The sequence below is a fragment of the Numida meleagris genome, chromosome 6 (assembly GCF_002078875.1).
Source record: "Numida meleagris isolate 19003 breed g44 Domestic line chromosome 6, NumMel1.0, whole genome shotgun sequence".
Classification (NCBI taxonomy): Eukaryota; Metazoa; Chordata; class Aves; order Galliformes; family Numididae; genus Numida; species Numida meleagris.
In genome coordinates this window covers 22,363,325-22,497,648 of record NC_034414.1, presented here as the reverse complement: position 1 = coordinate 22,497,648, position 134,324 = coordinate 22,363,325, and the positions used below count along the sequence as shown (strand labels likewise).

Genomic DNA, 134,324 nt, shown 5'->3' with positions numbered 1-134,324 from the left:
GCTCAGCATGCAGCTTTCCAGACTTGTCACCCCCTGAGCATCTCGGGGCTCCTTCAGTCAGAGACAATGCCTATGCTTGGCAGAGCTGCAAGACCCCTGTGCCAGGCAGTTCTGCTGTGTGCAATGAATAAGTTGGGAGAAGCCTCAGTGCATGGGTCCTGCCCCGTGTTGCAGCCTTGTGCACAGGGTTCCTAGGGAACCAGGTAGCCTCGGTCCTACCCAAAACACTGCAGAGTTAAACAGTTTCACTCAATAGACAAGAACCCTTCCTCCTCAGGGGCACCCCTGCATTTTTTCCAGCAACTCTCTGTACTCCAGTGACATCATTATTCTGAAACTATTTTGGAAAAACACACTGAGCAACGTATCCAAAGGCTTATACGTGTTTTCTGTTTTCCATCCTGATTCTATGAAAGAGTTTTGTAAATGAACAGAAGTCAACTAGATGTGACCCCAGCTTTCCATCTTCCACATGCTCGCATTGACACAATAGCCCTCTTACATGCTCAACTGTGCAATTTAAGGGGCCATGGCTGAGAACGAGCTTCCCGAGCTGATCATGCTTTTACTACCATGAAGGAGCTCCTTTGTGAATCCCGACAGCGCTGAGCTGGGTTTTGCATTTAAAGCTGGGGTTTACGTTTGTCATTGCATGTAAAAGATACTGCACATACTCTGTGAACTGAACATATAGCAGCAACATTGGATAAAACCAGTTGCATCTCCTATCATATTTCTGATAGATACAAGTTTTCAGCCTGCTGTGTTGGGAAGCCATAAACAAATTGGGGCAGAATGCTCACTGGTGTGACTGCACAGATGCTGAAGGAGTTGAATTGAACTCCATGGAGTTAACCCAGCTCTTGCAAACACCTTCCTGCCTATGCTTCATGCCTGCACCATTTCCCTTCTGCTTCCTTTCCCGTCCTCCCTACCTTCCCTCCCATTTCCACCGCCTTCAGACTGCTCCCTTTCTTTCCCTACTATTTTCTCTCAGCACTCCTAATGTCTGGAATTGCCATAAAGCAGTGATCTGGCCGCACCCAGTTTGGCTGCGGTCCCCAGGGCTGGCCTGCCCCCAGTCAGCTCCATGCCCAGCCACACGGGCAGAGGGAGCTGCTGGCATCTGCCTGCTGGAACTCGAGTGTCAGTCTATTTCCAGATATTGGTGGCACGTTCCAGGAGCAATCTGTGCTCAGCAGAAATCACATAGTATTATTAACTTTGCCACGAGACCAAATGGCACTTCTGATTGCTCAAAGCAAACTCAATCTCAGCCCCAGAGAGCTTAAGATGACAAACGGACTGTCCAAGGCTGATCACCTGCTCCCAGATAAGGGCACCAAAGTAGGCAAGCATGCTTTTCCAAATGCCAGGCGCTTGTGTGCCAACTGCAGCTCCACGGATCAAGCTGCTGTCATCTGCCATCACGCCCTGTCCCAGGGCCCTCCGCCAGCCTGGGAGAGCAGCAGGAGTGGGCAGTTGCTGTGCTGGTAGCAAGGGGTCCGTGCAAGATTCCTCATTACAATTGTAATTAAAACCTTGCCAGAGTATTTTTCAACCCAGTTTTTCTTTACCAGGCTCAGCTGGAAAAACTGAAGATACAATACCTATTACTTGGTTTCCTTGTCAATATCTGCATTTACCAGTCTTCTTAAGCCAAGCAACAGCTACCATTCTAGAGAAAGAAATATCAGGCTCTCAAGCAGCTTTGCATGGAATTTCTTAAAATTAAGAATTAAGTTGTTTTTTGAACATTCAATAAGAGATTCATCTTTTCCCAATTTTGTTTTCATATTTTCTTGATCCCATTAACATTCATGTATGTTTTTCTGGAGGGAAAAGCATGCCTCATCACAATTCTACATACAGCCTTCTTCTGTGTCAGACCCATGGTGACTCAGACCACAACACGGGACTCTGGCTCCTAGTGCAAAAGACACGCTCTTCCTAAGATGATCCAGTCCACAAAGCTTCACATGCACTGACATACATAAATAGGTAGACATCATTTTGCTAACCACGTGCCTGCACACCCCCATCCTTCTTTGTCATTTTGAAGTAGCAAGAGCATACCAAAGAACTGGCAGTGGTGCCTAAAACCAAAACCCACAGAGCACTGAGTAAATGAACAATTGGACCCTGACCATAACATTCTGAATTAAGAGAATTCTTTATATTAACTTTAACATTCAGAGTTTAAGGGATACTTTTAAAGAAAACAATGGATTTAAGACAACAGCCACTTCTACTGCTAACAACAGGTAAAGATGTATATTATTGAACTGAAAAACACACAAAAACAGAAAATAGGCTTTGCTTTTTCTTTAAAGTTTCCTAAAATTGAGCTTTTGCCAAAACCTATAATTTTTAACTGCACATCTTTTGAGAAAGTTCTCAACTTTATTATTTCCTCTGAAACTTGCAGCTGATCTTTTTCTGTATTTCTTGAACTTGACAAGTAAGCAAAATTTGTTTCCCCACAACCTTTTTAGTTGTTTTCATTCATTAAGGACAAGCCACATGGAGGACTCTGTTGTACCAGATGGTCCCTTTGCCCTGAAGAGACAACGACAGAGCAACAGCAATCCCTATGTGCAAACAGGCCAGTGAGGCACAAAGAATGAATGAAGTACTGGAAGGCTGTGGCAGCTCTGGGACGTGAGCAAGGAGATCCTGAATCCCAGACAAATGCCTTACTCATCCCAACATCTATCCTGAAGCGTTTTGACTCTTCTTGGCATTTGCATTTCTCTTGTAATGCTAAGGGAGGAGGCTCAAATGCACTTTTAAAAGTCCAGCTGACACTAAAATACTGAAGTTATTTTTGTTTTCGTAAGACTTCACAAAGCACCTTTTTCGTCTTTTTTTTTTTTTAAAGAAAGCTAACAAGCATAGCTTCAGGGTTTATTGTTCCAGGAGATGTTCCAATTAAATAACACTTTATTGGACAGTTAGGGTTCTTCATGCTTTTTCTGACAAATAAAAAGGACATAGTTCACAGATATCTACAGAGGAAAGCAGTAACTGCCAAGGGGCAGATGGAAGTGTTGAAAACTTCACTTCTGACAACAGCGAGATGGTCACCCTGCAATTTGTTTCAACACAGACAGTTGTGTTGCTGTAACTTGTTAAACATCTGCTAAAAACATATGGAATCCTCCTGGGGGATGTAAATTGATGCCATTCATCAAACTATTTCACAGCTTCCCTCTCCCCAAATAACTCCCTCTGAAGAGCCATCTGAAGCAATGGATCTTACCGTCTTTATGCACAAAGGGATCCCCGGCCAGAAAAGTGCTGAGAGCTCCCTTTGAATGCAAGAGATGGTCCCATCCAGGCACGTCCTTCTGAAGCACACGTAACGTGGTTAAGGCAAAAGCAAAATAATACATCATCAGAACTCTGAATCAGCCATCCTGCCAACCTCTTGGGTAAGCGATATCCTACAGCAAAACCAGTCCCTGTTCTGCAGAAGTTAGTGTCCTTTGGAATTCTGAGTTAACTGGGAGACTGTTGGAATGACGATCTTTGGCATGATAGGACCTAAAGTTTCTCCTGATGTCACATAAAACAGAGCTTAATTAAATCCAGAGCATTGGACTGTCCAGTGCCTGAACACAGGGATCAACACTCATGACTGCGTAGAATGACTGTTGATCACTGTGCAATGGGATTGAGGGCAGACTTTGGGCTAGGTTGAGTTATTTTTTAAAAGTGTAGTAGTAAAATGAGCAGTCCTTGTGAATTCTTCACCAGGCACTAATTAATTTGCTTACCGTTTTCACTAGTGAGGACAAATGAATGACAGGGAATGGGTGGTGATTTCCCCAAGAGGCATCACAATTAGAATTCATAGCTCCTAACTTGTGATCAGGGCACAGGATCGCATCTCTCAGCTATTTGAGACATGAGGTCACTTTACCTGACAATGGAAACCCTTCCATTGGGTGGACACTCATTAAGCAGAATGACTGTTACACAAATATGGTTATTTTACAACTAAAATGTGAATTATTGTAGGCCAATGTGGAATACAGGTTGGAACTATGTAAGCCCCTTATCTGATTGGTTCCTGCTGTGAATATTCTAAACAACATTGTAAGTTACTGGCTGCTGTTTCCTATTAGGAAGAGATAACTGGATTTATTGAAGGTTGGAGCCAGCTTCACCCCTGGTTTAACTAAACTGATTTCAATGAAAGAAAAATGCCAAGGACACATTCTCTAAGCAGCCCCTAGCTACCTACAAGCGTTAACTTATTGTACATACGCTGCAAAAGCTTATAAAGCAAGGAAAAAAAAAAGCTTCTCTGTTGTTTCCTGTTTTTCTGAACTACCCACAGAGAAGGATCCAGAATGCAGATTCTGTTCTCAAACACCCCCAAGATATTCTTCCAGACCACTAGAAGTTGAATCCAGCATAGCCTTGAAACAAGCTTGGCAGAGGCTCTGATGCTTCCTGCTCCTCCCTCTCATAACAAGCCCCTCTCAGTGGTCTTTCATGCCATGGTTTGGAACTTGTGATACTGTCTGTGATAATGAATTGCAGAAGAGGCTGTGAAAGCTAAGAACATGATAAGAAAATACTAGCTGGACTTTCTGAAATCAAGTGAAGTACAGCTGAGTTGAGACTCAGGAGTTTAGAGTCAAATAGAGGTTTGCACAAACTGTTTCTGCAGCACTGTTTTTAAGGCAGTTCCAATTTTTCTAGTAGAGGTACAGAGGGAAAAAAGCAGTGCAGGCACCCAGGTCAGCTTTTCCTGTGCAGTTTGCAATAGTCTGCAGTTTTCTGTATCCGTCCTTCCCAGTCTGTACTCACTCCCTCTCTCCTGCTTCCATCTCCTCTTCTTTGGGCTCTTTTTCTTTTACTGTCTCCAGCTATGTTGTGTTTTCTGTAGGATTTTCACTAATTCTTCCTTTTCCTTCATGTCTCCCATGATAACCTCTCAATCACTCTCCGCCAGGTCTCTCACTGTGTTCTTCCAGGTGTCCTGATTTGGGTTCCACAGAGAAGGACACAAAGCAGAGACTGCACAGGGAAAGGAAGGTCAGAGACAGAAACAAGGGGCTTTTCTGTTTAACCTGACAGAGTGGGGGTGAATACTCCTGTCTCAAGCAGAAGCAATAGCATATTAGAAAGGCTGAAAGCAGAAACGCTTGCTTCCTTGGAAACGGCCACTGAAATGAAGCAATACTTTTGTGAAGGCCAGGGTATTGATAGAGCAGCTGGTCTCCTTCCAACTGGGATCCACGATGTTCCAGGGCTGTAATCAGGCAAGTACAGAACTTTGCCAAGCAAGGCTTTGTTCAATGTGCCAGGGAGCAGCCATCCCATACCTGAGCCAGAAACGGCTTCACTAACACAGGGTGTGCACGAGCCACTAAAGAGCCTTCACCCTCCATCAGTCAGAGCAGTGCAGTTGGGTGTGCAGCAAGATCTGCAGAGGCAAGGGGATGGCAGGCTATTAAGAATGAAGCCTAATGGCCTCTCGAGAACTTCAGGAGTGGGGAAATAAAAATAAAATTAAAAAAACCCTTCACCTGAATTTTAATCACACCCAAGGGAAGACACGAGATTTAATACAAAACATTACACAGCTGCTTTGCTACACGAGATTAACTTCATGTAACAGGATGAATAAAAATATTCCCACTCCAACTTTCTGAAACATTCTGCCCTGAGGCAGTGAGAGAAATGGCACAGAATACAGAACAAGGCAGGGAGATGAGCTAGATGCTTTTAAGCTCTGTGTAAGTCAACCAGCCAAAGCTGGGCTCTGACACAAATCTCCTTCAGCATCTGAAATTAATAATTCATCTTTAGTTGGGCGATCATTAAAGATCCCTTTTTGTAGACTGACAGAGAGAACAAACAAGAGAGTTAATGCAGATCGGCAATACCGTGAATCTTTCAAAGCAACAGGCTGGGATCGCACTTCTCAAGTCCCCTGAGTGCTATGCTGACAGCCTGGGCATCTGCAACAGACTGCATTTGTGTCCGTGTGGAGAGTGACCCACTTCTGCAACTGCAAGTTGGAATGCATCCCAGAGGCACACATGACATTTTGGCAACAGAGAGAAAAAAGTTCAAGGAAATCGGTGAAAGAGTTCAATAGAGTTGTATGAGCAAAAACGCCAAAGCAGCAAAACACCCAGTTCTGAGCTCTTTGAAATCAGCGGCCTGAGATGAGCTGCTATCAAGGTCAGAGGATATGTACGTGGTAGAGATGAGGAAACTTCCCCCCTCCACCAAGAGAAGTTGTAAGCTCTTGCCACAGCCTGTCAGAGTCAGCAGGGACTCCGTCAGAGATTGATTTATGAGAGTATCAGCTGGAGAGATAACCTTTTTGCTTTACAGGCTGCAGAGCAAATACATGTCCCTTGACAAGTAACTTTCCCCAGTAACCCCATCAGCCCTTTATGAAGCAAGAGCGGTGTTTTCTTAGTGCTCAGCAGGATGGGCATGGTGCAACTCACAAAATATACCTCCAGAATCATCAATTTCTAGAACTCCTATTCCTGATTTTAAAAAAAAATCAGAAACATGCAAGTGATCACTAACCACACTGTGCACACAGCTTTTGGGGGAGGCAGTCCCTTTCAGTCCCAGAAACCAAGCAGGTTGTAGCTCCAGGGCCTTGGAAAATAAATCTAGATCTCAACAATGGCTTGTGACTCAGATGTCATTTTCTTCTTTGACTCCAGATGAGAATTCCCAACATTAGTGTGATGGCAATCACAGCAACAAGGAAAACAGCTGCTATGACAGCAGCCTGCACAGGGACAGCATGCTGCTTCCTCCATCCCTGCCAGTGCTCAGGAGAGGCTGTGCCTATGGCTGCAGGCCAGAACCTGAGGTTATTCCAAACAGGTAGAGCCCTCACTTACCTGAGCTCTCAGGTGCCTGGCAGCTGCAGCTGAACTCCCCCAGTGTTCTCTCCTTCGGCCTGCAATTACAGTTGGATACCCTCCTCTTACTCTTTCCTTGCCTGTGGAAAAGGCAGTCTTGCCCCAGTCTCTCATCTTAGAGGTTGAAAGATTCAACCTCGTCTATGCTGTTGAGAAGCCCTGAGTCACTGCCGGGCTCTGGTGATGCCCTGTGGCTGGAGGTGTTCTGAGAGGTAAATCAAGACACTTGGTCATAAAGCAGCAAGTGACAAGACTTGGAGAAAAAAAAAAAAAAAGGTGTTATCTTTAGTAACCAGGCCAAATGCCAGCTCCAGCTAAGATAACAGACATTCTACTGACTTCCTGCAATTTTCCTTCAGTGAAATATTATCCTCTTTACTTCCTGCCAGAGTGTCATTTAACACTGTTTTGCCAATCTACCGTGATTCACCCAAAGGAAACTGCATTTCCATAAGGACTAAAGTAATTCCACTACATTATGGATATGACCAAACTGTGAGATTTAGATACATATTCAAGAGGCTGCAGGAATTCCAAGGTTTAGTTAAATTCTGTCAGTCAAATTACCAATACTCTTTTTCTGCAGGAAGAAAACAACCAACCAGTTACATACTTGGATGATGTGAGCAGAGTCTGTATCCAGAAAGCAAATGTCACTGTGCCTCAACAACACCTTGCCAACAGCATCAGGAGATCAAATGCTTTGTCATACCATATCACTTGAAACTAAGAAAAACCTACACCAAAGCAATTTATCCCTACCTGTGGATTTACACTGGAATATGGCCATGTACAACAGGAAGGCCAAGTGGCTCCCAGAGTAGGCAGGAGGAACTGTTGTTTTTCCATTCACAATGGGTTTCCTCATCAATCAGGCACGTTCATTAAAGCTTGCTTCCTCTAGCAGGATCACTATAAAAGGTAATTATGGAAGAGGAAAAGGAGTGCAGACTCGTGACTTATTTTACAGGATTTGTCCTGTTCTGAGCATTAATTGAATCCACCACTTTAATGAAGCTGAGTCCCCAGTGAATGGGTGACCAGCAACTTCATATTCTAGCATGACTTCTCAATAACAAGGCACTCTCACTGAACATGTCAGACCATGTCCTTAGCAGAAACATTACATACAGAACACGAATCATGGGCCAAGGAGGAAAGGTACAGCTTTCTGAACACACTGATATGCAGATAGCATTAAAGTTCCAGGATCTGTAAGGCTAGTTCCTAGCAATTTCAGCATTAACTGTCAGATTGTTGGCGTGTTCCTGCTTCTCCCCTTCCTCCCATAGCAGTGGTGGTACTGCTGATGGAGGTGGGATTTCAGCCAGCTGTTCTCTGACATGAGGTGCATCAGGCAGTGGGACGCTGCTCTCTACTCCAGGAGCTGTCAAAGCCATCATGGATTTATGTTCTGTGGAAGTAATTAGGGACTCCCGCTGCTCCTGTGCTCACTGCCCATTTGTAGGGCAATCACATCAGACAGAGCTGTGCTCAGTGCGCACTGCCAGCCTCCCCTGGAGCCAGTGGAGATTATTAAGAGAGGTTACTGGGGCAGATGGAATATTCCCCACTAGGACACAGACACAGAGCTATAGATTTTGCCCTTCAACACAGCCTGTGGCAATTTCCAGCAGATAAATGAAAGATCCTCTTCTCAATGATTTTTTTTTTTTTATACAGTAATTTGCATTGCCTCTTGCTTTAAGTCACAGTGGGCCCATCTCCTCTCTGCGATACAGATACTCATTTGCTTCCTGCCTTCCCTGTTTGCCTGTGTTTCCCTTTCTCTGGCTTAGAAACACCACAGCCAGCACAGCAGTGCAGAGATGTTGGGCCAGGGAAGCCTCCAGGGCAGCTGCTGCTGCTCAGCGGACCCCTTTGGATAAGATTTGCACAGAGAAAGGAGAAGCTTGAAAACAATTAAGTAGATTTCTTCAGCTCCCTTGGGCCCCTCGCTCCCCACCAATAACCAGGCCCAGCAGCTCGACCTGAGCTCACGTTACCCTCTCACATCAGGTGAAAGCCTTGTCAGAGCCAGGAGTTTCTCAGGCAGTGGGCATCACTCTGCGGTGTGAGTCTTGCTAGGAGACTTGACCCCTGGGTTCTGCCAGGATGAAAGGCCAAGCTCTTGCAGCTTCCTGCCCAACAGCAGGTCCCTGGCAGAGCCCTTGCCCTTCCCCCCCGGGTGAACTGCCGTTGACCCAGTGAATTCAATTAGAATGGTTCTTCCTTTATCAAACAAACCCCACATGGCCCAAACCAAACAGAGCATATTTGAAAACAAATAGATTGAAACAGCCCTAATCCACTCAGACACTCTCCTCTGCGCATGTCCTCTCTGATGCAGCCTACCCACAAATACAATCAGGGAACAGCCAGGATCCCAGATGTTCTGCAAGGTGAGCAGGGAACCTGACCCTGCAGAACAGAATGCTTCTGGCCAAGGACTCTGTCACACAGTTACAGTGCTCAGTGATGCTCTTTGGGCCACTTTCCTGACTTTCCCACTGTTCAGCTCTTAGGGAAAGTAGGAGAGTGCCTCAGCTAGAATCCTGGGGAAGAAAACTTGCATGAGCTTAGAATCATAGAATCATTAAGGTTGGAAAAGACCACTGAGATCTTCTAGTCCAGCTGTTGATCCATCACCATGCCCACTAAACCATGTGGTTAAGATCAACTCATAGTGTTCCCCCCCCACAGTGATGCGCAGGACCATCACAAACTACACAGCTGAAGCACTTCTGTGAGCCACTCTGCAGAGACCACATCACACTGCCTGGAAGGCTCTGAACCACTTCAGCCACCCTGGACATGAAGGTGCAGGAAGCGTTTTCCCTGCTAAAGTTGTCAGTGCTGTGATTTATGGGACACACTGCTCAGGTATATCACCTATCGGGTGCATGCTTCTAAGAAGAAATCCCACATCAAAGAGGAATTCCCTAACCTGACTTGCCCAAAGGAAGAACACAGCTAAAATGAGATGGGAGGCATCTTGTTGGCAGATCTTCACAGCCACACGTGCTGCACCTACACATACCATCAGAGACAGTACAGACCCACGTCTGGGAGTCGTCCTGAAGCTGCTGGCCATGTAAAATCAGCTGTCCCTAGCACAGCTTATCCCCTCAGGCTTCCTCCACATGACATTCAGGCAGCAGGGTACCTGAGCAGCCTTCTGTGGCCAGGCCCACTGAGCCACCGGGCAGGGACTTCTGCAGCCTCTCGGTGGCAACTCAGCAGCAGAAAGCAGGCAAGCAAGTGCCAGGACACGCAGTCATTGTGGGGAGAATCAGAGCCAGTGAAGCCAGGAAGCAGGATGCACATAGCCCTGAGGGGGGAACATGGCTTACCCCACCAGAGGCAGGAGTCAGGTTTTTTTTCTGTCAAAAGATTAAGATGATAAAAGGCAGAAATGAGGGGGAAATATTCCATGGCATGACCAAATCACACTCAAAGAGCCATTAGTCAAAAGCAATAGGCAGTTGCTGAGCCCCAGGCTCACCGCAGTGCTCAGTGCTTCCTGGGCTCACTGATGAGCAGGTTGTGCACCCACTGCTGCCTTTTCTTCTTCCTGCACAGCCTCCCTGCAGGGAAGAATAGACTCCAAAACCCCTTTGGGAAGGCCTTCTGAGGGAGCTGCAGGAAACTACAATCAGCACCAAGTGCAATAGAATTCACGCGGAAAATGCACAGATCTGGTTCTACCAATTCTGAGATTTGAACAACTCGGGAGAATGCGTGAAGTTGCTCATTTACATTTTGTTACCCAGCATGCTCTTCCAGCTCATCTATTTCCCACAGGCACCAACATCAAAGCTAAGGAAACAAGCTATCTTCACATGAAGGCTCTTCTTTTTAATTAAACATTATAATCTAAGGCCAGAAATTCCTTCTTCTGTCACAGCTGAAGAAAGCATAAAGGGAAAAGCGAGGGCAGAGAAACAGAATCCATCAGTCACTGTACAGAGAGAGATTGCTTGGCCTTGCATGCTTACAATTGCCTTCTGAGTGCTGGGCTCATTCGTGCAACATATGGCGAAGCGTGGAAACCCACCTACAGCCCAAAGGTCACTGTGCCACCTGCAGACCCCCAGCAACATGCAGCCTTGCACAAATACACATGGAAGTAATTAGGGAAGTGATGGAGCTGGGATATGAAGCGGAACCCCCTCAAGTCTGCTGTAGTAATTCTTTCAGCTGAGCTGGAGAAGTCGGAATTCCCGAGGGCCTGATTGCTGCAGCCTGGAGCCCAGAGTGGAATACAATTATTTACTGCTTCCCTGCCACTAACATGCCATTGCATTTGTGAGGTTGGGCAAGAGGAGATCCGAAGGGAGTTCCAAGGGGCCACGTTTGCTTCCCTTGTTACCTGCACAGACCCAGCCTGGCAGGTTGCTTTCTCTTTCCAGAGTCACTCTTCCATGCGCGTTCAGATTTGGAATTACACTTGGGCTGCTCCTCTTATCAATTTGCAGTTAAAGGTGGCAAGGTCTTCGGAACCAATGTAGTAGATCAGATACAGAGATGCAGAGTGACAGGAAGTTTCAATTAGTTTATTCCCTCTAATGCCATGTCCTCTAGAAGTCTTAAGCTGCATACTGTGATCCTCTTTCCTACACTTTACTGACGAGAACAACTGCCCCTTCCCCCAAAGAGATGAAGCATCAGTCAAGAAATGATCATGATACAGATCCTGTCTGTTAGCTGGGGACAAGCCAGCACAGTACTGAAGTATTCACAGACCACATGGCCAGTGCACAACTCTCCCCTCAGCTGAAAATAGCTGGTTTTGTGGCATACCAGAGTAAGCAGTCTCTGCGAACTGCTGGCAAGCAGCACATCACGCTCATCTCACTTCATCACATTATTCACACGCTTAGTGAAAAACAACCCACCACATTCATCTTTGTGCCTCCTTCAGTAAAAGAGCATATATTGTAAGCCCAACCATCTACAGCATTTCTATTTCTTCAGTCCCCTCGAGGTTTTCTAATTTTAAACTAACTGTTTACATTTTCTAGATTGTGTCAAATAAACAGATGCTACGTGGAAGCTCAGGATACATGAAGAGGCAGGCATGGGAGCACTGCTCGGCTTGCTCTCATTACATCTCTTACTGCAGTTGAGCACACAATTCCTAGTCACATCAGTTCTGATCCTATAGAAATGTCTGAGCAAACTCTCTGGCCTCACATACAGTTGCCTCTGCTTCCTGAAACACCAGGCAAGCTCACAGGGTGCAGTTCTGGTTGAAGGGCAGGAATGCTTCTGTGCTACCTTACTGTTGTTGGCTAGCAATTTCCAGGAACTGTGCATGATGCACTGACATGAATCCAGAGGTCAGGGTTACCTCTCCTTCATGGTGGTTATCAGGGTGGAAAGGGGCTGCTGCTCCTGATGAGCCTCCCAGCTCTGTGCATTTTCTACCCAGCTCCCAGCCAAAATAGTGCATCTTGTTCAATTAAGATAACTATCTCCTGTTGAGAGATCAGAAAACAAGATGTGCAAGGACAGCAAAATTAGAACTATGGGATCTGCTATGTATTTCTTCTATCACATTGAGAAAATCAAGGTAGAAAGGCACAAACCACCCAGCAAATGCTCTTACCAGGTAAGAACTGAGAAGCTTATCTTATGTTTGATCCTATGTTTGGATTCTGGGCTACCATCTTCAACTGGTCTTAGCTACTTCTCCTTACCTTTGAAAATGAAGAGCAAACCTTTAGATGGTCTAGAATAGATACTATTCTATAGTTACATGCTATACAAGTAAAAAAAAACAGATCAAAAAGTTTTCTGACTTTCTAGTGATGAGTTAAGTGTTAGTTAATTTCCTATATGAACTAAGTGGACAGATTTGTGCTCTGTCTCAACACTAAGGCCAGGAATTTCCACCTGTGTTTTCCCCCAGAAAGACATTTTCCATTCTATCTGTAGAGACAGTCTGGAGGAGAACCAGGGGAGACCTTGGTGTTCTCTACAACTATTTGAAAAAAGGTTGTAGTGAGGTGGAGATCAGCCTCTTGTCCTGGGTAAGTAGTAACAGGATGAAAGGGAATGGCTATAAGTTGTGTCAGTGGAAGTTTAGTTTGGTATCAGTAAAATTTCTTCTCAGAAAGAATGGTGAGGTATTGGAACAGGCTGCCCAGGGAGGTGGTGGAGTCACCATCCCCAGTGTTCAAGAAACATGTGAATGCGGCACTGAGTGCCATAGGTTAGTGGGCATGGTGGAGATGGGCTGATGGTTGGGCTAGATGATCTTAGAGGTCTTTTCCAATCTTATGATTCTATGCTTCCCCCCGGTGAAAAATAAGGTTCTGTGGCTAAGGGTCAAGGAGCACACCTTCCTGTGAGAGAGCAGTGGATTTCTGTACAGTCAGACCAGTCCCACAGTCAGGACACAACCTTGGAATAGCAGAATGGATGCACAGTTCTCCAAGAAAGATACCTCATGTTTGACTTTCTGATTTTCCTAGGAAATAGAGGTATATCTGACTGTCTGTGCTAGGGACTTACAGCACCTTACAGAGATGATTAAAAGCCAAATCCTCCCTCCTTCTTAGCAGAAGATTTTTCACAGACAGTTCAGTTTTTTTGTAGAGCCATCAAGGAATACAACAAGGCAGTGCCTGTTTTCTCCAAATGCATTTCTTCTACATCACTCAGAGGAGAGCAAGTAGGTTCTGAATCACTTCCCATCAGCACAGGGAAAGAGCTGTAAGTGGTTAATCACACCCTGACGAGCCAGTGCCCTGGTGACAGCAGAATGGCTGAGGTGGGTCTGAAGGAACCACTTCTCAGAGCTCATATGTTATAATGATTATAGCAGTAGCTAGACTCATTGCTGTAAGATTGATATGCACCCTACACTAACCACATGCCTGACTCTCCCACTCTGGAGTGGTGGGGAGCAAATAAGCTGGCTGGGCTGTATCAAGATGCCTGCTCCTTCTGCTGGGTAAACACTGTGCAGATATTCACTGTTATGAAGTTCACCTTACCAATAGATTCTCTGCATGAAATATAGCTACAGCATGGGCACAGAGAAAGCACATGGGATTTCCTCTGGCAGAATTCTTCCTGTGAGATAAATACAGGGACACTGTACAACAATCCATCACCAGAGATAAAAACTAACACAGCGAGAAAAATGTGGAAAATGTATTTTGAGCACATGTCCAAAGTTTCTTACTAATTCAACTCCTGTTTGGGCTGGGGAAAAGCTGAAATGCCCAGCTGAGAGCGAACATGTACTTTTTCACTGTTCAGTTTTAGCCAAGAATGTTTTCCCACCTCTGATAAATCAGTGTCTTGGCCCTTCCTTCCATGCCACGGAAAGGAAGGTATGGCATTAACGCAGTTTGAAAGGCTCTGATTTATGGCTTGGAGAAACAATCGCAAGTAAATTAGTTACTACAGCTTAACGAGTGTATGTCAGCTGAACTGATGCAACTGTGAACACTCTCTGCTCACGGTGAATGCCTTTCATTTAACACGCACATAAAATGGCTAACCTGCTGAGCCTTTTTCTGGTTGCCTTTGCAATAGAAATAAGGATCTGCTTTTAAGCTCCTTTCTTCTGGTGACCATAGTTATTTGTACCATGTGCTTCCTCCTCTAAATAAATCTCTTTCAAAAGCAAATATTCATGAAGAAGGACTCAGCCAAGCAATGCAGAAAGCTGAGGCTCTGGAAACATCTAATCACTGAACACACCGCAGCAGTCGCTGTCACCATCTGCTGTACCAGAGTCAAGGTGCACCACTACATCCTCTTCTGAGCTGGAGACTGTTCCAAGTTTTAATCAGCATTTGGAAGCAAACAACAACTAGACAGAATAAATGAGAAGATCTCCATTATTCTACACTCTAGGTGGCACTTGGCTGGCTTCCACATTTGTGTGCCTTTGTGCAGCACTGTGCCTTGCATCGCTGCACGTGCGATGGGGTTGTCAAATTCCCCAGAAGCACTGCAGATTGGACATCCCCCCTGCCAGGGAACAGTACACATGGTTTGATGGAGGCTCATTGGAGATGGGATTCTGGACTGTCTAGTCCAAGCATCCACGTGGATTTTGCAACTGCTTGAACATTCACAGTTTTCACCCAGAATAAGCTTGAAACCCTCAGCATTGCAAGGCAGTCTGTTAAGAAACATGAGGTACAAAATTTAGGAGACAGCGAGAGCAGGATTTGGCACAGGATTAAGATTCAGCCCTTCTCCTCTCATCTGCCTAGATTTTACACTCTCAAACTGAAACCTTAAGTAGGATAATTATTTGAAAATATTACAGTGAAAGATGAATCACTCAGCTTTATTAAGCTTTAATGATTGTTTTGATTGCTCTGATGAGATGACAGGGCTGATTTGACTGTATTTACTAGACCACTTTAAAACAATATCAATAATCTCAACATTAGACCTGCTGATCTTCTTCAACACTTGGCCAGCAATCCAAACTCTTTGTGCCTGCATGCTGGCTTATGAAAAATGTGATGGCATAAAGCCATGGCCCAGGGAAGTGCTGTCACCCATACGAGAATGACTGATTCAAGAAATGAAAATCAGCACTGTTAGGTTACTGTACCAGAAGCTGGAAAAGATAAGCCTTCACAGCCCTTTCCCACATGAAATAATTTTGAAACACCCTGAAGTTCAGCTGGATGGACGTTTCCTTTGCAAAAAAGATCAAATCCCGCTCATCCCAATTTTGCCAGATGGCTCTCCACATTCTGTTATGAGACCAGTAGCAGCAATTTCATCACACTGGAGGGATTTACAGATGGGCTAAGAGATTTTTTATGGCTGAATACAGATACGCATGTCCCAGTTCTCTGTTGTGAAGAATTGAGATTGCCCATACTGTCACACTCTTGCTCTTGCAACAGTCGAAGTGCTTCTCATTATTATTGTATTACATAGGATCAGACCTTGGGAGTTGCTTCCAGTGGTTACTGACTTTTTTTGTTCCATTTTAAACCTTGAGTTACTGAGGTCAAATACAGTGACCCCAGCCTTCATTTGGCATCAAAGGGCGGGATATAGCCTTTATGCACTGTGGGAGCTGCAGCTTCAAAAGCCGTAGTGTCAATACATACAGGAAAGTGCCTCCAGCACTTAGTCATTACTAGTTGGGGGAAGGCAGGATTTTCCTAGAGGTTCCCTGTGAGAACAGGCACAGAGAATAGCGGCAGAGCAGGAGCAGCAGCTGAGGACAGCAGAGGCCATACAGAACAGGGTCTTTGTAACCTTTCCAGCCAGTTCCATCCGGATGCAGGGATTCCTGGGAGGCACATTGGACAGCACACCCTGAGAATTCAGGTACCGCAGTGCTTTGCAGCTGTGCTCTAAAATAATCTTAAGTATCATCACAAGGAATTCCTGAGCTATCAGCCACCCACCTGCCATGCTGAATCAAGGGCAGCATCCAGACATATTTATCTTCCTTGGAAAATCTTTTGTCTTGGCTGCAGCTGGAGGGAAAACCACTGCTCTACCGTACAACTTAAGTTATGCTTGTAGGTCTGCCTTCAATTTGCATTACATGGACTGCACTTCTCACACCACACCAAGCCACAGGTAACAAGTCAGCTCACCAGACTACACCTGGATCTTATACAGCAGATTTGCCCTTTTAAGCAAGCTCCTACCTCAGTTCCCAGTGGGCTGCCTCTTAGTTTATGTATCTGGGAATTCTTCAAAACTGCAGGGAAGCTGCTACCAGTAAGCTTCAAAGTGGCACTGACTTATGTGATTGCTGGCTGCTGGGCTGTGAGCAGATTGTAGGGCTTGTGGTTTTTTCTTTTGGTGGATCTCAAGGAAGAGGTGATATTTTAAAGGCTTTACTTGACATGCTTTCCTCCCTATACTGTAGTTCTTTGTTTTGTTCCGTTTCTATTCTCTGCTAAATTATACAGTACATTGTACTCTGTCAGTTGCTTAAGTGGCCTAGCTTTAGACTGAGATATGTTAATGCAAAGAGAAATCACTGTGGCTATGGGAGTGCTGCTGGGAGCTGCATGTCTGAATTAATGTAGTCGTCCATTTCATTTAATATAGAAAATCTCAAGAAAATATAACTTTTTTTTGAAAAAAAGCAACAACAAACAAACCAAAGCCAAAACAAATAATCTGTCACCCTGCAGGAAAGCTCTCCCATCCCAGCAACATAAAGGTAAATGTCTTTTCCATCCACTCCAGCTGTGATCAAAGTTTTTTAGCAACTGCTTAAATACTGCAGTCCTATTGCCAAGCTCAGATGCTCACTTTCAAGAGCTGCAGCACAACCCAACATCTCCTTAGGCTCTCATTGGGAAGGGTTAAATCCCCTTTTGATTTGGCATAGATGCATTGGTCTGATACCATCAGCTGTAGAAAGCACTCCTGGGCTCTTAAATAACAGTCACCAGAAAATATCTGGAACTAGCACTGGTCTGGTTAGGGGGAAGAGCAGAAAGAGGGAAATAAAGGGATATCAGGGCAGCTCATCATGGATGCCTTCTTTTGAGACAGCTAAAGAGGAGCCTAATTCATTACATTATAACATATCCTAATAAAAGAAACATACTTTCCAACTCCACCATTTTGTCAAGATTTCATTTGAATGTTCTTTTGTTGTTGTTGTGGGTTTTGTTTGTTTTTTTAAACTCTTCAGGCCTTTGTCTATGGCTTCTTCAAACAATGGCAGTTCATCAGGATGTGGAACAAGCAAGCACAATTCTTTTCTGCATGTTTGCCATAGGAGGAACAAGCAGGGAGAGCTCAAAGGAAATTCTAGTTGAGAATAGCACAGGTGAGAGGGAAGCTGGCATGGAAAGGCTTTTGCAATTACAAGCCAATGTTTCTTTGCTCTGCAGCAGAAGGGTGAGAATCTCCTCCCCAGCTAGGGCTATGGATGAAGAGGAAGGCTATTATCAGTCTATGTATGAGGCAAGGTTGGGTTTTCATGCATCTTTAAAGGACACCGAGGGCTGGGGGGAAGGGGATATAAAGGCAGTCCCCCCGACAAAGCTTTCCCTAAAATTTCTCTTTAGAGTAAATGAAGTTGGAGGTGGGTAAATTCCAAGCAACAGGAGAAGAGACTTGCAGGCTGCAGAAATTCCTCCTAACAATGCCTTAGGATCACATAAACAAGGTTATTAATAGAAACTTGCCTCTCAAGCAGCCCTCAAAGGCAGTTTCCTCCCATTCTTCTATCTACACCAATTCAAGGCAGAGAAGCTTGGGCTTGAGAAAACCTCATTTGCTCCCCTCTTGTTTTTATCTCTCCCTCCACTGTATTTCCTCCTGAGACTGCAAGGTCAGAAAAGCCGGAAATCTCTTTGTACCTCTGTGACTGCCAAATTCTGACCAAGAAATGCACCCCAGAGATAACCCGCCAGCCCACGCGCTCCGGTGCACCATCATGTTGGGAGAGCAGAGCACAGGTGGCAGGGAAGCAGGGCTGTTTGTCACCAACAGCTCAGTCTAATGCAGGTAGGGTGGGACTGCTTTTCCTATGTGGGAGCTGGGACTGCTTTTCCAATTGCTCCAAACATGCCAACGTTCCTGCTTTGCAGCCACAGAGCACACAGAGGATTTGACCTTGCTTTTCCTGACCCTCCCAGCAAACGTCCCAACAGACAGCCCCAAAAATACTGTTTTTCCTCTTTTCTGGGTTCACAAATCCCAGGCATATCTTCAGTGCTTTTGCTTGGAAAAAAGCAGAATTTCATGTGCCCCTGAACTCTGAGGAACTGACAAACCCTGAAATAATGAAGTATTTTCTACTTCCCAAGTTTTCTTGTTTTTCTTGTTCTATTGTTACTGAGATTGAAGCCATATCCTTCTCCAGAAGTTAATTTGCTCAGTTTTCTAGAATTACAAGAGGGCTGGGGGATAAAGGGAAAAATTTACACAAACTCAAGGATTATCACACACCACCAACAAATGTACCTACCGCATAGAAAATACAAGGCTCTAAAGTCAGACGAGTATGCAGAACAAAGGAGAAACCATTATTAATACTGCAGAAACAAAAGATCAAGAGAAATGTTTCTACATCTACCTCCAGCTTCAGAAAATAATTGGTAAGGTTTGATCCTCTGGAGCAATGACCCAGTCAGAAGGTAGCAGGCAAAAGAGAGACCAATCCTGGGACATGAGGCCATACTTTGACCTGATGGCTTCTTCAAATTCAGACCTAACAAGCTGTCTAAACAGATGCTGCCCTGAGGATTAGTCTTCTGATCCAAATCAGATACAGAGTAGGCATATGTTCCCTGCCACTCCACCTTTCCATATGCAATCCAGAATATCTGGGCTTTCCAGCTCTGCTGTGATACACAGGCTGTTTGAAGCCAGTAAAAAAGCATCTCCTGCACATACAAAAAACCTCTTCTGGTACGTATGTAAAAAGAAGCAAAAGCTGCTGTTGTCTTTGTTGGTAGTACCACAGAAAAATACATTCCAGGACTCTCAATTTACTATTACCTCAGCATCAAGAAGATGCATTCAGTAGTAGGTGAGCAAATAAACAGGGGAGCCATCACCATGCTGCACTGCATGGCCTTACAGGTTCAGGACAAGTCTACAGATTCCCACAGATCTTACAGACATGCGTCAGCAGCTCTGCTGAAAACTGAGCATTGTGCAAGCACAGAAAGAGATTGTACAAGTGCAGAAGAGGAAGCCAGAAACAATTCATTTATGATCAGAAAATATTTTCACCACTGTATTGCTAACTGTTGAGATTCACTTCTACTGCTGTCAGCAGATTGAGACTACTCAGACGATTACAGGACACTTGCACAGGTAGTGGTACATATAAGGTTACTGTGAACAGTGTAAAAGATCAGAGCAGAGATCAGTCTGTACACCCAGTTGTGATGTCAATCTGCAGCCGTATTTAATCTTATCAAACTGTAATCAAGACACATAGCTAAACAAAGAGGTCAGAATCTCCCTTACGTTAAACATTCAAAATTCAAAAGACTACTCTCTAGGCACCACTAATGATAAAAATCACAAAGAAGCTCAGGATGTGCAGAGCAGCCCATGAATTTCCAATGACTGTTCTCTAAGGACAGTGTTACTTATGGCAACCAGTACCAAGAACAGTCATGCTGATGGCACTGCTCCAGCAAAATGTTATCAACACTCTACTTCTGTACACAGCTAATTATACCGTGCCCAAATGCCATAGGGAGATGGTTGCTCTATCAGGAAATGCACAGAAACATATGCTGCCATATGGAGGAGGCAGTCTACACTGGGCCTGCTTCTGTGTGAAGAAGGCCTCCCAGCCCTATTCCATGATGTTTATAAAACAACTCCCCTGGAAGATAAGCAGGAAAAAAAAAAGAAAAAAGGCAAGGAAAAAGACCTCAAAAATCACACCGTCTAACTTCTGGAGTAAGAACACCAGCAAGTGAGAAGGAAAGTTGTCCTGGGGAATCTGTAGGAAAGATAACAAAGCTTTGTGAACACACTGCAGAGCCCTGTTTCCTAAACAGGAACTTTGCTTTATTGCAAGAAGCATTGCACTGATATATCCTACTATGGAAATTAAAAGTAACTCAAGGCTTCCGCACTACTTAAAGCTCGCTTAAAGACTTAGTTTGGTACAATTGCATTTTAATTAAGTGGCTTGATTTCTAGCAGCAGGTTGGTAACCAGACAGTAAATCTTAATTAGAAGTTGTCAATTTCATGCTAACCAAAACCCATTTACATTTTTGTCCTCAAAAAGCAATACCTCTTGTGTTGAGAAAGTTGTCAATCCCTCTGTACAAGGATCTCTATCTTCATTCTCCTTTCCAGGTAGGAGGAACCTAAAGGACTCCTTTGTTACTTGTCCTCACACTTAGTGACTTGTCCTTACTTAGATGACTAGTGTAACTACCGGTTGTCAGCAGTTACTTACATTCACTGCAAAGAGTCTGTAAGATGACACTAAGTAAAAATAGTAACATCAATGCAAAAATTGCAAGTAACAGAACTACTCTGCTCATCATCTCTGCTTGCAATCCCAGCTAAGAATTTGCCTTTTGCCTTACAGTCTGTTAAACAGTATCTTTGATATTGCCAGGTCTTGGCCCTTTTAACAGCAAAGTCTCTCTGCACCTGTGAGATATTCATATGCCACTCCTAACTGGTGCAGCATAAGATCTGAGCAGAAGACCAAAACGGTTTCACTACACACAACTTAGTTTGAGGACCTTTTCATAAACCTCTCCTCCCATGGCATGTATCCATTTCATCTGCAAGACTCCATCACTCAGGATGAAACAGGAGAATATGGTAAGATAGCTCTCAACACTGCAACCTAGAATGCAGCTGTTACCAGCAAGAGGCACTTAAATCAGCCAGCAAGAGATAAAGAACTGAGCAGGATGTCAGCAGGGACTGTGTGCTCAGTCCTTCCTGATTCCAGTTCAAATTCCTGACCTGGACCCATCACAAGAGAACATGTGATCCAGTTCCACTGGAGACTGCAAAGGCAGCAAGCAGTGACAGCACTGGTGAGAGAATCAGGCAGGGGAGTCAATACTGAGAGGTGATTTTGATGGCAAGCATGTGACAAACAATTCCAGCCCTCAGTTAAGTGGATTAGGCAAGACTGTTTCTGAATACTGTCCAAAACCCCATTCCAGCTAGCGTCAAGAGAAGTCTTCCTGAAGAACCTTTGAAGAAAGGAGGGTGCTCTTCCAGACATATCTGTTATTAAAAAAGCTCCTGCAACTTCTACCTTGGTGAAGATGACCTCACAGATACCAGAACTGAAGAAGAGTGGCAACCTATGGCAACTCTGAGTCCACCAGCATTCACGACCTACATTCAATATGTATTTGAAGCCTTCCCTATGGTTACAGCTTTTACTAAGTCTTTTTATTTTTCTTCCTCTCTCCCCCAAGTTCTCCCATCATGTGGATTTTCTGATGTCTAATACTAGACAAACTAATATTATCATACTCCTTGAAAGAACACTCACCTCTTCCTAACTATCCTACTTTCAGAAAAGCCTGCAGTAGTTCACAATCTCTCATTACTGCTGTTCTGACACTTTTCACTAAAATTGATTCAAGCATTATCAGAACAATGATAAACATTTTTGCTTTCTAGAGGAAAGCATACTCACAGAACCACGGGTGTTGGAAGGGACCTCTAAAAATCATCCAGTCCAACATCACTGCTAAAGCAGGTTCCCTACAGTAAGTTACATAGGAAAGCATCCAGGCAGGTTTTGAATATCTCCAGATGAGATATCACAGCCTCTCTGGGCAGCCTGTTCCAGTGCCCTGTAGCCCTCCAAAGTACAGAAGTTCTCCCTCATGTTCACATAGAGCTTTCTGTGTTCCAGTTTGTGCACACTGCCCCTTGTCCTGTCACTGGGAACCACTGAGAAGAGCCCAGCCCCATCCTCTTGACTCCTGCCCTGTAGACATTTACAAGCATTGATAAGATCCCCTCTCAGTCTTCTCTTCTCCAAGCTGAAGAGCCCCAGGTCTCTCAGCTAACTGCTACCCTGTAATCTTCCAAGGCCACTATTTTGAACAAAAAAATAATCAGGTATGAATTTGTTCCAAGAGAGTTATAACTGAACTCTATTTGTATCTTGTAACATGAACATTGTACAGTACCAGTCCACTTGGCTTATGGTGGAGTTTCTATAAGCTGGCACAGTCAATGTAGAAAGCTCTGTCAGGACTGGAAGACCTCCTGCAAAAACTTTCCACTGACTCAATATAAGAACAAGTTCTTCCCTGCCCCATGCCTCATCCCTGTATTGATCTGATAGTGGGTAAAACAATGGCTGTCCAGCAAGAGTCTTGCAAGATTTTGCACCTGCAGAAGATATGCAAGTGCTAAAATGGAGTCAGCTGCTGAAGTGTTACTCTGTGCTCCGCTCTTGATTGAAAGGACTTAGACATTTCAATTATAGGTCTGGAACGTAGACTCCAGCACAGCCTACCTCTTGTTCATGGATGGATGCTCTAATAAGCAGAGCTGGATGTAAGCTTTTTAAATAGAACCCTTTTCCATTTGAAAAATGCCAGTTTAACAGAATCAAACTATTTCATAGGAATGTACTTTCTTAATTGAATTTTCTGGCAGAAGTCGACCCATTTCCTCACAAGTTCCCCCTTGTACCTGATCAGTGAGCAGAACTGAGAGCCTGGCAAACCTACCCCCAGCTGGGATGATAAAGATTTTCCTGGCAGGATGCCTGGAAGCCAAGGAACCCTGCTTGAGCCAGGGCAACTAGGGCTGCTGGGAGCTCAGCTGTGTGGCTGCAAGCTGGAAAAAAAGGTAATGGCAACTTTGAGCCATTTGGACAAGTCTGCTTCATTTCAAACATTCAGATAAAAGGGTTTTTTTTTTTTTAATTTTCAGATTGAACCACCAGAATTTGCAGCTTTGGATCTCATGGAAGACAAATAGTTCTGATGTTAGACTTTTCCCCAAAGTGAAATTCCATGCTGCAGACAGACCTGCAGCCAAACCTGTTGTTTTGATTTCCCCATTGGATCATGTTCACACCTGGAGGTGAGGGAGAAAACAAGAACAGTTCAGCTGGGGTAGAGAAAGCACTTCTGAAGATGATTGTGCTGATAGCAGCCCATCTGGGCTGGTTTCACAGACAGGTGGTAAGGGAGGGCCACATTGACCTTGCTAGAGGGTTTTTGATTGCTCAGTCTACTGGTGTTGATAGATTATGTGAACATCCAAAGCAGAGGGTCAAAAGCCACCAATTACTTAAAAAAAAATACCGAAGTGATAAGCAGCAAACTGGCAAGCTAAGCAGCATACAACATTAGAGAACCAATGTAACAGAGCCACACTCCCTAGTGATCTCTCTGGGGAGCCAGGAGGCTAGCAGATGGGTTTCTGCGGGTGCAGCTGGTGTTCCTGAGTCTGCTGGCTAGATCTGAGAGGCACTGTACAGAACTAGTCCTATGCCTCCACTTTGATTCTTTCTTCTTTTCCATGAATCTTGGTAGAGTCTCATCAGACTCTCCGCTGCTAAATCAATCAAATACACTGCCCCTTTCTCCCTGCAAGTCTCCAGGGTTGTAATCCAGATGCTCCCACAAGCATTCAAGCTGCATATAGGACAAACAAGGAGAAGATGGTGGGAGAAGATGAATCTATGCAGTAAAAAGTCCGTAGAGAGCAACCATAAAACTCTACAAAGAAATACAATGCAATAAATTGCTGAAAAGGCCACACTTCTCAATGTGTGTCTGATCTTGGTTCTCAAGCTTTGAAGCCTGAGATTTTCTTCTATTTTTGAATACATAGGAATTTGAAAAAACACTTACTCCAAGTTTCTTCTTTTAGAGGGGAAGCTTTCTACTGACAGTTTCAATATGTGACCCCTTAAAAATGCACATCTTCCTGCCAAGAGACCCAAAGCTCTGCGTAGATTTGGAAGATGCAGTGCTAAAAGAACCTCCCTTTCTTCCCTCTCAAATACACAGTTAAAAATAAAATATTACTAATAACATTGGTGGCAGCTCTGACTATGTACGTGTAGTAGAAGGAGAAGAGTGAAAAATAAGATTATAATGATTCGCCAACTCCGACTTCAAACACTTTAGCAGTAAGAACTACTAAATACTTGCTAGTACACAGTTAATTACAAACTGGTCAAGAGGGTAAAAATTTTGCAAAGATTTCTGAGAAGATTAAAACATTTAATGTTTCCTACAGCCTGTCAGAAATAGGATAAATGACCTGGAGCATCTTTACAGAATCACAAAGCCATCCTGCAAAATCTTCAGCTATAACCGACTTTAGCTTTAATTTCCAAATTGAAGCAGCACTGGCTGCTAATACACCTTTTCTCTCTTCAGTAATACACACACATACAAGATAGAGCCAAGAGCAAAAAGATAAGGCACCCTACTGGTCCTTTGTTACAGGAGAACTAGGCACTAGCACATTCAGAGAAAGCACAATAGACTGAGCGTGCTGGCATCATACTGGACAGAGAGGAAGCAGGAGCTGGTAGTAAGTCTCAGGGCAAAGGAGAACGCAAGCTATAGTAGCAGGGAGCTGAAGATTCAGAAGTAAATGCCACCTCTTTCACATCTTACTCTTTTCCTTCCATTAGGATGCTTCTAAAGTTTGAGACCCTAGTTCACAATGAAAATCCATGCTTAAGATGTATACCTTCTATAGGTCCTTCAAAGCAGTGAAATTGCTTCTGTTAAGTTCTTTGCGATATTAGACAAAGCATTATTAGAAATATCAAAAGTCATACACAGGAAAAAGTTAACTCACCCAACCAGTAGGAGAGGCTCTGGCTACATCACAGTCCTTCTCAGGAAGTAGTCCTCACCCAGAAAACATTCTTCTTTCAGAGGCTAACCCTTAAATGAGCTCAGGGAGGGGGAGGGTGGACCCTGGGTCATGTGGGAAACAGGTAAATTGCTTGCACCTGTGCTCCCTGGCCCAGCCGTTCCCCTTTGCCAGGTGCTCAATCATCAGTTCAGGCTGTGACATAACAGTTCCCTTACACCTTCTCACTGCTCATCACACTAGAAAGTCACTGCTGGAGACCACAACTTTCTTCCTGTCGGAAAACTGCTATCCCTGGTATAGGCTACCAAAAACTTGTTGAAGATTCAGGCTACAAGTATATGCAAAAATGTGGGAATAGGGAGGGAAACTCAAGTTTGTGATGACAGAAGGCTGGGTTCAGGGGAGCCTAACTGGCTCCTTTATCACTGGCCTAACTAAAAAGCAGCTAGTAGTTCTTTCCACTCACAATCTTTTCACAAAGCTTAAAATGCAAAGCAAGCAAATCCAAAGAGAACTCTTGGAATATCAGGTCAGAACAGAGATGTGAAAGTTATCTTTCAAAGAGAGTTCAAAAGCTGGCATAGACTTAGAGGTAATGTCTGAGGAATAGTTCAGTCAAACTGGCAGTCTCAAATCTCACCTTTGATAGACCTTAGCTCATCCCAGACCCACGCTTTCTGCTGAGCAAAAAGCATAATATCTTGTTAATAATGAATAGCCCTGTGTCTCCTGTACTTAACACTGGAGCTCTGAGAAGATCCACAGCACTTTATAAATTATCTATTGCAGCTGATTCAGGGCCCACTGGGAGTGTTCTTGAAGTAAGCATCTTGCTTGCCTGTAATGGAATCATACCATTAATGCAATTTCAATTAGACATATATTATAGTGCACAGATGCCTAAGCAAACAGTGTGCAGGAGGCCTCCTTCGGGGACCATATCCAGGTGAAAAGGTGTGTAAATGGGAGATTTTCCAGGGGGTCCTAAAATTGCAGCAAAAAGGTGCCAAAGAAACAAACAGGCCACCATAGTACAGCAGAACAAAGAATGTGTCCATAAGGAGAGGAAGAGAAAGGAAGAGGAGAGGGAGAGATCTTCATTTGCTGGTAATTAATTTCAAACTTCCACCTTCTCTGGTTATAAACTGAAGAGTTCTCCCACACTTTCTCCAATAGTCACTTCAGGAACAACAACAAAAAGCCATTCCTACCAGCTTCTGAGTCTATACTCATGCTCTCTTTTGAAAACTGTCTGTTGTCATCTGTGGTATTCAGTGGTTCCTCGCTCTGGCTGAGACTCTGAGCCAGCTGGGGTCCTGCAGAAGGAACAGACACTTACCATCACATACCTACTCTTGGAGTAACGGTCCCGTCTCCCAAGGAGCTGGCACCAGTAGTGGATGGTTGTGCTGTGATATCTTGCCAGCTCTCTAGCCAAACAAAACCGGTGCTAGCCTCCCTGGAGCACAGGGTATCAAAATCTCATTTAAATTTACATCAGGGCAGGATAAGCTTATCCAATCTACCGCTTAGGATGCCGTTATACACCCAACCTGATCCACAAAGACCCTCTATGTGAACGCTGTTGATGATTCAGGGGAAATATGAGAGCGTGGTCACTATCATTTTTTTCCCCTCTCTGCAAGACAGCACTTGAGGCATCTAATTAATGTCAATTATGGTTTATGTTTTTTTCTGAGAGTGAATTGAATGAAAGATCTACTAATTTGTTTCATGCAGGGCCTACTAAGAAATATCAGACACTAATAACTACCAGTCACTGCTGAGCAGAACTGGATTTGAAATAGCAAGTTACAGATAAAAAACTCCCCATCTCTTCTGCTATCCTGCCTCCTACTGATAACCCTTATTAATAAATTCTTATACTAGTGGCAAAGATAGAAATCAGACTGAACTCATATAATGATAATACTAGCCTGAAAGAAACCTTGTCATCAATTCATGCAGGATTTTTCTCAACAATTCAGCCAAAAACCCTCTGCAGCCTGGGTCTTTCTTCTGCCATGTCTGCGGCAGCCAATAGCTGGGATCTTCCAGCTGCAAACAAACAACTTGAGTCTGAGCTCAAAGCCAGAGTCCTGGTCACAGGGCCATTAACAATACAGACTCTCAGAGCTCTCTCAGGAGGGGGTTCAGCATATATGGAGAAATTTGTTGAAATTCCACAAGATCATCCTTGGCACTCATAAATCCTGAACCCTTGTGCTGAATGCACATAAACACTTGAAACAAAATGGTGGTGTGATTTCCCAGCAGCAATGAATACTTCCGTAGCTTGGGTTAACAATGCCAGCCTGCCTGTATGGGATGTCTTAATATTAAGATGTATTTTCTGCTCCTAGTTACCTGTTTACTTGCATTGTGCACATTCTTATCTCACCAATGCTTTCCACATGGTTACTACAAGATGCAGACCCCTGACCACTAGTCAGAGGAAAAGGTTAAAGAGAAAAGACGGCTTGGACACACCAAAGGTCCTGAGTGTCTGAACTTCCACATTAAGCAGTGGGATGAGATGCACTGTAACTCATCCAGGCTCCAGAATGTATGCGTCCTTCACAGGTTTGGAATTCCTGACCCGGTAATACAGTGCCAGTTGGAAATAACACCTAGTGATGCCAGCTCACCTCTCCTCCCTAACTCACAGATCAAAAATGACAAGCTGATTAGACAGAAACAAACCTTTCTGACTTCCATCTCTTTTTACTGCTGAAAAAATAAGCATAAACTCCAAAAGCAGAAGAACATCCTGGCCAGCACAGCACTTATCCCAGACTCTCAGAAAGGTTAGAGGGGTAATATGGCAGAAAGATCTGTTCTCCATTGAAAGTTTATTGAGGAGCATTCCAGAAAGCCAAAGAAAAGGATATTTTAATTGCAGCCCCCTACATAGCAAATATAAGTCAGATGGCTTGCTTTCTTAGTTACCTTTCACTGACCACTTAAAAGTAACAATCCAAGTGGAATGGAATGGAACAGTTCAGTTGGAAAGGATCTACAAACATCATCATGTCCAACTGCCTGACCCCTTCGGGGATAACTGAAAGTTAAAGCACGCTGATGAAAGCATTATCCAAATGAGTTCAATTTACCTTGAATTAACATTTATATAAGCCAAGCCCATGGCTGTGCTTTGTATTTCCCATTTGGACATGCACAGGGAGATACCTCTCTCAGCCTGCATAGCCTGTGACCAAGCAGCCCTGCAGATCCCTCCCTCAGCACCAACATTCTGAGAAGTCCAAAGTGGCCGCAGTGGAGTGAAATCATCTCTCATCAGCAGCCCCACGAAATGGGCTGCACCTCTGACAGTGCATCCTGCTGGCCTTGAGGGATAATTCATGTGCAAGGCTCCAGATTTAATTAGAAGGCTTCTCACTTTAACACTACCAAAGGATTAAAATAATTGGAAAAAGTAGGCAAGCTGTGCGCCCTTGAGGCTTGACAAGCAGCACAGGGTAAGCGACAGGGATACAGCCCAGGCAAGATGGAAAATTCCACTGGTTCCCAACCTCTCTGCACTTAACCCCAAATATTTTGCAGACTGTTAATTTAATCTGCAGCCTTCCCCCAGCTAACCTCAAGGCTCATGAAGGGCTGAGGTTATCACCTCATTTCCGAAACTGCTTGTGGAGGGAAACAGCTGGAGTTGTCCAGCTGTTCCCCCAAATAAAGGAAATGAATGAAGAGGAAGTCCTGTGAGTGCGCATATGGAGAGGTGACTTTGCAAATGAGAGGGATCCTCCTAAGGAAGTATCTTAAGCAGAATGTGTGCTCTGATAGGGACTGCAGCAAACAGGTTGGCAGCGAGGAGTTTGCCTGCTATGTTTGCAGCAGGAGAGACAAGGAAGGCTCAGAGGAGTTGGCAGGGAACTGAACCAAGCAGTGGCAGTGGCAGTGCTCAAAGGTGTGAGGCTGTGAGAAGTGCAGGACACTGCTCACGAAGTACTGAGATGCCCAAAGCATCAGTTTAGCATCCACACAGCAAAAGAGATTTGTTTGTTGGCCCAGAATACCACAAGTTGCATGCAGAGCTGAGCCACCTGCAGTAAGTCTATCCAGGATCTGGTGTTCCCTGAACTCTCCTTTAAAACCTCGCATTATTGCACATGAATGAAAGAGAAGGATGGTTTCTATATGGTATCCAGCTGAATCAGAGACTGATTGCTCCTGGTTCTGTTCTGCAGCTCAGCTAACTCAGTTTAGGTCACAGTTCTGGGACCACCTCTCACACTATTCCAGTCCTGTCTTGTGTGAGATTCAGTACTAAACCTTCATTCCTATTCCATTCCAATCTCAGTGAAGTAAAACTACTTACACTAGTAAAACTGCATGAATAAGGCTGGAAGAGTCCACACCAGCAGGACATTTTTTTTTAAGAGGATCAGATAAACTCTTTTGACATGACCTTGTCAAAACCTAATCCCAAAGCTCCAGAGATGAATTGCTGTTTCACATTTCCATTGCCTCCCTGCCTGCTGAATGGCTCAAGACAGCTTGGGTTTGGCAATGTGAAGTTTATATCTTCTGCTCCTAACAGATGGTGGTGAGCATAGACTGCTTCAGCTCACATGCAGCTCCAACACAAAGAAGAGTGAGAGCCCACATGAGTGTCTTTAAGTACAGAGAAAGCCAGGATCTCCCTTACTTTGAGCAACTCAGGAGGCAGCTTAGTGCACCAGACTATTGCACTTCTCCAGGACCAGCAGATTTTAGTGGCGTTTGAATGGCATGAAACACTTTCAGAAAAGCTTTGGAGAGACACAGAATAATAACATTTTGCTCCATCCAAACTCTTTTAATTCTCCCTGGCTGTAGATGCTTATGCAATTTTTCCTTTAACCCACAACGTGTCTCATGTTCCTACTAATTACAGTTAGCAGGAACTGCAGACAGACTGGATTCCAGTGAGAGTGCATGGCTCCAGAAGGAAGGAACAGAATAGTTCGCCTTTTCTGAGCATGGTATGAGTCTACTGGTTGAGAAGACAGGGAGAAGTCCCTTTAACAAAACATGCCACTCGATTTCCTAATTCTAAACAACAGAAAGAAGAATGGCTCAAAAAAACCCAAAACAACAACAACAAACAACACAAAACAAACTACAACAACAAAACAACAAAATACTAAAACTTACTGACATACTGACAATCTCAAACTTTGAGTGACCCACAGAAGGTGATTCAACTTTGAAGAACTAGCAAGAGTCACTTAAAATCCTCTGTAGCAAGTAGTGTTTAAGGATGTGAGAAATTCGCTTTATATCTCCTTGAGCAAAATCTGGCACACAAGTCCATGCATAATGATCTCTAACTTCATCCAAAGGTTCCAGTATCCTTGAAAATTCTAGCACCTACCAAAGGCACAAGAATTTTTTGAGGAACCAGCGGGGTGGGTCTTTCCCTCAGAAATCAGTGTTTATTACTAAATCAAAAACTCATCACCTAAGCATACAGCTTTTTCATTCTTAAGCGGGAGTATGTTGCAGTACCCTTCAAGTACCCCTAACATCTAGAAATGGCAGCTCTATCTGCTTGTCATTGATGTGCAGCATGCCAAGGATCTCCCGCCCCCTCGCAGCACGCAGTCTGCCTGTCTGGTGCCATCTGAATGTACAGGGGAGAGGCTGTGACGTGCTTTCCAGAACAGCCACATCTGCACCTATGTCCCCCCAGGTAGAAACACTACTAAGTTAGGGAGCCTGGTCATAGGATAATGCCAGAGTATCCCTTAAACCCATGGAGTCTGATTCCATGTGCTACAAGAGATACAACTCGGGCAAAATGATTCCATCTATGTATGCAGTGGTTACTGGATGAGGCTTGCAATGCCATTAGGGTTAGCTCATGCAGCTCACCGCAAACTAATGATGTGCAGAGGGTTCCTTCCTATGAAAGCTTGGACCTGCAAGCAAATATCTTGTCTCTGAGATTCTTCTTTACCAAGCAAAACTTCATCTGGAGATGCGAGAGGAAAATGTGTCATATGTGAGACAGATGCAAGACTTTGCTGCTGGAATATGGGCTTGTTGCAGAATCCCATGTTCCGAGGCACAGGCTCAGTCAATGACAAACCATCACCACGTCCTCTCCTCAAACTGTGATTAGTTAGGGTTTCATTCCTAAGTTCCTGGAAATGTCAGAACCACCAGTCCACCTTCACCGACTTGCTAACAAATTGCAGGTGTTTTTTCATATATCCAGGAAGATTAAAACCCACAAAATTGCCCCCTTCTCCCATGTTCACCCCAGCACACTAATACAGACTGAGAAATATTCCCAGGAAATCCTGTTACCAGATATTGTCTTTTCTATCCTCCTGTTGATGACCCTGGCAAATAGAAACCCAAAACAATGTAAATAGTTGATATAACAGCATAGGCTACAGCCCATTCTTTAAGTTTTGTGAAGCTATGAAGTCCTATTTTTCCGTAGCCAGAGAGCAACTTTTGATGATATGCCAAGTAGTGACTGGAGCTGGATGGAATTCTTAATTCAAAGTTGTTTTTAGCCTGGTTTACTAAGGAAACTCAGATCTCCTTTTGTCCCTTTAGTATCCCAACAAAATTTTGGTTTTGCTGGACAGGGTAAACCAAATGGAAGAGGGCTTTTTGGTCTCAAACTATGCAGCGTGCATAAGTTTGAGAACAAACCATTGGCTGGACAGAGGAGACAAACTTTGTGCACCCACTGTGTGTAGAAGAAAAAGCTGCAGTATGAGCCTGGGACTTAGTAGATACCAAAGATTCCATGGCAGAGAATATTGGGAAATCCTTTGAAAGCTTCTTATGTTTATCACATATCAGAGAATCCTGTCAATCTCAAGAGAATCTTAGGAAGCCAGGCATCACTAGTCCATGCGGCTGTTTATTTTATTAGATTGATTTTCAGAGCCATAGTGATAACTAAAAACAGATTTTCACAGAATTTTGTATTTTTAGCAATTTTGCTGATGCTGTATTGCTGATGTTCTTAGGTTACTAGGGCAGCATGTAGCTATGTGGCCCTGGGCAATCTGACCAAGCACTTGATCTAGCGGTTGGCAACCCTGCCTGTGGAAGGGGGGTTGGAACTTGATGATACTTGAGGTCCCTTTCAACCCAAGCTGTTCTACAATTCGCTGATTCTATGATCTTTATTTGAAAAAAAAGAACAAGCAATTTCACACAGTCAGACCTGAAACTGGCACTAGGAATACTGGCTTCTGCCCACTCCGTACTCTGCAGTGTCCCTGTGTAGTAGCTCCTTGCTTGTTGGAGATCCACCTGATCTCCTTTACAGGAAAAGCTGTTTACCATAGGTCTGTTTTTGCACACATACTGCTTCTTACTGAGCACAGCAGAGGCTGTGGGAGCTACTGTATGGCAATAGTAGTTCTGCCCACCAAACAGTGAAGGATATGATATCAGTCCATGTGGAAACCAGTATCACAGGAATCCTGAAAATGCTGATGCACAGCTTCAGATTCCAGCTGGCTTTGACACCTACAGCCCCACTGATGCACATACTTGTGACCCCATGTGCTTTCACCCTGGCATACAACATTTGCACACATACAAGCACCAATGTGCCTGCTCCAAGATGCACTCCAGCCCTGTAGCAGCGATACGTTTTGGGCTTGCTACCATTTTTGTGAATAGGTTTTGTTTATTGGTTTATCTCTTTACAAAGATCATTGCTCTAACTTTGGAGCGTGAGGACTTGCATAGCAGTTCAGCCTCCAAAGGAAACGTCAGGATATTCCTGCCATCACAAGGTGTAGCTCACAATGTAAAATAGACAATATGTAGACTAGTGCTGGAGCTGTGCCTGTCTTGCTATTCATCTGTAGTCTGCACTGGGACTAGAAGTAAAACTTTTCTGCCTTCCACTGTTCAATTCTTCTGCTGTGGTCTCCTTGGTCTATGCAGGAGACAAATCAGTTTATGAACTGCCCCCTGAAACCTGTCCACTGGGGAAGCTGCAGAGAGATGCAAAGCTTCCTCTTTAGGAGCAACCCCTGTTACAGAGTTTAGTCATGCACAAAAAGACTGTGTAGTATCACTTTTTCAGAAGTCTCTGTCAAATGGGAGAGCTTTCACTTGATCTATTTCTTCATTCTTGTTATCTTCTACTCTGGGCAGCTTTTTTTTCCATGCAAGTCCTTGAACCCCTAACAGAATCCTATCCATTAGCAAAAATAAAACTACTCTGGACATATGAAGTTGTCTTTCCATCCATCAAAAGAAGGACCAAGCACAAGGAGGGGAGATTGTCCACAGAAGCCTAGCTAGGAGCTGTCAGGCTGTGACCATCTCCCTTCTCAAGCCCTTCTGTTCTCAGAACACTCACCAGTATCAAACAGCTCTGGATCTCTGACCTGTATCCAATAGCCCTTATAACCTGAAATCCATGTAGCAGAGAGCATTCAGAATACCTGCAGAGGAGTACGCTTTGAAGCCAAATACAAGAAAAGGATGTCCTTGGGATTCATGAGACCCAAACTTCTAAGAGGGAAGCTTTGGCCTCCATACTTCAGCAACTGCAGCATCTCCAGCAGAAGGCAATGACAAAGCAGTAAGCACATAGTCCCCAGATTTCAGCTTGCTTTGCCAGTTCTCCATTCCACTGGCATTAAAAGCAAAGAATACCACAGCCACAGAAAGAAGACAATGAGGGCAAAGAAAGCCTAGCTGAGCTACCTGAAAATCATTTTACACATGAAGGGTTGAAGGGCCTTAATTTTATGCAACAGAAGGGGCCAGATGACAACTGTGAGATACTCCAAGAGGTTCATCAATTGCCAGATGTGAAATTATGCTAGTTCATCTGGCAGTCCCAATCCCTCCCACCTGGAATTGAAAGCAGTAGTGCCTGGATTAATCATTTTGTTCAAATTGTCTTTCTTTTCAGCTGGATGGAGGATTTAGTTCTCACACACTTTTGAGTCAACCCTATGTTTCTTACTGTGCAGGTTGCTGTAAGAAAAAGGAGATGGACAGGGTCTCTGGGAGGAAATGCTGAGGGAGATTTCTGCTTCTCCATCTGTGCAGTTAACACCCGTCTGTTGTTGTGCGCTGCCCACAGCTCCCTGCAGCGTCTCTGCCACAGAGGCTCCAAGCTTTGGCATGGTAAGTGAGAGTAAATACTGCAATCATTCACATGCTTCCCTTCCCCCACACTGGCCTTGATGGAAACCACATGAGGAACATATGACACAGGGGAAGATCACAGGGAAGCGCAAAGCTATGCAAACAGCCACGGAGCTGATGGCCCGAGAGCCTGGCAGCTGCCTCGCACCTCCCTGCTGCCAGGAAGCCACACTGCCTCCAGCAATTGTAAGCACAGGCTGCACACACCTCCTGCTGCTGCTGCAAGGAGGCAAGACAGGAGCATACAGGAGCAAGTGCAGCAGAGAGGCTGAAGCCTGAACAGTCTGCAAAACATGAACTAATGCTTCAGTGTGGGAGTGCAAAACTGCCAGTAGCGCAGGCAAGGCTCGTTGTTACTGCTCCAAGCATCAGCCCTATTTCCTGCCATCTCCAACCATACCCCAGGGCCAGCTCTGCTGAGAAGCAAAGGCAGAAGAGGTGACGTGGGCGCTTTGCTCCCAGCCTGTTCTTGTTGGGGACAATATGCCACCCCCCCTCACAGTGGAGTACTGTTGGTGTGAGCCTCCAAGCACTCATTTTCTCCTGACCCAAAAACACGAACAGAAGAAAGAATCTGTTCAAACTTCCCAAAACAATTAAACTTCAAACAGAGACCAAGCCTGCAGCATTTCAGGCAGAAAGCAGATGTTTCCAAAGCTCTGAACATATATCGAAATGGGGCTTAAGAAGTCCTGAAGGAACCATGTAACTACCTTTACAAAGCTCTCACGCTCAAAAGGGAATTAACATCTACAGGAAGAGATGGTCCACAGGGCACAGCTGACCTACAATGGTGAATATGATTCTCTAAAGAATGTGCACCAAATGGCCAAGCAACAATTGACTCTGGTAAAATTACAGCTGGGTTAGTACCGTTCATTGAAGAAAGGCTGTCACCATCGCAGTTGCCTCTAAAGCACTGTCTTCACATATCCTTCCCCATTCACATAGTTTCCAAGAGAAAGTGACAGGAGGTATAGCTGTGACTCAATCACAGTAGGGTATGGGAAAACATATCTGCGTGTGTATGTGGAGGTGTGGATGTGGATGCATATAAGCATGCATGCCATATGGCTGCTCTTCCCACTACCTTTTTGTTGCTTTCAGTGGAGTATTGACCTCAGATGACATTCTTGGTGGGTCCTCTCACTCAGTAACATGAAGGAGCCCACACACCTTCCCTGGAAATTCCAGTGAGTTACGGAGGAATAATGTTTTAGTATTAGTGATCAGAGCCCTGGGCCTTCAGAGCCCTGTTCACAGCTCTGTTGCTGCCTTCCTGTGTGCAACACAGTGTGAGAAATACCTCAATGCTCTTCCCCTTGATTTCATTCTGTACAATAGAAACAATAGCATACACTTACAAAGAGCATTGTCTGCAGCTCCTGAGAGCTTTGAAATCCTCAAAAAGAAACAGGTGGCAGGGGAAATAATTTTTTTTAGGTTATTTTGAAAGGCCAATTGATAAAGATGATGCCAAAAGATACAGCAAAAAAAATTAAAGTAGAGATCAGTTTGTAAAACATATTGTAGAATGAAGAAAATGTGAATTTTATTAACTGAAGTCCATCAATTCAAGTAACCTTGGAAGTGGAGCAACACTGGAAACAAGAAAGATGATTCTGTATTGATCATGGGATTCATTATAATTTTTCAGTGTATGCATTTGAAAGATGTGATGTCTACAGAAGTGCTCCCTAATGTATAAAATCCAGTAGCTGCCACTCTCAATTAAATGTAGTTAATGAGATCTCTGTTCACCCTATAGAGAAATGAGTTGTTTCTCCATAGCTCATTGAAAATGGAGTTAAAACATGGCTGGGATTTTAATTGGTTATTGTGGATATCACCAGGATATGTCTCTTATGGTCTGTCTAGAGTATATGAGGTTCATAAAATCCAATAAGGCATTTAAACAAAATCCAATAGATGCCTGAGGCCCTGGGCTTTAATACCAGAACATAAAGCAGACATATGCAGAGATGGCAATTGACAGGGCATCCCTTACTGGCTACACATGACAAAGGAGGGGTAGAGCAACGTTCTCAGCTAGATTTCTCTCCCCTAGATGTAGTAGGGCATGGGTTTTATCCCATGTCAAAGTAGTGCAAGAGAAACAAGGTAGAGCTGTCACGCTGTCATGTGCCAGAAGAAGAAGGAGGAAGCGTCTTCTGGGAGCTGCCAAGAGGCAATGATTTGCTTCTTCCTTTACAAAGGACCTGGAGGAAGGGAAGGGCTATCAAGGTGATTCTAGCAACTAGAGGCTGAAAAATGTGGTTGCTACTGGTTAAGATACTGGTTAAGATAGTTAAGATTACGTTATTTCCTACAGTTTTCTGGTCAGGGATTTTACTGTTCTGGTTTTAAATGAACAATCAAAGCTTACTCCTCACCTCTCTGTGGGAGATTTTTTCATAAGATGACAGAGCGGAAGGTGGTCTCAGCTGAAATTCCTCTTTGCTTTATGCTATGCCTGAGCTCTCAGTTCATCCCCAGAAACATACTGGCCTCTTACAGCAGCTTGCTGAGAGCTCCTTCTCTTCTGGAAGGAGAACAGGAAGAAAGCAGAAATGGGGGATCCCTGCCTGGCTCAGCTAGGAAATTTCTTTTTCTCCTGGTCACCAGTTACAAGGGAACAGGAGAAAAAAAAAGAAAAGGGGAAAAAAAAAGAGAAACAACACAGCAAATTCAGCACATTTTTCATCTCAAAGGGCCTAAAAATACTCTGGAATTATTGAGCTGAAAATCACAGTTATAATAAAGTGGAAATGATCCCATCAGGCAAGACAGGCCAGCTGTATCATTACTGTTGCTGGGTTGAATCCTCTGAGAGACCACTACACCATCAGCTGAGCAATTACAGAGAGTCTGACTGTACTCCCTGCAATAACTATCCTTAAGTGGGCACTGGCCTAAAGGATCACGCAGCAGCCAGACCAAAATCTGAGCTGGGCGGCTAGGAAGGGGGGGCAGGGGAAGAAAAGATGCCGTGGGGCTATACACTGAGTTTTTCCATTGCTGTAAATTAAATACTAGCAGTGTTCACTCACCTGTCTCTTGTACTGATTTCCTATTGATCCTCTTATTTGGAACTCTCCTCAAAGCACTGCCTTGATCCACACAGGACACCAGCCCCCAGGCTCCCTTTTTAATCTGTGTGATTTTTAAAAAGCTTCTGAAATTCTCAGCTGTGTCCTGAATTTGGCTCCAGAGCTGTAAGTTTCCAGAGAGCTCTCCTTACTGCCTCAGGACCTGCTGTGTCCACGAATGCTGGCAGCAGCTGGTTAGCCTGTGTTGGGATAGCCAGCTAACAAGGAACCACAAGTTACAGATGGCAGCAGTAGCACGTCTCGTCCTGCTGTAACTAAAATGAACTTCCACTGTGATTAGGTCAGTTGGCTCTTCTTACAGCAAAGCTAAGTTTAGGCCTTTTTCTTTTCTGTGTTTCCCATTTTTTTTTTTTTCCTTTTCTCCTCTGCTGCTGGGACAAGTCTTTGCAGTTCCTGTTGAGAAATCCTCTATCACATCAACTTCATATCATTCCAGTCTCTCTAGCTCACGGGACGGTTCTGTCCTACGGTGTGATACAGCTGAACTTTTTGGGATTACTTTGTTTTATTTGGCATGGAGGGGGCTGCTGTGCAGCAAAGGGAAGGCAGGGAAAGGGAGCAGCTGATTCATTGCAGCTGTTCAAACAATCCAATCACTTCATCCTCCCCTTTTCTTCCGAAAGCCCCACTCAGCATTTCAAGGATGGCCTGGGCTCCTGCTTGCTTTTCTTCTCTTGTGCCTTAAGGCTGTGGTGGCAGCAGAATCATGTTCTCGGCTTGTGTCATCCCAAGCCCGCCATTGGTCCTGCAGAATCTAGAGCTTGGACTCAGAATGCATATACATTACTGGCACTTCTGCTCACCTCACTTAGAGTTTCATAGTATCTAATTCAGAGGCTGAATGCAAATTGAGTTTACTGCAGTATCTGGGGGTGTTTTTTTTGCAGAGGAAACACAGAGGTATCTGGAGGGTGGCACCTCAGCAAAATATCCTACGATTAGTCACTGGGTGTCAGGGACAGTCCTGTCTTTTTTTGAGGAAAAGTTTGACTTCAAATACTGGTTGGAAAGAAAAACATAGCAGAATCAGCAAGAGAATTCATTCTTATGCAGGTAATGGAATAAGACTTGGCCAGAAACTCCACACATTTTCAGAATCAGCATCTCCTGAGACCAACAGATAATTACGGTATGTAAAGCACGGAGTCCTAACTCAGAAGTCTAGGGAGGCAAACTAAAAGGTTCAGAGATAAAGTTTGGTATGCATACAACCTGGGCTATTGAAATGGCTGACTGCAAGAGCAGGGATTAAGATTTATTTACACGGTTCCTGTGTTCCTACGAGGTGAGTTATGCGACCTAAGGTTTGATAGCTGTTAGGAAGATCAGGGTAACAAAGGATTAAGTGAATTTAAAAGGCATACTGTGGCATGGACCAGCAATTCAGGCACGTGGAAAATAACCATAGCATATTTACAGAAGCTGCAGTCTAGCAGATGATTAAATAATTTTAAATCCCTGGATCCTGTTTCTGCCCCGGATGTGAACAATGTTGGGCAAGTCAGTTCACCTCTGTCTTCCTCTTGCCTTTCTTTTGTCTTATTTGGTTGAAAAATGGCCAGGTTTAGTATATTTGGATAACACCTACTTTAGCAGCATCATGAACTTCATCAGCAACTCCTGACAATTTTGTTATGAACTGCTCATTATAAACTGAATGCGTTTTCTGAAGATCCCAGTCATTAGTATTATTAGGAACAAATGGGAGAGGCAGATTTATGAGGATGCTAGGTGGTAGAGGGATAAACAGTTCTAGTTGAGCGTGCAGGATAAGCTAGGATCATCAAATTGACACAATATTTATGCTTTTCCCACTACAGATCATTATTGTCTTTAGATCACATCCAAGGACTGAATGGAGTCAAAACACTATCAAGTGAAGCCAAAAGGAAACTTCCTACGTGCAACTGTGGTTTGGGACACAATTTCCCAAGTACTTGGCCTCTTTCCTTATTGACATGAGAAGGAACGCATGTGGAACCTGAGCTCTGCATGGGAAACCAGTGCATAGCTTTGGGGCCTAGAAGAATGAAGTTATGTGCTGGAACTGATCTCACACATGCAAGACCTCTGGGAGAGAAGGCAGAAGCCAGGGAATGCTGAGAACATGCTCAGCACTGCCTCTTCCTAAGGACTGGTGTCTGGATTTCATCAAGAAGTGACAATTTTTCAGCAAACTGTAAGCTCTCCTCATGGATAAGAGGATAGTAGCGGGTACTGCTTACCTCAAGTACCAAAATGTTTTTGATGTAGCCTCCTTGTACAGCATCCTTGTAGTCAAACTGGTGAGATTTGGATTGAAATGGTGGACTATGAAGTAGGTGGAAAACAGGAGGAAGCTCCAGAATCAAAGGGTTGTGAGCAGTGCTGCATGTTCCATCTGATGCCTGGTAACTAGTGGTCTCTGACAAACAGTTATGGGGATAATACTTTTTAATGTCAAGTATTATCTATTAATAACCTGGCCTTTGGGATAGAGTGCACTTTTGTCTGTTGATTGTAACAAATTTGTAAAAAGCAGTGTGCTACGGGACAGAAACTGTATTCAAACAGACATCAACAGAACAGAAAAAATGCTTGAAGTGAACCTGAAGGAGTTTCAAGAAAGACAAATTCAATGTCCTGCAATGGGTGTGGAATAATCCCATGCAATATCTATAGTTAGAGAATCTGTATTGTGAGACTAAGCTTTGTATGGTACTATCTTCCTCTTAATGGTCGACCAGGAAGACCGCTTCCTGAGCACAGGAGAAAACTGGCCTATGTTCCTTTCTTTGTTTTGTGGTGTGAGAGGCTCACAAATCCATGAGGCTTTCAGCAGACTCGGGAAGACTCGCCCGTAAACCGCTGACAACCAGGTATACCTTTAGTTTCCTTAGGAAACCTCCACAAACTGCAGCAATAAAAAATCCATGCCACAAATGAATGCTGACTCTCGATGCAGGCAAGGTTGCATCCCAAGGACACCTGAGCACCGTAGGCACACTGGGCCTTGCTTGGCAGCGAGTGGGCCGGGCAGAGTAGAAGGTGCTGGGCTTGTTCCTGCAGTTAGATGACTGTTAAAAATTTGCCTCTTTCTTCTGAATATGTGAAACAGCAGCCATGACCCCACCAGTTTATCTGTTTGATCTTAGTCAGCATTAGCTTAGCTGGAGAGCTGAGAAACTATTTAAAAGAATGCCATTCTCCTGACCTACTGCCTGAAGGCTTCTTTCTGGGCAAACAGCACATCTCCCAGGGCAGTAATGCAGCCAAAATGGATACTGAACCAGTGCTATTATCTCAGAAATGACAACATTTGTATTATAACCATTATAACAAAGTATGTAAGCCACAGTAGAATCAAGCCCGTAGATATTTATCTAAATTTACAGAATTACATTATTATTTTGGTAGGAGAGGAATCAAAATGAGTTCTGTGCCCTGTCCCAAGCCTTCCCTGTGTCTGTCCCACTTTGCAAGAGGTTAGGCTGTGGGAGAGGGCACGTTCCCCACTCCTCCCCTGCTATCTTACCCATCTTGCACAAGTTGTTAGGAAAAAGAGTTAAAAAAAAAAATCAGTGAAAGCTTGGCTGAGAAAGAAATTAAATTATGTCAGGATTGGTGGGATCCAACTCAGTGTGGAAACATGCATCTTGAATGTAACAAACAATTTGGGATTAAATTGCACACTTGGTTCCATATGATTGACTTCCCTGGAATTGCACTGACAGAAATGAAAACAGAACTGAACTCCTCAGATTTCAATTAAGTAGATAAGTCATTGTCTATGCCTCCCTCCTGGTTACTTTGAGAAAAAAAACTCCATTATTAACTTACAAGGGTTGTCAGACTTGGAATTCTGCAGTTGTCAAGTTCTGTAATGTAATATACACCCAGAAAAGATATTGTCAAACCTAAATGCAAACGTGATGGGAATGAGAGGACCGAGAGAGCTTAATGCACCAAGCATGAGCCCCTTTCCTGCTGCCCCAATAACCTACCTCAAGGTAACGTTCCCAGTTTTATCAGCTTTTACAGTTTTATTTTGTTCCAGAGAGCACTTTATGTGCGGCTGCACACTATAGGCTAGTTGCTCTCAGTAGCTGACCGCAACAATCCAGGCCAGAGTATTTCAGAAGGTATGTTGCTATGAGTGTCTCAGACTGCACGTTATGAAAGCTCTCTGCAGACTCATTTGGCCTATTTACCTCATGTTGCAGTGCATATTTAAATTTAAATGGCAGCTAAAAGCCCAGGGTGCTGACCTAATCATCACTCAAGTATTTTTTCCATTGCTTTCCTCTTTCTGTTGCTGCTATAGTAAATTAGCTTGCTGTGTAATGGGTTTGGGGTTGCACTTTTTTCCCTCCAAACCCCCAATACACATGAGAAGCACCAAAGGGCAGCAAAGAGCATACTACTCAGCAGAACAGTGCTTTCATGTTCTTCACAAATAACAAAGCAAACAAAGCAGAATTATGTCAGCAATACATTGTACCATCAAACTCAATATTTTATCCTTCACAAGAAAATGTTTCAACTTCGGTTTTTATTCTTCTATAGAGAAAACCCAAATTTTATTAATTTTCTCTGAATTTCTTATATTTCTCACTGTCAGGAAACAGCAATTCCGAGACTGTGAAACGTTCTGAACGTGTTTTCACAGTATTTCAGGATATGAGAGGAACTATGACAAGTGCTAACATAAAACATAATAGAATAATGGAAATACTCTATTACATTTAATCACTAAGGGCACCTGCTACTTAGTACTGATTGAAGCAACTTATCTTAATTTCTAGATCAAGTGCCTTCTGTTAGTGCTTTAATGAAACAGTGTGACATACAAGAAAAATTACTTTGCTATGCACGTTGCAATCTAAAATGATTCAGGGGAAAAATCAACCCAAACAAACATTTCAGTATTTTCCCTGTATTGTAAACAACATCTCATTTTCCACAAAAATCCTTATACAACAGAAACGTCTCTTGGGCAGCTTTAGTCTATGCATGATATGAGCTCATTCCTTAAAAAAAAAACAAACCAGACCTCAGTAAATCCCAAGCAGAAGGGACACTCTTATTTTATCTTTGGAATGTCTCATTTCAGTGCTGTTCCAGTCACCTCATGTTGACTTAAACACAGTAAGCATATGCTCCCTCTTCTTCAAAGTATGTAAACCCTCAATGCCACGCTGCACCAAGTTAAAAATACTTGGTTTAGTTAAGCAGGGCCTCAAACCACACGTAGTCAAGGCAGTGAGAACAAGGATCTAGCTTACAAAAACTATGGACACACTCGGAAATTCATTATTTCAAAGGCAGAGGTCAGATGACTGGTGCTTTAGAGGAACCAGGGGAAGGAGGGACCCAGGCACTGGCAACAGGCAAGGAGAGCGGCAGCCACGGTGGTGCCTGGAGGCTGTGAAGTGGGAGACAATTTAGACGCCAGCCACACTGGAGGGTCTGCTTGCACGGCCCTGCTTACAGGTAGGCTCCGTGGAGATGCAGTGGCTAACAACGCTTCAAAACCAGTGGATGTATTGCACAGTTTTAGTGCTTCTCTCTCCCTGTGCTGCTTCTCTCTTTTCTAAGACAGTCCCTGCAAGGGATAACAGTTACATTTTGCCCTCTGCATCTTTGACTGTAGTTCCAATTCCTACTCTGTTGTCTCCCCTGAGGGTTACTATTATCCTGCTCTTCCCAGCCCCACCTTATTTCTGCCCTTTCCTCTCAAAGCTTAATTTCCCTGACTTTGATCCTCTAATTGGCCCCTTTCAGCCATTGCATTGCTTCCCTGTGTGCTGGCCACCATCCCATGCTTCATCTACATTTTGAAAAAAGGGTGAAGAGTAGACCAGAAATAGCACCGAGGAGCATGCAACTGTGCTGAGAGGGGACTGAGTAAGCCAGAAGAGAACATACCCGTCAGTGAGCAGTGTTTACAATTGCTGTTATTGGCTTTCTACTGATTCTGTTGGTTATATGGCTTTCTTATGAGCAGAAAACTTCACTGTCTCAGTCCAGTGGTTTGCAGATTTGCCGCGTCTTGTAGAACCAAGACTGTGTCATCCTCTGCAATACAGAATGATCTTCTGCAAGAAAGATTTTGTGCATAGGGATTTCAGCCACTGGCAATGTAACAGGAAAAAAAAAAACCTCAACAAACAAAAAAAGATACTTCAGCAAACTGGAGGAAAGAAATAATCAAAATTACACACTTATAAACCAAACACAGATGGGTAACAGATAGCAAGGAAAATATTTTCCAGTACTTTGACATCTTTGAAATTTCTCATATTTTGGAGAGGGAGACGTATACAACCTGGAAGAAACTTCTTGAAATGTTGAAAATTGAGGTTCAAGTTCTTCTACCTTCCCAGGTGACTGTCAGACAGTGCTAGAGCCTCTTTTACATTCCAGATACGAGCTGAAATTTTAAACTTTAATCAAATTCTGCACACTCACAAAACATCTGCCCAGAGAACCCCAATATGTCCAATTTTCAGCCACTACCAGAAAGAATTTTTGGGTCTTGGAGTAATTGGCTACATGATTCTGATGACTTCAATTAACTAAACTAGTGGTGAGAAGAAAGATTAAAACAGGAGAGAATTTGTTTTTAAGGTAGCAGGGGAGTAAAAAGGGAAGCTGAGATGAGAAGGGAAAGGGAAGGAAGAAGAAAAGAAAATGGGATGAAGAGCAGCATGGATGGCTAATACTCTTCCTAGGACAGGCCAAGAGCTAGATGATTTCCCGAGAAGGATGGGCCCACAGCTGCTCAGAACATGAGCTGGGGGATGGGAAAGAAAGGAAGAAAAACAGCTATTCACTGCCAAGCAGAAATTGCACGGGAAGCAGGCGCCTGGGAACGTGCAAGACGGGATTTGCAGACACAGCTATGCAAGATGGAGAAAGAATCCATATTCTGCAGGGTACAAAAGGCCACTGAAGAGTGCTTGGGTCTCCAGGGGAATCTGTTCACTTCAGAGTTAATCCCTCCAATCTGAAGAAGAAAAAATGAAAATCACAACAAAATTTGGTGTGATTTTTATAGCCACATCTACTGTCCTGCTGCGCGCCTCACTGCTCCAAGTCTCCCTGCCCCTCAGCTGCATGCTGTCATTTAGTAGGCAATACTGGTGATAGGTGGACGGTTGGACTGGATGATCTTAGAGGTCTTCTCCAACCTTGGTGATTCTATGATTCTGTCAAGTTTCTCTGCTCATGGATAATAACCCAAGACCAAACCCACAGACCTCCTTGCTTCTAAAAAGTATTTTCACAGGGCACTTTCCTCCATTGCAACAGAGCCACTCAAAGGTGGATTTCATGGAGCTGCTAACCCTGTCAATTTCTAATTAGGAGCCATGTGAAGACACAGACTATTCATCGTTCAGAACTTGCCTGCTGTTGTGATATTACAGTCTGGGTATTGATATTCAGGTAATGGTGTCAGTCAGCAATAGGAATAACTTAGTTTTCCTCACGTTTTATATATACAGGAAAAAACTTACATTGTAAACACTGACTGAAGCTGAAAAATTAACTCATCAAGTTACTTTACACGGAATTTTTTTTCAGTAGAAGCATGAGGTTTCAAAACTTTCAAAAAGAAAGCAACTACTTGTAGGAAATTTAATAATTTTTTTAAAAGTTCAAAAAGCAGGCAAAACTCCCAGGCCATTTTAGTTTCTATTAATAAAAAAATGACATGAGAATGAAAAAAAATCAGAACAATTTTTCAAAAGTGAAAATTCACATTTACCTTTGAAAATGAATTCTGAGGCAAAAGCAAAAGTATCATAATATTTTAGGCAAACATACAGTTGTTTTGTTTGTGACACATTTTAACGACAAAACTGTGAACAAAGCATGAAAAAAGCTAGAACTTCGTAGATGAGGTATGAATTTTGCAGATAATGTTACTGTTTCTTATTCTCAATTCAAAAACTCAGCAGAGGAGATGAAACATGATGGGAAAAAAGCTGTTTTTTTACCCAGAGAAAGACGTCATACTTTGAAGAACACAAGGTGAGAACTGTTTAAAGTCGCAGAGATGAACAACAGCTTTATGATAGCGTTAGAAGACAACTGGTGGCATTCTGTAAAAAGGGTCTCAAGTTCTGTTTATCTGAACTGACAGCAGTTAGAAGAACATTTCATCCTTATCTATCAACTGTAATGCTGCTCTAACCAGATAGGTGATCATTTTCATGGAGCGCTGCTGCCCACGGTTGTATGCTTTCACAAGCAAGCAGTAATGGCTTTCCAGACATCACTGATTTCATGTTGCCTGAAAAACAGGTACACATTTGCACTAGTGCAAACTGCACGCAGAATGTTTTCCAGCCTGGAATGGCAGCAGTTTACATTTTTCTTGCACATCTTCAGCAGAAAGGAGCCTGCAGGGTCAGGACAACAAAGCATTAAGCACAGTATGTCTGAGACAGGAAGAGCGCAATTATTATGATTTACAGCACTGTCAGGATCAACGTGTCTCTCTAACAAAAAGCGCAAAGGAATCTCAAGCCATTAAACTGTCTACCTCTTAGCTATTACATTTGATCCACAAACAGTACCTTCAACAGTACAGTGCCCTCTAGCACTATAATAAAGTATTAGCCACTAGTTAATACCTTCCAAATTGCTGCTTAGAAGTCCCATCCAAATACCTATCACGAGAGAAGTTCCGTCTGAAAGAGCTTCAAACCCGTTTAGAACAAATATTGAAATCGCTAACCATTCCTTGTCCCCAGGAGAAGCAAAACTATTGCTCATTTTACTGGCTCCCAAATGAAAGTTTTGACCGAGCTTCCCCTGCGTTTTCAACAGCTCCTTAAGACAACACAGGTTTCTTCCTAAAACAGAAATGGCAGTAATTGACGAGCGGCCCTGCAGTTTAAGAAACCACCTTTCTGAAACGATACCAGGAACAGAGGAAGTAGATGAGTGGAGCAATTCACACCACATAATAGGATTAACCATTGCTGATGGCAGTAGGTGGATGGGCAGACCATGTTATGCTACAGTTATTTCTGAGTCAGGAGCTGCTCTGCTCCCACCATGTCCAGTGCAGTTTGACTGAATAAATTTGACTGCTCAGCATTGACCCAGTGGAGCTAGGTTCCAGAAGCAGGATGAATTTGAGCTGCTTGGATGACAGGTCACTGGCCTTGAAGGAGGCAAAGCCTGCCGTGATTGTCCTGTAAATGGACACCAGAATACTGCACGGTAAAATTATTTTAGTGCTACAAGTTTTAGTGCTTTTAAGATGCATGGAATTGTGGCCCACAGGTAGATGCCCCACTCTTAGGTGGTCCCAACACCTCAGAGGGAGATTATCAGGATATAAGCAGGCATCGGGCAGCATTCAGTGGGTGCTGTTATTGCAAGAGGAAGCAGGGGAAAACACAAGAATCCAAAGGCCTTTGATAGCAAGGCCAGGGCAAGGAGCACCGAACAGGGAATACACACATCCATGCCCTTGCTGACTTCTGCTGCTGCCCAGGGGAACTGCTGTAGCAATGCAGATACAGTACAACAAAGTGGGTCTGGGAGGCATCTCAGCTGCCTAGATGTCTTACTATGGCTCTGTCAGCAATACTGCAAAAATGCAATACTTATTGCATAATAGACTTACTTCTTCAGTGTACCAGCTTCCACTGCTCCTTAAGTGGCTAGTCATACAGTTTCTGTATGGAAATCAAAGCTTCTTCCAAGTTCACATTCTCGGTATTTAGATGTTCTTTGTAGATACAACCAGGGACCATCTAGTTGTACTAAGGAACAACTCACCCAGTTTCTACTCCATGGTGATGCTACAGAGACAGGTGATCCTCTGTCTTTCTCCAAGTACTTATTCTAGCAAGATTTATTAGGCTCTGCCTTTGAGGTTCCATCAGTACTTTTCCCCAGTCTTGTTTTGACTGTAGAGGACAATCACTCAGTAACCAAAGAGGAATGGATGGGGTAGTGTACAGTAACAGGAGAGCTTTTTCCCCCTTCATTTCTATTATCTATGACATGGATGTTATACACAGCAGATTAGATCTGTGCCTAAAAGCAACAGGCCACTCAAGGGAAATTACACTAATTAAGTATAAAGGCTGATTGCTGTCTCATTTAGTTCCTGTCTGCTATGGAGGAGGACACAAAGAAGGGATTGTGAAGACTTCAAGAAGTATGGCTGAGTTTTTCCCACACTTAGGATACTTACACAGTGGGAAGTCTGAGATCAGCTTGGTGATGTAAACTTCACTCTTTACTGACTTCATCTTAGAAGTCAGGACTTGATACTGCAGCAAAGTGCATTCAGAGAGTACGGTGGGAACTCCCTCCAATCAGACATCTCTGGGCAGTGAGGAGTCAGTCATCTTCAGCCAGCAGGCTGCTCCACTTGCCAGCAGGAAAAGGATCCATGGACTGCCTCAGTGGTGCTCATATATTAGTCCACGGGATTAAGGGGAATGCCAAATGTGGCAGGGGCTCTGGAAGCAAGAAAGGAAATCAGAGCCAAAAGATCCCTCCTTGCAAGGCCTCCCCGTGTCTCCTCCAGGGTCCCATAAGAGCTCCAGCCTCTGTTCTCAGTCTCCTTGGTCAGATAATAAAGGAGTGGCTGGAAAACACTTTCCTACAGGCCATGGTCAAAAAAAGCTAGCTCCTACTGTTTGCTGGAAATATAGTGAAGGGTTCTCTCAGATGATCTGCAGAACCTCTGAAGCGTCAGCACCATCAATTAGACTGGAAATAAAAACTATAAATACCTCCTATTTGAAAATGATCTTTGTGGTCCAAAGCCCTGCAATACATCTTCAGAATCATGTCAGACACAGTACCTGTTGTATGGTTTGGAGCTGTATAAACACAGTGTATAGTTAATTAATCCATTGAGTCTGGAACAGCTGTTAACTAACTTTCCATAAACTTAAATGTTTAAACAGTCACACAAAAGGCACAGATGACCTCTCAAAATATATTAGCACATGGAGCTATTTTGGAATAATTCATGTGCTACCAGTGCTAGCCTGTGGACTTCAAAGGTGCGACACTGTATTAAAAGCCTATCTTGGTCTTTTTAAAGGCTCCCCGTGTTTATTTTGGAGGCTTTGAACCCTGAAGAGCTAAAGTGATATTTTCAAAAGATCTTGGTTATCTGGAAAGGAGATGATTAGCCTTTCAAATCAAGCATTTAATCTCTCTGATGCATTTCAAAAATACACTGTGGTATGGGACATTGTAAAGGTTTTATTAGTACAAGCGAGGGATGACCTACAGATCTCACTCTCAGCTCTGCCAGATGCAGGGTGTCGAGCAGCAGCATGAGGGCTGCCCTGCAAGAGGCCAAAGAGAACAGCAGGGCAGTCCAGGCAGTGCTCAGGCCAACATGAGCAGAGACCACAGCACAGCAGCAAGAAAGTAGAGCAGCTCCAGTGACTCTGACCAGGGCCAGCCTCAGTTCAGTGGTTGCCAGACAAGTCCATACAGACAAAGCAGGTCTGAAATCAGGCAAGAGGTCAAGTCACCAGGTCAGGGTCGAAATTAATGGGGTGCACGGTCAGGTAAAGGCATATCTGCAGTGTAACTGAGGCCAGGACAAAGGGCCTGGATTTAAAAGCGGTTCTCAACAAAATAAGGGGAGAAACCCCTACAAGGCCCCCCGCAGATCTCTTACAGTGCTGCTTTCACAGCAGTATGACCTCAGGTTAAGCTGCATGTATCAGAGTTGGCTGGGACACAGGCAGCCAGAGCCCCAGCAGGGAGAAAAGTGTGCAGAGCCTGTTGGTACCATCTGGCATAGGGGAAGTCTCTAAACCCTGTTCATGCCAGTGACACTACTGTATCATCCCAAAGCTATGATGCATGTATCATTATTGATACCATATTCTTTCTTCTTGTCCCAGCTCTTCATAATCTCAGGAGGTGGTATATCTCAAACAGGTAGACGCTTCACCTCCATCAAGTAGTGCCCAGTGATCAGGGATGAGATATTTTATTGTAACATGGAAAACAATACACAGATCTGTATTTACCAGCTCAGCAGAACGGAGTGAAATCTCCGGAGAAAACAAGCAAGCAGAAAAAGAAACAACATGGTATGGAGATGCTCTGAAACAGAGACACCCACATCCACACCCTATCACAAACTATGTCACAGGTTATTACAGAATTACTTCTGTTTCTGCAAAAGAGAAAGAAAAAATGTTTGAAGTTTCCTTCTCACTACATGTTTTAGCGCTTCTCATTCATTTTCCTCCTACTCTCCATTCAGTTTGACTCAGTTAAGTATACCTTTCTCCTACATCAACCACCTAAAGTAGCATAACAGTCTCTGCCACTTCAAACCAATCATCCACGGCACCAAAGAGCTACTAAGAAGGCTCCTACAGCATACCCAAAATTGGATAATACTGCCTTGGAAACCTCTGTGACATAGATATCACAAAATACAAGAAATACTGGATACACAGGGGTGTGCGATAGGCCCCGGATACTGAACCTATGAAAAAGTATAACTGAAAAGCAGGCTACACATAGAAAAGCATCATCTTTGCTGCAGGAAGAAAATAAAATGCAGCCCTTATGGAGTAAGCCCAGCCAACCAAAAGCAAATACATCTGTCTGAATCCTTGCCTGAACTACTAAGGTGGTCACAAAAAGATCTTCTGGACAGAAATGAGAAAGGCTAATCTTGTTGGTGGCAAAAGCTCACCTAATACATTCTCTAAACCATGCTTGGTTCTAGCTTGCTGCTTCTGTTTTAGAAGTGTTGAAATAATCCCAAAACTATTCAAAAAACAATCAAATGAACAAGATAAACCACCACCACCAGAAATCAAAACAAACAAAAAAAGACACACAAGTGGGAAGTAGAGCAGTGATAAGAAATAGAACATTTGATGAATAATAGTTTAGTGCAAACTCTGATGCCAGGGTTAGGAAAGTAACACATATGGCAAGAGGAAAGGGACTAGAATAACAAGAGAAAGAAAATAGTTGTATGTCACTCAGCACTTCCAGGGACTATAAGAGGGGAAGAGGGTTCTCCTGATCTTGGTACATCCCTCTACAGAGAGAAGGTCACAGGACAGATTTTGAGAGTTACTGACCTGGAAGCTTCCTGCTTATTGATGGCCACTCTTTCTGCACTATGTTATTCCACAAAACAGAGCCAATGCCTCATAGCTGACTTCAACCACCAAGACAAGGTAGTAGAAAAGCAGTTAACATTGACTAGAAAAAAAAAGTGTAACATTTTCAGAATCTCCTTGGCTCAGAAGGGAAAAGGTTAAAGCAGTAGTTTCACTGATGAAGAAAAACTGTCAAATAGCCATTAATCTGTGGGTCGTATTATAATCTGAATTAAAAACTCTGTTTTTTGTGGATTTTTGAAATCCACAAAAAGCACATGGGATTTGTCACTGTGTGGGGCTATCAGCAGTATGGACCTCAGGAACTAGAAAACAAGACTTAGAATGTATGGCTTAATGTATCCAATTAATTCATTTTGCAGAAGGGAAGGTTTTGAGGTGACATAATTGCTGAATATAGCAAGTTACACATAGGAAAGCATTTACTAGGAAGCAGAGGCAAGAACGCAGGCTTTTCTGTCTTTCTGACAAAGACGTAATGTCAGCCAATAGCTGAAAGTTCACTAGACAAATCTGTCTTATTTAACTAATTTCTGGGCAGCTGGAACTGCAACAGCTTCACTGGGGAAGTCACCATCTTTTGGACTTTATAACCAGAATGTACCTTTCAAAAACACTCTTATTATTTAGTTCCAGGGAGAATGTATTATTGGGTTTGCAAAGGGCATATTCAAGCTGAATATTTCCTCTCCTGAGGAACATACTACCTCTGTAGCGTGTTCATACGGTGAAGTGAGATAGGGCTGATTCCAGAGCAGCCCACCAAATCTGCCTTGGTATGAGTGTCAAAGAGAAGCCCAGGCACTGTGTAAGCAGCCAGAGTCCAGTGCCCCCAGCTACCCTTGCACATTTGAGAGAACAGACCAACAGCTTCATACCACAAATGCCTAGGAGGATATCATGATTGGTTAAGAATAACTTGCCCACCACAGGGACCATGTATCTTCCTCTGAAGCACTTGGCAGTGGCTAGAGAGAGCATACTAAAAGAGACAGCCTACATGGCAGTCACAGTCTGGCAGCTCCTATATCCTTGGCACAGGCTCATCAGCGCACAGGGTGTCCTTGGAGGTCTCCTACGCATGCATCGACCAGAGCTGACCCTACTTAATTTATGAGCTCTTCTGAGATCACAGTCTCATGTGTTATGGCTCCAGGCGCTATTGAAATGAACTTTATTAAAATAAATTCCAGCTGCTTGGAAGGAGTTAGAGAAATGACTAAAAGAAGGCAAACTCCTCCATTCCCTAACTCACTGAGAACAGAGGAAAAAAGTAGTTACAGGAGACTGACTAAAAGCAGAGAGGGAATTCAGCTGGCCTAACTGAAGGAGCAGGAGAAAAATACTGATCAAAGAATGAGAGGGTTGTTTGGTTTTTTTTTTTTTTTGTTGTATTTTTTTTAATAAAATGGGTTGGGTACGAACACTAAGGCAGAACTCACAGCCAAGCAGTATACAGGGCAAACAGGTTCAAAGCATAGAGGCAGAGGGACAAAGGGTCAGGAGGGTCTTTGATAATGCTTCTGACTTTGGGTGGGATGCATTTCAATAAATCAGATTCATTTGCAAGGGGTCTTGAGTGCTTGTCCTTTTCCTGTTTTGTCTGTTCCCTGGCCTTTGGTCTGCACTATTTCCTTCCCCAGGATGCCTGTGGGCTGTTAATGGAGAATATTAGGGAGCAGCACCAGGATGTACCTCTTTCTGCACGTTGTTGCCAGCAGCCTACACATTGATTATCATCCCTGTTTGGTAGATGCTCTTTTTATCCTTGCTCAGCTCCTGAGGTATTTTGCAAGGATGATATTTCTAATGAAGTCTGGCATTATTGTCCAGCCACAAATAAGCCAAACTGTCATCTGATGAAGATCACAGAAGTAAAGCTTGACTCCTCTTCCCTTTCATGGGCCTGCAGCTAGAAGAGAAGAGATCTAAAGCCTACCAGGCCTGCTGAACTACTCTCCTTGGTCATGGGGTGGCCAAGAAAAGAACTGGTTCTAGAACTGAGGATGGGAAAGCTGCTGCCATACATAGTGGGGAAGGAGGTCAAGAACTGTGATGACCTGTGGATTTAGATGGGAACAAACTACGCGTTTATGAAGAGCTGGTGAACTAGTTACATTTATAGGACTCAGAGATTCTGTAACATTCATTCCTCTTTCACCACCTCAGGTTGACTGTGCTTATTTTAGTGATTTGGAGAGCAATGGCTTGCCAGAGCAGCCCACCACTCCCGTGTCATGCATTATCACTGACACTACCTCTGGGACTGCTGCTCTGAGTGCCTCAGCACTCAGAAGTCAGGGAAGTGAGACATTAGCAGTGCTTATGTGACCTCATCCCCACCCCCATCATTCTGCTTCCCAGCAACTAATTCTCATGGCTTCCTAAGAGATTTCTCCAGCTTTAACCCACACAGCTAACAGCCTGCTTTCAGCAAGGAATTCTGGAGTACCTTCACCATCATTACTCAACAGTGCCCGAAACAGCCTTTCCTGCTTGGTGTCAGGCATCTCAAATGAGAAGATCAATACTTTAACTGAAGTTCTTAGACCCAATCCAAGCATAGCATAAAATGAAATAAAGACCAAGCAAATAAACAAACCTAACCCTTAGCAGTCAAGGATTTGTTGGCCCAATTAATCAGAAAAGTGGCATGACTCTAGTGTAATCAGCAAAGCACAAATATTTGCCAGATAATCCTGTCCATCTGAAGGACCTGCAGATCTTGAGTATCTTCATGACATGTATTGCCACTATGGGAAGGATGGGACAGCCTCAGTAAGAGCAGGTTCTCTAGAATAAGAAGAGAAAATTCCAGTTCAGCAGCAATTTCACTTACTGTCAGCTCGATAGCACAGATTCAATGTGCATACCATAGCTGAAAGCCATTAGACTTTTTCCTCATGCTAACATCAACTACTTTTGGCAAGGTCTGTTAAATCTAGAGTGAGCCAGAAACAGGGCCTGGAGAACAGATTCTTCAGATCACAAATGCTAAACCATGGAAATGGATTGGCAACAAAGAGGGTGGAGAGAGGAGTTTCTACATAGCATTTTTTCTCCCCTGTTACCAGCACAGATGTGGTCTACACCCCATCACACGTTTGTAATGAGTGTAGGGAAAGAGGAGTTCCAGATCTTTCTTACTCAAGAGTTGAAACTTGAAAGAATCAGATGAGTTTGAGATTAATCAAATGTATGAGTAACAGTGTGCACTAGGTGTAACGGAGTTGCCCATGTTCAGGACCCACAGGCAATGGACAAAGAGATACAGATTGCCCCATAGTGCTGTCTCTAATCTGCAAGTCTCCAACAGTTAGGGAAGAGCTCAGCTCCCAGATTAAATTAGGTTTTCAACTGTGATGAGACTAACAATTTCAGCACCTCCGTTAAGTTCTCAAACTAGAAAGACGAAGCTCACTTTGGCAGACTTCTGGCTCTTTCAATGGTTCTTTGAATGCCATGGTTTCTTCCTTTTCTGTTCCTCCCTTCCTCTCCAATACCACTGCAATAGGGCCCTGAGAGATTCCTTTTGGTTAATTGGTGTTCACAAGAACTCCCTGAGCACAAAAGAAAGCGTATCCTCATTTAGCTAGACCCAAAGCATGCCAAGTTAATGGCTGATAAGGAATGAACGACACCTCAGATCAGATCAGAAGTAACAAAGCTAAATGCTGATTAACACAGAAGACATTAAATGCAGCAGGAGGCTTACTGTAGTCCACAGAGTATTCATACTGTATCTCAGACAGTTCTTACATATACATTTAATGGAGACATGTTGGAAAAATAATTTTGTAATCTTGATAAGGCTTATCATTTCTTTAAAATTCCTGAAGGGAATTTAAAGAAATTCCTTACAGAAAAACAGGAATTCAAAGATATGTACTGACACACTACTCAGGTAATAGAAGTTAATGTAAGGATCACCATTAGGGTAATGAAATAAATAAAAAAAATGAATTTGTGTGAACTATCACAAATGTTCGTGCAGTAGATTTAAGAGACACACAACTATATACTGGGACCTGCAATATACGCTGGGGACTTTTATAGGGCATACATAAGTGAAAAGGAGAAGATAGGAGAAACATCACTTTAAATTTATATATCTGGGACCGAGACAAACTAAATAAAGAGCAACAGAATAGCTCTCCCAAACAGCCCCTGCTCTGACAGACAAGGCTTGCGGGTAACACCTCTGATACCACTATGGAAATGTTTGTTGGGAAATGACCCTCTGATTTCGTTTTTTGTTTGGTTGGTTGGTTGTTTTTTTTTTTTTTTTTTTGCTTTAGTAGGACTATTTCTCAATGGATTAAGTGCAATAACTGAATAAAAAATTATGGAATGTGCTGAATTCTGCAGGTCCACATCTAATCTGAGTTTGTGCTTATGTTAAAATGATAAATTAGTTTGGGCAACTGAATGCATAGATTTATAGACTTAGTACTGTGAATCTATTTATTGCTGGTTTTATTTTTCTACAATGGATGGAAAGGCCAGGAGCCAGGAAGGAGGCCTATAAATCCTAACATTAGAGATGGGAAGGGTAAAACATTTCACATATGCACGGGAGGTAAACAAGTTGTTGTTGTTTTAAGAGAGAAAGGGCAACGTCTGATTAATTTCTTTTGAAGATTTTACACTACCAAAAAATAGAAAGAAATCTGCAGCGCACAGACCCTTCATTCTTCTCATTCCAGATTTTATCAGTTTTCACAACAAAGTTGTAGGCGTTTCAATCAAAAACATTGCTTCTTTTAAATAAAAAAAGTGATTGCAGATTACTGCCAGAAAGAGAATAAATGACAAAAGAAAACAAGCCTGTTTACCTCTTTGGAAGGCAATCAAGCTCCTGAGTTTTTCTGGGGTAAGACGACTTTGGGCATCACCTTACCTTTAGATGAGGAATCTTACCCAAAAGTGGCTTGCTGACTGCTCTCCACTACAGATCCCATGTGGGAAAAACATAGTCCCCATGGGTAAACATCAAGTAAAACTGCATGTGGCACAAGGCTGCTGAAGCAGCACTGGGAGCAGCTCTTGTAAATGATAAAAATTGAAAGAAAAAAAAAAAAGCCTGGCATCAGTTTAAAGTAGTTTCAAATGTTACAACCTGCGTGGGAAAGCACCAGAAGTGGCAGCAAATATTTAATTTATGTCATAAAACTTCCCATTGGCTATTTGCAACGATTCCGTGGGTGAGATGAACAAGATGGCCTAATCATCTTTGGATGTCCCAATGAAACCAGCTCATCTCTTGCTGAGAGGAACCCTGCATTCCCCCCACTGAAGCTGGCAGCAGTGTTTGATGCACTATGCTAAGAGGTTATGGCTAGGGTAAAATTTGAAGCTCTGAGAATCTCTCCCATGCCCTTGTATTTGCGATGGAGCCGGTAAGCAGCAGGCTCTAGAAGGAACATGGATATTTTAGTTTGAAACAAGCCATTAAGGAAGTTCATAAACTCTGGTAATAGAAGGTGACGACAAGAAGCACTCGAGGGTAATGGGGGCTGGCAGTAGCTTCAGAAGAGGACTGCCTCTTACCCTGGCAAGCGTAAAGGGAACTCCCCCCTCCTTTTTGCCTTAAACCGAAACAACCCCCTTGGAGAATTCTGGAAAGGAGTACTACTGCAGGAAGATGACAAGGCGGGCTGCCACATGGGCCCAAGGAGCTGTTTCCAAGAAAGAAATCCTCATACATGCAAGATCACAGGAACTTGAGCCCCTTTTGTGTCAAAGCAACTTCCTCAGAGGCCTTCTAAGTTCATTCTGCTTTCCAAGGTCTAATGAAGTCAGAGACCTTCAAGAAGAAAACAGAGATTCCTGCCAAAGTATCCCACTCCCTGAATCAGAACAATTCAAGCCGCTAATTCTGCAGCTAAATATTGAATAAAACGGGATACATAGAACAACACTGCTTTCACACTCCTTTTTCTCCAGTTTCCTAGTCTGAGAAAGGATGAGGGCAGGGGGAAGTGAGGAAGTGAGAAAATTTTCTAAACTGAGAAAGAATTGCTACAAGATAATGCAGTGACATTTGCAAAAACTGAAAACCGATTTATCACAAAACATCACTCTAGCATTGGCATGAGGCAGGAGCAACAACATCTGTGAGTTATCACCTAGCACAGCTCTTGATTTCCAAAGAGCGGAATCAGCACCGTGTAAATCTTGTATAAGAGAACCATTTCAGGTACCAACACCTACTGTTGGCAGTGACAGCAAGAGCAGCTGCTGATGACTCTGCAGCAACACAGCTAAGCTCTTCTAGTGCAATTTGCACACAAAAATTGCATCAACTTGTGGCTGAGGTGAAACTTTAGATCACAATAAGCTTTGCTCTGGTATTTCATGGGAATCAAGTAGGAACTGGCAGGAAGGATTCTACAGTGGTTAAACAACAGATGAGAAGTGTCACCCTCCTAGGATGAGCTGTTAAGCCTGCAGTACTCAGTCTGGATTTTGGTCCTTCTGGAACGGAATGCCGTGAAGTTTACTAAATGACCATTTTCCAGACATTAAGACTCATGTTCACACAGAGTATATTGAAAGCCTTAGAAGGATTCTAGATTATAGAATCACAGAATGGTTTGGGTTGAAGAGACCTTAAAGACCTTTCAGTTCCAAATTCCTGCCACAGGCAGGGACACCTTCCATTAATCCCAGCTGCTCAAAGATTGCCTGCTGTTTCTTCTCTCACAGGTAGCTACTGGCCCAAGTCTTCATGCTTACCCTGCAGATCCTGCAGAGCTCACTGCTAAGTCCATCCTCTGTACCTGTTCTTTCCTGATCTTTTTTTTAAACCTCATCCTGTGGCCATTTACCAAAGTAAGCCTCATGGATTTGCTGAGACTTTCACCAGCCTCTCTCCATAGTACAGATCTGAACAGATCACCAAAACCCCTTCTAGTCCTCAGCTCTCCAAATGCTGCCCAACCTCAGCCTTACTTCCAGCTGCCCAATTGACTTGAACATCCCTTGGCCTCTCTTGGAACCAGACTTTACACTTGTCCCATATTACTGGCAGAACAGAATTATAAATCTCAATTCTAGCACAAATCCTGAACTTGGCTCTGGTGGAAAGACACTGATCAGTTCTGTTCAGCATCCAGCTGCCTGTGCTTAATTTCAAAGCAGCCTTATGACTCTGTGCTCTCACAGAAAGAGTAGGGAATAAAATTACTCAACACTAAGTTGCATTAACAGACACTAACACAAAGCAGACACGAGGAATATCCTATGAACTACCACTGCTAGCTTTGAGACGACTGGGCTTTAGCAGAGCACAGAGTGACTAGCACTAGGCAGCTGCAATGAACAGCTTTTACTGCAATTCCAGAAGGCTTGCATACACCATGAGGGACCACCACACCATGTTGCGGCAAGGACCAGTGACTTCTGTTTGTCTTGCAGGGAGACCTGTTTCAGTACTAAATGAACTGTAGGGTTTAGACTGTCTTTATAGTCCTTTTTCCAAAATACAAGCATCAAGGGTTTTTAGTATATCTGCTGCATGTAGGTCTCCAAAAGTAACCTGTGACTGAAAACCAGAATGCTCCTCTAAGACGTAATTGCTTTCAGGAGCAAACATCCTCAGCAGCCTTTGATTAAAGGTAGGATTGTGGATAGGAAGTAACAGGTAGAACAAGAAAATAGCAGCATACAGGGGTGTTATTTAGAAGACATGGGGTCTCAGCTGTTATTATGATGTGTCAGGGTTTGCAGAAAAAACAAGAATGTGAATTGTTTTTACATATTAAAAGACTTCCAAGGGTAAAGAACTACTTGCAATAGGAACCTACAGCTTGCAGCGTCTTCACTGACACCATGCTATGACAAAGGCAAGGCTGGAAAAGAATACAACTTTGTCTTCCCAAGTAACTAAGCACCAGCAGTGGGTCACCCCCAGCTATTCATTATTCCTGGCACAGGCCAGAAGCACTGCACATGGGAGCTGAGATCCTGGTCAAAGATAGTTCTAGGACTCAAGAAAAAAAAATAGTGAGAAAAACATGCTTTGGTGCAACTGAAATTGCACCAAGTTACTATCAGCAACAGAAAACACTTAAAGGCAGCTTTTTCATGTTTGTTCACATCAGTGGATGTCTGGCCATATATTTAAGCTTGAGTGATTAGAAGTAATTGAATTATAAAAAATGAAATTCAAACACTGTACTTATTTCTGAAAAAATATAATATTCTGTCCCCGTTGATCCCAAATCCAAGTACAATTTTATTTGAATTCAAGCTAAAAACTTCTGGAAAATAAAAAAAACAACAACAAAACAAAATACTACACTATTTCCCCTTGGACCTAGTTAGCACCAGAGTGTTTTATATTTGTTCTCTAGACCTTAACCAATTAATAGGTTAGCCTTTATTTTTCTAGAGTCACAGCTTCTAATTTTTTTTAATTATTATTTTTTTTAGAATTTGACAGTAAGAGTTATTCTTCAGTCTATCCCATCTCAAAGCCCAAAGTTAATCCTAATCTCATTGACAGATTAACGAATTTTCAGTAGCATGCTTTCCTAAATTAGAACCTCCTCACACTGCTATACATCTTTCATTGTTAATTCATGTCTGTTTTCATTTCCATGAACAAAAATTTACTGAAGCCACTGAATGCTGCAAACACCAGCTTTCATCCATTCCTGAAGACTTGGCCAACCCCAGTTTTCGTGTTTTTTGCCCTAGTCCTCACCGTAGCTTTTCACTGCAACTAACTCCACATAGGAACATGTTGGCTGTTAGACTTTGCATCAATGCATCTTATTCATTACTGCATAATGAATGCGTAAGACACTTCCTCTCCAAATTCTGGATAATCCTAAACCTGACATAGTACATTGGGCTGCTCCTCTTAAGCTGATATCTCACACCAGCAATGCTACAAGTAGGCTTATGTACAATGACACAAATTCAGCCTAACCAGACTATCATCACATTCTCTGCTTCTGCCACCAGCTAGTCCATTATAAATAGGTGAACTTTTCAGCATTAACAGATTTATATTTTCTCTTGCCTGGATCCTAACCACAATCTTTCCTCTCCATTAAAGAAGTTGACAGCATCAGCCATAAGCACTGTAAGCCATCCACAATCCAAAAATATGTCACTCTCTCAACCTTCTGGTCCTGGTTTCTTACCTCTGTGGGAAACGTCTGCATATTACAAACCAACTACGCTCCTGAAGTGTAGTCCTCTCCCTACAGTCAATTTCAGCACGATCACACACAGGGTAGGACAGGCCAGCAGAGACTGTCGCATTAAGGACAAGGTTAAGATAGTGTTCACATGCACTGAATTGCTTGGCAGTACTGCAAAGTTCCTACAAGGTCTTGGGGGTTCAGTGGAAAGCAGCTGTCCTCACTGTTAAGCAGACTACCCTTTCCCATCAAGCTGGTTTCAGAGTAGAGAAAAAAAGATTACACCCTTCTCCTCTTTGTTACTGGAGCACAGCAGCCTTCAGCATGGCCTGCATTGAATTCGAGAGAAGAAAAGAAGATCTCATTACCATTTTGCTGCCTATTAAAGAGTGAGACAATCTAGCTGTGGTAAAAATAAATAGCTGAACGCAATTATGAGAATCGCCAGACATCTCATTTTATGTCAGGCAAGGCTATTGCCTAATAGAAAGACAATATAATCCTGCTGTTGCCTTGCTCAGATGAGAGACGGCCTTGAACTAATTAGCTTCCACGATAGCCAGCCATGAAATTGCCAACTTTATGATAGCCATCTGATTGCGATGGGCTCTTAGCATCTTCTCATCACATAAAAGCAGGTGAAACCACCTTCTTCACTACTCTTAACACAGTTCAATCTCTTTGTTAATGATCACTGTGATACTGAGGAAAGGTTAAGAGGAAACGAGAGTGTTCCCAAATTCCAGACACAGGTCTGGTCTGCAGTCTTGGTCCCATACGCCTATCTTCCCATCTTTGCTCATAGCTCACCAGCCCAAACAGAATCTCTGCATCAGGGAACAGACTCCATCAAGAGCACACCGCCCTCTGCACCCCGTCTCATCAAGGTTTGGCAATTTACTAGCCAAAGCAGAAGCTGCTGGGATTTCACGAATAGCCAGTAAGCATGAGAAAGAACACTGAATCGAGGTGTTACAGGAGGCAGAAAATGGCTTTCATAACAGCTGTGGTGAAATTGCATAAAGAAAGAGAGTGCCAGTACTTGGATGTTCTCAAAGGCAATATCTAGTAGATTGTTTTATAAACAACTGGTTTCATACTGATCCTGAAACAAATGGGTAAGGCAGCAGAGGTGCTGAAGGGCAAAGGCACTGGGGGTTTCTTCCTTCCCTACACAACATCCTCCACAGCAGAGTGCTGCAGCCCAGGTGCAGGTCCCAGTCACACTGCCTCTGAGAGCCCATGTGGCAACCCTCAGTGGCTGGAAGATGGCTGCCTGCTGCCCCAAACCAGCCCCAGCTTTTGGGCCAGCTTTCCTACGAGCAGCTCCTCCAGAGAAATCTGTCTCCTCCATCCAACGAGGACCAGCAGTGGCTCAGCTCCACCCTGCTGCTTAGTGACCTCTGATGGTGGGCACTGCCACCACCTCTGCCTCATGAAGGCCCGACAGGGCCACACTCATCTCCTCTTGAAGCTCCCAGGGCCAGACCACAGCCTAGCATTCCTCAGCAACCCCAACGACCTGGCTACACCGGGGGGTCATGGCTCACGGCTGCTGCGTTGCAGGCAGGGCCTGTCCCTGAGGCACCTCTGGGCACATCTCCTTGCAGGCAGGACCTGTCCCAGCTCTCAGCCACATCCTTGGTACCTCACAGAAGGAAGAAGTGAGACTTTGGTGCAGCCGTGCTCATCCTTCTCAAGAAGACAGCAGCTCCAAGCCGTGCTCCTGCTTGTCAGGGCCATCCTCCCAGCGGCCCTGGCTGCTTTCCTGGCCTCCACAAAGCAGCGCCCACCAATGGCCAGTCCTCTGCCCAGGCCAGCTGTCCCTATGCTGCTGCCCCAACAGCAGCTTATGGAGCTTTCCACGTTGCCCAGCCCTGCAGTTGTTCATTTTACGTGACTGTAAGGCCACCTGGGAGTTGAAGATCACATTTCTTGAGGGCAGGCCATCTCCCAGGAAATAGCAGGCCCTGTGCAAGCACAAACCCAGGCACCAGGCCACTCCCACATAATTAAATAAACAATAGTGGCAGTGGGAGCCCTTGATTTTTGTGCGTTTAAATTTCTGCCATATTACCGAACTATCATATTTTTAGATTTGATTTCATAAAAGAGATCCCATGCCTCCTCCACAGCTTCCCCCCAGCACAGAAAACACCTAATTAAACATTTGCAGTGGGAATAACACATGACATTCAGATTAACAGTGCCACAGTACAGCACACAGGTGGGTTAACCTCAGATGTGATTTCATTTCAGGTCAGGCTTTCATTTCAGATTGGGATTTCCCAGCTATTTCCATAGCTTTAAATTGTAACACTGCTTTCTCGTAAACTTCACGCATTAGATTTGTAGCATACTATTTTAAAAATAAACAGATTCTTTATTTTTAGACACTATGTCCAAAGCACTCCTGCAAGTCAGTCCACGACAAACCTCAGAGGACAAACCCATTACTAACACACTCCTGAGCACAGTCCCTGTCCCTTTCTCAATGGGTATCCAGGATCCTGTGGGTTACTCCTTTCCCAGCGATGAATCCCCCATCACACACCACTTCTGGGTTCAAGTTCTTCACAAGACACTGAAAAGTTTTAAAATACCATCTAGGCACTGAAGGTTTAAAATTTTTCTACTAGAAAGGCTTTTTTTTTTTTCTTTTCCCCCAACTCCAGCTCTTTTACATAATGCTTACCATGAAGTAGCCACTAAGAAAGCAGGAGAAACCTCTCCATTCTAAGTTTTCAAACTTTTCTTCAGTTCTGTTTAAGCAGAAGAACAACAACAACAAACATAACCCACTTTGTTTTAAATGAACCTTCACCCTTCAAAGAAAAACTGCTTTGCCAAAAGAATTTCCAACCAGTCCAAACCAGAGTTAATTACAACATGGTATTTAAAGGACAACTTTTTTTCAAATACTTAAGAACATCATGAAACAGCCTCTGCCAAAATTAAAGATTTGTTCTCTGCTGGGTTATTGTTCCAGGTTGTCTGCAGACATCTCTGCATGAGTTACACTCTTCTGACATCATTTTGCAAGTGCAGTGCCCAAAGCACATGCCTGTACTATAACATGGTCTTGACAGGACCTCACATTTCCACTCTAGTAAATCCTAAATAGCTTCCAGAAGTGCTACATACAAAATACCCAGGAAGCATGCTGGGTAAGCAATTCATATTATCACATGCTCTGGGAATCTTGCTGTCTCTGAAGAACTTCCATATGTCCAGTCTGTAAATCTAAGCAGGATGAAAAGAAGAAAAAGTGCTGGAGATCAGAGGAACACACATAAGACTGTCACAACTGTTGTTTTGGAGTTAGTTACCTGGGACCAAGGCAGGCAGATCCAGAAAGAACTACAAACTGAGAACTTCCAGTGAAATTGCTTGGGCAAGAAGAGAGAATGTGGACACAGTATAGGTTTAAGAACAGCAGGTAGTGCAGGCAAGAGTCACATAACGAGCAAGGTCTGCAACTGCAGTCACACAGTGAGGACGTAGGATCATAGGGGAGATCTAGGTCTCAAGTAACAGAACAATGGCCTCGCATAGCTGCAAGACAGTAGTTCCTAATCCGGTCACCACTGCAACACCACTCACAGAATGGAGAGCATCAAGATAACCCCTGAGCACCTGCCATTGCTCAAAGGAATATTCTGAAGAAATGGGATTTAGTGTCACCTGGAGGCCTATAGAAGGACAGGGAAATGCTCTCTAGTTTTCTAGAGATGGGATCTATTGTAGATAGAAAAGTAGGTTTCTATATTTTCTGTAACTGGGGGCAGGCAAGTAACCTCATGATGCTGTAAGAGAGACAAAGGAAAGAAGACACCAGAGAAAAAATTGAAGTGTGTGCAAATAACATCCGTGAGGTCTAAAGTAAGATTTCCTCCCTCAGATTTTATGCTACTTAGAGCATCTGCATGCTACTTTGAGCCTTATCCTTGTCTTAAACCTCTACTTTAAATGGGTAATATTTTGCTCAGAGAACTACGTTTTCTCCAGATACAGAGTACCCAATAATTCCTTAATCTCTCCCCACTAAAGTAAAACAGCACATTCAACCCAGCCAATTATGCTATTAGGAGCTTAGAGGGGAGAAAACATAAAATTCATATGTACGAGAAATAAGAACATATGCTTAGAGACGGTTTACCTAGGCAAAGGCAGTTTCTCATGTTTGGCAGAAGAAAGTCTTACCACAAGGCAAGAATTTGTATGTGCTCTACCAGCACACCAACTCCTAGAAATGGTTTCTAAGGACTAAAGCATATTTACAAGCTTTACTAGCAACATTTTACCAATAGTTTTGGTTCAGTAACAGCACAGCTCTTGCTAGGGATTTTTTGCATGCTTACAAGTATTTGAAGACTTGCAAATTGGCAGATTTTACACCGACAGGTTTTTAGCATCAACCTGGCTTAAGATGTTATTCAGAAATCCTGGCTGCTAACTGAGGTTTATTCTTTGTAAAAAAAGGCCAGGGCTAGAGCCAAGTGTCTCAGAGGCTAATGGGTTAGAGCCAGACCATGAATAATTGAGGGTGTGTTCTCCACTTATGGCATTGAATGGCAGCAACTGGCTGTGAAAATGCATTTGTGGGAATCCTATGGTCCTTGGGCTTTTCAGCAATGAGCCCCTACGGCTGCTGCTCCTCACCTTTCCCAGCGAAGGCACAGCCTGACACCAATGCTTGCAGTTTGTCCTTCAGCAGCCAGCATTCAGCCTGTTACCAAACTCATCCACAATTCCCGAGCCAACGCAGCAGAGACCAGCCACACCACAGTGCATGGGAGAGCTGCAAAGAAAAGAACAGCTGCCACGTTTCATTTGAGTATGTGCCATGGAGAAAGCTTAACAAAGAACAAAACGCATTGTGACCTACAGGCTTACCCACGCTAACTCTATTGCAATTCCTCTTCCTCTTCCAGAAGGAAAAATGCCTCACGGGAAGAATTATAGCAACTTCTGAGTTCCTTGTAATCAGGCAGAACGAGGAATGTCACCAGTCCATTACCAGTGGCCTTACTCGAGGCCACAGGCAGGTCACAGTACTCATGTAATATTAATTATTGGTGTGAGACAGCTATATAGCAGCTTGCTCGTTACACACAAAATGCTTCCATGTGCTGAGCTACTGCAGAGGCCAGTGCTGTGGGCTTTGCTACGAACACTGCAACTTTGAAAAAGCCTGCGTGTTGCTCTGGTTTCTAGTTCCAGCAGCAAACCTTCACCCCAGGAGATGAGATGGATGCCTGGCCAAAGATTTGTGCACACCTTGGGAGTAGCAGCAGCTTTCTGCTCTCTGAAGGGCTAACAAGTCTGTTTTTAAAGTCCTTTACAGAACACATTTATAAGCATCAAATGGCTCCTTCCAGTCTCCCCCAAGCCAACCCCCAAAGGAACTGAGGATGAAAGGAAACAAGGAAAAGATGTGGACAAGGAAAAAAAAAAGCAGTGGGAGAGGCTTCTCCTGCTGTCTTCAACTTCCAGTGCTACTTTGGGCAGAAACCCCAGAAGCATAATCCATATACAGTAGTATAAGACATGCAACAAAATATCCAACTGTGTACTTCTCCAAGAGATGGATGGGAAAATTATTCCTAAAATGCCAAGCAGGAAGCACAAATCGTTTATGAGAATACAATTGTAATTACAAGTTATTTTAGCTACCCTGCTGCCAAGAGTAACTAGGAACAGAAGGAAGCGATCATTGTCATCATCTCGTCCCCCAAGGGACCAGCCAAGGCTGCTGATACTGCAGCACGGGGGCCTGAGCTTTACTGGTAGAACATCTCCCTCCAGTGGCCAAAGGCGAGTGGTTTGCGCAGAGATTGGGCAGCTGGGGCTCAAGCTTGGTACCAGCAGCAGCTCCTGCCATCCCTCTCACCTAGCAGAATTCTGGTCAAGCTTGGTTGTTGTTCCACTAAGTTAAGCACTCTGAATCGAAGGCCCCAGGGAAGTGCTGCCAGATTTAGCTTACCAAAACAGCTACCACAGCTCACTTCTCTTCAGTGGCCTGGCAGGGGCTGACAAACCTTTTCTAACAGAAACTAGAAGGCTGAAGCCGAAGGAAGGTGAGTAGGAAGAGGAAAAATGATAAAGCTAGGCTAGCAACAGCTGTATGCACTATGGGCATAGCAGTAAGTGTGTGTTTTGTCAGTCAGCTCTGGAGTTGTATGACTCCACACAGTGCAGACTACACAGATTTGAAGAAGCATCTTCAAATACTGTGATCACTTACCTACAAGATGGCAGGTGATTCAAAGGAGCTACCACTTAGCCCACCGTAACTCAGCCATACTTCACAAAACAAGGCAAATTTTACCCTAGAACACAGGAAAATTGCCACCTCCCCCTGACAAGCAGTGTCTTTGTAGTCCACACCAATCTCAGCAACAGATCTCAGAAGAGCTTTCAAAGACCTCAGAACACACTGACATACACTTCCTGCTTTTTGGCAGAGCCTTTGCTATCTTGAAAAAGCAAGGTGTCAATGATTTGCATGTAAAGCAGAAGGGGACAGAGGAGAAGCAGGGAGAAAGCACTGCAATGCAAAACATACACAGAGATTACATACGTATATTTTTAGCAGAGTCTTTATTACAGAAATATTCACTCTCTAGACTTTTATATCTGTACATGCATTTCTTCCAGTGGGAAGACGTTGCTAAAAACAGAAAAAAAAACCAACAAAAGAGGAAACCCATCACAGGCTCCATTTTACTTACTGCTCAGCATTGGCATCTGTAACCAACAAGAATCTTACAAATAAGAACATGTTAGAGAATAGACTTTGTACTGTGAAAGCTAGCAAGTTTTACTGCTAAGAAGGTGCCTTCTGCTATAGCAAAGGTCAGCTTGAAGGATCCGTGTAGGAGAGGGCAGGGGTCTCAAAATAGTAAAGCCTTATCAGATTGCCATAAAAATCAGTTGTCCAGTCACATCTACTTTCCCCAGTCACTGCTGAGTCCAGAGATGAGGACACAGCAGGAACCCACTGCTGGGGCCCTGTTCCTCTGCACAGGCCTTTCTTGCCAGAAGAAAAGTTGAGTAAGTAGTGAAGTCATGCCTTTGAACTGCTACTAGGGCTATTCCTACCAACCCCATCCAACAAGAATAGGACTGACGGTCCTGGGACCGCTTCTGTAAGGCAAAAGTTCCTTCAACCAAGTACCTTGTATCAAGTCTCAGGCAAGGACCATCTACTTCTCTCCCACATAGCTTCCCGCTGCCAGGGTAACTAGAATGCAAATACAACAGCAGGAAATCTGTTGTGCCCAGGCTACCCCTAGGACTGAAGATTTCTAACCAGCTCCCTTATCTAAAAAGTTGGGGAGGTTTTTCCACACACATTTCTTGCTTTCTTGTGCTCTACACCACTCCCTGCTACTGACTAGTGACTGAATGGAGCAAACATCCCAGCCACGAAGTACACAAACTACCCAGCCTGCGCGAGTGCAAAACCAGCTACTTCTCTGCTGCAGTGCTTACACTCAAGACCAATTACCAGCAGCCATGGTTCCAGACCACACTGGAGTCAGAGGATCGGAACAACTGAAAATAAAAGCAGTTTTATCCTTGCATCTAAACTAGAGAACCTAAACTGGGCACTGGTAGCAGTGATATCTCCAATATGCAGTACCTGCAATCCAGTCGGATCCCTCCATACTCATTACGAAAAACCACAGTTAATATTTCATGTTCATAATGGGGGCAGGGGAAGAATCCAGTTAATCATAACCTCTATGAAAGTTGGCAACCCAATGCAATCAGCACAGCCAGCCTGGGGCTGAGTCCACACTATGCAGCAGTCTCTGAAGTGCCTGAAAGAAGCCAGAAAACCAACGCAGGGGTGGAGGAAAAGGAAGATAGAAACATGCAAGCATCAGATCCAAAACCCAAGAGACCTGTTCCAAAAGCAGGTGAGCCACCACAATCAAAATCTGCCTGACCACACTAGTGACAGGTTGACCTGGCTCCCTCCCAGTGGCTTCTTGTCACATTCAAAGGGAAGAGCTCCACTGAAGGCAAGGCTTGGCTGACTCCAGATGCAGCAGAAGTGATGAGGGTAGAGCTCAGTAGTTGAGATGAGAGTCTAGGCTGGAAGATGCATAATAGAAGAAGAATCAGGTTAACTGCAAGGCCTGTAAAGCACAACTAGTTACCACCATGTCAGTGAAGTAGGTGAAGCTACCAAAGCACTGGCATCTCAACAGCAATTCTGACTCATGGGACAAAACGATGGTGTTCCTTTTGGAGGCCAAGGGAAAGATGTGGGGGGAGAATGGGAGGGAGGAACAGTTATTGTACATTAGGCCCAGCGGGTTGTAGAATTGAGATATGAATAGGATGTGGAGCAGGTGGCAAAGGGTGTCTCATGATGCAGGACAGTTAAGTTCTGCTTCTTGAAGAAGAAATAATCCAGAGGCAGGATGCAGGCAGCCCAAGGGCTCTATTGCCAGAAGATCAGGCTGTATTGCAACTCTAATTGTTCTTAGCAGAGTGGTATCGGAAATAGGATGTCACAGGAGTAATGGTCAATGGTTGGACAGTCTGGGTACGAGGCAGGAATGTTCTGTTTGCTCCTTTCTCTGTGGTGCCGTAGTTCTGGAGTCAACAAACTCAAGACTTGGGCACTTTGGTGTAGTCTTCACTGTGTATGTTCTTGCAGAGTGAAATGGACAGTATCATCCCCAGCAGCTGGAATAAGTAATGAAGAATGGGAAGTCAGTCACCAACCAGACAGATACGGTGGGAAGAAAGAGAGGTACAGGGGAATAAAATACAGGGGTATCCTTTTAACGTTATCACTAAGGTAAACAGAGTTGATCCCCCATCTCCTCCAGGATTATAAAAATATTTTGCTGCCAAAAAAAAAAAAAAACAACCAAAAACATGCCTTTATGGGCTTTTTAAGGCAAAAGGTGTAATTTCACTAGTGGGATGTTGCGTGCGTGGAAGAATACCTATATTCTGTACCATATACAGCAGCAGAAACCACAGGTAGATAGGGCTTAATCCAGACAACTAAAGGAGCAGTTCAAAGCTCAAGGCAGACAACATCAAGAGCTGGACTGACATTAAGCTAGCTGTCTATTACTATAAAAAAAACCAAAACAAAACCACTTAACCTTCATTAAACCATTTGCCTACTACTAAAAAAACCCCAACCCAATAGCTTTGTCTTTGAAAGAGTCTGCATAGGTAGACAGGATACGACCATGTATCAGGGAGTGACTTACCTCTACAACAGCAACACCTGTGCAGACCCCAAGAATGATACCAAGGTTGTCCTTCAACCAATCCTGTACTCCATCCACGCAACCCTACGGAGAAAAGATTGTCAGAGGGGAAAGAAGCAGGAATCTAAGTATCTCAAGACTAAAGATTTGTAACACCTGTCTTCTTGTGCATGCACAGCTTAACTCAGTTACATGCTATGGTAAATTTCACAGCAGCTTTAGCAGAGAAGGGCAAGATCCCTTTCATCCTGTTCACTAAAGTGAAGAACATTCTCCAAAATAATTTCCAGAGGAGCAAACACAAGGTGACTTCAGTGGAAGCTTCATGAGCCCCAGACATATTCACTCACCTGCTTGTGAACAGGCCAGTCAGTAGATGTTGCAGTACCATTCACCACGACATCCAGTCTACAGAAACCTTTATTTTCCTCAGCGTCCTTGGGATTATTGGAGCAGGTGCAGGGATACACAGTCATGCTTTTGTTGATAAGAATAAAATTCTTTTCCCACTCCTCTGCTCCATTCCAGCCACAGCAGGTAAGCTAACAAGCAAAGATAGAGCACTGTGGTCATAACACTTCACACTGATAGCATATTACACACACAAACAAACAGTGGATGAAGATGCACAGAGAGCAAGAACTTTTCATAGAATCACCAAGGTTGGAAATGACCTCTAAAATAATCCATTCCAGCTATCCACCTAACATGGTCTGGGGTTCCTGAGTGCAAGGTGCCACTGAATGTAGCCTTGGCCTCCAGGGCACAGCTGCCAGCCGCCGCACGGTGGCGCGGACATGCCACCGAGCCCCCGCGAATCATAGCCAGCTTGCACATGCCTGCTTGCTGCTTGGGGCTGGCTGGGACAAAGATGAGGAAAGTTTTCCATCCAAAGAGACATTTACATTCCTATGCCCTCACGTGACAGAACTGCAGACGCTGAAGGGGAAAGCACGTCGGGAAGTCCAGCAAAGACTACGATCTTATCTGTAAGCCTACACCACCACACAAGCACTGGGATCCAGAGCAGAGACGTAATCAAATTTGAGGTGGAAGTTTAGGAAAAAATCCCTCTCTGCTCAGAGAAGAAATGTAGCTTTTCAGTCTGACATATGACAGCGGTGGTAAGAACAGCTGAACACCCACAGCAGCATTAGCATTCGGTTTCCAAACAAGCATTGAAAATCCAGCCTCCAGAAGAAACTTTCCCTGTCTCACGAAGGTCTGGACTTTAAATCCATGATTGATGACATCACAACTCCTCTACTCCCTTTCAAATACAAACTGTAGTGTATGAGAGGAAGTAGACTCCTAACACTCCACTCCTCCACAAAGCTTTCCTCATCTGTTTCTACATTAAAACAATAGCTAAAGCAGAATCCTTTCTCTGCAGCGAGCCTTCTCTCGATTCAGCTGGCAAGGAGCTACAAATACAGCAATTGAACATGAATAAATCACTCCCTCCAAGGAGGAGTATTACAAGTTAGTGTTTTGCAGACCAAAGAACAGACAAGAAAAATACTATTACTTGTACTTATAATACATCAGCCCTGTGCTGGGCATGTATTTAACCACAACAGCCAGCCAGCTCTCCAGTCTGTGGTTTGGCAGCAAACAGCTATCATGACTCCAGAGTGCTTGAACACTGACCTAGTTGCTCAGGCATTGACCCTGATGCTAAAGCAGAAATCATGGGCAGTTGGATGGCTCCCAAGAATGCTCACACTTGCAGAGGAATCATCACAGTAAGCAGGCAACAGACACCAAGTAGTAATGCAGGCAGTGCTGCTGAGTTGCCTGGCAATAAGCTAGGGACTTTATTTGCTCTTTACTTGCTATAAAAGTAGTATGCACCATGTGTTTCACACAGACTAAGGCATTCTAGAGACACTGCAGATGAGGAGCAGAAGTGTTAGGGTACCATTTGGTAGGCCAGACACATTGTGCTATGCAGCAAATACCACCTAATCCTAGGAGCCATCATATAGAAGAAAATCAGTATCATAGCTACCACTAGTAAGCAAAACAGTTTGCTAGTATGCAGGTACCAAACATCACAGACAACTTCATATGTAAGCCAAATCAGTGTACTACAATGTTAACCAACAGTCACCTAAGCTAAAAATACAGCTTTATAAAGACATCTGAGGAGTGTAGATTAAAGAGAGTCTGACACTTAAGTCAAGTGGTACAGGAGATGGCTGCAGTCCACTACCAAGAAACATGAATAGACATGCATGACATTCAAGGCTATGGGGGTGCTTCTGGAAGCTGAGAATATCAAGTAGTGGATGTCAGCAAGTGTGACTTGAATATACAGAACTGGAAAGGTATAACAGAGGACTGAGAAGTGCTGCTAGGCCTCTTGCAATACCTGTTCCCACGTCTTCAGACTAATTTTAAAAATCATTTGCTGCACTGGCAAAATAGTATGTTTCTTTTCCTTGTTGCACCTTGTGGCTCACCTGTTTCTGCACATAGTCCCACGCATCTTGTAAGTTCATATCTTCACCATTCACGGGGTCATATTCTCCAATCAGTTTTTCAACTATGCGCGACAACTCTCCTTTCAGCTAGCAAATTAAAAGAAGGGCAAGAGTCAGATCAGTCAATTCTTTGTAGCCTCTTCTCGGGGGTTCAGGGTACACAACACCCCTCCTTATCAGCTGTTAGTTCTGCTGCGGGTCCACTGCTCTCATAGCAGGGCAAAACAAGGGCTCATCATGGTCATGGACATTCAAACACTTTGCTTTGCTCTAGTTCCAGTGAAAGAGGCTAGAGCAAAAATACAAACTGCAGATAGAGATTACAGACACTGTAAAAGAAAAATGAAAATGGAATGAGCAGTAGCTTCTGCTTAGCCCTTTTCCAAAGGACCCGAAGGAGACAGTAATCAGTGCTCAGGCCATCACAATCCCACAATACAGCCATTTTTAACTTGCAGCAAAAAGACAGAAACAGTAATACAATCATTGAGAAATAAGTATCTGATTGGCACATAAGTAGTAAGGGAAAAGGCAACCAGGACGTGGAAAATCCCTCAGATTGAGCTTGAAATAGCTTACTCTGCAGTCCTGCCTATGCCTCTGAGAACAGGCAATAAATACGATCGACAAGATGAAATACAAAATGGGTTTACCAAGATAAAATCCCACTATGATGACCAGATGTCATTTCTTGCTGAGAAATTTTTTTTCCAGGCAGAAGTAGAAGCACCAAATCTACCCCAGCTTTCAGTGATGTGTGGCTTGCTGCTACGTAAGAGGAAAGTTGTTCTGGAGGAAGTGAGTTAATTTGAAATCCCCATTTCCTCCTTCAATCACTTATTTCAAGCTTATTGAGTGGGTGGGTGACTGCTTTCTGGCTCCTCAGAAGTTGAGGAACCTTCCTGTACTAAGGCATTACGTTTGTCACCCTGTTGGTAACACATTGGACACCAAAAGAAGTCCAAGTATCAGACCAAACAATCATACAAACAGAAAGGGAAACAAAGTTCTTTCTCACAAGAAAGCAAAGCTGTGAGGTCGCTGGCAAGTAAGTGTTACAATGTACAGAGAACTCCAGACAGCTGGAGATCTGCCACAGTAAAACTTGGGATGTTTGGTGACCACAACAAAGGCAAACAAATAATAAAAATAAAAATCTACAGACTCCAGTGGTACAGTATCAGAGAACCAAAACAGGTGGTTTAATATCCATCAGGACAGGTACAATAGGAGAATATATGTACACAGTTTCAGTCTTGAATGGAAGCTAAGACAGCAGTTTTGCTATGCAATGCAACAGCTAACGTATCAGTGCTCTCCATTAAGTCCTTGCTTTGGTACAGAGAAAGGCCATGAACCTAATGAGCAGTGAGGAACAGAGCTGAGTAAGGTTATCCTGGTAGGGCACGCTGAAAAATTGGTGCCCGCCACAGGTGAGTCAGAGGGGAAGGATCAGTGCAAGTGGAAGGACAACACTGCCTTGTGGACTTCACAGCTAATGTATTTCTAACCTTGCACAGCAAGTGAGACTTTGATCCGGGATCTCAGCTACTGCAGTTCATTCTCCAGCTGAGGCCCTTTACCTCTCTGGGAAGGTATGAGTCACTCTGCTGCTGTGTGCAACTGGTTTTTTTTGACGTACAGCTTGTGGAAACTTCTGTTTTTCACAGGGCATTGATCTGTCTCTCCCCAGACTCCCGGAACTGCTGCTTCTGCATTGAGACAACATGTACTATGCCTGCCTAAACTGCTCACTAACGGTCTTACGACAAAGCTGAGGCTGATCAAAAAACCCTACACTCCCATTCCTTATCCAGAGATTTATACCACCCGTAATCTTTATGAGAGGTACAAGCTTCCACCCAGCAGGCTCCTCAGCCCCCTTCCTCCCTCCTCACTTGGAAGATCATCTCAGCCAGCCTGTACAGAGGGGACAGCTAAAACAGCTGTCACTGTTAAGGACAGACCCCTATCTCAGATGGCTGGAGAGAAGAATCACTAGGCAGCTTGAGCGATAGCACAGAGCTACATCAGCCCAAGCACTGGGATGCTCCCACCCCTGCGTATTACCTTTCTGTCTGTGGTGCTACAGCACATTTCAAATCAGTGGAAAAGGTTTTTCCCTTTCTGTTAAACATTGTAAAAGAACGTGGTAAATCCAAGGACAAACAGCAACAGAAAGCAGTGCCTGCTGTTAGAGAGTACCTTCAGGCCATGACTCATTCGCTCACTACACCCGCAACTCTTCTTCCTAGGAAACTGCAGCATGGCTCAAAACGATCAGCTACGTCAGGCCAGGCAGATGGGAGCCACGTGATCTTCCTTCTCATGATGTCTAACTCTTCCCCTTTTAATTACTTAGCTTCCCCCCTTTCCTTCCCTTCAAATCAAGACAGCCTGACCTGGTTCCTACTAATGAGATTGGCCTTAGCTGCTGCCATAAGCCTGATCCATTACTGAACCTCTGCATTCCCATCCTCACCCTCCTGCACACAGGGAGGGAGGCAAGAAGGGACAGGGCTGTCATCTTGTCCAGGGACCATGTGGCCCATTTGCTCTTAGGCCAGAGAGAGGCAAGGGTCCCTTCTGCCAGGATCTCTACAAGAGAGAGCCTCTGTTCTCCAATCTGGAACTACACCACAAGCCGACATAGAGCCAGAGTTAGATGTCCCTGATTACAGCTGCACAGGAAGCTGCATTTCTGCTCTTCCTCTATTATTATGCAAGAATAGGCAAGAAGTCTTGCAAACAGCTCTGGTTTCAAAAATGGAGGCATCTAAGTGAAAGAAAGACAGGGTTTCTTAGGTATTGTATGAAATTGGAGAAGGGGGGATTATTATACCAACAGTGGCCCAGGTCTGCAAAGGACAAGCAAAAACAGCTTATTGGTAGGTTTAGCTGGCAGCACAGCCCAAAGGGGAGAAAGGCACCTGCAGCTGAATGCCCCTCTGCACTCAGCACAGGTATACAAAGCACAACAAGCTAGAAAGGCATGCTGAACTTTAGCAGGCTTTCAAAGCTCTTCCCATCTTCACCTGCTAAAGGCTTCTTAGGACTCAAGCTGTGTGGAACATGGCTGCTCCAAGAAATTGTCCAGTGTCAGAAGGAACAACCTTACCACCAAAGCCAGAAAGCAGCAGGGCTGTCAGTCTCTCTTTCCCATGGGCTTACTGGAGAGGGCAGAAAAGTTGTATGTTTTTGCCTCTGGCATTCATTTCCACTTCCAGCCATCATCACAGGATGAACCCACACAGGCCTCTTCCACTGTCAGACACCACTGGTCATCTATCCTGTCTCTCAGACTCAAGCAGATCCTTCCTGCAGCACATTTATTAACATGTAGCCTGCATACCAAAACAGGTCCAAAACACAGGGGTGACCTCACCCCTCAGTCACTCCAGATTCTCAAACTAATGCATGCCCCGGAACCCCAGGCAAAAATGTTTGCTACAAACAATAGCGAGCAAGTAGGGTAATTCCTGAGAGACCATCGCTCTCCTTTGCTCAAGACACTCAGAGCCAAGCTGCACAGAACTGCGTGAACTAGGCTGGAGAGACCTCATCCAAGCTCTCCCAGGTCCAAAAGGTTGTGATCTACAGAGGTGTTAATTGAAACTTACAATGCTGCTACTTGTTGTCTTATAAAAAAAAGAAAAAAAACACAACACCAGAAAAAACACCACCCCACCACAAGTTTTCAGTAGGGAAATGGATGTTCAACATCCTCCTGCACTGGGCAAGCCCTGGGCAGTTCCAGTCCAATGGGGCATTCCTCCAGCCATGCCCACAAGGGAGGCAGAGCTGCAGCCTTCCTGTCAGGCTCAGCACTTACAGTTACACTAACAATTTCAGCAGACTTCCATATGTCAGGGTGGGGAAGGATTCTGACACTGAAAATGAACAAATTTCAACAGAAACGTAGGCCTTGCTATAATGCCAGGGGTACAGGCAAGCAAGTGAATCTGTGCAGTATCTATTGATCAAGAAGTGAGCAGGTAGGGAGCAGTACAATAATCCCATCTCCTCTTCTCTAGTAGAAAAATAAAGACTTCTGTAAGAAGCAGAGGAGTATCACCTTGCTACACTTGATCCAGGATTCTTTCCACCACTCTTATTATTCCTTGTTTTATATCTAACCAACTTCCTGAAGTCAGAAAGAAAAAACAAACATGAAGAACACAATAGACAGTTAGGGACTGGATCTTGAGCAGCTTTCAGTCTGTTTCACTGTGCTCCGAGCTGCCCTGGGATGACATACATCAAGTGAAGCAGAGTGACATGCATAGCGTCATTGAAGCACAGCCACAAAACAGCATGTGAGAGGTTTCTGCCAAGACCTTCCTGAAACAGTCTTTTTTTTTTTTTCTTCCCCAATTGTTCCAGGCAGGTACTTCAGAGGATCCGTGACAGAGAAGGGCTCTAGAAAAGTCTTCCCATAAGTTTTGCTCACTGAGAATGGCTGCATCTGTTCAAAGCCCAGCTCCGCTCTGCCATCCTAATGGACCTGTACAAACAGCTATTTCAGCCATTTTGCTGTCTGTGCACAACTCTCAGCACTTTGAGTCTCTCCCTGATCTGAGTGAGGTCCAAACGAAGAATTGCTGCTAAACAAACTGGAGTTTCCTACACTGAAGTAACAGCTGGAGGAGAAGTACTGAGGAAGGTACAGAATTTCATGACCTGGGAAGTCATATTTCCCCAGTGGCAGGGGAATGCCGATCCTCACACCTCCTCTGCATTAGTCAGAGCTGTTGTGAATCAGCAGCCTGCTCGAAGTTCTAACTTTACACACCAGATAATCAGTGTTTCAGTTTCTCCTCTCTACCTTCAGCCAGCCCACACTTGGCAAGGAACCCAGCCAACAGTTGCTCACAGTCACCACAGCCACTTACACAAAGTTCCTATCAGCTACACCGGGGCAGGCACCTTCCACCTCCCCCCCAACTTCACCACCAACTTCCTCAACCACCTACTTTTGTAAACACCAGCAGAAAGGCTGGCTTAGGAGAAGCAAGCATAGCACTGCAGTGGTACGGATACATGGTTATGTGGCAAAGGACAGGGTTACCCATAACTGGTACTAGAAACCTGCATGCCAGGATGGGAACCAGCAGGGACACCACAGATTTAACTTGTTCCCACTGTGTGAATATGCCTCTCAGCTGTGGTGGCAATTAGTTAAAAGGTCTGACTGAGCACTGTGCAGGCCAGGAAACCTATAGCCAGGACAGGATCTTGCAATGCCCTGACATAGCTCAGAGAAGTTATTCTCTTTAAATTCTGGAGACTCACAACTCTAAGAACATGCACTGTGAAACTACATTCCCAACAAAAGAGACCCACTTCAAATTGTTAAACCACTTGGCTTTAAGCTCCAAACAGGAACTGTCAGATACTAGGGATTGCTCTTGGGGCAGAAAGATGGCTCTTCCAAGGAGTGCTTCATATGCAAATTCTTAAGAGTTGAAAGGATGGAACACAATGACACAAAGAGGAAGGACAGTTGGACTGGTAACTCAACATGGCAGCAGTGATGACATGTGGTAATTACTGCTATTATTATATACCCAAATAGTAGCTTACAGCAGGATCAAGAGGAAGCGTGGTCAAAAAACTTTTCAAGAATTGCTTTTTACTTTTCCCACTACCCAGAAAAAAAGCCTATATACTAAACAGCTTCCTAATCCTTTAGAAAGTAAGGCTACCAAAGCCTGGTAGATACAGGAGAAACAACCTGTACAGCAAAGCTACGGAGCTGGTCTGGAAGGAAAGAGAATTCAGTTATGCTTGCCAATTGTAGATCCTGGTTTGGAAGAGAACTTTCAGGTGTCTTCTGTTCCCCCAAAATAAGTCCAAGGAAAACAAACACAGTAAGAAATACTCACTGCTTCTTGCTGGAAATAGATGACCAGTCCTGCAGCCACCTGAGTTATGAGAATCACCATGAGGCAGGTAAAGTACTGGAAACAGAGAAGAGATGATCATTATCAGTCTTCAGAAAGTCTGCACATAAGAGCACAACTTTCAGTGAGACTTCATTTACAGAAAAAGTCACAATTAGCCAACATCTTTGCCTGCAGACAAGCTCAGCCATCAAAAATACTCTCCACGGTGAAAGGCTTAAGTGCAGGCCTCTGCAACTACAAACAGCAGCTATGACTTAATGAGTCAGTGCACTTCATCACTTGTCTCATTAGGATAACAGGAGGAAGACTTCAGGAGGTAGATGGTTTATGAGCACCACCTGCATGTGTCACTCCAGCTGGGACTCCCTCTCCCACCCCCAGCACCGTTATCAGTCCGTCTGACCTCAACTGGTTGAACTCTCTCCACCCACAGCAAGTGGGTGTTCAGATGCTCCTAATGCCAGGACATATGATGTGGCCATAAGTGGTTTCCTATACACACATGCTCTGAATAAGCAGTAGTAGATTAGCAGGCTGAGGTTTATGAAGATAGTTTTGTGTCATTTATCACAGAGAAAATTTCATATAGGTAAACCACTGTTTGCAGCATGCTGACCATCAGAGAATATAACGTATGCAGATAAACAATAGGATCTGAGTTGACCTGGCAGAAATACTGCCCTCAAGGAGATCTGAATCTCAGAATACGATCCAAAAGATATTTTGCTGGAGAGGTATCAAAGGGTAATCTAAAAGACAGCATGAATTCTCTCACCAGACCCAAGAGACATCGGATTTCATTGACTGCTCCAAGACAGCCCAGGAATCCCATCAGCATGGTGAGAGACCCAACACCAACAAGGATGTATGCGCCAGTCCTCACGGAGGGAGATGAGGTCTCTGTGGGGCCAAGAGAAGGAACAAATTAGCTACTGACAAATATGACACCTGCCATCACCATTGGGAGAACTGCCCCCACATCCACATAACAGTCTGTTATCTTCTACAACAAGAATGCATGGAGGCATGTCAAATATGGGACAGAAGACCGTTTCTGGGTATTTTGATGAGGGAATACTTCTAAAGACAACCTGCAAGTCTGCATTATCTCAAAGCCTGGAGGACTCAAGGTCACTCCAAACAACTTCACTCACTGCATGCTGTTTCAACATCCATCTATGGCTTCTGCAAATAGATGCTAATTCCAGGATCCAAACAAGGATCATACCCAAATTAGCTACTTTTGCACATCCTTCTAGCAGCTGCCTTCTGCTGTTGTCTGGAATGACTGCATTCTCTCTATCCTCAACAGTTTTTCATTCAAATCTAGATAATGTTATTTCAGACGTGCTGGTGCTGTCACCACTCTCCCCTCAACATCTGACACTGTAAGCAACAGAAGAAAAAAGCTCTGATACCAGAGTTGGTCATAGCACTATTTCTTGCTGAATAGGACTGGAGGAAGGCATGCATTATGGCATAAAAGTCAAAGAGAGTCTGGAAACAGTAATCAGAAACCAAGTCGATCATCAACAGAAATCTGTAAACCTGTGAGTTCCATAGTGCAGGGGAATGTCCAGTGACTCGTGCAAGCAAGGTTTCTAGAGCTCAGGGTTTGGTTTCCTAGAAAGAAGTCCCAGGAGATGAGAGAAGCCCCTGAGCTCTTCCAGAAATAGGTTAAAAAGAGACAATAACTGAGACCAGGCTAATATTCTTGCTTAGTCAGCTTCTCACTATAAGAAAAAGCCATTTCCAGCTGCAAAGTCCTTCAGAGCAGCCAGAGCAGCGGGTAGGCAGAGGCTACGCTCATACCTCTCATCTGTAATACACCTTGTCTCAGAAATGTGGCCCTGTTGCCTGGGCAAGCCCTGCTCTGCTTGCTGTCACTCCGCATTTTCCCCTGTGCTGGGCCAGCTGCCAGGCAAGCACAAGCGGCCCCTTGGCAGCAGGCTGCAATGCCCTGCTGCACAGAGCTCCTCCGACGGGTTACTAAAGAAGAGGAAGAGAGGGGCAGGCATGAGAAAGGAAGCGAGGGGCAGGGAGAAAGAGCTGAGACTAGAAATTGCCAGGAAGGAAGTAAAATCTTCACACGCTTTGTTAGCAGAGATTCTGGATAAAATGGGAAGAAACAGAGCCAGACCAAGGGACTTGGTACGTTCACAGTGGTGGTGACACCCTTAAGCCTGGGGGAGTAGCTGCTGCACAACTGGCACTGATCACATCTCAGAACCTGACAGGTGACGCAAGTAGCCAGGCCCTGGTAAGCCCCTTTTCAGCTGTCTGCATTCAGGGCATTTCTGCTCATGCTCACACATTACTTACCACCATCCTTTACTGGGCTCCTTGCCCTTTTAATGGTGCAGCGTTAGCCAGATGCCACAGCACAATAAACAGAGCAGTCTGCAGCATCTGTGTGTACTGGCCATAGTGGGGGGTGGAGTTCTCTCTGCCCAGCATCTTTCAAAAGCAGGCTACAGTGACTTGGGAGCAGGAATTGGGAGGTAAAAGGATCGGTGTAACTGAGAACAGGGCTACGAATGCTACTGCTGTCCATTCCTCAGGCAAATGAGATGGGGCTGCAAGCAGCAAGCATCTAGCATCCTATTTTCATTGCAGCATCTGACACTGGTGACACTAGCAGCAATTCTGGATGTCATGGCAATGAGTAACCAAATTTGTCAGAAGCCCCAGTACGAAAAGGCACAAAGGAAGCAGTCTGTCAGAGCCAAAGCTGTTGTGGAAATACAGCATGCAGTGAAAATAGGATGAAATTCTAGTCCTTAGGTTTAAGATGAAGCACATGGACTGCTGGGTGAAGAGTCAATAGTCTCACTCAGTCTGACCCCAGTGTTGCAATTCACAAGACTAGCAGAAATGCTAAGTCTCGAGGGATGGTCCCTTTCACCCTGTCCTTACTAGAGTTCCATCTTGCCATACACCGTGTTATTGCTCAGGTCACAAAACCTGCAAAAAAGCATTGCCATCCCCAATCTTAACCACAGTCACACAGAGCCCCGGACCAGAGTCAATTAAAAAGGAGAAAGATGAAGAAGAAACATGGTCTTACGCAGAACTGAAATGAAGCTGGTTTTGTCGGCCAAAATCCATATTCCAAAACCGAGGATCACAGCGCCCAGGATCTGAAAGAACAAGAACAAAACAAATATTTGTCTAAACTAATAAGCCAGCTATACGAAGAGGCAGTAACTCTTATTCATATTTCCAGAGGAAAAACAACTATTCTTTTGCTGTTCCCACCCATCTCCCCCACGGTACTCCTCCCAACATAAACAGGATTAGCAAGACTCCAGGAAGAGAGCTTCAGCCAACTGCACAGGAGCCCCAGGTTCTGTTTGGCAGACCTTCACACCATATTTTAGTAGTTATATTGGAGGAAGGTTCAAAACAGCCTGATGAGAAGATGCTGCTAGAACCTTGCACAAGGTAAGTGCACAGCTTCTCTGAAGATCTGAGGGAGAACACGAACATCTAGCATGTGATTTGGAAGATTTTTTGAATAGAGAAATCTGACTGTATGGAACCAGGCTGGAAGCCAGCTGCCAAAGGATTAGATAACTGGCAGCTGGAACCTTCCCAGGAAGGAAATTTTATGCTTGTCAGCCTCTGCTACGATGTTATGGCTCCAGCCCACAAACACACAAAACCAGTAGCATTCAGTTTGTGTGCAGGTTCCCATGAGCGAAGGGCTTTTCTTCTTCCAAAGCCAGGCTCAGGCGTTTTGGCTTGTGACCCTATGTTATGCCAGAACACCCTAGCCCCTCAATACTCCAGCCTACACATCTTCCCACCAACAGAGAATCAACTGTTGTAAAACATCAGCCACAGCCTCTGCCTCACCAGTTTTGTCTAGGGGAAGGATTAACAGAGCAATATGTCCCTGTAACTACTCAGTAGAGTCCAGATCCTAAATCAAGAAGGGCAGAGACATACAGATTTCTCATCCTGTTTTGAAGGAGGAGTTAAAAAAAAAAAAAAGCATACTCTATTTCAGCCTCTAGGTATCACCGTACATTGAGGTCACTCTGACTCCAAAATCAGGACCATAACACCACCATACCACAATGAAGTCACTACGCTGAGAAGTTCGTGAGCCTGCAGGATTTATAAGAAGCCAAAATTTGCACAATTTGGACAACTCAAAGTTGCAGAGTGGTGAAAACCACTTGTGCAAAGTTCTAAAACACTGTAAAGGAATGAGGGAAGGATAAGTGACATGCCTCCAAAGGACGTGAGCTGCAGGCAGTGATTCTTACACCAGCAGGATTTCAGCAGAGGATGAAGCCAAGGTACTAAATAAAACAGGACTGAAGAGAGATGGCAATTCTGTGCTTCATTATAGAGCGTTCAGATAGACCAGGGAAATGTCAAGCCACCACCTGAAGCAAGCTGGCAGAGACAGCCATATCTCTGGGCACTGTCAACACATTGCCAAAGTTTACACTGTGCTTTACCTCCTCACACAAAGACACTTTTCTGAGCAAAGGTAAAACAACACTCTGAACTAAGCTGCTTGCAAGCTTCCTGGCTTGGCAGAGGAGTAACACAGCTCTGGAGGTGAGACTAGAAAGTCACCAAGCAAGTTCCCAATATCTGAAGACCAATGAAGAGTGTCTCAGCTGCAGAAAGCATGCTGCTGTTGTTTCTCAGTTAAAATCCAAAACAAGACAATAGTAACAAGAATCTTCTTTGCATCACATCCCAATGTGCTGCACAGCAGCACTGCATCTGTTGATCAGACTGGCTGGAAAGGAAGGCCCCTTGAACATACAACAGCTGGAGGCTCCTAGAAATTCCTCTTAAACTTTGTATTCACAGGAACTGCTGAATTTACAGTTTTAGGCAGTCTCACATTTAAGCCGGTCTTAATAAAATATTTGTCTTGAACAAAGATGCAAACCGGGCTTTGTGTGGCTCACTGACCCCAAGATGTCACCTTGGTTTTGCTGTTGCTGACAAAACACAGAGCTCCTGCTGAGCTGAGTTCCTGGGAAGTTATTTGTTATGAGGTACTCTGACTACCCAAGGCCTGTTTCCACTCGGAGCTTTGCTCTAGTCCACAGCTCATGCATTTGCCAGGAGCTGCTGCTGAAAACACTAAAAAGGGAGGGCAGTGAGAAAAGAAACTGCAAAGAAAAAAACACTGCTCTGTTTACAACACTATTGTTATCTCCTAGCAGGAGGGTATCTCTGCTCAGTGTCTGCAGGAGTTTCCATACATAGCTTCTGCCATCGGCTTGGCTTCAGTCCCTGTGCGTAGGAATCACACCCGCTGTCCATAGAGATGAATTCCTTCTCTCTGCTGCCCTACAGCCCTGAAGCAGAGCATGGATGTCTCTCCCTCACCCCAGCAGTGAGGATGTCACCCGACTTCAGCAAGATCCCCATCCAAACCCAAGCAAGGAGGAGGCAGCCCCCTGAAAGTAGTTCTGGCAGTTTTCCATAGCATAGCTCAATGAAGAGGGTTACAGAAGAACTCTGCTGTCACTGGACTTTTGGCCCAACCGAGCCCAAAGACCAGAGAAGCATCACCACTGATAACTAGAGGCCTTGTTTCAAGTTGCAGCCTGTTCCATTTTCAGAGGTGTTAGAAGTAGGACAGTTATCCCCCAAATAGTTTACAGAAGCTGCTGAATGTGTTTGGGAGAACTGTCTTCCCTCTAAGGCACCTGCTGTAGCATGCATCTACTACCCAAGGAAGAGATGTGTAAAGTTTTAACTAGAGAAACTAAGTTTATACCCTAAACTTATGTTTCGGTATCTTCTGAGACAAGTAGAAAAGCAGTTCAAATAATCTTTTTCCCTTTAATTAAAGCAGGTCAAACCTTACCCCGAAACAAGGCTCCAAGGCTGCAGTATACCACCAAGTCCCCGAACTACTTCAGCTAGAACAAAGAATCTTCTCACAGTCCTCAAGATGTAGAGAAAAGCTATTTCATCAGCTAACTTCTAAAAGTGTCACCAGGGTCTCTAAAGGCTTAATTCATCAGCTCCAAGTCAAGCTGGACAACATTGCTGGCAGAGGGCTGGCCTGAAGAGTATGACCACAAAGGCTCAGCTCCGGCTCCAGAGGACAGAGCTCCATCCCCAGCATTAACATCCACACTGAAGAAGCATGAGAGTCTCTTGCAACCAAGTGTAAATCTACAGAATAAAAAAACAGTCCCTGTGAGCTGACAGCTTGTGGAACATGAGCCAGCTGGGAGAGCTGCCCAACTCCCAGCCATCACTATGGGCTCTGGCTGCCCAGCAGCACAAGCTTCAGAGGGCAAGGGAATAGTAGAAGTTTCTTGAGCTCAGAGCCAGGCGCTCTCCGTAACAGAGCTCAGCACCTACTGCAGCCAGCACGAGGCGTGCAGAACCTCTCTGTGCTGGGAGCTCACAGCAGTGCTGCTGCAGCGGTTTTTCTACCGGACCAAAGCTGATCTAGAAACATCCACATTGTATAAGCTTGGGCATCCCCAATTCGCACCCTGAACAACTGTAACATGAAAAAGCTTCTTGGGTCAACGACTTTCTGTGACAGCCAGACAGTAACGGATACCACTTTCCTCAACATCAGGCACATGCAAAAAGCCTGCCATCAGCTGAAACAACTCAAAATCTTCAGAGAAGCACCAAACTCCACAGCAGAACAGAACAGCTTCAAACATCCCCTTTCCACAGGGCAGCTTTAGGGTAAAGACAGCACCTGTAGCGCAGCACAGCCACGCAGGAAGAGAGAGTGAAGCTGTATTCGGGGACAGACCAGAAGCAGGGTTCACCTTATCTTGCCTTCTTTCCCACCTTGTCCTCCTAGCTTGACCCTTCCTTTCCCTGACATGCTACACAAAGGGTAACAGTATCAGACAAGCCATTTTCTTGCTGGTATATGGTAAGTAGAAGCCACCTCCTTCCCCAGAGCAACACCCCAGGGCAGGAGGGCAGCAACAACAGTGCCATCACTGGCCCTTCATTCACACAACACACAGTATCTAAACTTCACAATAGGATGCATGTGAGGGTGTGCACCCTCCTAGCCCCCACTCATTTGATACAAAAAAGGAGCTCAGACTGGATCACCTTTTGCTGAGGCTCACGCTGGAGAATAATTGTATCCAGAGGCCTGCTTCATTTCTCCAGCCAAGCCTGTCCCAGTCTCCCCCACCTCCGAATTCCTTTTCAAACAGGGGACTTGGACTAATTCATTTTGTTAAAAACCAGAGCCAGCCTTTGGGACTGAAACAAAATTAGAGTTGTTCTTTGAAGTCCCGCCTGACCTATTTAGGAGGGCACTGCTGCTACTTGGCAGGTTTTGTTGCTCTGTTGCTCAGGGGCAGCTCAGCTGCTGCTCTAGATGTAGCACAGAAAGAAGGTACCACATCTCTCTGTCCAGAAAAACCTCATAGCTCTGGTTTTCTGTTCCCGCTGCAGGAAGGGAGCTGTGTGCACTGGAGGCAGCATGTGTGGACCAGGAGCAGAGCACCTCACCATACCTGGAGTCATGCAGCAGCTCCAATGTGCTTCAGCTTCAGGAGTTCCCTTCTTTCTTCCAAAATCACCGTGCCATTTAATGAACATACTGGGCCAACATCCAGAAAGAAAACATGTTTCCAGCTAATTTTAGTTCCTACCTACTCCGCAGACACCCGCAATACTTACAAGGAACAGGAGATTGAAGAGGAACAGGAAGTACTTGGTGACTTTCAGGCAGCCGGACCCCATCTTCTCTCACTTACAGGATCTACAGGGAAAGCAGAAGGACAAACTGCTGCTGTCAGCATCAGGTCCCCCAGGCAGTTTAGACAACACCCTCACCCCATGCAAAGCTCTGCATCACCCGGTGGGTCTCATAGAAGGCACACCAGAAGCACGCATTGGACAGACATCCTGAGTTGCCCTTGAGGGCAGCAAGACAGGACAACATAGTCATTACAAATACAGCTGCTGCCACTGCAAAGACCTCCTGGAGCGTGACAGAGCTATCAGATGTTCCAGAAGGGATTTAGTCACACATACGCTAATTCCATCACTATTTGCATGGAGTTTGCATTAACAGCATCAACCACAACACCAACTGTAGCTACCAGTCCAGATGGAGTGAAGTGATGCACTTATTTGAAGACAGAGCCCACAAGGTCAGCTCCTTCCCTCTGAAAACTCATCTCTATGACCCCCCAGCAGCTGAAGGAACACTGGGCCAATTAGTAAGGTAGCATGAAATCAAGCTTCTTGTATGCAACTCAGCACTGGATGGCTCAGCAGCATTTGAGGACCAGCAAGTCTACTGCGTACCAGCAAGTTACTCACAAACTGCCAATTCTGCTGCAATTGCAGGACATGCAAAATTTCAAGTGCCAATTTCCACAGACAACCTCACAAGTACAAAGCAGCCTAGGATGATGGATTGGAATGCTGCTGTTAGATTGTTGGTACCAGCCACGCAAGCTGTAGTCTGTGGAGTGGCTACCATGCAACAGAGAGGGGAAGAATGGAACAACAGCGTGGGTCTTTGCCACACAGAGAACATAATTGACTATATCTGATGTTAATTCTGCTTAATCACAATGTGTGGAGCCTATGTAACCCTGCATGAGAAAAGATAGGCAAGGCTGCACTCAGCACTGAGAATTAGGCAGCATATTGGCTGTGGGTCCTTATCAGGTCTCTGCATTACAGGACTTCAGGAGTAAATAGGCCCCGTATAACTGCAAACCACAAGTTCTCACTTGTCAGTAACTTCTGAGCTCTTTGCTGTCAGACAAGGCCAGTAGACCATCACTGGGACTAGGGTTCTGCTCCTCCCAGGGAAGCAGTGCAGCTGACTGACACAGGGGGACAGTTGAGGGGAACACCTTGAAAGTCAGCTTTCCTGCTTCTCCTTCCTGTCCCTGAGCAGTTATACTTCCTGCAGAGGGAATGTAGCTCTTAAGTTCCTTAAAATCTGCTCTGGCAAACTCCTTGCTTCAGACAGGCCATGCTATGGTAAGAGGCAGCAGTCAGAGGAAGAGCAGGATGAGATGAGGCACTAGTCCCACTGGGAGGAACCAGGCCCAGTGGGAAGCAAGGTCTGCAGTGCTTCCTGCAGCCAGCCTGGGTGTACCAAGGGTCACAGGAACCTAGTGCACTCTTTTTTTTCAATTAAAGGCTTTTGCTTAATCTTATTAAATATTTAGGTTAATTCTGGAGCTAAACTGGTATGCAGGCCTTGTTACAACTGGCTAGTCTGCCACCGAGCAGTGGGCACCCCCTTCTACCATTTAGATACCCTCCTCAATGTTTAGGCAGCCAGGTCCCCAGGCAATGATGACCATTTGCTGTGAGGGATACAAGAGCTCTCTACCCTTTGACCTAGCCATGCAATAAGCCAGACGGCTCTCACACAAGCCATCAACCTTCTAACCAGATGCCCCATCCTAGGTGCAAACCCTGTTTCCCAAGCTTGAGGAGCAATTCCCAGTGCATGCTCCCAGCAGGGAGTAGCCACGTGCTGCTTATCTCTGACTCTGCCCAGTGCTATTTTGATTAGTTAGGAAAACAGACTTGCTGAGCTATTAGGATCATTACAATAGTTACCTAAGGTAATTACATTGTCAAACAAGCTGAAAAGAGCTGCTGTGGAAGAAGTTGTGCCTGAGGTGACAGAGTAAAAGATCTGCTTTCGGGGCCCCTCTATTCCCAGCTGTTTAAGGCATTCTAGTTTTAATATTTTATTAAAAACCAGAAAACTAACTGCACATAGCAGCATTACATGCCACTTTTGCCACAGGGAGATACACCTCCTTCATAGCTCCCAGCAATAAAGAAGCAATTCAAAGTAGAGTTTTCAAGCCAAAAGTATACCAGGTCTTTAGGGTTTTTTTCCTGAGCTTTCAGCATAACTCCGGGTCACACATACTGAAATACAATATGGTTTCCAATTCTCATGTTATTCTTAATAAAACTTTACTTCTGTTCATTACATTAATGGAATTCCTCAAGATCTTTCATTGTAAAACTGCACAAGCAGTCATAACTCTAGCAAAACCATGGAAGTAGCAGCTCAGCAGAAGTCAAGACGGGACAGATTTGGAAGATGAGTTTCAGCTTATCACAACCAGGCAGACCCACAGGCCACGAAATTTGTGAGTTTCTCCATCTGGCCAGGTTGCTCAGCCCAGAAGCAGGTAGGACCCGCGACATGCATAGCACAGCTCTTGTTCTCACCCTCGCCACTGAAGAGCTGACTGCTTGCCTCTGGCAGCTGCCTAACCTTCCAGCCCCAACATCCTGCAGCATACACATGCAAAGGTCTAATAAATGAAGCTCACAACTTTCTAATTCCACTGTTCACAGTTGTGCATTGTTTTCTCCTTTTCCTCTCCACCCTAATTGCTTTCATCATTCAATTTTTTTTACATGTTTTCCCTACACCCTTCCTTCATTAAGCAGTCCCAAGCGGTCTTTTCAGCAATCCCACCCACACACCTGATTTTCCATGTCGTCTTCCAGAGCAATGCCAGCTCTGCAGAGCACTTCATAAAATACCACACAGCTGACTTTCGCAGCGGGGTACCTCCCCACCTCTCCTTCCCTATCCTGTGATGATATGCAGGGCTGTTCATACCTGTCTAGCAGCTCACTACTGCAGTAGCATCTCGGTTGCATACACAACCTGGTTAGTGTTGGTGTGGCTGAATCTCTACTAGCAGGTCTCTGCCCCAGGACCTGGGAGAAGGCATTCCTGAGCTAGGACCTCGGGTTTCCAGCAGGCAAGACATAAAAGCAGCCTAAGCGAGCCATGCAGCACCAGGGATGGCTCCCTAGCCCCTGCAGCACCTCCAGCTCTCAGGCTTATAGAATGATGACAGCAGAGCTGGTGCGTGAAGCACAAAGCCCAGGACATGTGCAAAGAGCAGCAGTAGAGGAGTGTCACCCTCTTGTTCCACAAGAGTGGCTGCACTGGGAGTGGGTGCATGCAGATGTTATCACCTCATCAGTCAAGGTGCGGGGAGACAAAGTTAATTTTTAATTCCATTTCTGCTGCGTCAAACTAAACTCTGCACCGCCCCCACCTAGCCAGCACTGCGTGCTCGGTGCTCACTGAAGTTTATGATGCTTGGCTCTGGCTGGCCAGTACGTGCCTGTGCTGTGCAGCCTTGTGGTGAGAACACAGCCTGCTGCAGCAGCAGCCCTGCTCCTGCAGCTCACACACCTCAGCTGCCAAGATCCTGCGCACTACAAATAAGGGCTCATTTACCAGTGTGGCAAATGAGAAGGAGCAAGCAGGAATAATCCTAACATAAGCGGAGTAGGTCAGCTTGTGTCTGCGCTTCACTGAAGGGAAAAACTTTGCTCTTCACAGAAACGCAGATGCAGCAGTGACCACTGTCTCAGTTCTGCAGCACATCCAGCGCTTATGGTCCTTTGCATCTTGCATCTGATGCAGCAGCTGAGATCACTGGAAGAAAGCAGGAGTTCCCACCGGCGTGTACAGGTGGCAGAACTGCTCCCCCTAACCCACACAAGTACCTGTCCCCAGGCAGGGGACCAGCAGGCTGCTGACTGCATGAAGTCACTTACATGGGCACTAGTTGGCATGAAGTAAGGCCATTCTTAAGGATAGCACAGTTACATTTCCAGAATTCCCTATTGCAGAAGCCAGTTAAGTCACAAACCATAGAATTATTTGAGTTGGAAGGAACCTTTAAAGGACATCTATTCCAGCTCGCCTGTAATGAAGACATGTACAGCTAGATCAGGTTACTCAGAGTCCAGGCCAGTCTGACCTTGAATGTCACCAGGGATGGGGCGTCCACCATCTCTCTGGGCAACCTGTTCCAGTGCCTCATTGCTCTAATTGTAAATCAGGATAGCACTTTGCATAAGCCAGAGGGGATGAGGGGACACTCACAGAATGGTCACTCCTGCTCCTACAGACACCTGCATGCAGGAGGACTTACTGCAGGGCAGCTCTGAAGGCCATGACCTCCCATGGCAAGGGAGGAACCCTCACCCACAGAGCCCAGCTAATGGGAATGTTTGCCTTTCCATGCAGGCAAGAACAAGCACTTGGCAATCAGGCGGCCTTGTGGTCATCTGGTTGAGAAACCTGACAGCTTGGCACAGCAGTGCCAGTTAATGAACAAAAGCTAAGTTGCTGAGCCTCTGCTAACCAGGTACAGCACTGCCCTAAGGCAGAGATCCGGTAACACACAAAGAATACCCAAGGGAGTTCATCTTGTTGACATTACAATTCAAAGGCCTTGGACTTACAGTACACCTGGGACGTACGGCTTGCCTCCAGTGAGCAAACAACCACCAAGCCAATAAAATGCTCAGGTCTGAATTCAATGAGCTTTTCTTCAAGCTCCACTGAGATAATACGAACTGCGTAGTGACCTTGAAAGCATAAACACGATCATGTTCATGGTGCAAACTTTCCAAACATCATCTCCTGTTGAGTTCCAACAGAAAGGCTGGAGAGAGAACCTAGACCTGGAAGATTAGGGCTGCTAATAAGAGTTGCACTTTCAAATAGATCACTTCTGTGGGAGCAGATAAGTGTCTGTGGCAACGCCACTGCATCAGCTATAGCTTCCAATAAGGTGTCAGGGAAAGTTAGGAAAAAAAAATAAAAAATATATCTGCATAATATAACCTTTTGAAACAGAAGACAACAGGGAGAAAAAGGTTATGAGGGAAAAAAGTTAAGCGGAAGAGGCTTATCTCTTATTACACCTACTCTAGATATAGTTGCTCCTTAAGTAGAAACCATTGCCTTTAAGCTAGAGGAAATTGCAACAAGGGTTGAACACAAACAGCAGCGTGGGTCTATCAGCCTATACAGAGCAGCACAGCAGACAGACTGCTCCCGTTTGTTCAGGGTATGGGACAGGTATGGTGACACCCTAGCACAAGTGCCTGCCAGACATCTGCACACCAGAGGCTCAGCTGTGCTTGCTGCCCTGGGGCCAAAGAGGCAGACTGGAGCGAGAAGGGTTGGCAGTCAATACCACTGACAAGACCAGATTTCCGAGCAATAAGTTTCTATCAGCTTACAGCACCGAAATAGATTTGTTCCCAGTGCACCTGATAAGACATGAAGCTTTTCGGTTTCATTTCTGGAGTGGGTATACTGTTATGTGCAATAATCTGACCCACATATCACCCAGTGGGATCAGAGATTAGAAAGCACCCTGAGGACTATCTACGATCGCAGAGGTCTTTCAGCATGTTTTTCAACAGCAAACCCACAGTGCGTTTTGCAAAACGGAAATATATATTTCAGAGACGCGATTCTGATGTGTGAGAGGAAGTGATCAGATATTTATAAGCCACCGTCACACCTACAAAGAAACCAACACACATTTTGGTATCAAAGAGCAAAGCAGGTTTCACAAGCACCCATGATCCTTTCTGTGCATTTGAAAGAGATGCAACCAGATTTCAAGAACATCTGCACCTCCCACTTCAGACTGAAAGCCAACATTTAAATATGGCTTCACTCCCTACAACTTGGAAATGGAGAAAGTTCTTTGCTATTTTCACTCTGTGCACTCATGCTTGCCCAGCATGACAATATTTGCAGGACACTCCATTTCTCCGATTTAAGCAAGTCTTTCCATTCAGCAAGACCAAAGGCACAAGCTTGCCAAAAAAAATGGAAAAAACAAAACCCCAGAACCTGCCCCAGACATCTTTTGGTTCTTCCCCTGCCAACTCCCCCAGCCTCCACAAACAACCTTACCAGAAATAACAGACAGAAGAAAAAGCATTTTTTTTTTTTTTTTTTGGTTCTTGATTACCACATACCAGATTGTTATTTATGTAGCAAGCATTGCAGGTGGAGTCCAGAGGGGTCTCTGAGCTGACTACAAACAGTGCGGGTCATGTCACAGTGAATACACACATTTCAGAAAACTGGTTGGGCAGCTCTGTCACTTGACTACACAGGCTATTTAACGGCTCCAAAACAGAGACCAACTCAGCTTTGTCGTCACCCCTCCCCCCCCCCCTTTGGAACTGTTATGCTGTAAACAGCATCTCTGCAACAAATGCCTGCACCAGCTCCCCAGGAAGGAACAAAGCCAAGGAGCCCACCAAGCATTTGTCATTGGCGTCAGGCCCACCAACCTGCAAATCAACATACAAGCACAGGGCAGGCTCCCAAGCCTCTCATGTAATGCACACAGCTTCACAGGTCAGCAGAGCTCATCCAAGGCTGCACAACCCCTCCCAGCACAGTGTGGCTTGGAGATACCTTCCTGAGACCTCTGCCTCCCCAATTCAGTAAGGCTACCAGAACTCCAGGCGCTTCTGCGGGTGAGGAGAAAACCTTCACGTGAGCTTTTATCTAGCTAAGAGACACAGATTCCCTGTCCCTGCACTAGGAGCCATCAGCAGTATGACTGATTTTATCTTTGCCTCCTCCTACATACGATGCAAGAAGTCAAGGTCGAGGACTTTCTGCTGTTAAGTTCCCTTTCAAAACAAACTGGTTCTCAGTTACTTCCATTTTCTCAGATGTTAGGGCAGATAACTACAGTGTGTTTAAACTCAGCACGCCCATGCCAAACACATTTCTGAGACATTACAGGCATTTACCTCAACTGGGAACTGAAGTTTCCCATTCCCCGTGATTCCTTCCAGGAATTAGCGAGGATGTAGGAAAGGTGCAGAAATTCATTTTACAAATGTGACGTTTTTGTCAGCTGAGTGGCTTGGCTGGAACTGGAGCAAACACACTGCAGCTATTCCCACCTTCCAGCCCAGGACTGCAGGCCTCTGCACAGAACAGTGGATGGGGCTGAGAAGAGCAGGGCACCCCCGGCAGGAAAACAGCTAGCCTCAGCTGTGCTCACGCCCCCCCCTCCCCAGCAATAGCGGGCTTTCCAGCAGCCCAGTTCTCAGCTGAAGCCAGGGGAGCGTGGGAGGATGAGCATTCCCTTGGACTGCAGTCTCTGGAGGAACATGGACACCCTGCCAGGTCAACCGACTGCCTGCCAAAGAGCTCAGGTCCCATCCTGCTGGGCACAACCAGCTCTCCAAAGGGCTGAGCTATCTTCTGGCTCCAGGATTCTCCCAAGTGCTTCTCCCCTTAGGGCCCATCCATGTGATCTCGAAGTAGCAGAAAGGAAGAACAACAACAAATAAACACCTAATAAAGCAGAATTCCTCTGGCTCATTATTCTGAATGGCTGTGAAGCTTCAGAATTAAGTCAGCTTTCTCCAACAAGAGATGAGACAGGCTACTAGTGTAATCATATCACATGCTCTGTATCAGATTCTTTGCTGACAGCAAGGCACTGATCCCAAGAACCCAAGGTTTTAACCCTTCAGCCCCACAGACCAAGCAGAGCTGGGGGACTGCTGCAGGTCCAGCATGACTGGAAAGTGGCACAAGTACACCGACACAAGGAAGTGTCTCAGCCCACAAAGGGATACCCCTGTCGGCTTGTTCCCAGAAAGAAGCTGCTTACTATTTATGTCGTCAAGAATCTTGTTTTTGCCAAACAGACCATTTGCTAATTGGAGCATCCTCACCATTTACCAGCTGCCTGCATGCCTACAGCTACTGAGCCACCCTGCTGCCATGTTACCATTTTGGCATTGGTACGTGTGACTGCAGAGCAGATTACAGATGGATGGCTCTAACAATGCCAATCAAACAAGTTAACAGGCATGGCTTGGCCAGGGGTCTCCAAAATCAAAATGGGACAGAATCATTCACAAAAAAAGCATCACCACAGCCTCTGCGCTCACTGCAGCTGCCTAGGGTGAAGCTTTCCTTCTATTGGGCTACCTGAGGTCACACAGATGGGACACCACAGCACCTGGGGGTGGCCTGCCCACGCCTAGATAGCACTGTCATCACGGGGACAGACATTTCACAACATCCTGAGCCTGGGCCACTCAGCACTACCAGCAGGCATGAATGAAGAAAGAAAGGCAGTACTATCTATAAGCAGCTCAAGTTGGAGGGAACTTTCTTGTCCCAAGCACCCCCTCCCTCCAAAACGAGGATCCATAGAGGGTGGAGGGGAAGAAAAGCCCTGAAGTACAAGAGTTCAGAGCACAGATGTTTCGAGTGATTTCCTTCTCATCAGAAATACCCACCTGCAACCACATTTTCCCCTCCCCTTCAATAGCATCGTGTCACATGTGTGTCACAGTAGCCAGACCCCTTGCTGATCCCACCACTGTGGGAACACAGCTCTGATTCAGAATCTGGAGCAGCCAGTCCCAGGAGGAGCTGCCACAACATCTCCAAGAGTACCACAGCACTGCCTAGCACTTCTACCCTCCACCTTTGCAGATTCTTCTCCTCACGCCAAGCCCTTCCTGCAGGGAGGAATAAAAAAAGGAAGCATTTTACAACAAAGGGCAGCACTGTAAGCAGCAAAACCAGCACAAGATGTTGCAGAAGCTGCAGTGGAGTAGTTTCATTCCTGACTTAACCCTTCATGAAGTGCAAGGCCACAGGAAGGAATATCAGCAGACAAAGCTGGGAGACAAAGGTGTGAAGCTCGGCCAGCTGGAGGAGAGGCTGCAGGGCTTTTGGTTTTGCTATGACAGTGAGCTCTGGCAGCTGAGGCACCACACACCTGGGTGCACACAGGAGTTGTACTCCCAGCTGGCAGCTGTGCTGCAGAGCAGGTGACCATGGAAGGTCTCACTGAGCCACGTAAGACATTACTCACTATCAGACTTGCTGCCCACAGTTAGGATCAGCCCTCCAAACACCATCCAGAAAGAAGTAAAAATTGATCCACCCTAAAAAGCATCACATGCATAGGCTACGGACAGAGCTGCTTGAAGCCGAGAGGAACAGACATATGGGATACGTTCCCCGGGAATTTGGCAGTTAAAACAGACAGCAAGACTTCGAGAGCTGGGCCTGTTCCGGGAAAAGGAGGGGCCTCCTGCTGTCCTCGGGGATCCACGCATGGCACTGCCTCCAGCCGTCTGGAAAACAGGCCGAGTCCAGCCAGAACCCAGGCGGGCCAGGGGCCTCAATGTTTCCCTGCAAGGGTCTCCTTTTCTAAATTTAGAGCGCAAGTACTTTGGAAGACTGTTTGATGGAGCAAAGTTAGAAGAAGGATGGAAAACAGCAGTTCTGAGGTTTTTACTTTAATGCAGAGATAAATGCTCCCATTTTTGAAGGACAAAAAAAAAAAGCAGGGCTCTGTTTCATCTTTAATCAGTAGAATATGATTCAGGTTATCATTACTTTTTAATAGAGCTGCAGACAGATTTATTTATAATACTTTTCCCCACCATGTTGCACTCTCTTCTTTCAGGGAGTGAGCTGTAGGGGAAGACATCTCTACTTCCCTTTAGTTTCTGCAACATCTATCAAGCCAGACTTACTAATGACATCAAACTGCAACCAGTGGTCTTCCTCCTTTGGCGGGAGGCTCCCAGCAGGAGGATGATCCACCACAGCACCAGAACTTGGGCGATGACGCATCTCCAGAGAGATTCTGGCACCAGGTCAGGCCCCAGGTGAGGGGCACCATGACTGCCCCTGCAACAAGCTGGCCCAGCTCAGCTCACTTACCACCTCAGAGGCTGTTTCCCCTGACAGCAAACACCTCGTAGTGACAGGCAGCAGCTGTTTAGGCTCCTGTGGGACAACACCGGATGCGCAGCCATCTAGCTATATACACTCCACTAGGTCTTGCTGGGAGCTGACAGCTGGGTTTGCAAGAAGTTTCCCATCTGCCTGGAGCTGATACGTAGCAGGAACCCACTGTTTTACAACAGTATCAAGTCTAAACCACCACCACAACAGTGGCAACCCCGGCTACCCTGCCCTGCAGGCTCGGAAGCCACAATGTGATGCATGGGAAAGGGTCACAGAATCAGCCTCTGAAAACACAAGCAGAACTGTGACATCAATGAAGCCTTTGAGGGCATTAAAGCTGCTTGTGCCATTCCTCGAAATAGCCCTCACTTGAAATAGCCTCTTGTGTCGAGGTAGCAGCTGGCTTGATGCCCCTTTCAGCATGCAGAAGTTCCCATCCACCTTCAGCAACAGGACTTCAGGCCCCACAGCTGTGCTACAGGAAATCTTGGTGTTGCTCCACAACACCGTGCTCTGCGAATGTCAAGCGCTGCACAACTGCCTCAGAGCAGAAATCTTCCCTAATTAAGAGATTCCTAAGGGAATGCACAGATTTACTGCACAACTCAGAAGAATCAGCTCTTCAGTTTCTGTGTGCAGCGTCTTAAGAAAACCTGTGAGAGAAAGGGACCTGAACGCAAAGAAGAGCTCAGCCTTGTTGGGAACATCAAGGCAGTCCCTTTCTCTCCCATCGTTTTTTCCCAGAGAGACTTCAGAAATGAGCAGAATTAGAACTGCTGCCTGCCATTTGAGCCCTGTTTCTTCAAGCACAACAAAGATGCTGCGCAACAGTTGCTACATCTGTATGGTCAGTGCAAAATTCAAGGCAACAACAGTGGAGAGTGGAGTCCTGCTGACCTGCAAGTCCCTCAATCCAAGTCCAGCTCAGTATTCTGGGGCCATGCTTCTGTACAGTCAGGGAGCCTAGCTCAGTGATCAAAAGCAGCAGAAGAGCAGTGAGGGGACAGGAGGCAGTTTACCTGGTAAAGCCTGCACTAGGAAGCCGAGGCCATTCCAGTGAAGCCACCCAGGACTGATTCATCCCAGTGACTTACTCCACACCAACACGTGACCGGCTCCATGACAGTCAAGAGGATGCTCCAATTGTGCCATCCTGGCATGAGACATTCCTCAGACCCAGTACCAGAATGGCATCCTCTTGTGTAAAGAGTCTACAAATGGCTTGATTACAAGCAGGAAGGGGATGACCAGAGCAGTTCACATGATACAGTTCAAACACAGGCCCGTGGGACCAGAGTCCCAACACACACTTGACACTGACATCACTAAACACAGCCCCCCTCTTTAACTGCTGTTCACACATACGAGCATAGCCCTCGTTTTCCAAACAGTGCTAAGGAAGCCAGTTGCAGGACCAAGGAGAAATTGGAAAAAAAAAAAAAAAAAAGGCAGAAAGGGAATACAATGGATATTTTTGCTGTAGAGTGCCTAGCAACCTAAAAATGCAAGAAAAAAAAAAACAGCTTCAGAACTTTATCTGGAAAGATCTAACCTGAGTGTCTGAAAGCCAGCATGCAGCCATTTTATGCAGCAGAGGAGTTCTTCTAGTTAAGTTACATTTCAAAATTGATTCCCAACCAAATTGCTAGTCATCCATCACAGGAGACAACCTGGCTCAGAGTGCTTACGGTTTATGTATCCGTATATTGTAGGATGACAGCAGCAGCCTTTGTGCTATTAGACAACACAGCCTCATCCAGTGACCATGAAGCCCTTCTCTGGAGCAGGCCTGGCAAACACGCTCCTTTGCCCCCAGCAGGTAGAACTAACTGCTTTACAGCAAGTCAGTGCCCAGCCATGCAAATCACCATATGCCAGCCCCTCTAATTAATCTCTTCCAGACCACCCAGTGGGGCACTGGCAGGTGGCTGTGTGAATAAGGACAGTAGTATCCAGCTGTGGGAAGGAGAGCATGGCTCCAGCTCTCAGCCCTCCCTTTGCTTGTGCCTCCTACTCCAGTGCAATTATTTTTGCCTACAAGGGGAACTCTGCATTGTATAGCTTCAAATTTCTGGGCTGCTGGATTTCCTAATGTATGTAGCTCTTTCTAGATAGTATTTCTCCAGTATGCATTGCCATGGGATTACCATCACACTGGAAGGGATAAAGCTTACAGCCTGGCAACAGCTTTGCAGCAAAAGCCCTTTGTAACACACCTGTCTGCTCAAGACTGTGCTGCAGAGAAACTAAACTAGCAGCATCCTTCGGCAAAGGACTATTGGCATTTGCTATTTACAACACTCCTGATGGCACAGCAAAGCTGCCGAGCTCCTTAAAGAAAGGCAGGCCACGTACCTCCATAGCAAGTGTCAAAAATTGAGTACGTGCACTGCACTTTGATGCGACTTGCTTTTATTTGGCAGTGTCCCAGTTCTGGAGCTTCACCAAGGAGAGAAAAGAACTAGAACCAGGCAGCCCACGTGTGTGCCTCTTCCCACAGGAGAAAGCCAGCTTTTGGCTTATTTTCCTTCACTTTCTTCTCCTGTATTTACCTTGGACGAGCCCCAAGCTGCCCAGCTTCCCTGGCTCTACTGTGTTCAAGGGGGCTTACTTGGGTACAGGGACAAGACCCCACCCGCATGCTCTGGTCCCCATACATCTTAACAGGCTTGAGTTTCATTCCCTTTTTCTACTATCACCCACAGAGCAGTCCCTTTTGCAGAGCTGCCCACAGTCATGCCTCATCTGTCTTCCAGAAAATCAGCTAGCTCTGAATCTGTCAGTGCGCGAGCAATGATTTCAGCAATCTCCAGCACGCAGTTCCTGGTGCTTCACTTATCACCCTGTCAAGGTGCAAGTCAGCCATTAACTACCTCAGCCCTCATAATCTGGGGAGCTTTCAGCAGAGCACACAGCTGAGCAACAAACAGGTTCTGTCACAGCTGACTGCTCTCCCAGAACTGCTGGCTTCATGTCTCGTGTTTTTTTTTCTGCCTTGCCAAGAGACAGCCTCTTCCATATGTACGGACTGTAGACCCCATGGTGTTACGATCTACACTCACAGACAAACGAAGGCAGGGAGCTAGGAGAAGGAGGTGCAGATATGGTGCATCTATGTCAGAAAGGTGAAGTGTTTAGGCACTCTAGAGTGAGGGCCAGAGTTTCCAACAGTAAGAATTTAATTCTGATGAACACAGATTTTTTCAAATAGAGAAAGAAGGGCAAGAACTAAGGCTGCTGTCCCCGCTTCCTGCACAGGCCCAGGGGAAGTACTGTTGCCTCCCTCCATCCCTCCAAGGCATTCAATCACAGTTTGAGCACCTGCTGGATCAGCTGAGCAGGGACCCAGTGTCACCTCCGGCTCACCAGCAAGTAGCAACAGACAGGAGATAAGGAACTAAGTGGCCATCATGCCTCAGGCACCGTTTAAGCAGACCAACACTGACTACCTCATATGGCATGGGGCATGGTCCGCCTTACAGTATTGCTTCGGATTTCCCCTAACACATCCTCAGCTGTCAGCGCTCAAGGTCCATGCAGCAGTAGCTCCCTTTACCTCTGCTGGATGCTTACTGCTGGATGCTTACTGCTGTAGTAGTCCCACCAAGAACCACAGCTACCGCTTGGGATGGACAGTGCCTTCAGGCCTGCGAGTACCAGGTCTGCAAAGTTTCCATAAGTGCAGCCTTATTAGCATGACACAAGGAGAGGGAGATACACGAGAGGGATAAAATCTTTCCTCAGCTACAGCTAGATGAAGAATTTCATATTAAGATCCCTCACACTTAATGGAGGGTGGCTTGGAGGCAGGAGCGGCTCAGGTAACAGCAGCAGGAAACTTGTACAGAGCCCTGCTTGAGCATCTCCCACACCAGCTCACAGCTGCAGGTCATGCTACACCTGTCCGTCCCGATACTAAAATAGAGTCAACAGGAATGAAGGGAGTACAGATGAGCTGCATCACTAAAGCTGCTAAATCCTCTTAAGGGAGGAACTTCAATGGGGTAGGACAGAGATTGCCTGTGGGAGGGCTTTCTCTGAGCACTGAGCTTGTGCCCTGCTCTATTTCTGTTGCTTACAGGTAAGAAGTGAGCAAAAGCTGCACATCCAAAGTGGTTCTTCTCACCAGACACCTCTCTCCAGGTCTTCATAGCAGTGCCATTGCAAGGGGACTCTGAAGGACACTGACAGGCTTTCAGACAGCAGAGCCCTGGCCACATGCCTCTGCTCTGCACTTCTCAGCCAGCCAGAAAGAACCAGAGCTGAGGTGTGAGCCCAGCGCTACGCAAAAGAGGGATTTTCTCAAGAACAAGTTTCGAGCTCCAGTCTCACGCACAGGATGGAAACACTAGAGCTGGTCCAAGCCATGGGAACACTTCATCCTGAACGAGCTATATGCAGTTTATGGATGTACTGAAGCCAACATTTAGATTCCAAGTTTTTTTTTTGTTTGTTTTTTGTTTTTTGTTTTTTTTTTTTTCCTCGATTTGATGTTAAAAAACATGCAGCAGAGCTCCTGCGCTGTGGAGCAAAGATGACATATCTGGGCAGTAGCAAACCCTTATCCCTGTATCAACAGATTGGTTAGCAGTCACACTGCGTGGCAATTCACAGCCAACATCCGTCCAGCCGCTGAAATGCAGGCAGCACTCGGAACCCTTCCCTTCGACGTTAGCTTGGAAGAAAAAGGAAAAAGGACGGCAGAGCAGGGTGGGCCGGTACCAGAGTTCCGCGGTGGTATCGCAGCAGGGCCACGACTGCCACAACCGCATCTCACCCACCTCCCGGGAATCAATCGGGGTGGAACGCCGCTGAGGACAGCGGGGCTGCCCACGTCCTACGGGGCACAGCCGGGCACGCTCAGCCTCCTGAAGCTGCCTTTGCCCCGCAAGGACGGCCTCACAGAACCGCACGCCAGCCTGCGGGACACCGCTGTGCCCCAGAGACGGCTTTGGGGGCGCAGGAGAATCCCCCGGGCTCGCCCTCACCTCGCGGCCCCTACCCCACTTGTAGCACCCGGCTCCACCAGCGCCGTGCCGGCCGCCGCCGCTAACCACAGCCCCGCCACGAGGCCGTCCGCAGCCCGGGGAGAGCCGGGCACAGTCCCGAGGGCGCCGCCTGCCCCGGCCGGCCGCGGTGCGAGGGCTCCGTCCCGCGGAAAGCCCCCTGGAAGTCCCCGGCGCCTCGAGCCAGCCCCGCACTCCCGCTACCAGCCCCGCACCGCGACCCCAGGGGACCCGGGCCCCATCCGGGCGCGGGGCCCTCGCGGAGCAGCCTCGGTCCCCTCCTCGCGGGCCGCCCCGCACCTACCTGCCCCGCTGCGCTCAGCGCTCCGCTCGCTGCCTCCGCCGCTGTACCCCTGGCTGGCCGCGCGACCTCGTGGGGCGGAGCCGGCGGTTGCGCTCAGCCTGCCGCGGGGCGGGACCCACCGCCCCCAGGCGGCCCGTCCGGGAGTCCCGCACCTGATCCGAGCGGCGCTGCCCGTCTCTGGGCTCTGCCTTTGCGGTTCATCAGGTAGCGACCCGAGCGCTTGAACAGTTAAGGACACTCATCTCGCTGCGGCTCTCTGCCGGGTGAAGCCAAAAGCTTCAGAGATTTTTCCAAACAGGCCGTTCCGCTGCCCCGGCCATCCCCGCGCGCATCAGCAGCGCTGCCGCATTGTTCCCGTCCAAGCCCCGCTCAGCCCTCGCTCGGCTGCTTTGCCCCGGCGATTACAGCGCGAGGTGCCGGGCTGCTGACCGCTGCCATTGCATTGTTCTCACTTCTGTGCAGCGTCCGCTGCCCGCAGCGGGCTCATAGCGCTGCGTCTTTGTTCTCGGTGTGTGGAATAACGTCACACCGGGATCCTGCCGCTGTTTCCTGGGCAGAAATAAGCAGCGATAAGGCTATCAGACGGGAGGAACGCTCTGACCCCTCATTTGAACGCGGTGAAACCACAGCAGCCAAGCCAACCCGGAAACGAGGGAAGGTTGAACGCTCCCTCAGCCTTCTGAGGAACAACATGCGAAGCTGTGACCTCCCAGCAGGTGAACGCGGGCCCCGTTGCACTCACCTCCTACATGGGCTTTGGGTACTGTGAGCAAGAAGGGGCCATGGGTCTCCGGTGTGCAGGTGCTGAGGCAGAGTGGAGAGGATGGGGTGGAAGCAGAGCGGGTGACTCACAATGCATGGGGCTTCTGTAGGTGGGGCCCCAGCACCCCTGTTTCTGCAGCCCTCTAAAGCAGTGACAGGCCACCCCCGGTACCCTGCAAATCATCTCATAAGCCTGGTTGTGCTCAGGCTCCTTTCTCTCACCAAAAGAGCTGTGAGGCCAGTTGTTAGCCTAAGATGAGGGTGTATTTTGCATCAGGATTGCCTGGGGCAGTATCTGGAAATTTAGTAGTCCTGGGGAATGGCTTCTCTACCTATTGGTAGCATTCCAGCATCACTTTTTAAGCAGTTACCTTGAATAAAACCACTGTTCTCAAATTGAAGTTTGAGGGAACCCTTCCCCTCCCTCTCTCTTTTAGTGGGTGTTGTCCATTTAAGCACCTGGTCAGACTTCCACCAGTTGCCTATTAAGCCTTTTAAATGCTCACCTATAAAGGTGCAAGGCTCTGGGAATAGGTGGAGTCTATCTGTCCACTGACTGAGTCTTTCTCAAGCATCTGACCCAAGTTTATGGGTTCTGAGCACACAGCTTGTTTCTGGTTCCTGCAAGTGTCCTACTTTGAGAAAGGAAGTCTGGGCTTGGGACATTTCCCCTGAGGATTAGTGCAAAGGCTGTTTTTTTTTCTAAAAGAAATTGGTTTTAAAATAAGAAGTGATTACAAGGTGCGGCATTAATGGATGGCTTATGCACCAGCAGCTCCCGTGCCCAAATGAATTTGTGTCAATGGCACTGAGAACAGGATATGCATTAGCAGGGACAGCATGGAGGTATGTATGCATCAGTGACTACATGTATAGCTGTTTATGCTTCAGTGCCATTCAGATATGAGCCAGTGAGTCTGTAGAAAAGCATTAGGTTTGTATCACTGAGTTTTCTGAGAAAAGGGGATAGGTTTTAAAAGAGCTTGCAGAGAGTTTGAGTTTTATTGGAAAGTCCAAAGTGAGTCTCTCTCTTCTGAGAGCTTGCAACAGGGAGTTGGAAACCATGCAGAAACAGATCTGTGAGGATGTTGCAGCTGAACCGTGCACAGATGGTAAGCTAAAAGCCCAAGTATAAACAGCATCTTCTACAACATACACAGTAGGCTGGGTTCTCAGCTAGCAATAAGCCAAAAGTGCCTGTAAGAAGACAGAGTGGAGAAGCCCACCATTACATGGCATGTAGTACTAAGGATTGAACGCCCTTTCAACCGCAGCCAGACACCAGCCCAGAGGTCACTCAGCTGAGCAGTCTGTTTTGGCCTTGGGTTATCTTCATTTCAAACCTCTCTCTGGCAGATGAATCCTCTCCTTTTTAGAAGGAATTAATCTCTTTACCCAGCCATGTCTATTTGCCTATTTTGCAGCTAGAAATGGGAGATCTTTGCACACCAGCCCAGGTCCCTGGGATGTAGCCTGTTGCAGGTTCTGATGCAGTTGTACAGGAGGTCCCTTCAGGCACAGGGCTGTCTCTGCTACACCTTTGTGGCCATTTGCAGCCTGCTCTACGTTGTGAGAAGCTGTAGAATCTTAGGTTTAGCTGGCATAGTATGCTGCCCAACTTGTGACACGTTCCAGAGCAGGGTACAAGCCCTGAGCTTGTGCCTTCACTGCTGTGGCAGTTGCTGAAACAGCTGTCTGTGTGCTATAAAGCAGTCTCAGACAAATACTTGTCATTAAGTCATTAATGCACTGTTTAGGGAGAGCACTGTTTAAGAGTGAGACATACGCAGATTCACAGTGTTTGTGTATTTATATTTCCTTTAGATAAGCCTTTGAATTGGCCTCACATTACTGTTAATCTCAGAGAGGAAGGATTTGTGTGCTGACAGGGCCAGAACGGTGAGAAGATGAGGAAATGCAGTGCCGAGTGCTCCAGTAAATTCCAGGTTAAACAAAATGTGACCTGGCAACCTACAGCCTGCAGTCAGTGTCTGTTTAACAACACAGCATAAAATATAGGGCTGGAATACAAAGTGCACTTTAAGAATACAGATTTTGTTAAGTCTAATGTTGGCAGAAGTGTTCTCATGGCACCCTCATGGAACCCTCTTCTTTTATTTGCCCAAAGCTGTGATTTTATCGGGGGAACAAGGATGGGGATTAATTGTATACAAAAATAATGGTGGGAGTGAACAGCAATAAAAGTGCGGTGGTTGCTGGGACTTGGGGAGGCAACTTTCACTCACATTACAGAAAAATATGTTTATCAAAAGGTATAATTTTAAAGTGGTCTGTTCTATTTCAGGGCTAATTATTTTTAACAATCCTGGTTTAAAACTTCAGAGAAAGCAATCCAGCTTTAGTGAATTGAAATAATTTTCCTGATGCCCAGTTGCCCTCACCTGGCTGAAGGGAGAAATGCAGGCAACTGAAAGATTCCGGCAGAAGGGAAACCTAGGCATAGAGTGATGAGAACACAGAACATCCCGAGCTGAAAAAGACCCGCACAGATCATGGAGCCCAACTCCTGGCTCCAGACAGGGCCACCCAAAATTCGAACGCATGAGGCATGGAAAAGGGAGTGAGACTGTTCCCCTGAGACACCGCAGAAGAGGGGAGCAGCTCCTCCTGTAGGTTGTTAGTTTGGGACTCTGCGCGGGACCTCACAACTGGCTGCTACAGAGTGACCGTACCCCCAAACTCAGCGTTTTGCAAGAGAACATCGCTGCCCCCTCAAGGGGAGATAGGAACACACAGGAATATGTCTTCAGAGCTTAAGCTTTTGTGATCCAATGAGTATCGGCAAATATAAGAGCATGTGCCCTCCTGAGATGGATATTTTTCTAACCTTGGGGATGGGGAACTTGCTGGAACAAGGTGTATTGTCAGGATTTTCAAAATTTCTCCTTTTTTTTTTAAAAAAAAAAAATCATTATACAAAAATCTCAAAAGGTCTTCCACAGAGTGTGAGCAGGTCATAGACATCTCTGGATTGAAAAGAGACCAGCACTGCTGTTATGTGGCAGAAAAGACAGAAAATGCCAGATGAATTCCAAAAAACGTGATGGTCATTAAGGAGTTCTTGCTGATGCTCCTGAGCTCTGTTCAGTACCTGGGTATGCCTGGGCTAACAGCAGCCAGGGTATGACCTTATGAACCTTGGTGGAGGTAGGAATTAACCTGATTTTACAATTCTCTTTGCACACTTTACAGTAATCTTTGGCAACCAGAGGTAGTTCCAAGGAAGTGGCATTCAGGCTCAGTCCCTTTAAAATTGTACAGATGTGAACAAACACCTGATTTGAAGTAAACATCTTGGGCTGAGAGGAATGAACATTACCCAGAAATGGGAAGAGGCTTCCCTGCTGTTGTGTTGGGAATGTGCAGGGACAGGTGCTGATGCTTAGGCAGTGTTAATTCCACACCCCGTGGCTCCAGAGACTGGTGAGAAGTTGTCTCTTTCAGTCCAGTTAACATAAACACTTGAGAAAAACTAGGGGAGGAGAACTCAATTCTAAGTCTGCCAAAGGAAATGAAAATATTCAGGAGCTGATATTGGCAGGCTGAATATTTTCTCAGAGAAATTGGTGCAACTCTGGTATGACTTACCTGAAGGAGCAAAGTGAGTGGATCAAGCAATCCTATGACACTAATACTTCTCATGCAAGCTCAGATCCATGAGGGTATTTAGAGGCTTAATTCCCTTCAATTTTATTTATGAAGGCATCCAAGTGCCCTGCTACATAGAGCCAATTTTAAATCTTGCATTGCATTCCCACTTTTACCTCCCTGCTTCTTCTCACCAGATACATCTTCCAGTGCCCACGTGGGCAGAGAGGTGCCAAAGTGCTTCCCTGGGTCACCACTGATGTGCATATAGCTGCAGCAAACCACACATAGAAACCAAATCCTTGAGATCTGCACATGACTTGCAACTGTCCATGTGTTTCTCTTCCACTTGGTGTCTCTCTTTAGTCTCAAATCTGGGGCTGGATCTCCAGTATTGCTCTCTTGGGGGATGACTATTTGTTATTTGCATTATAGAAGTACCCCAAAGTTTTGGTTCAGCAGCACAGCACCCCAGTGAGCAGCACAGAACCACAAAACATGAGACTATCTTTCCCTCTCTTCCAAGCTGTATAGCTTCTCTGTACTCTCTCCATCCATTTTAAATGTTTAAGAAATTAAAATACTTACTTTGCCTGTGCTGTTTTCTCTTGAAAATAACACATTTGTTGCCCAACTTAATCTAGTTCACATTATCCATAATTTGAGTCACACTCTCACCAGTGCTGGAGTTTGCAGGCACACAAGTAAAACGCAAAGCATTACTTCACTGAATTCTAAATAGCATTTTTTAAAGGGATGAATTCAAAATAACGTCAAACAAAAATGCAGTCTTTGTCCTTGGTGCAAACAAAGGAGACGGGGGAGAATTTAAGAGCACTGTACAATATTTCTAATTCTTCTGCGTATTCCAGTGGAAAATTCTGGGGAGGGAGGAGACGTGATTTAAGCCTTCATATACCAAAATCCAACAACTTTATGGCACATTAGACTGTCGTGACAGGGAAATCCAGAAGCTTGGCTTCCTTTTCAATTTGTACCAAGTGCAAGCCAGTTTTCAGTGATAAAAGCTACGCTGAAACTCCCTGCTTTGAAACACTTTAGGTATTTGCTGCCGCACATGGAAAACACTGCGGCTTGCAGCATATATGCCTTAATGTGTCTGATTCACTCCCACTTCTGGACCTTTTCAGTTTTGCCAGTTCCTCTGAGATTAAATCTCTGAGAGAAAGTGGTCCAGATCTAATGTGTTTGGCAGTCCCCTCAAATAAAAGCTCCTTTCTCCAAACCCACTTGGTGTCTTGCTTAATTCTGATCTGGAGACCTAGAGACTAGACTCTCAGCTAGTATAAACGAGTGAAGTATACCACATAACAGCAACTGAGGATCTGGAAAATTATATCTACCAATAACTTCTTACTTCATGTGGGTTCTACCCAAATAATTCACTAGCCCTCCTGTGGGAGAACAAAGCTCTGTATATTTCCTTTTACGAGCTGTTTTGCACATAAATGCTCTCTGCAGTCCCAGTACATCTCCTCCGAAACCAGTGAGAGCAAGTTTGCAAAATCTGCTTGTAGCTTATTTTTAAACCCTTCCAAAATCACGGAGGAATGTTCATCAGATTGCAGATCCTTGACGCAAAATAACTGCTGCATGTGCCAGCGTTTACTAAAAGCAGACGCTGTGATAACATTTCATCCTTTTACTGTGCCTGCGTGGGATGAGCGGGACATCCTGGACTTTCCAGGCTCTGGGGCGGTTGCATGAGGATGGACGTGCCATCTAGTGGCTGCTTGTCCCCATGGTGCTCCTAGCATGAAAGAGCAGTTTAGACTGTCTGGGCGGTGGAAAATTCAGCTTAGCAGATTCTTATCCAAAAAATCTCAAGTTGTCTGTTATTCCCATAGAGCAGCCAACTGGAAGATCGTTGCACCTGGCTGGATGGTGAGCGGGATTGGCCACAGCCGTTGTCTGCAATACTAGGCTGATGGAGGGTTTGTCCAGAGTCCCTTGCACTGACCCAGGAAAAGGGACTCCTGCCACTTCCCATGGGCAGAGATTTCTTCCTCTAGAAGTTTCTCTCCCTCCTCTGCTTGCAAGGCTTTTCCCTCCTCATTCCTCATTCCCTCGCTGCCCCTTTTTGTCCCCAGTGCAGGGGTGCTGTGGGAGTGGGAGCACTGCAGAAGAGGCTCTGGAGTGCCCCTGAACCACACTTTAGCTCCCCTCCTCTTGCCAAAAACTGACTGAGGCTGCTATGAAAGGGATGTTAGATGTGGGAAAGCAATTTGCAACCCTCAGGATCCTGCCTGCCACCAGCAGAGGTTCCCCAGCGAGAAGAAGGAGGCAGAGAGGCATACTCCACACAGTCTCGAGGCTCCCTCCACCAAGCCTGCACTGAGCGATCCCATACATCAGGCTGTATCAAATGCAACCGCAGAGGAGGCTTTCCCTTATCTTTCAGGACAATTACCAAGTTATACATCACTTGAGCAGTCTGGGAACTGTGGGAGATTGTGGTTTCTGGTAAAATGGGAAAATCTTTTCATGGTTAGTGCTGGCAATGAAATCTGTATCCCACCTTCATCTGGGCTGAGCCACGACGGGTGATCATTCTCTGAGAGATGAGCTTCCCTTGATGCCAAAGGGCAAGTAAATAAATAACTATGTGTGAATGTGCATTTCGAGGAAAAATCATGTTTTTTTCCCCTTCTCCTCCCGCCCCCCATTTTGCCTCAGAGAAGTTACGGGTTTTCTCAGGTCCTCAGAGAGGCTAAAAACTGTCCAAGATGTGCTTCAGGAAAGTGATCACTCAAAGTGAATCAGTTTTCAGGGTCTGCTCACCATCTGTGCGCCTTTAGGAGAATGTCACACTTTCGGCTGGCTTCATCCATCTCTCTAATTCCTTGGTTACAGTCAAAACAGTTTTAAAAGGGCTTGGTTCCCACAGTGGGAAAGTAATGGGACACTGCTTGCTAGCATCATTTCACCCAGGAGCAGCTGAAGCCTCATGGAAATCTTTGAAAGGCAAACTCTTCTTCTGAGTTAATTCTGCTGATGAAGCTACCATGCAGAGCATTTCTCTGCTCCCTTCTTCTTCTGTTATTGGTAAGGCAATTTGGTTGAGAAGGGGATCCTGCTTTCCTGAAAGGATGCGCTGTTTCTGGTGAAGTCACCAGCATCTGTGGCGTTGGTTCACCCACCCTCAACATTCTGGACTGATTTTCAGGCAGAAGGAGCCTGATACGATGACCATGACTTTCTGGTCTGGCATGTTTTGAATTATTATTCTGTCTCTGTTACATTTTTCAAGCCACCAACAGACCGTTTAGCAATAAAGAAATAATTGTCTCCACAGCAGCTAAGAGGATGCCAGCAAAGATGCTGTGCGGCTGAGTCATCTTCATGTTGCAATAGTGCTGCCCAGCTAGCCATCCTACAAGGTTTAACAGGCCCAGACTTTTCAGCTGGGATAATTCATCTCTTGCAGTCTCTTTCAATAAGCTTCAGTAACTATAAGGGTGAAAAAAAGTTTCCCTTTCATTGCAGAAGACAACTGATGGTCTCACCACCTAAGGTGTTGACTGTCACAGTATGCATCTTCATTAAATGTGGCAAGCAGTGAGGAGGCTTGGGAAAAAAAAAAAAAAAGTTCTTTCATTGTCGGAGAGCTCAGAAAGATCTCCTAGCACCAAGTTATTTCTTGCAGACAGCCCAAACTGTTGGCCAATATCTGGATTTCTGGTGCAGCTGACTGCCACGAGAAGAGGCCGCATTGCTGGAAACCTTTGCATATCTTTGGAGGTCAGCATGCTGGTCTTGGGCACCGAGAGGTATTAAGGCAGTTTTGCATGAGATACCATGAGATATGGACTCATCCATCCCACATCTCATCCATCTAGTGGATGAAATTAGAGATACAGAGAAAAGGAGAGTAGTCTGCTGTGAGTAAATGTATTATACTTCTCTGAAGTGCTCCAGAAAGCTTGGGAGGACAAAAGGCTGATGGCTTCTGTGGTCTGCTCTGGAGGAATAAAAATGAGTGCTGCTCTCCTAGCTTGCTTGGTTTGTGTCTTATGGATCTGTCAGGGTAGAGAAGGTCTTGGAAACAGATACCCTTTAAGTTTTTAGGTTCTGCTGTCAGTCAACAGAAAACCAGAAACAGGAAAACTCAAAATAGGTAGAAGAGATTCAAAAAATCTCTGGAAGTAAAGGTAAGACTTTTGGTCACTTATAAGATTTGGACAAGGGAAGCACGTGGGGGGCATGACAGCTGTTTGATGTCCAGGAGCTGCTTTTCTCTGAACATACAGTGATTAAGAGCTACTGTTACCCAAGACTTCATTCCTGGCTACTTTTTCACAGCCAGCACAATGTAAGAAGTGGAGATTGCAGTACTGCCTGCTGGCCCATTATTGTCAGAGCACAAGCTCTGGAATCTGAGCTTTATGCAAACTGTGGGCACGTTACCACAAGCTGCACCAAATACTTCTCCCATGCATCAACCTGATGCCACTGAGTGTAGAGAACTGGCTGTGTCCAGACTGGTGCAACATAGAAAGCATTGGTCTGCATGAATCCAGGCTGGGCTGTTACTGTGAGTAATGGGAATTGTGGTTAGCAAGTCAAACAAGTTTCAGGGGAATCTCTGGGATGGAATACACTGAAAGGATTTCAAAGTGCTAAAATGCTTCAGAAATCAAGGAGTCCAACATCAAGAAGAGCTGGAAAAAGGCAGATCCCAGAGACAAAACAGGAAATGCAAAGCAAATGAGGAAGGAAGAGGACAAACGAGACATAGTACTGCCCACTGCTGATAGCTAAACTTTTTTTAGCGTGCTATCTTAAGATAGAAACAATGAGGAAGAAGAAAGAGAGTGAAGTAAAATGAAATATGCCAACTGAGAGCTCAGAAAGACATCTTGCAAATACATATCCTCGGTAAGTGTCTGATTGTTTTAGGCATTCTTAGCTTCACTAAGATCACTTCTTAACTTTGTTAGCTTCACTAAGTCTATACCTTAGATTGATTGTACACATATAATCTCTTAGACATAAATTGTTGACCAAGTCTGGGACTAGGAGTGGAGGACTAGGAGGCCATGTATATATATTAATTGAAACTGTTCCTTAAGGACCATTGGTGAAGTCTTTTTAATAAATACGGGAGCACAAACTTTGATGTCAACCCAACTTAGGTTCTGGGAAGCGAAGTGCGCAACTCAGACAGCATAGAGTTAAGATTACCAGTGTAAGTGGCACAAAACGCTGTGTGCCAAACTGCCAAATCTGATTTCTGGCTCCCAGACGAGAAAAGTATTTCAGCCACTTGCTCTGCCATTGCAAATTACCATGAAAAATATTTCAGGACTCCATGTTTTAAACAGATGACCTTGGTGCCCTGTCCTTTGGTTCAAACATTGATCCCAACCCCTGTAGAAAAAGGAAGGCTGCACTGCAGGTACTCCAAGAAGCTCCTCCCCTCCCTGAATCAAAAACTACTAATGTACCACAATAGCCCATTTCTGCTGAAGCAGGGCGTGAGTTTTTGAAGTTATAGCAGATTTGGAAAACAACAAATGCCTCTCACTCAGAACTGCTTATGCTGCACATGCTAAACTTTTACAGTTCCACCCCTAAAGACGTGAAATCGCATCAGTAACACTCTAATTGAAAGAACTTCCCCTAAAAAAGTGGAGGAAGCAACGGAAGCAGTATGACTATTTGTTGTCCAGCTTAGCTGCGTTTTAAGAAATTTGACAGTGATATTATGAATGGGAAAAGGAACTTTTATCTTCAGACCGAGTAGTTAAGAAAATTGAGAAAATATGTCTGGGGCAGTCTGTGCAAGCTAGAGGATCTTTTAGAGTCAAAGCAACCTGTGATGGACAAATTACCACCTATTGATGCTGTGCTTATGATTCTAACTAAACCTAGTACTCTATTTATCGAATAGTAGTGGTGTTAAACCTAAAAATTAAGGCTTAATTAATATATTCATCTTTTAAATGGGGTAACATGTTCGGAATCCCCCAAGACAATTCTCTATTTTTCTTTTACAGCACCCTACAAGATGGCAAATAGAAATGCTGTATCCATGCTGTTATCCCAGTCCCTAATAATGCTACTACTTTTGGCTTGTGGTCAGAAAACCTCAAAATAGGTAAGCTCTCATGCCTCTGTTCAAAACATAGAGAGTATAAGAATAAATTCTAATAACAAAGACTTGAATGTCTCAAACAAGATCATGCACTGATATGAAGCATACTTAAACATACACGTTAATTTAACTGATGGTACCAGTGTAGCTGGTTGTCCCACTTGCAATGGCTGAAGCAAATCTGAGTGAGCTGTAGTGTAGACGGAAAGAGAGAGAAAGAGGGAGAGAGATTCTAGCACTGAAGAGGAAGAAACAAAGCTACTATTTACATGTGGTTTGGAAGGTCATTATCTACAAACATTTTGGAAGGAAGACACAATGAACTTGGGAAAAATGCAAAGGAAAACAAAGACACTTCATTCTGTAGGAAAGGGATGTGGCATAACATAGAAGGGAAAGATTCTAAGTAGCTCAGAGGACGGAGAATGAATGGGAAACTTTGAGGGTTATTCTTTTTTATTTTTTCATTCTGAACAGATTTGGAGACATGGAAGAGAGTAGGTCCAGTGGACTGCAATGAGGAAATTGTATTTCTCCAGGACAGAAAAATCAGAGGTGCTAGATAAATACAGAGCTAAGAAATAACATTAAAAGGAGGGCAAAGTGTTATCCAGGATCTTTGTGGGAAAAGTCTGTAATGCAACCAATTTGAAAGGGAATTCCAATCAATTTTACATATAACCTCATCAGTAACAAAGCTACAGCTTTTGTCTTAATGATACACAATTCTTTGGAAGATAAGATATACCCAATAAATTCACTAGGATTAAATCATAAGAGAACTATATCCATTAAAGCATAGTGTGAACATAATGAAATGGGAACAAATGGAAAACTGTTGATGTGATTGCAAGTGTTGTATGAGAAAAACAAGTATTTATTTGTGAGAGAAAAACCATCAATGCCCAGGACATTTGTCTTGACACTGAATGAAATCTACTATTTTTAAATGCATCCTAATAAAATCCCTGAAACTGTACTTGTGTGTATTTGAAAAGAACATGTTTGTATGAGAACCCTTTGGGACTTTATATGTGTAGATAAAGTTACTGATGATACAAACTTGAATACATGAATAAAAGTTTGAACTGTAATAAAATGATGGGGCGCAGCTTTAATTATTCAGCTTCAGTTACATAATATCAATTATTACAATATAATTATATATTGAGTATTTGGTGCCTACCCCTGCTCCATCCCATTGAAATGAATCTCACATTAGTGAGGAAGGTACTACTCCATGATGACCTATGCCAACTGCTAGAACAGCTCTGAAACAATGGACAAAAACTCTAAAGCACTGTTCACTATGATACAGAAGAGATACACCACATCCCAGAAAGAGTGAAAAAGGATGGAGAACACCACTGATGGGAAACTCATCTTGAACGGTCACCAACAGCAATGGGAGTTTTTAATTCCACACTTCGTCCAGTTTTGATCTGGTAACCCTAGTGCTGATGTGTTTGTTATTTATAGACAATGAACAACAGTACTTATAACAACCTTGATAAAAACAGTTTAAGGACCACAAATCTGTCTCACACTGGGGGGACTGAGAGAACAGATAGCAGACACCTGGTTCAACAGCTGAGGGCCAGTTGAGAATGGACCTAAAAACAAAGTATGACAATGAGTCAGTCTTCTTACCCATGAACAATGAGCAGCCCAAGAGCCCTCTGAGCTTTGCTGCAAAGAAGTAGGCTGCACAACAGGATCTGCCCTTGAGAAGGGATATGTCTCAAGGTTATGCCTGCATAGATATCCCTTGCACCTTGACCTCAAGACATCTTGCCAATACAGATCCTTGGTAAGTAATGAATTATTTCAGGCTTTCTTAACTTTGCTAAGATCATATCTTAGATGTGACTGCAAGCATTGTTAGCTTTGCTGAGATTCAATCTTAGACTGATTGTACACTTACAATCTCTTGGACAGAAACCATTCTCCATGTCTGGGACTAGAAGTGGATCCAGCTGTACCTCAACTCCTTACTTCCTTGATTCAAGGAATTTAGAAAGTAAGGGGGTCCACTCTAAACTTCATGACTTAACACGACGGCCTCCTTTGTGTGTGTGTTTAAACCTACCCTCTATCCAATAGATAACCAAGTGTATCTAGCTATCTCAAATCTTGTTAAATTTCTGTTAAATCACTACACTATATCAATAAATATATTCTTGCTTCTCTCTTATGAATGATTTATATAGTGTAGTTGTTTCCATTTGTGATACAGTGACTGGGGCCACTCCCAGTGGCCTCGGGACAGCCTGCTTCATCCTGGCAGTGCAGAGCTCCAAGTGGACATTTACAGCACGGGATTTATGGCTTGGCTCTTCATAGCGGCAAGCTGCTAAATACGCAGGGTATGGTACAAATTGGTTGGAGAAGAGGCACAGAGCCAGAGCTCCACAAGCAACATGCAGGAGGTCTTGCTGACTTACAATGTGTGTTGCACAATGATGGCTGCTACCATAAACGCGGAGACATGTGTTGCTCCAGTAGATGCAGCATCATGTAAATATTAATGCTGGGCTTCTTAAAATGGCATTCATAAGCACAGCATTGTTTCCTCTGCAAAATAAGCCATCTCTCTTCTCCATTACCAGAAGAAATGAGTACATCGCTCTTCTGCTATTTCACTTTATCATGGTGAGCACTAAAACAAAACAAAGAGGGAGTGAGCAGCTGGCTGTTAAAGAGCTAAAACGTGGTTTTGCCCTTCCAGCATTCAAGCAATCTGGATGCCACATCCTCACCTGGATGCTGAAGGACACTCTGGACTCTGGCTGAAGGGGAGCCACTTCTGATGAGTTGGCAAAAGGCTATCCCCACATGGGCGCAAACCTAGGAGACATAGCAGGGCTTTTGCAGGTGCTTCTAGGCCACCCAACTCCTCATTTCAACACGTGCTGAATGTCTACGGTGACGGAGGGGATAGCTTTTTGCTTCTGGTTGGAATCCTGTTGAGAGCTGAGTGTTACCAGAAGTTGTCATTGGTGATGAATGTTGCCTGTGTGAGAGGAGCTTTAGACTCAGCAATGCAGAGCCCATCACCATGTCTGCTTGTACAGCCACGCTGAATCTTGCAGGCAGACTCAGTGGAGAACGTAGCACTGAAATTCAGGGCAAAGCCTGTTGACACAGTGTCTTTTGTTGAGATAAGGAGAAGCTGAGCCCTTTCACCACTTCTTAAGCAATTGTTTTATATGTCTTTGCCTTGATCTTCTTCAGGAAGAAGGGAAGCTGGGGGCCCTGGTGGCTGCAGGACAAATTTTTGTCAGGAAGTACAGCTCCCTGTGGGTCTCAGGCAAATCCTGGCCCCAGTTTGCTGGAGGGCAGACCCACACTAGGGCATATCTATCTGTCTTGGCCATATTAGTAATTCCTGGAATGCAGGGACATCCCTGTTCCTGTCCATCAGGACCTCTCAGGAAAGCTCTTCAGAAAGGCCTCTGCTTCTGGCTGGAGGGCCACAGCAAAATGCAGAACACAGCAGTGTTTCTGGGCCCCATTGTGGTCTTCTTCCTAGGCATAGGCCCCACTGTTCCCCTGCATGCAGTATGGCAGCCAGGAGCGTGGCTGCAAAACATCAAAGTTAATTAGCATCCAAAAGCCAATAAATCAATCAATGCATTCCCAGCCCCCTTAGAAAATCTCATTATTGGGAACCAACCCAGGAAGGGACTCCCAGGAAGAACTACAGAGGAAGAGATTCTCCAAAGCTATTATTTTTAAGGTTGTACCACTTGGAGAATAATTATAACCAGCAAAACGATGTTCACATCTCACATTAATATAGAGTAATGACTGCATGCCTGTAGACAGCTAACCACAGAACTGAGAAGAGACTGTCAACTCTTCTGTCCTGCCATAATACAAAGCATCTTGGAAATGCTAACAGCTGCTGCACGCCAGCCTCTTGTCATCCCTCCTTCTTAAAGACACAGACTGAGCAGAACAAGGGACTCTTCAGCTTCCCAGTATCACTTGTATGGGAGATGTCATCATTGATGAATTTGCTTTGCTGGCTAAACAGTAAATTAATATTTTATGATTTTCAGGGGAGCAGAATTTTAAGATATTTCAGACACTATAAATGATTTTTTCAGAAAAAAAAGAAACTGCTTCTAGTTTTTGGAAATATATGAAATTTTGGAAAGGAGTATAACCTTGAAAGGCATCCCTACTCAAGGGGCCATCCTGTTGTGCAGCTAGGTACCACAAAGGAGAACTCTAAGGGCTCTTGCACTACTTGCTATTTGTGGGATAAGTTTATTGACTCACTGCTTGTTTTTAGGTGCATACTCATTTGGCCCTCAGCTGTAGAACCAGGTGTCTGCTATTAATTCTTTCAGTTAATTCCTCTTAATGAGGGATGGTGCTACCAGTTCTGTTGTTCATTGAGTACCTGAGCAAGGTCTTGTGTGCTAAGGCCAGGCCAAAGGATGAAACTGTGGGGAAGTGGGGTGAGTGCGCAGGTTCCTGCAGGGCAATCTTTCAGTGGTGGTTTGGTCTGCTTATGCATCAGCAGCAAGTTTCTCGTTTGGGGTTTTGGAAGGTTCCCTTTCGTTCTGCCTCTTGCCTATTGTACTCTTAAGGAAATCAAGAAGATTAAGTAAGTGCCTTTATGGCTATTGGTGCTAATTAACTAAATAACAAAATTTCAAAAAAAGAACTGACCAGAGCCAAGTACTGGAGAAGTTGAGGGGTGTTGTTGGGAGAGATCTTGGCAAAGTGTATGAAGTCAGCAGAGCCTGTGAGGATTTCTGGGAGATTGTAGTACCTACATTGTGGTTTTAATAGATTGGAGGAAGTCTAGCTGCCAAACTATATTGACTGCATGAGTGTGGGGATTTGCAAAAGATATTCTGCAAAAAAAGCCAATCAGAAATGACAGGCATAGTAAAAATGAATTCAACCTCAGCCAGGAGTGTTACAGGGGAGCCAGATAGGGAGGAAATTCTTCTAAGATTATCTGGAAACATGAAATTGTCCTTTCTTCCTCAGGATACTGCTTGCTGACTGGTCACCTGCTCTACCTCCTGGTAAGTAGGAGCTGAGACATCCTCATGTGCCCCTTGTGATCTAGGAACCTGAGCCATAGCTGGAGAGAAGGCCAGCCAGCATGGGAGTGTTCCACTTGGCAGCCATTGGGGACATTCTCTGGATCATCACTAGGGATTAACAGTGGAGACATTCATGCTGCACTGGGGGGAGACAACTTCTGCACTTCGCTTCAGTCCCTCTGCACCTTCCAAACAGCCCAGTCTTGTCTCTTGCCCAGAGCTGTCACCACCAGCATGGGGAGGGGCAGCTTGCTCCTGTCCCACTCTACTGGCCTTCCCTGAGAGACTGAGGGTAGAGAACTGAGAGTGGAAGAGTGGCCTGAGAAATTGTACTCTCACCCCCCTGTTACTGGCAGGCCACTCCCAGGATCTGTCAGCAGCTGACATATTTAGGATAATCTTTACAGTTCTGCTGTCTGGTCTAGGGCTGAGAAGCAAAACAGAATGTGTCATCAGCTGCCAGCAGAAGCCTCACCTTTGCTGGGGTTGGTGGCAGCGATGCAGGGACATTGGCCCTAACTCATAGGACAGAGAAGCCAGTTGCTTTGCAGAATGGGTTTCTGGGTGTCCTATGCATTCATGGTGCAAAGCATAGGCAGTTATTCTCATTTATCTTCCAGAAATCTCAGAAAGCCTGGAAACTTCCCCAACACCATCTCACTCCAGCTGAGAACTGAGGAATTCTGCCGCAAGATCCATCAGAAACCCGCTTGAGCTTTCCAAGCCTGCTGCTCCCTTGGGGAGGGGGAAGCAGGGAGGGAGGCTTGCGTTGATTAATATTAGAAGAAACTCCCCTGAAAGAATGATAGATCATGGCTTGGTGACTGCAGAATCTTTTCTTGTTTCTTTCTTTGATGGGAGGAGGGGGAACTGGAAACAAAAGGCCTAGGAAGGGGGGAATGAAGGGAGGGGTGTGTTTTGAAATCTGCTTCCTTTTGGCCACGCTTGAACTTCCAAGAGCCTGGCTTTGACTGACATCCCTAGGAAATGGGAGAGAATACTCCATGCTGAGCCGGCGCTCTGCCCAGCAGAGGAAGGAGGAGGCATCTGGCTCTAAGGAGCTGAAATAGATCCCTTCAGCGCCTCTGTCATTCAGCATCGCAGAGGTGAGCTTGGGTTTACTGTGGGAGCATCCTGCTCCTCCAGGCTTAGAGGGGCTCCTCGCCCTGCCTGGGTCAGAGCACCTGGGCTTTGCATCTGCACTCTGCTCTCACAACTTGGTTGGAGCAGACAGGACATACGCTGATGGCTAATGAGAAGGGAATGGAGCAGCCTTTGCAAAACCTGGCTCTGCCCTTCCCTGTGGTGCTGTCTGCTGGTTCAGGAGAGGGCACAGACAACCATGACTGACCCCTGAAGCATTTCAGAGACGTTTGCTTTGGGGGCCTGGGGAGGAAATGTGTTAATAAGGGTATCATGCGTGCCATGCAGCTGCCCCCCTGCCTGTAGCCCCAGGGAACTGAGCTCTGCGGACATATGTGGGGCATATGCCAGAACAGAGTGTCAGAGAGAAGAAAAAAAAAAAAAAAAAAACAGCCCTGAAAAGAGAGATCTGCTGCTTGTGTTGCATAGAGCTGGGACGGGGAGGTTAGAGGGAGGGAAGCAGGGGAGATAATTAAGCTTTAGCATTATCAAGAGCTTGAAAACTACCATTAAGACTACAGAGGCATTTTCTGGACAATCCAGAGGGGTTCTCAGAACAGCCCCGGGGAACACTGTGCTTCTGGCTGTCTCCAAAGAAGCTGTGGGGATGCCTCCTGGGCAGGCACTGACAGAAAACCCACAGGGTATTTGTCAATGGGTTTGCAAGTTTAAAAATGCCTTCTTGCCTTCTGAAGACCCTCACGTCCTCTATCCAGGACTGCATTACTGACCTCAGGTTTGCCCTTGTGGGTAAATCAAACACTGATTGCTGTTCTCCATTAATAATGTTAATCTCCTATTGGATCTCCTGTGTTGGATTCCAGCTAGGCTCAAGTGCTGTTGCAATACCTCAGAGCTTCTAAAGGGCTCTTGCCTTTGGTCTTCAGATTTCCATGTCTGAGCCCAGGATTTCTCAGCAGAGGACTCCTGAGATTCTTCCCAGCATAAATGAAAGCTTTTTGGTGAATGCTGAAAGGTTGGTTGTGGTTTTTTTTTTTTTTTGCATTTCCTTTTCTAACTAGCTGTTTTTTGGCTGATAGGAGGAAGAGAGAGGTCTTTCATTTACTGATGATTTCACATTCCATTAGTTCCCACTTATCAGTGGGATATAGGAGGTCAGAGAATTGATTTACCTACCCATACAGTTGTTGATGTGCCCATTTCTGCTGGTACCTACTTTAAAAGTTCTCACATGTAACTGTATAGTCCACTAAACCATTAGTGCAGAACATGGACAAACCCTTCTAAGACAAAGTTACAGATCAGTTTGCACACAGTTAGGTGTGCATAGTGTTCTCAGAGGGGAAGGAAGAGGTATATGACCATCATGCAGAGTGTGGACACGTATGCTTCTCTTGTTCTGCCTGCAGCAGTGGCTACGTCACTTGAATGGAGGAACCTCATAATGATAGACAACTGCTGCCGCTGGCCTCTCACCAGGCTGTGCTGCTTATGCCCAGAAACTCCACAGCAGCCTACCACCAAGCTGGGCCTTGTTATCTTTGACTCGCCCTCTAACCACACCCATCCCCCAGTGCTGCCTAGCCTGGGGAGCACCAACCAGGGAGACTTCCCCTCACACAGGAGATTGGAGGGTACAACGCTTGCCGGCTGCATGTGCTGCTCCTCTCCCCATGGGACTGGCCCATCTGCCGGCTTCAGCTGAGCGAGCTGTGTCCCACTACCCTGCTCCAGTTTCACACGGTACCGGTGATGGATGGCAGGCTGGGGAAGCCCGTGAAGCTTCATCTCGCCGTGCCTCAGCCCTGCTGCCACGCTGAAACCCTGCCCTCACTGTTGAGAGACGGTAAGCTTGTGCACGTCTGGATGAGGACTCAACAATGATAGATAATGCCAATAAGCCCCAGAGCTGCCACAGGGAGGGGAGGGTGATTTATCCTCAGCCGGACGGCGAGGCTGAGCGGAAATCCTACGGGAGCTGTGGGGCACACATCAAAACCGCGTGTCACAGCGCCCGCCACACCCGGGGCGCCAGTTCAAAGCCATCACGTGCTGTGGCTGGAGACTGGAGGTGATGCCAAGCTAATGAGCAAATGAAGCAATAAATAACCCGTACGGTCATTACGTACTCCCCCTCTTCAGCTTGGGCCTGCTCTGGCCGTGGTGAGCAAGCACTTCTCGCACCCCATTACTCATGCTGAGCCCCTCGGCCGGAGCCCAGAGCAACTCAGCAAACCATCCATCTTGGCCAAGCACAGCCCTTTCAAGTTTCCCTGCAGCAGCCGCTCTGTTTATTGTTAAGATGAGCACACAGTTTACATGGACTGTTCTTATTTATCCTTGACTTCTACCTTTTAGGTCATTTCTTTGCACGTCCGACGCTTTTCAATTCTGTCTCTACCAAATTTGTATTTATGTCCTGGGCTTTGCTGTCTGAAGCTCCAGGGAGGCCAGCAATGGAAAGGTGAGGTGAGCTCCTGACAGAGGCCTTTTCTAGGCAGACCTGGAGACCCTCACGCAAATTGCTCCTCAGAATGGAGATTTAGGAAGCTGCTGATTGGGAGGGCTTGTGGGGCTGCATTGGAAGGAGTGCAGGGGTAAGTGCTGGCTGCTGGACCTGGTGTGCCTTCCTGCTGGGGCTGGACATGCAGTGCACAGGAAGGTGGTGGATGGGAGGTGACTGGGGACGAGGCAATGGCGTTTGCTCTGCATGTTGGTGAGGATCTGGGAAGAGAATGGGTCTGGGTATGGTCTTTCATAATTATGTCATTTAAGGTCAAGAGGAAATCAGGTCAAGGATTTAAGATCAAGGATTGTTGTCTTCTTAGGGCTGGCCAGGAAAATACCTCGGTTTGCTGCTGCTTCCTACTCGTGCTCTCTGAATTTTCTTTCTGGCGTTATTACCAATCTCATCACTTACGTTCACCCTTGCCTCTTTTTACCTCAGCTCTTTGACCCATGGAACAGCTGAAGGACATTTGCATCTCATTTGTGAAAGGGTTATGTGCCAGCAGAACACCTCCCATGGTGGTACCAAAGCAATGCAATGTCTTCACAGAACCAGGAGTGTTCTCTCAGTCTGCAGGTGTGTTGGTTCCGAGCCAGCCTTTCACAAAAATTGGCAGTGCCAAACTCTACTCCGAATTATGACCACACAGCCTGGGGTGACCTGCTTGAGCTGCACAGATCTTTGTCTGCTGCTAGGTGGAGAAGGATCACTGGGACTGCAGCAGCAGGAGAGGTTGTATCTTTAGAGAGGCTTCACCAGTCTGCAGTTATCAGGTAAATCTGAGTAGCAGCTGTGTCTTTCTGCCCTTCCCCTGGCAATCAGAAAGGGTTAAAAAGCCTTGTGATATAGGTCAGAGTTCACACTGAATCTACACCCATCATATATATATGTATATATATCAGGTTTTGGAGGAGAGGTTACACATGTCACTGGCCATAACTCAGACTTTTATTATAATCGTGACCATATGGTTAATGGGACTTAATAAACCACCGTTGACCTGGACTCTGTGCGCACAAATCTCTTGCTCTTTCTTTTTTAACTCTCTTGTTTGGACACACTATGCCAAGCAGCTGCAATTTAGAGACTCGAAAGCACCAGTTCCAGTGGCCAGCAACTAGTTAATTTAGAAAGAATAAAACCTCAAGAAGGCCATGTTGCAGCACAGCCCATGGGGGACTGGAGCCAGCCCTCCCAGAGCAGCTGCTCTGTGCATCCCATGAACATGAGCCTGAGAAGGGACCAGGGAGGGAACATCAGCAGGACCCTGCCCCAGCACCAAGGCCCTGGGTAAGCGCCAGTGAAAGTCAGGGAATTAAATCCATGCTTCTCACAGTGCAAGTGAGGGGAGCGTTTAACCAAGCATTTCAAAAAATGCTTTGGTGTTTTGGCAGGCACAAAGCTTTTGATTTAATGGAAATTAGAATTAGGATAAAAGCTATTAAATCCTATCTGAAGTATTCTCCTGGGGACCTGGTACAAGATTCATCCAGGCCATGTATTCTCCAACTCTTTAATCTAGTCTTAAAATTACTTAAATGATGGGCACATGACCCCTGCCTATGAAGGACATCTATTTTTGGCCAGACCCATGCTACCATTTCCCCCGCTTTTAACAGTGCTGCTCTGTCACCTGTACCTGGCCAACCAGAGACATAATGCAAACCCTCAGCAGGCACAGCTGGATGTCTGCTCACTGGTATGCCAATGTTGCTGACAGTGCTTTACGAGATCTCCCCATCCCAGAATTTCCTTTATCTCAGTTTCCTTACATTGCTCCCAGGAATGCTGCTGCCAGCAGGTGGGGGCCCAGGAGGAGAAGCTCCTCAGCTTTCCCAGTGATTCAAACACATGTGCCTAGGAGGAATGAGAGATCTTGGAACCATAGGTACTGAGGCATGTGGCTGACATGTAGGGCTGAGGTACGGTAGAGGTTTTGGTTCATTCCTTTGATCTTGAGTTGATACTTAATGTTTTTATTATTTGATTGGTGTTTTTGTGATTACGTACACCTGCCAATAATGATATCCAGGCCCATGTGTAGGTGGGGTGCTGCTGAAATTAAACTCTCTTCCTCCCTTAAAATGACTGTGTAAACACCAATTCTGGCTTCTTGTGTCATGTTTAGAAATGAGGGCTCCTGGCACTGTATTACCCTTTCTGAGCTGCACATAACAGACCTGGGGGGAGGCTGTGCTGTTCTGTTCTGCTTTTTTTTCTTTCTCTTTTTTTTAGTTTTTCTTTTTTTTCTTTCTTTTTTCCTTCCTTTCTTTTAATTGCCTTTTTTTCTTTTTTTTTTAATAAAAAGCATTTTGCATGCTGTTTGGAGAACATCACATCTTCACTATGTTGTACACTCCGGACTGTGTTTCTTCTGTCCACAAATGGTTCACATGGCTTCATTTAGGACCTGATCCAAGTGCTGGTGGTCACAGCTGGAGACTTCATGCTGTCTTTGATGGATTTTGGAACAATCTGAGTAGATTTTAGTACATCTTCAATCATGTTGGTAGGTATCAACTCTACTCTTCCCAGAGTTTTGTCTATCCTGAAATTAGAGGGATTTTTCCTAACCACTGGCAGTCTTGGTGCTTGAATATCTAGAGGAAGCATCAGAGAAAAGTGGGCAGACTGACTGCATCATGACTCAGAAATGAGTCTCATTGAACAAGAGCCAGCACTATGCCCAGGTGGCCAAGAAGGCCAACAGCATCCTAGCTTGTATCAGAAACAGTGCAGGCAGTGGGTACAGGAAGGTGATCATCCCTCTGTACTTGGTTCTGGTGAGGCTGCACTTCAAGTACTGTGCTCAGTTTTGGGCCCCTCACTTCAAGAAAGACAATGAGGCCCTAAAGCATGTTCCAAAAAGGGCAGCAAAGCTTGTGAGGGATACGGAGCACAAATCTTGTGGGGAGCGGCTGAGAGAGCTGGGATTGTTCACTCCGGAGAAGAGGAGGCTCAGGGGAGACAGCTCAGGGGAGAGCAATAAGTGCTCTCTACAACTGCCTGAAAGGAGGTTGTGATGCAGTGGGGGTCAGCCTCTTCTCCCAGGTAACAATGACAGGAAGAGAGGTGATGGCTTTAAATTGTGCCAGGGGAGGTTCAGGTTGGATATTAGGAAAAAATTATTCACAGAAAGAGAGGTGAGGTATTGGAACAGTCTTCTCAGGAGGGTGATGGAGTTACCATTTCCAGTGGTTTTCAAGAAGTGTGTAGATGTGGCACTGAGAGATACGGCTAGTGGCATGGTGGGGATGAATTGGGGTTGGACTAGATGATTTTAGTGGTCTTTTCCAACATTAATGATTATATGACTCTGGGAATTGTAAATGGTTATGTCAAAATGTAAAAGCCAAAGTTCTGTGTGAAGGCTTGGCCTCCAAGATGTGAATTATGAGTGGTGAAACCTTCCATGTCATTGAAGAATCTGACACCTGAGATGAGCCATCTTGCACACTTTATCGGCAGTTCCATCCCACCTTTCACACAAGGTACCCTTCCCATCCTTCTCCAATGGGAATTGCCCATTTCCTGGTGCATTGGTCCAGCTCCTCTCTCTTGCTTGAAAATCCATCCAAGCAGAGTGCAGCAGCACACACAGGACTGGTGCAGAGTCTCAAGACACAGCCATGCAGTTCTATGCTGAGCAGCCTCCAGCGTTCTCCAGGTCTCTGCCCCGTGCAGGGGAGCAGGAAGGCTCTGCGCACCCTGCAGAAGGAACGTGCCCAGAGGAGCAGGAGGCATGTGTTCCTTACTCCAAAAACGCTGGTAGTGTTTACGAAGTCAGACACGTCAGCACAGTTATAGTCAGTAAAGTGAGTGTAAAACTGGCCTTGTTACTTCCCAGATCTGAGGGATACGAATCAAATGTGCACAGATGGTCGGCCACTTTCCATAATGAAACACGTCTTTATTGTCCCGAGGAAGCTGCATTTCACAACCTAAGCATTGGGGCTTGCTTCTTTTTTTATATATTTTATTTTCTCTGCAAACTGTGGGCAGTTTTGCCCCTTTCCTTAAATCAAAAATTGCGGACGATAAAGACGTGTTTCATTACTGAGAGCTGGCCAAGCATCTGTGTGCAATGGACTTCAATTTCTTCTCGAGGTTGCTGGCACAAACATTCCCAGCCTAAGCCAGAGAGGAAACTGGAGCAAATGCAGGGATCTGAGTAGTCCCAAGCTTGGGGAGCTCTCGGGCTCTGTGGCTGATTCTTTCTGGTCCACGCTCAGCTGCCACATCCCAAACTTTGAAGGATGTGGGGAAGTACAGACATGAACTGGCATTGCCAGGTGTGAAATATTTGGGTGCCTGCACTGGTTCCCAGAAGAAGCACAACCTCACAGGAAGCAGATGCTGTTCTTTGAGGTTGACTAAATTGGCCAAAGTTGCCTTGAATGACCTGCCTAGAAAACGTATGATGTTAGTGAATCCCAGGAGTTTGATCATTCCTACCCTCAGTGGCGAGATTGCAGCCCCTGCTGCTGCCTGCATGTTTGGATTCATGCCTCTGAAAGGGCTCTTGAGTGCTAGTGTGGGAACATCTTCCCAGAAGCTGATCCTGAGCTCCTTTTCACTGCTGAGGATGTGATGTGATGTTTGGTCTCCACCCCTTGGGTAGCTCTAGAATCCTCCTAGGATCTTCCCTGCCCAGTAGAAACAGCACTGCCATTCTGATTTATGTTCCTGACAGAATACTTAACAAATATGCTACTTTAAAGCATTACTGTATTCACCTTGGGAGGAATCCATTCAGAGACACGGTACAAAGCATATGGCTGCAATGACAGCTCTGGGACCAGGATGTATTTGTCTCTGGTGCAGTGGGGTTATGCCTGCAAACATATATTTTGTGAAAAGTAGCTGGCTTTGATGACGCTTAAACAGCCAGTTCTCTTTTCAGGAAAGAACACAAAGACTAAGAAATAAAAACAGAAAACAAGAAAGGGAGAGGGTCCCAAGAAGAAGACAAGTCATGGTCTTCTTCTTCTTGGTCAAAAGCATGGGGCTTTTGACCAGGCACAAGAATAATTGGACACGTTATTTTAAAAGCTTCCCTATCTGCATAATCTGCTGCCTGCCTGCTGGTGGGTTCCCAAACACAACAAACGACATGTCGGGGAGGAAAGCATAGTGGGATTCTTGAGAGCCATGGCTCTGATTCTGGCTTTGCTGTCTGTTAACTCACTGTGGGAGCCAGTGCTGAAGTGGGATACGTGCTTTCTCTTCGCACTGCAGCACAGATGGGCTTGGCAAGGCTGCATGGATTCATGTCTGTGGCTGTGGCCACACTGCATCTCATACCAAGGCCAGTCCCTGGGGCTGCAGCCTTAGCATGGCTGAGGTCCTCCTTGCTCATACCGCGAGTGTTAGTCCTGGTTTTTGTGGTTGTGGTTTCAAAACCTGCCCTGCCCCAGTTCAGAGAGCCAGCCAGCCCCCATGCCAGTTCCAGACCCACTCTTCCTGTACTAGGGAAGGGGGATGAGATTTTCCCACACAGTGTGGCAGCAGCGTGACAGAACTTCTGCATGAGAGCTGTGCCTTTCAGGATTATCAAAATACAACTTTTGATGATAAATTAAAGTATACAGGTGCTTAACCTACATAATTAAAAACAAAGGTAATTGACTCACTAAAAGAATGTATGTATTGAACACTCTAACTGTGCTGTTGAAGCGTACTCTGCTAAATATAGTAAATGCCTATAAAATACAGAACACGCCTGTTTAACACTTAAATAACTTACCTTGTCTACTCTTTTAAGTCCATCTATAGCTTCTTCTGTCCTTGCCTAAGCACCTGGCTGCAAAGGGGCTTGACCATGACGGACGTTCTGGGATTTCCTCCTTCCAGCATGTTTGGAGCAAAAGAAAACTCAAAGAATTCACTGTCATGTGAATAGGTTTGTTTAAATCCCTGTCACGGTTTTATGATTTTCAGTTATTGGTATTCCGCATCATTCCCTCTGACTGGAAGATGGTAGCAGGGGAGCAAAGTACCCTGGGGAATGTAGTAGTCCTTCTCTTCTGAGAGCCAGGTACATGCACTACATGATGTTATGATGCGGAATCCCAAATGATTTCTGGTGATAGATTTGAAGAGCAGCTGGTGCTTTGGCTGGGTGTGGTGCAGAGCTGAATCTTTGCTGCGGATGTCCTTTGGAGGAGCCTGTCTCTATCCCATGACTACAGGGAGAGCAGGCTAGCACCTGGGTAGGCAGGTGGCTGGAGTCACCCATGGCTTTGCACAGCTAGTGTATAAGGTTCTGCTGTTGATATTTTTCTGCCAGTGTGACTTGGGAAGCAACACTGAAGACAAGAGCGGTACGTCTACATGATGGTCCTTGAATGGGAGTATAGACTCCACAGGAGACAAAGTTAAATATTCCGAAGAGACAGCTCCTAGGCTGGAACTCTGAGGCAACTCTAACCTTCAGCTAGAGCCAGGAAAACCGCCTTTCTCTCACTACAAACAAGTCGTTATGCACTTCCCTTTTTCAAAATACATATAGCAGTAGATAAGACAGAGAACCAAATAGGTCCCAAAGGTATTTAGTGTTTTCACATCACCTTCAATGAAAGAAAAGACATTTCTGGTGAGGGCAGCATGCCTTTTCTTTTTTTAGCTTGCAAACCTTGGCTAGATATAATTGCATGAAATCTTCTTTCATTGTACTCCTTGTGTTTGCAAGATCAAAGCCCCTCAGAATGTAAAAGGAATCTCTACAATAATACCACTTGGATGCTCATTTTAATAAACAGTTGCTTTTAAAATAAACCAAAAAAAAGGAAAGAAAAAAGCAACCAAAATCCATGTTCTGATGTGATAACATATTTATTTTCTCTCAGTTATTTCCAGCTCTGCAAGACAAATTTGAAAACTGTCTTTCCCAGGTCTAGTTTGTCTCACATGGGGCTGCATTTTTCAGCTGTACAAGTAGAGATGGCATGGACCAAAGAAGGGTTTTAGATTGTCTTTGAAGTAGAGCAGATGGCAGCCAAATTATGCTGCTACCAGTACTCCAGAAGTTCAAGGGGAGCTATGCCAAGCTGAGAGAGACACTCAACAAGGGCTGTGATATCAGCCTCAGTGGTGTCAAAATGCTCCCTCTGGCCCCCCAAAAGAAGACTTGGTGTCAGGTCATTGATGGTCCAGCAGTACTTTCTCAAATAGTTCAAAATTTTGCATCTTGTACACCCTCAGATCTTGCTCCTGCCACTCAGTGCTGCTGGAGGTGCTGAAGGAGGTGCCCTCTCATGTGCCTTTAACAACCTACATAGTGCTGCAGCCTAGAAAACATGAGAAGAGCATCTCTGCTGGCCTTGGCCAACAGCTCCCCATCTGCCAGAGTTTTCTGGGAGTTTTGCAGAAGTTCACGAAACACCCCATGTCTGGCAGCATGGCATCATCCATATCCACAGCTTGGCGTTCACATTCTTGTTACTGTGAGTAGCTTGGGATGTCAGAGGAAGAGGTTGGGGGAGAAAAACTTGTTGATAAATGGTCTCTTCCTAAGCAGACAGAGTGTGCCTGAGTGAAAACCACAGAGAAAGCCCTTCTGCCATGGCTAAACTGACAGCAAAGCACACTGAGGGTCAGGCCTTCAGTGGGTGATTCATGACTCTAGGTGTCACACGGGTTAAAGATTCTCATCTGAAGGGGATTAGGAGTTTCCAGGGAAGCATAATCCTTCAGAGCCTCCAGCATTTCCTTGAGCTTTTGGAGTCTCAGAGCTGCTTCAGACCTGCCTCATTATTCTGTCTCATCACATGAAATGTCCATCCCAGTTTTGGCAGAAGCCATGAGGGCATCTCATTCAGATAAGATGGGCATCTCCTGCAGACATGGCACACAGGGCTGGCTGCTTCCCTAGTGAGATCTGGCCCCGTGGGACCACCTGGGGACAGGGCTCGAAGGCTCCCGTGCCCTTGTCCGCCTCCTTCTGAAACCTCTCCCTCTGCCCCTCCCTCCTTTTCACCACCAAACCCTTCTCTCCCAGCTAGCTGTTTTCTGATGCTTTGCATTAAGTTCACAGTGTAAAATTGGAATGTACAGGGCCGGTACAAGATGCAGTTAAAGCTGTGTGTGCGCGCCCATGTGCGTGTGCATGTCTGTGTGTGTGTGCGTTTAATGCAAGGCTTTGCAAAACTATCAAGCACTCTTTAAAGTGCCGTAAAATTTAATGCTCAATAGGGAAGCCTAAACAAATGAAGCTGCTCTATAAAATGTTTAGTGTTTCTATTGCTTTCACTTTGAACATGAAGACTTACTGCAACATACAAGAGGGGCTCCTCTGTCCCTTTCCTTTCCCTTTCTCCCTATGCCTCTTCTCTTTTGTACTTTCTGATTTGCAAAGATAAGAAGTAAAGGAGTATCTTCAGCTCCCTGTGCTCTTGGTTCCAAAAACCATGGCTGTCTGTCACTGAAAAAGGCTGCACGTTCTCTTTTCCCTGGGAAATACATATCAAAACCCACTATATTTAATTATTTTACTGTGTATAGTGGCTGCCAGAGCAGCTGTGGTGTTGCTCTTATTCTTGACCTGCTGTGATTTTTTCTGCTTTTTTTTGTGACTTGAAACACAGATCTCAAAGTGTAATCAGCGGAGATCCAAAGCATGCCCAAAGATACAGGCAGCGGGGTCACTTTTTAGCTGCCTAGTGAAAACAACCAAGAGTCACATTTTTATTTTTGTCAGTGAACTCAAGTATCATGTGATTTCAGGTTTAGGCAGTTTAGTGAATCACTTGCTTTCATAGGCAATGAGGTTAGGCATTACTTGCAGCACCTTGACTGAGCAGCAGTGGGCCATCCCGTGTCTTTGTCCGCACCTGTACTTCCACAGTGACAATGTTCACCTTCAGTATGAAGCTTTCAATTCTCTCATGGAAGTTTCTGATGTTTGCCTCCTCAGGACAGAGGAGAAAGGCCCAGCTTGGTAGGGAAGAGTAGAACACACTTCTAAGTGGCATATCTGTTTCCACTAACAGGTGATAAGGATGAATAAGAGGCAGCAAAGGCTGATCTTCATCGCTTCTGGACCATTGCACAATACTATGTCTGTATGCTTTCATTTTCGTCTGTCATCCCTTTGGAGAAAAAATATAGCCAGATAGATGTCTTTTATTCAAGTGGAAGATTTCAGATTACTCCAGATATTTAATGGCTTCTCCTTTTTAGACTTCAGAGAAGCCACAGCTCATAGTCTTTCCTGTGATATCACCTGTGTGTTTGAGTCTCACCAAGAGAACATTGCAGGTTCTTACTGGTCACAGCCTTTCCTCCTGACTGAAGCCCGGGAAGCTGGGGTTTAAATCTCCCATACTTGGACACAAGTGGAAGGAACTTGTCTGTATTCTAGTTTGCCTTGTATCTGACTTGGGGCCTGAACTTAGCTGCAGGTTTCGGCATGAGAAGAGGCAGAAAGTTCCAATGCGCACATCTGGAATTAAGAGCTGAAAATTGGGCTCGGTGCTGATAACGCTTTATTGACAGGAGATGAAAGTCTTGATTCCAATAACTTTCTGAGCTCCAGTTCCCACTGCTTTACGAGGTGTTACACACTTTGGTACCTTTGAGAGAGAGTTTGCTTCCCCTCCTTCTCTTCTACATCTTTATTGCTTCTGTTCCACAGACTCAAGTCATTAAAGTCTGAAATGCTTCAGCCCAAGAGGGCATGGAAACCTCCTTTTCCTGAGCTCTATGAGGAAATGTCAGCGTTCAGGTTATCTGTATGGATGGGCATGAATCAGCTCAAGACCAGAAACTCCCAGAGTACCCAAAAAGGTCTCACAGAGCATGAGTGGGGGGTCAAAACCAAAGAGGAGGAGGGCAAGGAGAATTAAGTACTGCAAGAGACATCCTCCGACTCTCATTCCTCACTGCCACAGGTTGCTGCAATAGCAGCACATCAGGTGAGGAAGGGCTTTTATGACCATGACCTTACCCAGCATCAAGGATCTCAGAAGGCTCCAAAATCAGGGAGACACAAAGGTGTTCCCCTTGTTCCTATCTTGTAAAGCCCATGCTGTATGTATGCACTGGACTTCAGAAAGCAAAGACAGTACCTGCATTCCTATTTCCCTCTGAGATAACCTGAGTAACCATCCTCCGTGCTCTAGACAAGGGTTGAGAAGTTTCCTCCTGCTTCTCTCAGGCTACCTGGCCATTCACCTTACTCTCCTGTCTGACAGAAGCCCTAATAAGAATCAGCTGCTTTTAGGGACGCTGGTCTCTAAATCAGTTCTGCATTAACAGCAAAGGTTGCACAAAGGGAAAGTCAGAGGCTGCAGGCCGTTATAATTACAACTGTCAAAACACAATGTTGCTCAGATTGGGAAATATTTTATAAGGTGATTTTCTTTTGTGCAGAAAATGTGTGCTTGCCTGAAGAACAGCTTCTGAGTTCTAAGTTTTCATTTCTTCCTTATATTCATTTATTTTCTGACAGATACTCTCTGTCTTTAAAATTATTTCCTGTGATTTCCTGGCTACTTCCAAATTTTCTTTAGAAAAGACAGTGCCTGAAAAATGAAGTTTGGGATTTTCACCCCAAAATAATATATCTTGTCTGAGAAGAAAGGAGAAATAGGAATTATAGCCATTTAGCACAACTCCTCACTTCTAAGAGACAACGTCTTTAGTTCTTTATCATCACAAAATGCTGTATGGGTATTGTGGGAGTTGCAGTCTTAGCCCAGCATCTCCTCTGCAGATTTGAGCAGGAGCACAAAGAACTCTCTGGCAGCCCCCATCAAGTATGGCAATGGCACAAACGTGAAACGTAAAATGTTTCATAGCATAAAATTGAAACACTCAATTTTAAAAATAGTTCAGATGAAATGCTAACAGTTTCAGCGTTAAAAACAAGCTAACAAAACCCCCCACACTTTCAGATCTGCTGTAACTGCAGCTCTCTGAGCACACTATCAAGACTCCTGTCCTAACTACAGGAAGCTTCCTCAGTATTTATTACCACACCAGGGTTACTGCTAGTGTTAACTAACAGCTGTCACTAGCAGTGGGTAAACTGGGAGCCAGAAACCTTATCTTAATCACTTGCTGCCACTTGCCTGCCTCCTTTTTCTGGTTTGAATCTGAGCTGAGAGTGGCTGCCTAGGAAAGAACTGTAACTGAAGCCATGGGGTTTCCCTGAGCTTCCCTCGCTGCTGGGCACCTCATCCCGTAGTGATACCTGGCCACAGCACATTTGAAGCCCATGGGGAAGGAGGTGGCTAAAAGCGGCACAAACAGCCAGCTTCCTACCTGAGTTCATGAATCTGTGTCTTCCAGCGGGAGCTGGGAAGCTGCTCATCAGCAGCCTTCCCTTGGTCTGAAGATCTTTTTCCCTTTGGTAATTTTTACTTTCTAAAAGGGAGTCTCAAGCCTTCAGGAAGGTCAGCATCCTCTCGGACCTCATTGCCACCTGGCCCCTCAACAGCTGACAGCTGCTCTTGCCCCTACACAAAGGGTCTTGTCCTTTGGGAAGCACTGTCACCCTTGCCAGACCCTTAGGGAAGGCTTCTTAAAAGATGCAGAGTTGCCCTTCAACTGACACAGTGCTGATGCATTTGGGAAATGCATGCCAGCTCCTTGGACTGCTTTTCCTCATGCTTTCTCAAGATCTGGTTGGCTTTAACTTGTACCAAATATCACAGAGAGGTACAAAATCTGAACAGGTCTTGAGTGTTCGCTGGAAAAGATCCCCAGAGAGCCTGAGAGTGGAGTCTTTCCCGGCCTTCACAGGTTTTATTTTAAGCTTTATAGTGAGCTTTGTGCTCTTTTCTGGACTTGAGCTGTCTCTGGTCTGTCAGCCACATGGTGCAGATGTCTGCACCCCTTCTCTGCCAGCATTCTCCCAGGCTTTATTCCCCAAACCTCATCTCCTTGTCCAAGCCTTCATGAGTTAAGGATGCCTTTGGGGCAACATGATTATTTCCTTATGCCTGGTGTATATTCCTTAACATCTTGTATGGCTGTGACCACAGACAGGTATTGTTGTCTGACCTGGTTCATTCCGAGGAGAGGACATCACATGTAGCAGCAGTCCTTTCACCAGCAGAGATGTAGCTTTGAACTTCATAATCTCATGGAAAGTGCTATTGTTTCATTTCTGCTTAAAATGACTTCTAATTTGAAATGAGAAAACCATCAGCGAGGAAAACCAGAAATGAGAGTGCATGTAGGCCAGTAAGGCATGTGTGTATACGAAGCTGGGGTCCCCAGCTCCCCATTAGGTGAGACAGCTACGGCCCCTGTTGGGAAATGCTGTGTCCTCAGCTGCCTGCGCAGAGAGCTGAGGGAACACAGGACAAGGCCTACAAAACAGTCATTGCCAGGGCTATTCACCAACTCTTCTGCTGTAGGAATGCAAGGGACTGCGCGTGCTGCACCTCTGCCGCTTTGACAGACGGGAAACACCCCGAAGCAAAATTAAGAGGAGCTCTGTTTATTTTGGGACTGCAGATTAATGTCAAACATGAAGGGAGACAATTATTTCCATTGTGGAAAATGTGGCATTAGCGAGTGAGCAGTTCTCTCAGCCTCAGCTTTGTGTTTTGCTTTTCTCTAAGGAAGGTTTTCCTTTTTTTTGAAGCACAGGCTGAAATTAAGTGGGCAGAGAAGCATTTAAATACAAATATTTGTAAACTCAGTGGTTTTCCTGAGCAAAGTAGATCCAGATGACAGACAGTCTGTTGGCTGCAGTATGCCGGTGCCTGTCACACGGCAGTCTCTTTGTTCAGCCCTGGGTGGGGGGACGGCCCTATGTCCACACAGCAGGAGGGAGAGGACAGCGACTTTTAGGTCATTGGTACCAAACTAAGCACCAGATCATTGGGCAGGTAGGTCCTCGGAGCCTAGTGGGGTGGGGAACATGGAAACAAGCAGTGTCAGAGGGAGCTTCAGCTCCTGGAGGTGTGAGGAAGTGTCCATCAGGCCACCAGAGCAGGGCAGGAATTCTCCTGCACAAGCTTTTTCTGTCTGGCAAAAACCTTGTTGGCCAAATCCTGAACCTTCTGGAGGATGTGGCAAAAGCTTAGTTAGGAGGAGTTTCTCATGCCTCAGGAAGGCCAGAATGGAGGTGTGTGCCCCAAGTACAGTCAGCAGCTACAGCTGTCCCCTGAGCTGCTGGTGATCCAGGCTCAAAGCCTTTTCTCAGAAGTGGGCCTAAGTCATAGAACCATAGAATTGTAGAACAGCTTAGGTTGAAAGGGACCTTAAAGATCATTCAGTTTCAACCCCTTGCCATAGGCACAGTTGCTGCCCAGCAGATCAGGCTGCCCAGGGCCCCATCCAACCTGGCCTTGAACACCTCCAGGGCACCCATAATTCTCCAGACTTTTGATCTTGTTAAACAGGGAGTTACACTTTTGTTGTTTTGCACTGAAAAGCTTAGAAGGAACTGAAACCCATCCTGAAGAGAAGCAGAAGAGAAACCTTGGAAACACAGAATGGAAAGCGCACTTCTTGCCCACGAGGATGAGTTCTTCCCCCAGGCACATCAGCCTCTGCTGGCTGTGCCAGTCCCATGCCTTCACTCCCCAGTGTGGTCACTGAACACCCCAGCTCCAAGGCAGCTCACCTCTGGCAGCTGCAGAGCTGCCAAGTGGCAGGAAGGTGCCAGGGCCGGCTGTGCTAGCTGTTATTTTTACTTCTTAATAATGCCCTGAGGCTTCTGTTACTTTCCATTGTTCATTTCTGGGGGAAACTGCACTGCCAAGGTCTGTTCACTTGTTCTGGCTTTTTCTGCAAACGCCTGAAATGCCTTTTTTTTTTTCTATTTGTTCTCAGAAGTAAAACTTCTCTGTAAATGGCACGTACCAGCTTTCCACCCTCCCTGTGTCTTAACCACAAATGTCTGCCTCCTGACAGCTTCTCCCCTGCTAGCTTGGTTCTCCTGCAGTGGCTGCCTGTGCTTCCCCAGTTTGTCTGCATGGACGCAGCATGACGCGAGCTGGAAGAAAGAAAATTTCCAGTAGAGAATATCCACATGGAGCATCCTTCTAGGTCACTGGGATAGGATCCCCATCTTCGGGGAGCTGCCCTGGACCATCTCCCTCAATCTCTGTGAGATACATCCCCCATCAAACCATCCGTCACATTACTGAAGGGGCATTGATGTATCTGATTAGCAAGGGAGTTCTGAAGAAACCCATCTGTCTTAGCATTTGGATGAGTATTTATCGCTTTCATGGGTTTCTTTTGTCCAAAGGAATCGTTTACTCTGATGTGAAGCAATGAGAGGTCTGGTCTCTTTGGGGGTTTCAGCAGGAAGCTGTGAGCCTCCTCGAGCCTTGTTTTAATCTTCTATTGTCATAAATCAGGAATAACCTCAAGAAAGTCGACAAAATTAAGCTTGTGAAAACTGATGTACAAGACTCAGGGCCTCTGATCTCTACCAGCACTGGAGATGAGCTCAGCCCCTGAATATTTTCTCCCACTGTATGCGAAGCTACTCTCATCCTGGCAAAGGTGCTGCAACACACTTGTTACTTGCTTCAATTACGATGATGAATATGGGGCAGATACAGAAAAGAAATTGAAAGAGTGTTTGAGTGGCATCAAACAGAATGCTTTTAAACCATATGTGACCATGGGAGTCCCAGGAAGCACTATTCTGTCCTTTGTTCTTCCTAAATACCAGATATGGTCTGGAAAAGTGATTTCGTGATATCTTCTCATTCAAAATTGTTAAAATCTGAACTCCATTTCTTATCTTCAGACAAACAGGATGGATCCTGCTTAAAACATATGCTTAAATGGAGTGCCAAGGTAAGAAAATATTTTAAGAGTATGCTAATACACGAAGTTAAGAATAAACAGAATTACTGCAATCTGACTCACAACATGTCATTTTCTGATTAGTTTCCCTTCCACAATTACTTTGT

General features: G+C 45.2%; 1 protein-coding gene and 2 long non-coding RNA genes across 9 annotated transcripts; 1 reads left to right on the top strand and 2 right to left on the bottom strand.

Moving 5' to 3' along the window:
- On the bottom strand, positions 5,465-27,216 carry LOC110401980. Its single transcript, XR_002440734.1, has 3 exons — positions 25,181-27,216; positions 12,523-12,613; positions 5,465-12,391 (listed from the first exon to the last, which is right to left on the bottom strand). It is a non-coding gene; the product is annotated as an uncharacterized LOC110401980 (long non-coding RNA).
- On the bottom strand, positions 66,334-101,113 carry CD82 (CD82 molecule). Of its 3 annotated transcripts, none has more exons than XM_021403271.1 (9): positions 101,008-101,113; positions 85,049-85,130; positions 80,457-80,529; positions 78,165-78,289; positions 77,369-77,443; positions 71,463-71,570; positions 69,348-69,539; positions 68,998-69,081; positions 66,334-68,455 (listed from the first exon to the last, which is right to left on the bottom strand). In XM_021403271.1, the coding sequence occupies exons 2-9, from the start codon at positions 85,109-85,111 to the stop codon at positions 68,378-68,380; spliced, it is 798 nt and encodes a 265-aa protein (XP_021258946.1). In that variant the 5' UTR covers positions 85,112-85,130; positions 101,008-101,113; the 3' UTR covers positions 66,334-68,377. The 3 variants fall into 3 exon arrangements, with proteins under 3 accessions (XP_021258946.1, XP_021258947.1, XP_021258945.1); XM_021403272.1 differs by lacking the exon at positions 101,008-101,113 and adding an exon at positions 100,266-100,446 and having other exon boundaries at positions 85,049-85,154; XM_021403270.1 differs by lacking the exon at positions 101,008-101,113 and adding an exon at positions 100,266-100,446.
- On the top strand, positions 100,817-126,172 carry LOC110401793. 5 transcript variants are annotated; one of them, XR_002440608.1, is made up of 10 exons: positions 101,139-109,535; positions 110,657-110,757; positions 112,073-112,564; positions 112,693-114,792; positions 115,765-115,802; positions 116,444-117,942; positions 118,337-118,773; positions 119,286-120,209; positions 121,220-121,358; positions 121,745-126,172. It is a non-coding gene; the product is annotated as an uncharacterized LOC110401793 (long non-coding RNA). The 5 variants fall into 5 exon arrangements; XR_002440610.1 differs by lacking the exons at positions 112,073-112,564; positions 112,693-114,792; XR_002440609.1 differs by lacking the exons at positions 112,073-112,564; positions 112,693-114,792; positions 115,765-115,802; ... (3 more) ...; positions 121,220-121,358; positions 121,745-126,172 and adding exons at positions 100,817-100,981; positions 111,232-111,854 and having other exon boundaries at positions 101,803-109,535.

Excerpts from the sequence above, each read along its gene's own strand:
- CD82 (XM_021403271.1), bottom strand. The coding sequence starts at position 85,111 with ATGGGGTCCGGCTGCCTGAAAGTCACCAAGTACTTCCTGTTCCTCTTC. Across the intron at positions 78,290-80,456 it reads CAGCTTCATTTCAGTTCTGC|AGACCTCATCTCCCTCCGTG; the intron begins GTAAGACCATGT and ends TTGGCCCCACAG. Across the intron at positions 68,456-68,997 it reads CAGGTGTTGCTGTTGTAGAG|CTGCTGGGGATGATACTGTC; the intron begins GTAAGTCACTCC and ends TACTTATTCCAG.